Source organism: Loxodonta africana, chromosome 17 (assembly GCF_030014295.1).
Source record: "Loxodonta africana isolate mLoxAfr1 chromosome 17, mLoxAfr1.hap2, whole genome shotgun sequence".
Lineage (NCBI taxonomy): Eukaryota > Metazoa > Chordata > Mammalia > Proboscidea > Elephantidae > Loxodonta > Loxodonta africana.
In genome coordinates, this window is record NC_087358.1 from 57,477,047 (window position 1) to 57,621,225 (window position 144,179).

The window sequence follows — 144,179 nt, forward strand, 5'->3', positions numbered from 1 at the left end:
TGAAGAAAAATTCAAGCCTCAAGTTGCAATACTGAAGGAATCTATGGGGAAAATATTAAATGACACAGGAGGCATTAAAAGAAGATGGAAGGAATACACCGTCACTATAGCAAAAAGAATTGGTCATCGTTCAACCATTTCAGGAGGTAACATATGAACAGGAACTGACAGTACTGAAGGAAGAAGCCCAAGCTGCACTGAAGGCATTGGTGAAAAACAAGGCTCCAGAAATTGATGGAATACCAATTGATATGTTTCAACAAATGGTTGCAACACTAGAAGTGCTCACTCTTCTATGCCAAGAAATTTGGACGACAGCTACCTGGCCAACCAACAGGAAGAGATCCATATTTTTGCCTGTTCCCAAGAAAGGTGACCCAACTGAATGTGGAAATTATTGAACAATATAATTACTATCACATGCAAGTAAAATTTTGTTGAAGATCATTCAAAAGTGGCTGCAGCAATGTATCAACAGGGAACTGCCAGGAACTCAAGCCAGATTTAGAAGAGAATTTGGAACCAGGGATATAATTGCTGATGTCAGGTGTATCCTGGCTGAAAGCAGAGAATACCAGAAAGATGTTTACCTGTGATTTATTGACTATGCTAAGGCCTTAGACTGTGTGGATCACAACAAATTATGGGTAACATTATAAAAACCCATAGAGAATGGGAATTCCAGAACACTTAAGTGTGCTCACGAGGAATCTATACATGTATCAAGAGGCAGTTATTCAAACAAAACATGGGGATAGATACTGTGTGGTTTAAAGTCAGGAAAGGTGTAGGTCAGGGTTGTATCCTTTCACCACACCTATTCAATCTGTATGCTGAGCAAATACTATGAGAAGCTGGACTATATGAAGAAGAACAGGGCATAAGAATTGGAGGAAGACTCATTAACAACCTGCATTATGCAGATGACACAAACTTGTTTGCTGAAAGTGAAAAGCACTTGAAGCACTTACTGATGAAGACCAAAGACCACAGCCTTCAGTGTGGATTATACCTAAACATAAAGAAAACAAAAATCCTCACAACTAGACCAGTAAGCTACATCATGATAAACGGAGAAAAGATTGAAGTTGCCAAGGATTTCATTTTACTCGGATCCGCAATCAACACCCATGGAAGCAACAGTAAATCAAAAGATGCATTGCATTGGGCAAATCTGCTGTGCAAGAGATCTCTTTAAGGTGCAGAAAAGCACTATGAGGACTAAAGTGTGCCTGACCCAAGCCATAGTGTTTTCAATTGCCTCGTACGCATGTGAAAGCTGGACAATGAATAAGGAAGACAGAAGAAGAATTGACGCCTTTGAATTGTGGTGTTGACAAAGAATATTGAATATACCATGGACTGCCAAAAGAAAGAACAAACCCATCTTGAAAGAAGTAAAACCAGAATGCTCCTTAGAAGTAAGGATGGTGAAACTTTGCTTCTAAGGATGTAACCCTATACTTTAAAATTGTTCAGCTAAAAAAGGAATAGTTTTCTGGGTTGTTGTTGTGTTGTTGTTAGGGGCTCTTGAGTTGGTCTTGACTCATAGTGACCCTATGTACAACAGAACAAAACACTGCCGGGTTCTGCACCTTCCTTGCAATCACTGTTATGTTTGAGCCCATTGTTGCAGCCACTTCCTTTAATTCATGAAACCAAGAAGAATGACTGAGCATACACACATATATATATCTTTATATTATTTCTCTCATTTATATAGAAAGAAGTCCAGCATCTTGACCTCCTTTACAGGAGTTTTGTATAGACAAATTTAAGAGCATCATTTATTCTAGTTGTTCTCAATGTTTCCAAGGCCACAGTCAGCCGTGTTGCCTCCCTGCCTCCCTACTGTCAATTGCTAGAAACTCTGCTCTGCCTTCTCACCCAGAAACATCGCCCTATGTTCTGCTCTCACAAAGGGGATCTCAGGATCTGAGGCTTCTATGAACCTAGCCACACATGGCTCCAGCCTGAAAGAGCCCATTCCATACAAGGTTGAAAGTTGTCCTGGAAGAACAGATGCTTGAGCCAGAGCAGGAGGTCCTGAGCACTATTTCCTTACCAAGTGTCATGGATTGAATTATGTCCCCCCAAAAATGTGTGTAGCAACTTGGTTAGGCCATGATTCTCAGTATTTTGTGGTTGTCCTCCATTTCCTGATTGTAATTTTATGTTAAAGAGGATTAGGGTAGGATTGTAACACCCTTACCAGGTCACATCCCTGTTCCAATGTAAAAGGAGTTTCCCTGGGGTGTGGCCTGCACCACCTTTTATCTCTCAAGAGATAAAAGGAAAAGAAAGCAAGCAGAGAGTAAGGAACATCATACCATCAAGAAAGCAGCTCCAGGAGCAGAGTGTATCCTTTGGATCTGAGGTTCCTAAGCTGAGATGCTCCCAGACCAAGAGATGACTGATGACAAGGATTTTCCTCCAGAGCCAACAGAAAGAGAAAGACTTCTCCTGGAGCTGATGCCCTGAATTTGGACTTCTAGCCAATTAGTCCGTGAGAAAATAAATTTCTCTTCGTTAAAGCTATCCACTTGTGGTATTTCTGTTATAGGAGCACTAGATGACTAAGACATCAAGTCTGTAGAGGGATTAAAACCAGACAAAAAAAACCTGTTGTCATTGATTTCAACTCATAGCAACCCTATAGGACATAGTAGAACTGTCCCATGTGGTTTCCAAGGAGCAGCTGGTGGATTTGAACTGCCAATCTTTTGGTTAGCAACCTGAGCTCTTAACCACTGTGTCACCAGGGCTCCAAAGAACCAGACACATACTACTAAAAACAGGTGGATGTGCAAAAGGAGGGACACATTCAGCACTTTCAGAGTAGAGAAATAACCTACTGAGGAGTTCTACCGGCATTTTTAGAATGACATGTCTACACAAATGCAAGGAAAAGCAAAATTGTTTCAGTTGATTACATATGATTCCTCTCCAGATCAAGAGAAAGAGACCACTTTGTTTTATTCCATACTTTGCAATTCTCCTGGTCTCTCTGTCCTTATTGAGATTTTTAAAACACAGTTCACTCTTCTTCAGTTTATATGGAGATGAGACTGGGATAGAAGTGCCATCTAGCTGACAGGTCATACTTTAAATTAAGTTTCCCAAACAAGAATTTAGTCTAGTTTCAATAAAAGAGTTATTAACCACTTTTAATTAGGAAAAGCAGGGCTGAATCTAGGGCTTTCTTCAGCTTCCCAATGTGAGGACAGATCATTAGTCACTGATGGTATCACAGCTTGTCTCCAAAGGGCTGTGATACAGAGGACCACCAAACACATTTCAGGAGCCAAGAGAACATTGGAAATGCACAGTCCTGGGAAAATTCCACAAATCTCCAGTCTGACTTGATTTGCAAAGGCTTTTTCTTGGTGTCAATAAACAGAGAGTCTTTTTCTAAATAGGCTAAAACTTTTGGAAATCACAAAATAAGACTAGCCATGACAATTCAAACCCATTGCCATTGAGTCATGCCAATTCATAGAGACTCTACAGAACAGAGTAGAACTGCCTCAAAGGGCTTCCAAGGCTGTAATCTTTATGGAAGCTGATCTCCAGGTCTTTCTCCCGAGATCCTGCTGGTGGGTTTGAACCATCAATCTTTCAATTAGCTGCCGAGAGCTTAACCACTGTGCCACCAGGGTTCCTTCCAAGACAACTCTTGCTCATAAAATATACGAGTTCATCATCATCAAAAGAAAGACAACTATATTTTTTAAGTGCATTTGTTAAGTATATTATCAGGCTTGAAATTTTGCTACTTCCTAATTTTATTTTTTTCACATCTGCTTAATATCCAATAACTAGGAGTTTTGCTCTTATTTGTAAGGTTTCAAATTGATGGCCTATATGTTCATAAATTGGTCATGTGACTATAAGCAATCCATCATTTCTTCCCCCAACACACACCCTCCCCAGAGCCCGATAGGTGTGGCTAATGAAATTCAAAAATAAGAGAGAGACGCTACCTCGGATCCCTCTTACAACAAAGACATGGAAAAACAAGTGAATCGATCACATACATAACAATCTACAAACCCTGAACAACAAACACAGATTTAGAGACGGAGAACGAACTAATACGGGGAAGCAGCAATTGATTCCAGAGCCTGGAGCCAGCGTACCAGTCAGGTACGGCACAAGCACAGAGAACTGCTCCACCCCCCTGAACTAACCCCGGGAGGGGGACCAGCCGGTTCCACGGGCGGCGTGGGACGCAGCCGGTAGGAGAAGTCCCCAGGAGGCAGTGACTGGTCTTGGAGCAGAAAGAGCAGAGTCCGAGCCGGGGAACCGTCCCGCAGGGATTTGGACTGGACGCAGGCGGCTTCATTAACATGTGAATAGCCTGAGCCAGAGGGAGAACTCTGATAGGGATCTGACTGCATTTTTTTTTTTAGTGGATTTTCTGGAAAAACTAGTTTCCCACTGATGGCTCGGAGACAACAATCCATATCAAACCACTTAAAGAAGCAGACCGTGACAGCTTCTCCAACCCCCCAAACAAAAGAATCAAAATCTTTCCCAAATGAAGATACAATCTTGGAATTATCAGATACAGAATATAAAAAACTAATTTACAGAATGCTTAATGATATCACAAATGAAATTAGGATAACTGCAGAAAAAGCCAAGGAACACACTGATAAAACTGTTGAAGAACTCAAAAAGATTATTCAAGAACATACTGGAAAAATTAATAAGTTGCAAGAATCCATAGAGAGACAGCATGTAGAAATCCAAAAGATTAAAAATAAAATAACAGAATTAGACAACGCACTAGGAAGTCAGAGGAGCAGACTCGAGCATTTAGAATGCAGACTGGGACATCTGGAGGACCAGCAAATCAACACCAACATAGCTGAAAAAAAATCAGATAAAAGAATTAAAAAAAATGAAGAAACCCTAAGAATCACGTAGGACTCTATCAAGAAGGATAACCTACGGGTGATTGGAGTCCCAGAACAGGGAGGGGGGACAGAAAACACAGAGAAAATAGTTGAAGAACTCCTGACACAAAACTTCCCTGACATCATGAAAGACGAAAGGATATCTATCCAAGATGCTCATCGAACCCCATTTAAGATTGATCCAAAAAGAAAAACACCAAGACATATTATCATCAAACTCACCAAAACCAAAGATAAACAGAAAATTTTAAAAGCAGCCAGGGAGAAAAGAAAGGTTTCCTTCAAGGGAGAATCAATAAGAATAAGTTCAGACTACTCAGCAGAAACCATGCAGGCAAGAAGGGAATGGGACGACATATACAGAAAACTGAAGGAGAAAAACTGCCAGCCAAGGATCATATATCCAGCAAAACTCTCTCTGAAATATGAAGGCGAAATTAAGATATTTACAGACAAACAGAAGTTTAGAGAATTTGCAAAAACCAAACCAAAACTACAAGAAATACTAAAGGATATTGTTTGGTCAGAGAACCAATAATATCAGATATCAGCACAACACAAGGTCACAAAACAGAACGTCCTGATATCAACTCAAATAGGGAAAGCACAAAAACAAACAAATTAAGATTAATTAAAAAAAAAATACACATAACAGGGAATCATGGAAGTCAATAGGTAAAAGATCACAATAATCAAAAAGAGGGACTAAATACAGGAGGCATTGAACTGCCATATGGAGAGTGATACAAGGCAATATAGAACAATACAAGTTAGGTTTTTACTTAGAAAAATAGGGGTAAATAATAAGGTAACCACAAAAAGGTATAACAACTCTATAACTCAAGATAAAAGCCAAGAAAAACGTAACGACTCAACTAACATAAAGTCAAGCACTATGAAAATGAGGATCTCACAATTTACTAAGAAAAACGCCTCAGCACAAAAAAGTATGTGGAAAAATGAAATTGTCAACAACACACATAAAAAGGCATCAAAATAACTGCACTAAAAACTTATTTATCTATAATTACCCTGAATGTAAATGGACTAAATGCACCAATAAAGAGACAGAGAGTCACAGACTGGATAAAGAAACACGATCCATCTATATGCTGCCTACAAGAGACACACCTTAGACTTAGAGACACAAACAAACTAAAACTCAAAAGATGGAAAAAAGTATATCAAGCAAACAATAAGCAAAAAAGAAGAGGAGTAGCAATATTAATTTCTGACAAAACAGACTTTAGACTTAAATCCACCACAAAGGATAAAGAAGGACACTATATAATGATAAAAGGGACAATTGATCAGGAAGACATAACCATATTAAATATTTACACACCCAATGACAGGGCTGCAAGATACATAAATCAAACTTTAACAGAATTGAAAAGCGAGATAGATGCCTCCACAATTATAGTAGGAGACTTCAACACACCACTTTCGGAGAAGGACAGGACATCCAGTAAGAAGCTCAACAGAGACACGGAAGATCTAATTACAACAATCAACCAACTTGACCTCATTGACTTATACAGAACTCTCCACCCAACAGCTGCAAAATATACTTTTTTTTCTAGCGCACATGGAACATTCTCTAGAATAGACCACATATTAGGTCATAAAACAAACCTTTGCAGAGTCCAAAACATCAAAATATTACAAAGCATCTTCTCAGACCACAAGGCAATAAAACTAGAGATCAATAACAGAAAAACTAGGGAAAAGAAATCAAATACTTGGAAAATGAACAATACCCTCCTGAAAAAAGACTGGGTTATAGAAGACATCAAGGAGGAAATAAGGAAATTCATAGAAAGCAATGAGAATGAAAATACTTCCTATCAAAACGTCTGGGACACAGCAAAAGCAGTGCTCAGAGGCCAATTTATATCAATAAATGCACACATACAAAAAGAAGAAAGAGCCAAAATGAGAGAACTGTCCCTACAACTTGAACAAATAGAAAGTGAGCAACAAAAGAATCCATCAGGCACCAGAAGAAAACAAATCATAAAAATTAGAGCTGAACTAAATGAATTAGAGAACAGAAAAACAATCGAAAGAATTAACAAAGCCAAAAGCTGGTTCTTTGAAAAAATTAACAAAATTGATAAACCATTGGCTAGTCTGACTAAAGAAATACAGGAAAGGAAACAAATAACCCGAATAAGAAATGAGAAGGACCACATCACAACAGAACCAAATGAAATTAAAAGAATCATTTCAGATTATTATGAAAAATTGTACTCTAACAAATTAAAAAACCTAGAAGAAATGGATGAATTCCTGGAAAAACACTACCTACCTAAACTAACACATTCAGAAGTAGAACAACTAAATAGACCCATAACAAAAAAAGAGATTGAAACGGTAATCAAAAAACTCCGAACAAAAAAAAGCCCTGGCCCGGACGGCTTCACTGCAGAGTTTTACCAAACTTTCAGAGAAGAGTTAACACCACTACTACTAAAGGTATTCCAAAGCATAGAAAATGATGGAATACTACCTAACTCATTCTATGAAGCCACCATATCCCTGATACCAAAACCAGGTAAAGACATTACAAAAAAAGAAAATTATAGACCTATATCCCTCATGAACATTGATGCAAAAATCCTCAACAAAATTCTAGGCAATAGAATCCAACAACACATCAAAAAAATAATTCACCCTGATCAAGTGGGATTTATACCAGGTATGCAAGGCTGGTTTAATATCAGAAAAACCATTAATGTAATCCATCACATAAATAAAACAAAAGACAAAAACCACATAATCTTATCAATTGATGCAGAAAAGGCATTTGACAAAGTCCAACACCCATTTATGATAAAAACTCTTACCAAAATAGGAATTGAAGGAAAATTCCTCAACATAATAAAGGGCATCTATGCAAAGCCAACAGCCAATATCACTCTAAATGGAGAGAACCTGAAAGCATTTCCCTTGAGAACGGGAACCAGACAAGGATGCCCTTTATCACTGCTCTTATTCAACATCGTGCTAGAAGTCCTAGCCAGGGCAATTAGGCTAGACAAAGAAATAAAAGGTATCTAGATTGGCAAGGAAGAAGTAAAGTTATCACTAGTTGCAGATGACATGATTATATACACAGAAAACCCTAAGGAATCCTCCAGAAAACTACTGAAACTCATAGAAGAGTTTGGCAGAGTCTCAGGTTATAAAATAAACATACAAAAATCACTTGGATTCCTCTACATCAACAAAAAGAACACCGAAGAGGAAATAACCAAATCAATACCATTCACAGTAGACCCCAAGAAGATAAGATACTTAGGAATAAATCTTACCAAGGATGTAAAAGACCTATACAAAGAAAACTACAAAGCTCTACTACAAGAAATTCAAAAGGACATACTTAAGTGGAAAAACATACCCTGCTCATGGATAGGAAGACTTAACATAGTAAAAATGTCTATTCTACCAAAAGCCATCTATACATATAACGCACTTCCGATCCAAATTCCAATGTCATATTTTAAGGGGATAGAGAAACAAATCACCAATTTCATATGGAAGGGAAAGAGGCCCCGGATAAGCAAAGCACTACTGAAAAAGAAGAAGAAAGTGGGAGGCCTCACCTTACCTGACTTCAGAACCTATTATACAGCCACAGTAGTCAAAACAGCCTGGTATTGGTACAACAACAGACACACAGACCAATGGAACAGAATTGAGGACCCAGACATAGATCCATCCACGTATGAGCAGCTGATATTTGACAAAGGACCAGTGTCAATTAACTGGGGAAAAGATAGCCTTTTTAACAAATGGTGCTGGCATAACTGGATATCCATTTGTAAAAGAATGAAACAGGACCCATACCTCACACCATGCACAAAAACTAACTCCAAGTGGATCAAAGACCTAAACATAAAGACTAAAACGATAAAGATCATGGAAGAAAAAATAGGGACAACCCTAGGAGCCCTAATACAAGGTATAAACAGAATACAAAACATTACCAAAAATGATGAAGAGAAACCCGATAACTGGTAGCTCCTAAAAATCAAACACCTATGCTCATCTAAAGACTTCTCCAAAAGAGTAAAAAGACCACCTACAGATTGGGAAAGAATTTTCAGCTATGACATCTCCGACCAGCACCTGATCTCTAAAATCTACATGATTCTGTCAAAACTCAACCACAAAAAGACAAACAACCCAATCAAGAAGTGGGCAAAAGATAAGAACACACATTTCACTAAAGAAGATATTCAGGCAGCCAACAGATACATGACAAAATGCTCTCGATCATTAGCCATTAGAGAAATGCAAATTAAAACTACGATGAGATTCCATCTCACACCAGCAAGGCTGGCATTAATCCAAAAAACACAAAATAATAAATGTTGGAGAGGCTGCGGAGAGATAGGAACTCTCATACACTGCTGGTGGGAATGCAAAATGGTACAACCACTTTGGAAATCTATCTGGCGTTATCTTAAACAGTTAGAAATAGAACTACCATACAACCCAGAAATCCCACTCCTCGGAATATACCCTAGAGATACAAGAGCCTTCATACTAACAGATATATGCACACCCATGTTTATTGCAGCTCTGTTTACAATAGCAAAAAGTTGGAAGCAACCAAGGTGTCCATCAACGGATGAATGGGTAAATAAATTGTGGTATATTCACACAATGGAATACTACGCATCGCTAAAGAACAGTGACGAATCTCTGAAACATTTCATAACATGAAGGAACCTGGAAGGCATTATGCTGAGCAAAATTAGTCAGAGGCAAAAGGACAAATATTGTATAAGACCACTATTATAAGATCTTGAGAAATAGTAAACCTGAGAAGAACACATACTTTTGTGGTTACGAGGGGGGGAGGGAGGGAGGGTGGGAGAGGGTTTTTTATTGATTAATCAGTAGATAAGAACTGCTTTAGGTGAAGGGAAAGACAACACTCAATACATGGAAGGTCAGCTCCATTGGACTGGACCAAAAGCAAAGAAGTTTCCGGGATAAAATGAATGCTTCAAAGGTCAGCGGAGCAAGTGCGGGGATCTGGGGAACATGGTTTGCGGGGACTTCTAAGTCAATTGGCAAAATAATTCTATTATGAAATCATTCTGCATCCCACTTTGAAATGTGGCGTCTGGGGTCTTAAATGCTAACAAGAGGCCATCTAAGATGCAGCAATTGGTCTCAACCCACCTGGAGCAAAGGAAAATGAAGAACACCAAGACCACACGACAACTAAGAGCCCAAGAGACAGAAAGGGCCACATGAACCAGAGACCTACATCATCCTGAGACCAGAAGAACTAGTTGGTGCCCGGCCACAATCGATGACTGCCCTGACAGGGAGCACAGCAGAGGACCCCTGAGGGAGCAGGAGATCAGTGGGATACAGACCCCAAATTCTCATAAAAAGACCAAACTTAATGGTCTGACTGAGACTGGAGGAATCCCGGCGGCCATGCTCCCCAGACCTTCTGTTTACACAGGACAGGAACCATCCCCGAAGACAACTCATCAGAAATGAAAGGGACTGGTCAGCGGGTGGGAGAGAGACGCTGATGAAGAGTGAGCTAATTATATCAGGTGGACACTTGAGATTGTGTTGGCAACTCTTGTCTGGAGGGGGGATGGGAGGATAGAGAGAGAGGGAAGCAGGCAAAATTGTCAAGAAAGGAGAGACTGAAAGGGCTGACTCAAGAGGAGGAGAGCAAGTGGGAGTAGGGAGTGAGATGTATGTAAACTTATATGTGACAGACTGATTGGATTTGTAAACGTTCACTTGAAGCTTAATAAAAGTTATTAAAAAAAATACAAATTATAATGTAAAAAAAAAAAAAAAAAGGCAAGGCCACAATTATCTTTGAGGGAAGGAAGTATCTGTGACCTGGGTTGGGCATACGAGAAGCTTCAAGACTATTGGCAGTATTCTAAAAAAAAAAAATAAGAGAGAATATGTATCAGTGCTGAAAACTTAGAGGGGTATCTACCAACCACATTTCATACCCCTTGAAGCATTTCTATCAGATTGGGATAGATGCAATTGAAATGTGGATGGAAAAGTCAACTTGTCTCGTTAAAGAGCTTGACAAGTAAGCTGAGGAAACCTTGATAAAATCTTACAGACACTTAACATGAAAGGGAGAAGGCAGGTCATGGAGGGATGCCCGTATGGTGCAAGGCTTTCAGTTTTGGTGGCTCCATAAAATAAGCAAAAAGGCCATAAAAACCAAACCCATTGCCTCCAAAGTGATTCCAACTCAAGGTAACCCCATGTGTTACAAGAGTAAAATTGAACTCCATAGGTTTTTCTTGGCTGTGATCTTTACAGAAGCAGATTGCAAGATCTTCCTTTCATGACGCTGCTGGGTAGGCTCAAAACCATCAGCCTTTAGGTTCATGGTGTAGAGAAAATCTATTGTGCCAACCTAAGACCTCAAAAGCCCATAGTGCTGGGCTTTTTCTTAAAGTGACAAGATACCATTTGAGCAGGCCTTCCTTCAAATCAGATGGGTAACAAAATGTCTGCATTGTTGGAATTCATTTTTACTGGGGCTACAAGTACCTGAAAGCCTTTAGAGCCCTGGAGTCCTTCTGGAATGAATGATTGCAAGAGGAAGAAAGTGGATTTCGGGATTCTTCCAAGAGCAAGCCACTAGCCTCACTAACAACTAAGTGAGCATAGCTAGGTTTCTTCCCAAACGAGCAATCAGAAAATCATCAGTCCTATGAAAACATAGGGTAGAAGGAGGGGCCACCCTGAAGAAACAAAGTCTGTCTCTGAAATAGATGTATTGCAGAATGTTTCCAAAAAATCTGCCTCAGATTTTCAAAAATTTTGCACAGTCATAGCCAAGGATTGGTCTAAAATCAAGAAAGAATTTTTAAATGTGAAAATCATGATACTGAATTAAACTGTGTTATAGATGGTGAGAAATACATGAGAACTGCAGAACTGAAATGTTGTTGTTGTTAAGTGCCGTCGAGTTGGTTCCAACTCATAGCTACTCTATGCACGACAGAACGAAACACTGTCCGGTTCTGCGCCATCCTCACAATCGTTGTTATTCTTGAGCCCTTTGTTGCAGCCACTGTGTCAATCCACCTTGTTGAGGGTCTTCCTCTTTTCCAAAGAACTTAAATAGTGAATAGATAATATCTTCAAGAAATTCACCAGGAACTGAGAGGAGATAGATGTAAAAACCCAGGGTTTCCAAAATACCAAGAATGATAAATTGGAATCCTAGGTAAAAAAAAGGTAGAGAGGGAAAAATAAAAACAAAAAGAAAATGTACATAAAGCAAATATAACAGGAAAAAAAGCATGAAACTTTCAGAGCTGAAGAAATAATTGAATCTGTAGATAAATTCAAAGGGTTTACTCTCAGGGGAAATTAATAAAGGGGCCATCATGTATCCAGATAAAATTCAGAAATTCAAGGATAATAGGGAAAAAAAAAAAAGAATAAAAATCAAAAAAAGGAGAAACTAAACCATCAACCAAATATTTAACTAACATGTTTATTTAAATGTTTCTGCACATGTGAAAACAATGAAGAAAAGACCATAATATATTTAGAGGAAAAAGAACAATAATTTTTATGTTAAGAATTCTCTTTAAATTTGTCTTTTTATTAGAGAGCTAGAGTGAGATAACCACAAATATAAAGGGATAAGAAAGAACAGCACCCATATATATTTTGAAAATGTACTGAAAGACTGAATAATCAAAACAAAGAATCTAAGAATGAGGAAGTACAGACCATGCTGATGGTCAACAAAGAAACCCTTGAAATAACAGAGTTATATTTTAAAAATATTGCTATTGTGGTTATATATTAATGCAAATTGAAAAGAAAATCTTGAACTAGTGTATGTAATATGTAATAATAATGAAATTTTATAATAATAGTATTAGTCTAAATATAAATCAGATCAGTAAAAACTATAAATTGTGAAGAGAAAGTTGGGAGAAATATAATGAAAATTTGAAATAAATAGATGCGGGTGTTTATAATCAGAAAAAAAAATTGCTGTTTTTGTGAATTTTTGAAGGCAACCACTAGGAGGAAAAAATGGATATTTACTTTCCAACTCAATAGATAAAAAGGAGGAAAAATGATAGGAAATGACAGAAATCATAAAGCAAATTTAGACAATCAAGCATACCCATTTTCCCAATAACCCTAAAATAGTTATATGTGGTGTTCTTAGGTACCACTGAGCTGATTTCGACTCACAGAGACTCCATATGACAGAGTAGAGCTATCCCGTAGAGTTTTCTGAGCTGTAATCTTTTTAGGAGCAGATAGTAATGTCTTTCTCCCACAGAGCTGCTGGATGGGTTCAAACAGCTTACCGTTCAGTTAGCAGCTGAGCACTTAATCATTGTGCCACCAGGGCACCTTAATTAGTTATATATGACATAATGATGGCAGATTCTCAGACTAGGGAAAAAATTCAAAATCTAACAATATGCTGTTAACAAAATGCGTAACAAATAAAATGACAAAGAAGGGCTAAAAATGGGTGCAAATATATCAAGTAAATGCAAACTGAATTATGTGCTTGAAAGCACATTACCAAGTAATTGACAACAGCAAGAATCCTCAACGCAATTTTAATAAATCTATAGGACATTGTTAAATAACTTGAAATGCTTCTGATTAGATATGTTTAAAATCTCTTTTAGCCTGATATTGAGATGTAAGAAAATGTTAAATAATATTAAGAAAAGCAGATTTACAAAATGCCTAGGGCAGCATGCTCTTCATTTCTCATAAATTTATGTATCATCATAGCTTTATGTGGGTTGGGGGATATGGGTCATTTTTTTTTTTTTTAATTTCCGAGATATTTTTGTAACATGCTTTACATTAATAATAATTAAAAAAGTAAGAGAAGAAGAATAAGTGAACATGGCCTATCCCAGAAAAAGTACAGAAGTTCCTGGCCAAGGTTGCTGTGATGAGTTGTTCTCTATCTATTCCAATGAAAGCAGCTTCAAACAGAACAAATATTAAGGTTTTATTTATAGGTCTGTAAGTTCCAGTCTTCATTTTCTCTCTCTTTCATTAAGGTTATATTCAGCAACTAAAAGTGAAGGAAATTGAATAAAGGGAAATTTGGAATATGCAATAGCTCACACAAAACAGTTTAAGAGCAACCTTAGAAATTGCTTTGTATAAATATAACACCGAACAGTTAATAGTCTTCTGCTTCTTAATGTGCAGCCTACACTATTAAAGCCAATTGTTTCCTGTATCCCTTATAAAACAGAGATGTTGCTTTCTCTTCTCCAGAGGCTAACCTGATAAAACCTTCCTAACCTCAGAAATTTTCATTTATGCCTTACTTTAAAAATCCCTCTTCTTTAAACCATAGATAGCACTTAGCGTATAATAGAAATAGTGAGAACCAAAACACTAACTAGATCGAAACTGGGTCCCTACCCACAAAATGTCTTTATGTTATTAAAAACACACAGATGGTAATGAGAAGAGATACTGCAGATGAGGCACATACAGTGATATAATTGAAAACTCTTTTCTTTCACCTAAGAGAATTCTGGGAATGAAAGAGACCACTTTTGTGAATGCTCACATTAACATGAAACATGTATCAGGTGATTATTTTCTAGGAATGTTAACATTTAAAAGGCAACCATCTTCCAGGAAACTCAGAATTATTGTTAACATTTGTACGGATATTTAAAAATATAAATACTTGGGGTTTCCACTTCCCATTTTATTTTTACTTCATATATGGAGGTAACCATACTCCCCAGTTCCCAGAACATGTTTGCACCTATTTGTGCCATGTCCCTCTTTGAATAACAAGTAGTGTTATTGTTATGTGTTTTTAATTCATTCTCTTATTGTTTGCATTAAATATACCCAAATTTCTTGTAACTTAATTTTTTTTTTTAATTAACACATATTATTCCATATTTTACTAGTATATACCTTAGTGGAGGGCACCTCCAAATCTTGCAATCACAGACAATACCACAATGAATATAATCATAACTGTCTTATTAAAGACCTGTGGGAAAATTATAAATATGTAATAAATTATGAAATACAATAAAATTATATATATATATACATATGCACACATGCCCAGGAGAGGGATTGCTAGGTCATAAGGAACATTCATTGTTCATGTTACAAAATAATTCCAGATTTCTTACCAGCATGTGGATATAATTCACAATTACAGAGTGCTGTTGACTTTCTCTCTGTTGTTGTTGGGTGCTGTCAATGCCTACTTATAGTGACCCTATAGGACAGAGTAGAATTGCCTCATAGGGTTCCTAAGGAATGTCTGGTGAATTTGAACTGCTGACCTTTTGGTTAGCAGCCATAGCTCTTAAACACTATGCCACCAGGGTCTCCTGTCTTCGCATACTTAAATATTATACTAAACTCTTAAATTTTTCTAGTCAACTTTAATATTTTTCCAATTACAAGAACAATTTATGTAAGATAAGGATTAATTATTTTTTTTGAAAATTTGTTAAAACTTACTACAAAGTGATTGAGCCTGGAACTTCCTAGAGAGTGAGAGTGGGGTTGGGATGGGGTGGCATACTTTTCATTGTCTTCAGTGATTACTGTACTATTTGATTTCCTTCCAAACCTAGGTTTTTTTTTTTTTTTCTCAGAAATGTCTCTATTTTTTTTCCTAGAGTATAAACTATGAAACTTCTGTAGTAATATTTTGTTACATTTTAAACTATGATGGCATGGAAAGAGACAATGGAGAAGCTCAATATTATAAGTCAGAACAAGGCCAGGGGCTGATTGTGGAACAGATCATCAATTGCTCCTATACAAGTTCAAGTTGAAGCTGAAGAAAATTAGAGCAAATCCACGAGAGTCAAAGTAAGACCTTGAGTGTACTCCATCTGAGTTGAGTCCATTTCAAGAATATACTTGATGCATTGAACACTAATGACCAAACACCAGATGAGTTATAGAATGACATCAAGGATATCACACATGAAAAAAGTAAGAGATCATTAAAAAGACATGAAAGAAAGAAGACCAAAATGGATGTCAGAAGAGACTCTGAAACTTGCTCTTGAACATCGAGTAGCTAAGGCAAAACAAAAGAAATGATGAAATAAAAGAACCAAACACAAGATTTCAAAAGGCGACTCGTGAAGACAAAGTACTATAATGAAAGTTGCAGAAACTGGAGTTAAAACACTAAAAGGGAAGAAGATGCTTGACATTTTTCAAGCTGAAACAACTGAAGAAAAAAATTCAAGCCTCGAATTGCAATATTGAAGGATTCTATGGGGAAAAGATTGAACAACGCAGGGAGTGTCAAAAGAAGATGGAAAGAATACACAGAGTCAATGTACTAAAAAGAATTGGTTGACATTCAACCATTTCAGGAGGTAGTATATAATCAACAACTGATGGTACTGAAAGAAGAGTTCCAAAGCTTCACTGAAGGCATTGACAAAAAAACAAGGCTTCAGGAATTGATGGAATACTAATTTTGGATGTTTCAACAAACGAATGCAATGCTGGAGGTGCTCGCTTGTCAATGCCAAGAAATTTGGAAGACAGCTTCCTGGCCAACCAACTGGAAGAGATCCACATTTGTGCCCCTTCCAAAGAAAGGTGATTGAACAGAATGTGGAAATTATTTAAGAATATCACTAATATCACACACAAGTAACATTTTGCTGAAGATCATTCAAGAGCCATTGCACAGTACATCCACAGGCAACTGCTAGAAATTCAAGCCAAATTCAAAAGAGGACTCAGAACGAAGGATATCATTGCTGATGTCAGATGGAACTTGGCCGAAAGCAGAGAATACCAGAAAGATGTTTACCTGTGTTTTATTGACTATGCAAAGACATGCAACTGTGTGGATCGTAACAAATTATGGACAACATTGCAAAGAATGGGAATTTCAGAACACTTAATTGTGCTCCTGTGTATCCTGTACATAGATCAACAGAACAAGGGGATAATGCACGTTTTAAAGTCAGGCAAGGTGTGAGTCATGGTTGTATCCTTTCACCATACTTATTCAATCTGTATGCTGAGCAAATTATCTGAGAAACTGGACTATATGAAGAATAATGCAGCATCAGGATTGGAGGAAGACTCATCAACAACCTGAGATATGCAGATGACACAACCTTGCTTGCTGAAAGTAAAGGGGACTTGAAGCACTTATTGATGAAGATCAAAGACTACAGCCCTCAGTATGGATTCTATCTCAACATAAAGAAGACAAAAATCCTCACACCTGGACCAATAAGCAACATTATGATAAGTGGAGAAAAGATTGAAATTGTCAAGGATTTCATTTTGCTTGGGTCCACAACCAACATCCGTGAAAACAACAGTCAAGAGATCAAACTACTTATTGCATTAGGCAAGTCTGCTGCAAAAGACCTCTTTAAAGGGTTGAGAAAGCAAAGATGTCACTTTGAGGACTAAGGTGCACCTGACCCAAGCTATGGTATCTTCAGTCACCTCATATGCATAGGAAAGCTGGACAATGAATGAAGAAGACTGAAAAAGAATTGATGCTTTTGAATTATGGTGTTGGTGAAGGATATTGAATATACCATGGACTGTAAGAAGAATGAACAAACCTGTCTTGGAAGAAGTACAACAAGAAGACTCCTTAGAAACAAGGATAGGAAAGCTTGTCTCACATTCTTTGGACATGTTATTAGAAGGAACAAGTCCCTGGAGAAGGGCATTATGCTTGGAATCTCAGCAAAAAAAAGGAAGACCCTCAATGAGATGTATTGATACAGTGGGTACAACAATGAGCTCACGCATAAAAACAATTGTGAGTATGGTCCAGGATTGGGCGGTGTTTTGTTCTGTTGTACATAGGGTTGCTATGAGTCAGAAGCAACTCAATGGCACCTAACAATACAACAACAACATGGTGTGTATAGTTATTTGCCACAAATATGCCCTGTAACCTCAATACTCTGACAGATCTAAAAAGAATTGTTGATTTTCACTTTGTTCAGCTCTTTTCTATGTTTTAAGGATGGGAATGACAACTTCAAGCTCTTTACATGTTGGACAAGAAACCAGAAGTCCATCATTTCTTTGAACATGTTTTTCTGCACCCCTTTTTTCATTTATATCTTTCGAATTTCCAATTATACATATCTCCTTTCCAAGGTTCTGGTCATTTTTCTTCCATCTCTCTTATCTCTTTTGTTTGTTTGGTTGGTTTTGTTTGGATCCATTTTTGTTTGTTTTCCATTTATTGTTTTTTTTTGTTTGTTTGTTTTTTGATTGGGTAGTTTCTATTGATTTATTTTTAAGGATTTTGACTTTTTTCTATGATATCCAATCTGCTGTTGATCTTACCTAGTAATTTTTAAAATTTTAGTTACTTTACTTTTCAATGCTATAATTTCATTTTTATTTATTTTCTATTCTTTTTTGGGATCTTTCAGTTGTTCAATCATTGCTTGCATGATTTTATTCATTTTTTGAATGTATTTTAATTTTTTGAACACATTCATTAAAGATACTTTGAAATCTCTATCTGCTGAATCCAATATCTGTGCCCCTTTGTGTTCCTATTGGCTGCACCTTTTCCTGAGTATAGGTTTATTTTCATTTCTTATAACTTTTGATTGAAAACTAAACATTGTAAGCAATATTTTGTAACAACCGTGTATTCTGTTATGCTCTTCTGAGGACTATTATTATTTTTTTATTTTATTTTTGTAGATAGAGAACTTACCTGATTTAAACTGCAAATGTTGTCTCCTCAACTATCTCCGTCGCTGATATCCCTCCTCCATTTTTAAGACTTACCACTGACACTTTCTTAGCCTGAGCTCCTTTCAGTCTCCTCTATGCCTGCAAAATTTGATAGTCAACCAAGAATTTGGCAGAGATAGGGCATTCCTTCTCCATGGTTACCTTGCTTCTAGCATCCCCCCTCCAAATTTCTAGCTATTCTTCTGTCTTCAGTCTCTGTATACTCATGCTTCCAGTCATCAGGTTTCACCTTTCTACCATACAAATTGTGTACTATTGGGGAATATAATCATTTAGCAAATCATCATACTGAGATATATGGTTCTGTTTAGCTCTATTTTCCAATAATAGAATACTTTCAGATGCCTGCCTGCTTTTACAATGAGTCCTCTAGAGGTTCCCTGGCTCCCATGTTTTAGCTGTCAGCCATGGATTTGAGCAGCGTATGCACTCAATTAGAGTCTGCTACATTCTTCAGTTCTCAGGCTGCTATGATTTCATTTTTAATTTCCAGCTGCTTCCTCAGCTTTGATCTGTTATCTTTGTAAATTTACCTGGTAAGGTTGCAGATTTTCTCTATGATATTTTCAACAGGTGTAGTCATGGTGCTTGGCCAGCATTCTCACCCTCAAGTCAAAAAGCCATAAAACTTATTTATTCCAGTTACAATTATTATTATCATAATTAAACTCTCCTTTGGCTTTTGTCTTTTGTTTGACACTTTCTAAGCTTCAAATGGCTTCTTTGATTAATCAGGTTTTTGTAATTACTCTCTGAATTGGGTTCATGTAACCACATTACTCCTACACTATTAATATAAGTTCCTCCATAGTCTAGGTTTTGAATATTACATGTTTTCCAAAGGCTGGGACAAATTCATGGGGCTCCTGCAAAGGCCACACATTAATTGATGTAATTATTGCAATTGTATAATATTACAGCCCTGCAATTAGATATTGTCTTTCCCAGAACTTCACTGGAGAAAATGGGCCTGAACTGCATAGCATCCCTAGTCCTACCTTATAACAGAAGGAATCACCCTATTTCTTCACTAAGAGTTGTTGATTGGATGGACGGTACAATTCTTGAAATTTTCCTTTCCTCCAAATACTGACATTCCAATTATCAGAATTTCAGGTTTTGCGAAAGAAGCAGAATTTCTAACTAAAGAAACCTGGTACATCAGCAAATTTGGATTAGCCACAGAAGCTGACCATAAGGATAAAAAGGCTTCCCTGAGGAGTTTATATATAAATGTTGTCCTTGTCTGTAGTTGATTCCACCCTGGAAACAGGGAAGTTGAGTCCCCCAATCAAGTGTGCCCTCTGAGTTCTAAGAACCACAGACTAGAAGGGTGAGCCGTCTCATTACTGCCCTCCACAAACAGTTAGATGCGGATCACAGGCATTGTCATCCTCATTGGCCCCTGGCGTAATTTCACATCCTGTTCTTCATTTTCTTTGTCTGTATGTTATTTGTTATATGTAAACCCTGGTGGCGTAGTGATTAAGTGCTACAGCTGCTAGCCAAAGGGTCGGCAGTTTGAATCCGCCAGGTGCTCCTTGGAAACTCTATGGGACAGTTCTACTCCGTCCTATAGGGTCGCTATAAGTCGGAATCGACTCGAGGGCACTGGGTCTGGGTTTGGGTATGTTATTTGCTGATATTACACATATTTATTTTTATATTTGCAAAGACAAACACACACACACACACAAAAAAAAAAAAACCACCTAACAGAGCTCATTTTTAATGGAAGGAAGTAGAAAAAAAGGGGAGAATAGTCCTGCTCTCCAGGAATTAGAGTAAGAAACCAGAAAGTCAGAAACCAAGGCCTGAGTTTTTATCTAATCTCAGCCTCTTTTGCTGGCTTTAAGGTGTTTCAGATATCTTCTCAATATCCTCCTTTTCCAAGCATCAGTCCTTTGAGCAAGCAGTCTTAGGTCAAACTCTCAGTGGGGCAGATATTCTCAAGAATCTACCCCAAATAGGCTGAAGTATGGAAAGTAAGGAAGCCTTTGGCCTGGTTAGAAAAGCTCTTTACCCTACTAGAAAAACAAACTAAGAGTCTAAGTAAAAAAACAAAAGTACTCACCTCAAAATATAAGAAAGGTAAATAAATATTGGCTAATTGGGTAACAGTACCAGGAATAGGATATTTGTTTTGATATAAAAAACTGATTAGCTATTTTTTACTACGATCATTACTATTTGCAAATTTATCTCCTCTAAGCTGAGAAGTTTAAAAGCATAATTTATATTCTAATTTAATTATAATACATTCGTCCTAAAATACAGAAGCATTCCATATCATTGCTTTCAATTTAATTTTCCACTCCTCCCTTCACAGTTGCATATATCTATTGTGTAGTACTTTGTAAAACAAAGGCACATTATATAAATGTGAGAAGTCATTATCAAGTACTTACTATGCAAGACTGTACAATGCCCAGAGCAGTGAAGGGAAGGGAATTCTCTATACAGAACAATTTTTTGCACGTTGCTGATACATTTCTCAAATCACAGTCATTTCCATGGTAACCGACTGTGATATCCAAAGGACAGCCACTGTCTTCTAAGATCTAGCAGAAAAATAATTTTGTCTCTGAATGCAAAACATCTTAGTCAATCACAAATATTGTCAATAATTAGCAATAACAGCAAGGGGAATTTAATTACTGGCAAAGCAAATTGCTTTTTATTTAAATGTTCTCTCTTTAATGAATCCCAGTGTGAAAGTCCCTCTTTAAATTAGTGAAAGCATGTGTAATCTCGATACCTCCACCGGGGGTTGTAGGAATATATGTAGTCTCACTCTCTGGTTGAGTATTTAGGGGCTTAGACAAAATTATACTGCTGGAGGTACTTCATAATAATAGATATAGATCATAATTTAAATAATTAAGAGTATTCTATCTTTATTCTATTTTCCTCTAGCTATAAAATTCTTGTCTACTTGCTTAATATATTCATGTTTACGTAAATTTAAATGCAATCATAACCATTCTATGATCATTATCAAAACAGGTTGGACCATCTCAGTTTCATTTCCTGATGCTTTTTAATCTTAATGGAAAGGTCTAACAAATGTTCTACAAGAAAAGAGCAGGGAGGACTCATCTCATTTTGGTTCCTGTCAGTTGGGTTTAATTTTTGCACTAGGTGTCATTGTAGCCGACAGTAGAGATGTGAAAACTTTATGAAGAGGAACCATGGCATCTGTAGAAAGAACCTGAGCTATCTACCCTTCGGTGATTTCATTAAAGAGATGAGGATAAAAGTATTCAGTTTGGGCATCCTGGAGAAATTTGCCTTAGGTTAACGTTTATTAACTGGTAAGAACTCTTCATTATATATCCCTTTGCTTCTCTTCTCTAAAAAGAAGCTATATTCCTAAAAATGACCGTTCTGCTCACTGATTCGGAACTTGGCATAGAAGCATAGGATATTCAAATTAGATCAGTAGCTGGGCTGAGAAATTCAAAGCATGGGAAAATACAAGCTACAAGCAACTTTTTCTACTGAGGTATCTGCTGTAGTATTTTCATCCCATCCAGTTCAGGATAATATATTTCTAGTTGATTGAATCCATGTGACCATCAGAAAAAATTGCCTGCATTGTGCCACAAACCAATTTTAAATGATGTTAATTATAAGCATGTAGGTGATTTTCACATCTTTAGTCTTTGTATTTGGCCTTATTATACGTTGCATCATCTCAACAATTATAAGTTCTTCAAGGCTATCAACTCTTGCTGAAAATTAACCCGCTATGTAATTCAGTATATATTACATACAGCAAAAGATGATGGATTAAACAGGGCCCCAAATGCTTTGACATGTCTCCCACTGAGAGGTAGAGTACAGTCCCTCTCACCTTGACTCTAGACTAGAATTTGTGAATTGCTTGACTAATAGGTTATGAAGAAGTGGTGTTGTTGGACTTTTGAAGTAAGTTATAAGAAGCCTTATAGCTTCTGCCTAAGTCCCTTGGAATGCTCTCTCTGGGAATCCTGAGATTCCAGGAAAAAAAAGAAGTTAAGCTACTGTGAAACCACAGTGCAGGAGAGACCATACCTAAGATCTACAATTAATAATCCCAGATGAGCTCAAACTTCAAACCATTCCTGGCAAGGTTTTACATATGTTAGTGATGCCATTTTGGCCTCCCCATGGGCTGAATACCATCAAGGGGCCCTGGTTGGTACACTGTGGAGTTAGATCATCTCCCAGCTAACTCCTGCCCATATCCTGTTGTTCCAAACCTCTCAGTTTTGAGTTGGTTTATTCTGCAGCAATAGATAAATCAAAATAAGAAAAAAAAAAAGTGCCAATGTTTTTGTTAGTTTTTTTTTTAGATGCTGCAAAATGTTTAATGATGTGTTAGAATTTTTTTTTTTCTTACTCTTTTTCTCTGCTACTAAACATAAGTCAGAATTAACTCAATGGCAGCTAACAACGACAACAAAAAATAAGTGTAAAATAAACTTCATCTATCTAATGACTGTCCAATATTTTTTCTATCTTTTCAGCATTATTCTTATCATTGATATTCTATATTTTATTCTCCTTCGTTTTTCATTCAAAATGTCATATTTAAGCTAGCAATGATATTTTCTCAGAGAGAAGAAAGTGATGTGAAATCACACAAAGGTCCCTTACTATATGTCTTTGAAAGTCATGTAAAATACTACATTTCATTATAATATTATACATTTGCTTGTTATTAGTGGAGAGCTTATGGTAACAAAGTTTATAGTGGAATAATGGGCTCAGTTATTTTGAGACAATGTATTGTCCATTCTTTAGAAATATCAAAAATATGCTATAGCTTCCAATTAAAATCAAGGAAGGAAAGGCTTGAAATCATGGAAAGAAAGAAAAAAATATCAACCAATAAGAAAAAAACAAAATGTCTAATTGCAAGCTGACACTTCCCACTTGAGGAAACGAGGAAGCACTTGAGAAGTGCTTTAGTTACTAGCACAGTACCTTGCATATAATTCTGCTTATATATTTGCTAAATTAATGAATTAGAGGATACAGAATTTCTAAAGAGAAAAGAAAATATTTTTTAATGAACTATTTTTTTTTATGATTAAAAAAAGGGAATTCACAACTGGAGCCAAGAAGGTTGACAAATAGGAGAATATACACAAGAAGCAAATACAAGTAGAAGAAATTCAACATAATCCATCCCTACCAAATAAATAAACAGTTCTTTCTAGAGAAGATATAGATAGATGAATTGATAGATGGATGGATGAACACAGACATTTATATTTAAACACTACCTAAAAAAGCAGTATCCTATATTCCATGTAATAAAAAGGTGGAAATAAGCACAAAAACTTAAGTTATTCCTTTTGAGCTCCTCAAAGTACGAAATTATACTTGTGCATAGGTTAAGTGTGACTGATTTTTTGTATCTTTTTCAAATTAAAGATTATGGGAGGTGGGACTAAGATGGCTGACTAGGTAGAAGCATCCGCTTATCCCTCTTGCAACAAAGACTTGAAAAAACAAGCGAATCGATTACATACAGGACAATCTATGAACCCTGACCATCAAACACAGAACTAAGGAGTTGACCTGAGTGACAGGGGAGCAAACAGCCTCACGCTAAAGCAGCGACTGCTGGTGGAGCCAGTGTGCCACGCTGCAGCCTTGAGCCCTGGTGGCTCCCTGATGCCAGAGTGGTGGGGCTGATTGTGGCTTCCTGAGACGGGCCAAGCACGGATGCAGGCCTAACCCTCGGGACCAAGCTCGCAGGGGACCCAGCCAGCACATGCAGGCTGCACACCAACGCAGCTGACAGGCAAATGAAAAACTATGGGGAAGCAGTGACTGGTTTTGGAGCCTGGAGCGCAGCGTCCCAGACAGGAAACCTTGGCACTGGGCTTTGTAATAAGCATTGAGGAGCTAATTGTGGCTTCCTGAGACGGCACAAGCACAGGATACAGCCCTAACCCTCAAGGGCAGTCTCAGCAGGGATCCAGACAGCACACACAAGCTACACACCCCTCTGGAATCTCAGAAAAAACAGTCTTTACCAAACAAGATAAGTAACTTTGTCTATCTTGCTACTCTCTACTATCTGATCCCTCCCCTCCCTGCCCCAGCCGGCTTCATTAACATTGGAATTCCCCTGGCCAGAGAGTGAAGTGCACTACTGGTTTTTTTTCTTCTTTCTTTTCTAACCCATTCTCCTGGCCTCAGAAAAGCAGCAGTGGCACAAACGGTTAAGTCCATGGCTGCTAACCAAAAGGTTGGTGGTTTGAGCCCACCCAGGACTTCACAGTAGAAAGACCTGGCAATCTGCTTCCATAGAGATTACAGCCAAGAAAACCCTATGAGGCAGTTCTACTCTGTCACCTGGGGTTGCTAAGAGTCAGAATGTACTTGATGGTACCTAACAACAACAACATTGCTAAACTTGTTTCATCATTATGTCTGGCATTTGCAACATGCTGCCTACTATCCAATTTTAACAATTTGCTTTGTCTTAGGCTGTTAAAAAAAAAAAAGTCCCAGGTAAATTAACAGGTCTAGCAAGTTCTGTCTGTTTTTTATCTGTGCTATCCGTTTTTTTTTTTTTTTTTTTTTTTATCCATAGAGTCACTATGAGTCAGAATCCACTCAACTGCAACAGGTTTGGCTTGGCTTATCCTATAGGTAGGGTCGCTGAGTCAGAATTAACTTGACGGCATTGGGTTTTTTTTTTTTTTTAATGGAAGTAGCCATGGTAGTGCAGTGGTTAAGCACTTGGCTGCTAACCAAAACTGCCAGCAGCTCCATGGGAGAAAGATGTGGCAATCTGCTTCCATAGATTACAGCCTTGGAAAATCTATGGGAAGTCATATAGAGTCACTATGAGTTAGATTCGACTCGACAGCAATGGGTTTGGTTTTTTGCTTATCCAAGATGGTAGTCCTAGCCACAAGTGGCTTTTGAGCATTTGATAGTTGGCTGGTACAACTTTTAATTAATTGTAATTTAAGTTTAAATAGCTACATGTGGCTAGTGGCTACTTTTCTGGACAGCATAGGTAGAGATAAAGCTAGAATACTACTGAAGAAATAAAATAAAATATGGTCACATATTCAGAGCTCCAGTTAGCAACAAGCTTCCACCTATAGAGATGGTTAGTACAGATAGACTCTTAACAAAATCAACAGATCAGAAAAGGAACCTTACAAGTGAATTTTAGGGTGGGAAACAGGACAATTAGGCAACTATCAATATTCTAGAGAGTGCCAAAGTTGGGTTATAGCTCTGAAGGCTGACTAAGCCAGATACGCAATTTTAATGTGGACAAGTCTACAGTCTCCTTGGTCTTCCACTGAACAGAAGATGTGGTGAGCACATGGATTAGAAGATCTGGGGTCAGGTGCCCAGAAAGGCCCAATAGAATGGATCACATAATATGTTCATGATAGCCTTTGTCTTATACTTTACTCAATGGGCACTGGAGGCATTATTAATAACAATGAATACCTTTTCTTTTAATCTAAATTTTCTCTCACTTATGTAAGGTGGGTGTTATTGCCCATTCTTTTCTAATAAATAAACTGAGAAACAAAGTGATTGAGTTCAGATAGTCACTGACTCTATCTTGAATACCTCACTTTTTTTCTTAGTTTCCATTATTATTGCCTTTTATCATCAATATCTTTATAAATCCAAACTTTATTTGTATTTGGGGGTTGGAACATTGCATGTAATACATATTACTAATGATACGATGTAAAAGCAGACAATCATGTGCTTCTTAGTAACTGGAATACGTTTTAAGTCAGGGACTACCTGTACCAAACACATTAAGTACCTTTGCTACTGTGGCAAAGTTGCCTTCAGAGACTACAAATAAGTTTCAGTGATTTTTTTCCCACATATCTTCAAAAATCTTCTGCTTTTTCTTTTAGTCCCCCTTCTACACCCCCACCTAACCATTCTAGAAATACTTTGATTAATTTCAAAATGTCACACTTGCTACTTGATTTAAACGGTTGCTCTCTATAGGGAACCACCAACCCACCCCCCTCAGGGAGGCACAGCTTGTATCCATGTAACCACTAGAGCAGCCAGTCACACTTTTTTTATTCCAAAGCTTGAAGGATATGCCTGAAATGAAGATGCCAACTGCTCCTGAAACCCACAAACAGGTTGTCTGTAGTCCTTGGAGTGAACGTTTAATCGTAGGCTTGGATTGCAAAATAGGTAACAGCTGTGTAATAGAGCCTTTCTTAAAACTTTCTACTTAGAGAACTCTGCAAGTCAAAGCGGTTTCAAAAGCTCAGAATCCAAAGGAATCAGTGGTTGGGTCCTGCTCTGCATGTTCTCAGCTGTCTGCAAGAGCCTCAGTACCGTGGTGTTTTACCAGCAAGTCTAAACCCAGTGGGAAGGAGACTGGGAGAGTTACTGACAGGTGGGGCGTGGTATAAACAGCAAAACTCTATACTTTTACAAAAAGAGTTGCAAAACGAAAGAGCTGTCAGCAGCCTGGGAGTTCCATGTACCAGGCCCTGAGGTGCTTTTCCCTGGTACTTTTCTACCCGTGGCATAATTTATATAAAACCTGAAAACTCAAAAATCTACAGTTTTGAACCAAACTGTTAACCCAGCGAGTGACACCATTTCTGGATTCATATGAAATGCTTCTTCCTCTTTGGGGAAAGAGGAGGAGATGAAACCAACTTGAAAGAGGCAGATTAATTTCACCACATGTGGAGTTTATACCCTGTCATCCTTTTCGGTGCCTTTCTAAATGGGCTCTGCAATCATCTGTAACAAAATGGCCCAAAGAAAAAAATATTAGTATCACTGCCGAGGAAAAGTATTGTGCTTTGCCCAGCATTGTGGGAACATTTGGAGAGATCATGAGCAAATATTTAGGTTAGGGAGACATCTGCCAAGGTAAAGATCTCTCAGTGAAAAGGGCATTTGGAACTTCTGTCTGGAAACTCCTTTGCCAAATGAAAGTATCAAAAGAGAGAACAAAATGTACCAAACAATAGATGGTTGTTTTGAGGGGATGAGGGGAGGGATTAAAAGAGAGGAAAATGAGTGTCTGTCAAAACATCCAAATACAGGTAAATTTTTTTTTTAATTGGGCCAACTTAAAATTACTCATTTTACTAAATATAAGCATATACAATGAATGAATAATTTAGTAGGGAGAGACAAGAGAATATGAGCTGCCTGGATTTTTTTTTTTTTTTTTTTTTTGGAGAGGTAAATTCCAAGCTTGAGCTAAGTGTTCTTTCCAGACTATTCTCTTTGGAAGTATTTTCTGCCAAAAGTATGCTCCCAGGCTCACCTCGGGTGATGCATTAACATTCTGAAAGCTTTTACCTAAACCAATATGTAAAACTCCCTGATTAGCTCTGAGCTCGGTAGACTCCATAACTCTATGCATTAACTAACAAAGGGACAAGGGAAAGGAAGGAGAGGGCAAAGCAGAAAAGTATGGGGCAAGAAGGCTCACCATTTGTATTAAGTCCTAAGATAACAACAACAAAAATGAAAATGAATGATTTATAGCCACTCTTTTCTGGGCAATTTGTTGAAATAGCTGGAGTTTGGATTTAAATAACATCAACTAGCTGATCACTGATCTGTATATGTGTGGGCTTGCATGTGTGTATATATGTAGAGAGGGAGTTTTTCACACAGACTCAGAATGCTTACTGATAAGTATAAATATTTATGACACATTTGTAAATTCTATTTAAGAAAACGCTGTTATGGAGAGTTTCACTTCAAAAATTGTAATGCTGGGACTTTTACAAATACATCTCCTATTAGAAAGCAGGTACACAGACGCTAATAAGATGAAGAGCCACTATAATTATTTCCCTTACCACTCAGAAATTAAAGGGATGGCTGGATTTTAAAGATACATGGCAATGAAATATTTATTAACTTAACCAGAAGCATCAGACACAGGTCATTTTTCCTTTATAAACAACCGATCTATTTGGATAGGAAAATGTCACATTGAAACACAAAAGCAACTGGAGTGGGGATAGAGAGAAGATTGGATACACAAGTTCTAGATGAATTTCAAAGTAACAAATCAGTCCCTGACAAGAGCAGCGATGAAGAGTTTCCATAATATAAATATGCAGAGGTTATGCTCCAGCCTAGAGAAGACGTAAAAACCAACACAACCTAAACCTAATGTGATTTCAATATAAATCATCTGTTTGCTTTGGCTGTATCCCGACAGAATTACAGAATTTAAAACAGCGTATTCCATCTATGCTAACCTGATCATTTTTTCCCCTAGGTTACAAATAATGTTTCCTAAGAATTGTTAAACTGACTTCTTCCCTATGGATCAGAAACGAAAATTAAATGTGTTGATTTCTGATTCTAATATAAATATAGTCAGTTATCAAAATTTACATAATAATTAGGCATAATGTCTACATGATTATTCCTTGACTGTTATATCCCAACACAAGGAGGAACAAATATATAAAGCCAGTGAATAATCACTTAAAATTTTATACTAAAAACCAACATATTATAGATGGTAGTATTATCAAAAAGAAAAAAATTTAAATAGACTTTTCAATCAATTAGCTACTGAGCTTATTTGCTCTACAAAGTCCTGTTCATTATGCTATGTGACTTAGGAGATAGCACAGAGTTATAAAAAGATCTCCCTGCATTCAGGGGACTCTTATTGAGGGATCAAACTATATGATAAATACATGAAACTAACACTAAAGACAAAGCTGTTAAGAAAAGGAACGATTTTGAATGAACTCGGTTAATAGGAGGATTTTTTTTTTTTAAGGAAGTAGTACTGGATTTGTGCCTGGAAAGATGAAGGTGTTAATAACAAGCAGTTTAATGTTTTGATAATGGGATAGCCAACATTTGGAATAGAGTGAAATTGATTGGCTTCTGAACATTAATATTTAAAGTCTAAATCTAGAAATTACGATGAGACTTAACGGCTCCCACTAAACCATAACTTGTTTGAATTTATCAAGATATTTAAAGAAAGAAGATGTTTCTTCAGCAGGGGTATGAGTTAGCTAAGCAGTCCTAGAAAAGAAAATATCAGAGGAAAATGGCAATACCACTTTCTGTCTAGGCAGCAACCCTAGGGGCTCAGAGATTATTAAATATGTGATTCATCCTGCCTCCCTTAGTCTGATTTCCTGATCTCCACACAAGCTTCCAGCTCCATGTTTCTCCCCTTTAAAGAGAATGTGATGGGTACTTCTATAGTGTAGAAGTTAAGTGCTGCCTCTGAAGATTACCCTCTGAACTCATAGCTTGGCTCCACCACACACTAGCTGTGAGACATGCCTTTGTGACTGAATTTCTCTATGTATAAAATGGATCTAAAAACAGTGGCCACTTCATAGAGTTGTTGAAAGAGTTAAGTGGATATAACACACTTAGTGGAATGCCTGGATTGTCACTAACTGGCAGAACATCCTAAAGAAAAATATCACAATGAGCTAACTATTTCCTTCCAAAAATTATGATTACAAGCCCAATGGCACTCAAACCTACTAGAACTCTCTGCATGCCCTTTCAACCAGAACTGTCTCCTCTCTTCTCAGACTTCTTAATATATTTCTTCCATTTTCAGTTTCCTCTCTCACTTTCAGCTGATGGAATGTTAGGAAGAGAACTAGCAATGTGGAGAGTACATATAGAGGGATATAAAATCCATATCCCAATACCTGTATCCATCTCCTTTTCTTCTATTGCAATTTTGACAAGATTACTTTTCCTTAAGAAGGCCAGTCTTTCCACAGAAAAATCAAAATTATGCTAGTTATTTCAACAGAGAGAATTTAATACATTGAATCAGTTACAATGGTGTTGGACTGAAAAAGCAAGAAGGGAGCTCTCAGGTAAAGATTACAGGAAGCAGCTTCTCTAGAGTTGAAGTTCAAAGGAAAAGGATTGGAGTTATCAGAACCTATAAGAAAAGGCCCATGGAGCTGAAAACCAGTCGTCTGAGGCAAGGATATTTCCTGTTACTGATCTCCAAGTAAGCTCTTGGCTCTGAGGAGTTCAGGAAGACTGGTTCTGAGAATATGGAAAGAAGCTAGAAACGGGAACAATGGGATGTCAAGGCAACATTAATAGAAATACCAAGGAAACAGGAAGAAGGAAGTCCCTGTGCCATCTTTCTAATTTTCAGACTCCCTCTACTACCACCTAGTGGTAGATACTAACTGGAAACCACAAAGCCATTTCCAGAAGAGGAGATGTAGTTTGCAGGAGATACATAGTATGTGATCCCTGGCTCAGCATCACAGAGAAGAATATAGAAAAATGGGTTTGGAGTTAAGAGATGGTAAGTTTACAAGCAAATTATTTAGTTATTTACTTTTTCTCTTGCATCTTAAGTTTCTCCCACTCCAGCATATAACTCCATCAGCATTCGAACACATACTTCTCTAACTAATAACCTTCCATGGACTTTATATCTCTCTATATACTGTCCACATTGCTAGCACCCTTCAAAACACTCTAAAATTTCTCCATAATCTCTATTTCCACTGAATTAACTAAAAACAAACCAATTTTCATGGAGTCAGTTCTGACTCACAACTACCCCATGTGTTGCAGAGTACAACTGTGCTTCAAAGGGTTTTAATGGCTGTGACCTTTTGTAAGCAGACCTGCCATTCAAATATCAAACCACTTAAGTCTGCCTTTCACTCCATCCTTCAGCACAATTCCATAAATACTGTATCACAGCAGTGCCACCGAATCCAAACGCTCTTGCTTTGTGCTTACCTGGCTTTACCCAAGTTTATTCAATCTTGTTGCCTCTTTCCTTCCTGAAACCCTCTCCTGTGTAGATTCCCATGAATTCCTGTTCTCTTCACTAGCTGCTCTCATCAGTTTCTTTTACTCACTTTGCTTATTCTAGTCCATTTCTAAATGTTATTGCGTTATATGTCTTGATCCTGGTACATAAGATTTTCTCGAGCTTCATTCATTTTGTAAAGAATCTAATGAAGCCTCAAGTTTTAAATAGCATCTGTGTTCTGGTAAACTCCAAAGTCATATATCCAAATGATATTTCTCTTCTAAACGGTAGATTTGTACATCCAATAGTCTACTTATACTCTTCTTCATTGTAGTAAATACACCTCAAATATAATATGCTTCAAATGATACTGTTCTTTCTCCCTTAATTTTTTTTCCTATTTTAGTCTTCTCTAAGCCAGGAAATGGACCCAATCCCTACAAATTGCTCAAGTTATAATATAAGCGGTTGTCTCTGATGATTCCATTTCTTTCATCTTCCATACCCAATACATCAGCATATCCTTACTTTTACATCTAAATGTGTAAAAAAATCATCCATTTGATGCCATTTCCTCTTTTAGCACTAACAACCCCAGCATCATAATCTCCCATATAGACCACTGTTGTAGCTTCTTGCCTGGTTACCCTTCTTCTAAGTTTATCCCATTCTAATTCAATCTCTCCATAGTAGCCAGTGTTGAGGTGAGATGGTATCTCACAGTAGTTTTGATTTGCATTTCTCTAATGGCTAATGATCCTGAGCATTTCCTCATGTATCTGTTAGCTGCCTGAATGTCTTCCTTGGAGAAGTGTCTGATCACATCCTTTGCTGTTTTTAACTGGGTTATTTGTTTTTTTGTGGATGAAGTTTTGCAGTACCTTATAGGTTTTAGAGATTAGACCCTAATCGGATATGTCGTAGCCAAAAATATTTTTCCCAGCCTGTAGGTTGTCTTTTTACTCTTTTGGTGAAGTCTTTTGATTAGCATTTAAGTTTTTGATTTTTAGGAGACCCCAGTTATCTAGTTTCTCTTCTGGTGTTTGTGCATTGTTAGTTGTGGTTCATATTCTGTTTATGCCATGTATTATAGTTCCTAGTCTTATCCCTATTTTTCCTTCCATAATCTTTGTCTTTTTAGATTTTATTTTAGGGATTTGGTCCATTTAGAGTTAGTTTTTGTACATGGTGTGACGTATGAGTCTTGTTTCAATTTTTTGCTGATGGATATCAAGTGTTGCCAGCATCGTTTGTTAAAGAAACTGTCTTTTTGCCATTTAACAGACTTTGGGCCTTTGTCAAATATCAGCTGCTCATATGTGGGTGGATTTATGTTTGGATTCTCAGTTCTATTTCACTGGTCCATGTATCTGTTGTTGTACCAGTACCAGGCTGTTATGACTACCGTGACAGTATAATACATTCTAAAATCGGGTAGTGTGAGGCCTCTCAATTTGTTCTTCTTCTTCAGTTATGCTTTACTTATTCTGGGCATCTTTTCTTTCCATATGAAGTCGGTGATTTGTTTCTCCATCTCATTAAAAAATGTTGAAATGTGGATCAAGATCGCATTGTATCTATGGATTGCTTTGGGTAGAAATAACATTTTCACAATGTTGAGTCTTCCTATCCATGAGCAAGGTATGTTTTTCCACTTATATAGGTCTCTTGGTTTCTTGCAGTAGTGTCTTGTGGTTTTCTTTGTATATGTCTTTTACATCTCTGGTTAGATTTATTCCTAGGTGTTTTATCTTCTTGGGGGTTATCGCAAATGATATTGATTTGGTGATTTCCCCTTCAAAGTTCTCTTTGTTGGTGTAGAGGAATCCAACTGATTTTTGTATGTTTATCTTGTATCCTGATATTTTGCTGAAATCTTCTATTAGTTCCAATAGTTTTCTTGTGGATTCTTTGAAGTTTTTCTGTGTATACGATCGTATCATCTGCCAATTTGAATGCCCTATATTTCTTTTTCTTGCCTAAGTCCTCTGGCTAGGACCTCCAGGACAAAGTGAATAAGAGTGTTGATAAAGGGCATCCTTGTTTTGTCTAGTTCTCATTCTCAAGGGGAACGCTTTCAGATTCTCTCCATTTAGGAAGATGTTGGCTGTTGGCTTTATATAGATTGCCTTTATTATGTTGAGGAATTCCCCTTCTATTCCTATATTGCTGAAAGTTTTTATCATGAATGTGTGTTGAACTTTGTCAAATGCCTTTTCTGCATCAATTGATAAGACCATGTGGTTCTTGTCTTTTGTTTTATTTATGTGATGTATTACACTGATTGTTTTTCTAATGTTGAACCATCCCTGCATACCTGGTATGAACCCCATTTGGTTGTGGTGAATTTTGTTTGTTTGTTTGTTATGTTGTTGAATTCTATTGGCTAGAATTTTGTTGATGATTTTTGCATCTATGTTCATGAGGGATATTGGTCTGTAATTTTCTTTTTTTGTGGTACCTTTACCTGGTTTTGGTATGCTGACTTCATAGAATGAGTTTGGGGGTATTCTATCCTTTTCCATACTCTGAAATATCTTTAGTAATAGTGGTATTAACTCTTCTCTGAAAGTTTGATAGGATTCTCCAGTGAGGCCATCAGGGCCAAAAGCTTTTTTTTTTTTTTTTGGCTGGGAGTTTTTTAATTACTTCTTCAATCTCTTCTTTTGTTATAGGTTTATTTAGTTATTCTACCTAGGCTTATGTTAGTTTAGGTAGGTAGTGTTTTTCTAAAAATTTGCTCATTTCCTCTAGGTTTTCAAATTTGGTGGAGTACAATTTCTCATAGCGTTCTATTATGATTCTTTTAGTTTCAGTTGGTTCTGATGTAACATCACCCATCTCATTTCTTATTAGGGTTGTTTGCTTCCTCTCCTGTTTTTCTTTTGTCAGTTTGGCCAATGGTTTATTAATTTTGTTGATCTTTTCAAAGAACCAACTTTTGGTCTTGTTAGCTCTTCCAATTGTTATTCTGTTCTCTATTTCATTTAATTCTGTCCTAATTTTTATTATTTCCTTTCTTCTGTGCCCAAAGGCTTCTTTTGCTGCTCCCTTTCTATTTGTTTGCTATGGCTGCTAACCAAAGGGTCGGCAGTTCACATCTGCCAGGAGCGCCTAGGAAACTCTATGGAGTAGTTCTACTCTATCCTGTAGGGTCACTATGAATCAGAATCGACTCGATGACACTGGGTTTTGTTTTGTTTTCTTTTTTTCCATTTGTTTGAGTTGTAGGTTTAACGTTTTGATTTTGGCTCTTTCTTTTTTTTTTAGGTGTGCACATATATTGCTAGAAGTTGACCTCTGAGCACTGATATTACTGTGTCCGAAAGGCTCTGGTAGGATGTGTTGTCATTTTCATTTGATTCTGTGAATTTCTTTATTCTGGCCTTAATTTCTTCTATAATCCAGTGTTTTTGAGCAAGGTGTTGTTCAGTTTCCATGTATTTGATTTTTTTTTTCCTTTCTTTTTCTGTAACTGATTTCTATTTTTATGTCTTTATGGTCCTAAAAGATGCTTTGTAATATTTCAATGTTTTGGATTCTGTTAAGGCTTGCTTTATGGCCTAATATGTGGTCTATTCTGCAGAATGTTCCATGTGTGTTGGAAAAGAAGGTATACTTGTCTGCTGTTGGGTAGAGTGTTCTGTATATGTCTATGAGATCAAGTTGGTTGATTGTGGCATTTAGATCTTCCATGTCTTTATTAAGCTTCTTTCTGGGTGTTCTTTCACCAAAAGTGGTGTGTTGAAGTCTCCTACTACTATTGTGGAGCTGTCTATTTCTCTTTCCAATGCTGTTAGAGTTTGTTTTATGCATTTTGGAGCCCTGTTGCTGAGTGCATAAATATTTATTATGGTTATGTCCTCCTGGCACATTGACCCTTTAATCTTTATATAGTGTCCTTTCCTATCCTTTGTGGTGGATTTTTCTTTAAAGTCTACTTTGTCAGAGAGTAATATTGACACTCCTGCTCTTTTATGATTATTGTTTGCTTGATATACATATTTTTTTTTCCTTTGAGTTGCAGTTTGTGTCTTTGAGTCGAAGGTGTGTCTAATGTAGGCAGCATATAGACAGATTGTGTTTTTTATCCATTCTGTCATTTTGTCTCCTTATTGGTGTATTTAGTCCATTTATGTTTAGTGTAAGTACTGATAGGTATGAGTTTAGTGCTATCATTTTGATGTATTTCTTTTGTGTTGTTGGCAGTTTCTTTGTTTCACTATATTTTCTGTGGTCAGTTGTTCTTCTTTATGTATTTTCTTTTCATGTTTTTTGTTGTTGATTTTGTATTTGCTGAGTCTTTATGTTTTTCTTTTTTTTTTTTATTTTGATGTGTAAGATTGTTGGTTTCCTTATTGGTTACGTTAATATTTACCTTTGCTTTTCTAAGTTTAATCCAATATTTTATTTCTTGATATCACCTTAATTTCCTCTCCATATGAGAGGTCTATGAATACATTATTTAATCCCTCTTTTTTGCTTTAGTGTTGTCATCTCTGACGTATTGACATCTCCGTTTCCCTATTTTCAGTGCTTTAGCTTTCATTTATTTTTGCAACTACCCTATCTGGGTTAATATCTTGTTCTTTTGTCCTGTGTTCTAGTCTTCAGCTGTTATCTGATTTATTGATTTTCTAACCAGAGGACTCCCTTTAGTATTTCTTGTAATTTTGGTTAGGAGTTTACAAATTTCCTAAATTTCTGTTTATCTGGAAAAGCCTTAATTTTGCCATCATATTTTTATTTGAGAGATAGTTTTGCTGGATATATAATTATTGGCTGGCAAATTTTTTTTTTTTTTTCCTTCAAGGCTTATATATGTCATCTCATTGCCTTCTTGCCTGCATGTTTTTTCTGAGTAGTCAGAGCTTAGTTTTATTGACTCTCCTTTGTAGAAGACTTTTTGTTTATTCTCGGCAGCACTTAAAATTCTCTTTGCCTTTAGTTTTGGCAAGTTTGATTATAATATGTCTTGGTGACTTTCTTTTGGGATATACCCTGCGTGGGATTCAGTGAGGCTCTTGGATAGATATCTTCTCATCTTTCACAATATCAGTGAAGTTATCTGCCAACACATCTTCAACAATTCTTTCTGTATTTTCTGTTATTCCCTCCTGTTCTGGTCTTCCAGGCACTCGTAAGTTATTACTCTTGATAGAGTCCCACATAATTCTTAGGGTTTCTTCATTTTTTTTAATTCTTTTATCAGATTTTTCCTCAAATAAGTTGGTGTGAAGTGCTTTTTCTTCAATCTTACTAATTCTGACTTCCATTGCCTCAATTCTGCTCCTATAACTTTCAATTGAATTGTCTAATTCTGAAATTTTATTTTAAATCTTTTAGATTTCTGTTTACTGTCTCTGTATGGATTCTTGCAGCCTGTTGAATTTGTCATTATGCTCTTGTATAAACCTAATTTCCTCTGTTGCTTTGTCTGTGTGTTCCTTGGCTTGTTCTGCATTTTGCCTGATCTCCTTCTAGATCTCTTGAAGAGTTCTGTGTATTAATCTTTTGAATTCTACCACCAGTAATTCCAAGAAGATATCTTCCTTTGAAAGGTTTCTTGGTTCTTTATTTTGGTCACTTGCTGAAGCCATCATGGTCTGCTTCTTTATGTGCTTTGATATTGACTGTTGTCTCTGAGTCATCGATAAATTATTATGTTTATTTACTTTATGTTTGCTTACTGTGTCCTAGCTTATTGTTTTGTTTTGTTTTGATACACCCAAATAGGCTGGTCATGTGAGCTAGTTTGATTTTTAGTGTCTTTGAGGCTGTCACGTCCTGTCACCAGGTAGTTAGAGCTGTTACTAGGTGTCTGTTTAATTTTCTTGTGTGGATTCAGCTCAGGTGTCCAGGCCATCAGTCACCGAGTGTGTGGAACAGGATCTCATGTACACTCCTAGATGGGCAGGGGTGATTGGAGTAGGCACAGGTACCTGGCTGCAGTAGGGGGTCATGTGCTGAAAAAGGCAGGGGACTGACAGCTGCCTCTGTGTGTCTGGGTGGAAGGTGTGTCCTTGATCCATAGAGCATGTAGGGGGGTGTGTTTTGCAGCCGGACTATGGGCACCCAATGGTACTGGCTGTAAGGACTGGGAGTCACCTCTTATTCTTGGACCCCTCTCGTGGGTGGCAAGGTGGAGTGGGTGGAGCCACCAGTCCTCAGGCCCTTGATATGGGTAGGTGAAGACCCTGCTTAATAGGCAGGGGTGTGTCAAATGTCACAATTCTTCAACTTCCCTTATAGTGTTGCAGTTGAGAATAGGCTTCAGTATATACCCTGTTGTACTGTGCTAATGAGGGCCTATGCTGATAAAATGGGCCCACACAGGTCTATGCAGGCGTGAAGAACATTCAAAGACTGTGGACCCCTTAAGCCTGTGCCTCAGCAAAGGAGCTGTGCCTTCCCTGAGTTGCTGGCTAGGGGAGCTGATAGATTATTTTTTCTGGGTTGTTAATTTGTTCCTTCTTTCAAGCCAGAAGGATGGCTCAGGGCGTGCGGTGGGTCCTACTTCAGGCCCAGGGAACAGAGAAGTCACTGAAGCCAGATCAGGGCCCAGAGCAGAGCGTGGACAGTGCAGAAAAATGGGGGAGAGGTACCTCCCAAATGAGGGAAGGGTTTTTTTGATCCATGTGGTAGGTTAGATGCTTGCAGTTATCTTTTACTGATTCAGAGCTTCTTTTCCGTTGTTCTGGAGGCTTGAGCAGACTCTTTACCACTTGGTTTCTCCCGATACAGAGAATGAGTCCCAAATATTACTACTTGCCTTAGCCCATGTGTGCCAGCTGATCCAGCCTGCTGGGAGCCGGTGCCAACCAGGTCAAGTCTGGCAAATCCTTGCTGTTTCTAAACTGTCTTTCCCTCTCCCTGCTGCTCAATCCAACTCCTCGACTTTTTCTGCGATGTTCAGTGCTCCTAGACTGGCATATAATCAATTCACTTTTTTTTTTTTTGGTCTTTATTGCAAGAGGGACCTCAGGAACCATCCGACTACTCTGCCATCTTGGCCCCGCCTCCCAGAGTGATCGTTTGAAAAAAAATAAAATGAAACCTGGTTACTCCTTTTTGAAAATAGTTCAATGGCTTCCCATTGCACTTAAAATGAATTCCTAATGATATCCAATGGCCTACAGTGCCTTGTCCAACTATCTGACTTTACCACGTACAACTCTTCCAGTATACAAATAGCTACATTCTGGCAACACTGTATTTTTACAATTACTTAGATTTTTGACCATTTACTTTGTGCTACCATTATGCTAAACAAAGCTTCTACATTCATGAATATAGATGCTAATAGAAAATAACAGAGGTACATATATGTATCTTTAAATAAATATATATATACTTATATATGATTACATATTTTAACACTGTTGTATAGGAAAGAAACACAAGAGTATAGGACCGAACTAACAAAGTGGTTGGTGGAGGATTAAAATGAATTCTGCAAAATGAGTAGTTACTCATGCAGAGAATGAGAAGAAAAAAAAAATCCAAAGAGAAGAAGCACCATGTGCAAAGGTCCAAAAAGCTTAGGGTGAACAAGGGTCTATCCAAAGTTTAGGATTGTCTCAGTGTAGCAAGTGAAAGGGAAAGTAGGCAGGAGTATGATTGAAGATACAGGCATCAGGCTGGTCAATCAGAGTATTATGGATTTCTCAACCTTGATATTGTTGACATTTTGGGCCTGATATCTTAGACATGGTGGCAGTACTGTGCATTGAAGGAGGTTTAGGAGAATCCTTAACCTCTAGAAACCAGCAGTTCCTCCTCTCATCAGTGGTGGCAATATAAATGTCTCCAGATATTTTCAAATATTCCTCGGAGAGTGAAATTGCTCTCATTTGAGAAACACTGGATTTTATTAAGAAGTTAGAATTTTATTCTAAGTTGAAGCATGAAATCTGTTCCTTATATTAACTCATGTAATTATTCATTCATTTAATAAATATTTATTAAGAAGTTACTCTATGGGAGGCCCCCACATGTCTGTCAGTTTGTCGTACTGGGGGCTTGTGTGTTTCTGTGATGCTGGAAGTTATGTCACCGGTATTCAGATACCAGCAGGGTCATCCATGGAGGATAGGTTTCAGCTGAGCTTCCAGACTAAGACAGACTAGGAAGAAGGACTCAGCAGTTTACTTCTGAAAAGCATTAGCCAGAAAAGACCTTATGAATAGCAGCAGAACATTCTCTGATATAGTGCTGGAAGATGAGCCCCCCAGGATGGAAGGCACTCAAAAGATGACTGGGGAAGAGCTGCCTCCTCAAAGTAGAGTTGACCTTAATGACATGGATGGAGTAAAGCTTTCAGGACCTTCATTTGCTGATATGGCATGACTCAAAATGGGAAGAAACAGCTGCAAACATCCATTAATAATCGGAACCTGGAAAGTATGAAGTATGAATCTAGGAAAATTGGAAATCGTCAAAAATGAAATGGAACCCATAAACATTGAAATCCTAGGCATTAGTGAGCTGAAATGGACTGGTATTGGCCATTTTGAATCAGACAATCATATAGTCTACTATGCTGGGAATGACAACTCGAAGAGGAATGGTGTTGCATTCATCATCAAAAAGAACATTTCAAGATCTATCCTGAAGTACAACGCTGTCAGTGATAGGATAATATCCATACATCTACAAGGAAGACCAGTCAATATGACTATTATTCAAATTTAGGCACCAACTGCTAGGGCCAAAGATGAAGAAATAGAAGATTTTTATCAGCTGCTACAGTCTGACATTGATCGAACATGCAATCAAGATGCATTGATAGTTACTGGTGATTGGAATGTGAAAGTTGGAAACAAAGAAGAAGGATCAGTAGTTGGAAAATATGGCCTTGGTGATAAAAACAATGCAAGAGATCAAACGATAGAATTTTGCAAGACCAACGACTTCTTCACTGCAAATACCTTTTTCACCAACATAAATGGCAACTGTACACACGGACCTTGCCAGATGGAACACACAGAAATCCAATTGACTACATCTGTGGAAAGAGACGATGGAAAAGCACAATATCATCAGACAGGACAAGGTCTGGGGCCAACTGTGGAACAGACCATCAATTGCTCATACGAAAGTTCAAGCTGAAACTGAAGAAAATCAGAGCAAGTCCACGAGAGCCAAAATATGACCTTGAGTATATCCCACCTGAATTTAGAGACCATCTGAAGAACAGATTTGATGCACTGAATACTAGCGACTGCAGACCAGACGAGTTGTGGAATGACATCAAGGACATCGTCCACGAAGAGAGCAAGAGGTCACTGAAAAGACAGAAAAGAAAGAAAAGACCAAGATGGATGTCTGAAACTTGCTCTTGAGCATGGAGCAGCTAAAGCAAAAGGAAGAATTGATGAAGTAAAAGAACTGAACAGAAGATTTCAAAGGGCCTCTTGAGAAGACAAAGTAAAGTATAATAATGACATGTGCAAAGAGCTGGAGATGGAAAACCAAAAGGGAAGAACATGCTCAGCATTTCTCAAGCTGAAAGAACTGAAGAAAAAATTCAAGCCTTGAGTTGCAATAGTGAAGGATTCCATGGGGAAAATATTAAACGACACAGGAAGCATTAAAGAAGATGGAAGGAATACACAGAGTCATTATACCAAAAAGAATTAGTTGATATTCAACCATTTCAAGAGGTGGCATATGATCAGGAACTGATGGTACTGAAGGAAAGAAGTCCAAGCTGCTCTGAAGGCATTGGCGAAAAACAAGGCTTCAGGAATTGATGGAATAGAAATTGAGATGTTTCAACAAACAGATGTAACGCTGGAGGTGCTCACTCATCTATGCCAAGAAATATGGAAGACAGCTTCCTGGCCAACTGATTGGAAGAGATCCATACTTATGCCTATTCCCAAGAAAGGTGATCCAACCGAATGTGGAAATTATACAACAATATCATTATTATCACACGCAAACAAAATTTTGCTGAAGATCATTCAAAACCGGCTGCAGCAGTGTATCAACAGGGAACTGCCAGAAATTCAGGCCAGTTTCAGAAGGGGACGTGGAACCGGGGATATCATTGCTCATGTCAGATGGATCCTGGCTGAAAGCAGAGAATACCAAAAGGATGTTTACCTGTGTTTTATTGACTATGCAAAGGCATTCGACTGTGTGGATCATAACAAACTATGGATAACACTGCAAAGAATGGGAATTCCAGAGCACTTAATTGTGCTCATGAGGAACCTTTACATAGATCAAGGGACAGTTGTTCGGACAGAACAAGGGGATACTGATTGGTTTAATGTCAGGAAAGGTGTGTGTCAGGGTTGTATTCTTTCACCATACCTATTTAATCTGTATGCTGAACAAATAATCTGAGAAGCTGGACTCTATGAAGAAGAACAGGGCATCAGGATTGGAGGAAGACTCTTTAACAACCTGTGTTATGCAGATGACACAACATTGCTTGCTGAAAGTGAAGAGGACTTGAAGCACTTACTAATGAAGATCAAGAGCACAGCCTTCAGTATGGATTGCACCTCAACATAAAGAAAACAAAAAATCCTCACAACTGGACCAATGAGCAACATCATGATAAATGGAAAAAAGATTGAAGTTGTCAAGGATTTCATTTTACTTGGATCCACAATCAACAGCCATGGAAGCAGCAGTCAAGAAGTCAAAAGACATTGCATTGGGCAAATCTGCTGCAAAGGACCTCTTCAAAGTGTTGACAAGCAAAGATGTCACCCTGAAGACTAAGGTGCACCTGACCCAAGCCATGGTATTTTCAATCACATCATATGCATGTGAAAGCTGGACAATGAATAAGGACGACCGAAGAAGAGTTGACACCTTTGAATTGTGGTGTTGGCGAAGAATATTGAATATACCATCGACTGCTAAAAGAACGAACAAACCTGTCTTGGAAGAAGTGTGGCTAGAACTTTCCTTAGATGCAACGGTGGCGAGACTGCATCTTACATACTTTGGACATGTTGTCAGGAGGGATCAGTCCCTAGAGAAGGACATCATGCTTGGCAGAGTACAGGGTCAGCAGAAAAGAGGAAGCCCCTCAACAAGATGGATTGACACAGTGGCTGCAACAATAAGCTCAAGCATAACAACGATTGTAAGGATGGCACAGGACCGGGCAGTGTTTCATTCTGTTGTGCATAGGGTCACTATGAGTTGGAACCTACTTGACGGCACCTAACAACAACAACAATATGGGAGACAAAGCCAACATAGCCCTACAGACAGAAGCATCACGGTGTCCCGCTACAGCAAAGACCAGAAAAACTAAATAAAAGAGACAAACTTCAATCCTGGAACCCTAAGTGTCAAACGAAGAGAAAACAACTCAACTAAGCACCGAATGGAAAAAGAAACTGACAGAGAACAGAAAGTGAAGAAAGATACGGAGAAGAGCCCCTTATCAGCGAATGCAGCATGGATTCGCCATTTTGGACTACTGTTGGAGATCGTTGGACTGGGAGTATAGGAAAGCAGCTTCATGGAGCTCCCAGCAAGAGACACAGCACCTGCTGGACCTGCCCTGCTGCACCATGACTGAGCGACTAGCCCTGCCCATCGGACAAGGAGATGAAAAGTATCGAGCCCACAGAGGAGAAACAACAAAGAACACACAGACTGTCTGCTCAGACATAACCGAATAAAATAAAAAAGCAGAACAAAACAAATTTACAATCAATAAACAAAGAAAATAACTACGAATGTCCAAGACAACAGACAATATCAAAACATTAAAAAAAAAAAACTAGAAAGAATGGTTCTAGATGACTTTCCAGTAGAGAAAAAGACACTGGAACTACCTGATAGGAATTCAAATCTTTAATATTCAGAGCTATCCAAGAGTTGAAACAAAAAGCAGATAAAAATGAAGAATAAATAGACAAATTCATGGAAAAGGCAGAAAAAAATTATAGAAAAGACAGACAAAACAATGCAAGAATTCAGAAAAACAATACAGAAACAAAATGTTCAAAATAAATTCACAACTAGAAATCATACAAAAACAAGGATTAGAAATCCAAAAGATAAACAACAAGATTTCAGAAATGAACACGTCATGGAAGGCTTGAGGAGCAGGTTTGAAACAATGATAGACAGATTCAGCAAATGGAAGACAAATACTTGGTTACAACTTCGTTTGAGGAAAAATCAGAAAAAAGAACAAAGAAAAATGAAGAAACTCTGAGAATTATGTGGTATACAATCAAAAGCAAAAAAATTTTCTAGTTACTGAAGTTCCAGAACAGGTGGAGAAAATGGAAAACACAGACAGGATCATTGAAGAACTGCTGACAGAAAACTTCCCTAACATTATGAAAGAGGAAAAGGTGACCAACTAAGAAGTTTAATTATCCCCATATAGGATAGAACTCAAAAGAAAACCACCAAGGCATATCATAATCACATTTGCTAAAACCGAAGACAAAGAAAGAATCTTGAGAGCAGCTTAAGAAAAATGAAAAGTCACATACAGAGGGTAAACAATAAGACCAAGCTCAAATTACTTGGCAGAAACCATGCAGGCAAGAAGGCAATGAGATGACATATATAAAACCTTGAAAGAAAAAATTGCCAACCAAGAATAATATATCCTGCAAAACTCTCATTCATATATGATGGTGAAATTAGGACATTTCCAGATAAGCAGAAATTAAAGGAATATGAAAAAACCAAATTTAGAAGAATTATTAAAGGGAGTCCTTCAGTCTGAGAACAAACAACATCAGACAACAGCCTGAATCTAGGATGCAAGATTGCACTAGCCAGATACCAACTTAGGAAATGAACTCTCAAAGCCTATTCGAAACCAAAACACTTGCAGCAGGGAACCAGAGAGGTGAATCTGTAAATGACGACAACGTCAGAACAATGAAAGAGGGAATAAACAGTGTAGGTACACAACTGTCTAATGGAGAGGAAGGTAAGGTGATACCAAGTAATAATAGACTCGATCAAACCTAGGAAGATAAGGGTTAATTTCAAGGTAACCACAGAGAAAGTTAACAAAGCTACTCTTCAAAATAAAGAAGAAAAACATAAAGTCTCAATAAAAACAAAATCTACAAAAACAAAAGAAATCCACAAACAAAAGGAACTCAGCACAGAACATAATGCTGAGTGAACTAAGTCAATCACAAAAGGGGAAATATTGTATGAGAGACCACTACTGTAAAAACCCATGAAAAGATTTACATACAAAAAGAAACAATATTTGATGGTTATGAGGGAGGAGAGGGGTAGGGCTGGAAAAACAATAGACAAAAGATAAGTGGTAACTTTGGTGAAGTGTAAGACACTACACAATCCTGGGGCAGCCAGCACAACTTGTACAAGGCAAGGCCATGGTAACTCCATAGACACATCCAAACTCCCTGAGGGACCAAATTGCTGGGCTAAGGGTGGTGGGGATCATGGTCTCAGGGAACATCTAGCTCAACTGGCATAACAGAGTTTATAAAAGAGTAGCATCTGGGGTCTTAAAAGGCTGTAAGCAGCCATCTAGACACTCCTAAGGGTCTGCAGTTCGGATCCACCAGGCATTCCTTAGAAACCCTATGGAGCAGTTCTACCCTGTCCTATACGGTCACTATGAGTCAGAATTGACTCAAAGGCAAAGGGTTTTTTTGTTTGCTTATTCAATCTGTATGCTGAGCAAACTGGACTATATGAAGAAGAATGCCATTTCTAACTTACACACAATGAAATAAAGACAGAGGAGGTAAATTATTTCATGTAAATCAGAGAACTAGCCAGAGGTTAAAGTAGTACTCAGAACAGGTTATTTATATCATGCAAAAAACAAAGCAAAACAAAACAAGCAAACAAAAAAACACCTCCTGTGACTGTCCAAAGGCAAGTTGTTCTACGCATAAACTGACAAAACTTTACAATTCATTAGCAGAGGACTTCTGACTCTTGAGAAAAAGATATAATTTAAAATATTATTATTCAAAAGAGAACTAGAGACACAAATGGTTAAAAATACAAACTGGAAAAATAGAGATTTCTTTACAGTGTTCCTTTTTATAGAGCTCTTTATAGGAATTCTCGTGCTTGTATTTAGTGGTTATTCAGCTTTAAAAGTTCTTAGTTACATCCTAAATATTAATACTGATATTTTAAAGTGACTTTTAAAATCCAAGGCACTAAAGAACTTAACAAACTCCACTTAGGAGGTTATTAATTCGGATATGCTCATATCTGCACACAACACATGTCTCTTGATAAACCAAGATTTACATAACTTATTAAGAAGTTGAAGTTCTTGTAGTTACAAGGAAATAAACGATATGATACCAAAATTCTTATTTATACAAATGATTATCGCTATCTCTGTGGCCGTTAATAAGAGTATTTAAATATGTTTTTTTTTTTTCTGAACTGTTTTCTTTTTCTGTGATAATTATTTTTTCTCTTTTATGGGCCCATTATTTTAATAAAAAATATTAGAAAGATGATGCAAATTTTAACTTTGATGTTTTCTTTTTATGTCAACACTTTTAGGCTCTAGTTACTAGATGTTCTAAGAGAGAAAAATTGGGTGTGCCAATTCGAATGCTTTCACATTCCACATTATATAGTACTTTTCAAAGTATAGTACTTTGCAAAGCTATAACAGCCAATTTCTTGTTTATCATATAGTTAATGATGTTACCATTTTAAAAATGTTTATTCTAGTTGCATTTATCGTGATTGAACTTGAGAAAACTAGTTGGAATATATATCACTCAATAGAAATTATCCTTTTTATCATTTAATGCCATGTAAGAAAGCAAATCATTTAAAAGATTTGCAGTGTGTATGGAAAAAAAAATTTTTTTTTTTCTTATGGAACACATTTTTTGACTGTAAGGTGTTAGACATCCTTCCCTGTTCCCATAAGCTCACAGAAATTGTTTTAAGACATAGATCCTACAGAGCTAGCACTGGAAAATCTCAGAACAGGCCCCCCACACCAGTAAGGTGATTCCACTCTGGTGATGTAACTGTAACTACAAAGAACAAATTCCTTCCCTTCTTACCTCACTGGGAAGTGTCAAGCTTATTGCTGGAGATAGCTGAAGGCAAAAGTTATACATTAATGTATTTGAATACCTGGCTCTTGTCCTGTGAGTTCTCTCAAGGGACTTGGGATAAGACTAAATCTTTGTGATTTGAGTTTTCAAACACTTCCTCTGTTGTTTGAATGAAGGTATACTGTCCATTATGTAAAATACCTGATCTGCAGAATAGCTCCTCCCTATTGAATAGGTGGCTCGACTACTATCTGAAAGTTGATTGGCAGTTCTAACTTACCCAGAGGCACTTCGGAAGAAAGATCTAGTGATCAGCTTCCAAAAGATCACAGCCTTGAAAACCTTTTGGAGTGCAGCTCTACTTTTGACACGTGATGAGACCGCCATGAGTCAGAATGGGCTCCGTGGCAGCTGGCGTTTTGCTTTTGCTATGAATAGGTTCATCTTCCTATTAAGTAATTTTTCTTATATACATTGCATACAAAATGAGAGTAGATATTACGGACAATGCTACTAGCTATTAACCAAAATTAATTTTGCTTTCTTTCATGGGCACTTAACCAGTCTATATTTTCCACTTCCCTTGCTGTTGGATGTGGCCATACAACTGAGTTCTCATCAATGGAAGTGAGTGGACGTTGATATGTGCCACTTCAAGGCTTAGTTCATACAATTCTCCCACATCTGGTCCACCATGGTATTTCTCTATTCCAAGCGTTCATAGATAGAAGCATGGAAGCGAACTTTGAAGACTTGTGTTGAAACAATCAAATTCTGTTAGCCAGGGATCCTAACAGAATGTATGGAGAGATACAACCTTTTACCCAGGACTAATACATAAGCAAGAAATAAACTTTATTGTGTTCCACCTAATACATCCTTTTGGGTTCATTTGTTACTACATTTGTTTAAGCAGCATTTGTAGGAATGTTTGCCGGGCTATAGGAAGTTTTATTTATTGCATATGCATATTGGTCACGTGATCATTGATTTTGACTATATCCTTACTACTAAATCTTCACTAATAAATATTAATTGATGGTTTTATGAGTTGGAAAAAAATAAAACTTCAAAACAATAAAAATAAATAACTTACATGCTATCTAGAGCTGTAGTCTCCACAATGTTTTGCTTGCTCACACTTATTAGTACAATATATATATGCACATTCATAAGCATATACATATGCTGCTATGATTAACTAATGTATCAAGTCATACATATAAAGGTCATACTTAATGATAGTGTGCATAAGTAGATAGTTTCAAAAGGGTTGTTGATAACTTTAAATTTCAAAATTTTGATCCCTTTTTATCAGATTTGATGATTGCCATTTTAATTATTTTATAATGTGCCTTACAAAGAAAAGTGTCAGCTCTACCATTTCAATGTTGATTCTTTAAACTTCTACTATTAATTTCATTTTCAATTTAAATCTCTTTTTGGGGATATTCTAAGCCATTTTCTCCTTTTATAAGGTGAATTTATTAAATCTAAATAATAAAAAAATACAATCCATAAATCCATTCAAGTGGACCCATGTAAATAATAATGGATGGAAATATGATACAAGTGATGAATAAATAAATGTAGCAGTGTCAATCATTGTTCATTGTAAAATTTCTCCTCTTATTGAAGAATTCCTCCGTACTATGTATGACAGGTACCAGTCTGACTTAAGAATCTTTGAGGACACTAGGTTAATCAATATATTAAATGTTGTTAAAACTTAAATTGTTTCATTTTTTAGATGAAAAATTAATATAAATAGATATCTTAGTATTTCTTACCTGTGCAAGTTTGAATGCTTACTTTTTCTTTCTTTCTTTTTTAATCTCAGACAAAAACATTTTTAGTCCAGGGTCATAGTTTCTTTCATGACATGACCTCAAAATACTAGTAGGCTCTTTTCAGTAAAAGATTTCCTGAAGTTTTAGTTGGACACCTAAATAGTATATTCCTGTTGTAGCTCGATTTAACCATGTAACTAAATTTGGTTAACTACAATATAAGCAGAAGCACTTCCAGATCGTGTGTAGGAGTTCCAGGTCATCTCATAGAGATCCTTACCCAGCACACTCTGTATCCTTCCTAAGTGCCTGGTGAGAAATGGTAGACAGTGGACCTCCTGGCTGAGACTGGCAAGCTGCCCCACCAGCTCTGCTCCATTGTCATCTGAACTGTGATACAAGAGAGAAATCAATTCTAACTTACTTCCCACACTGTGTTTTCTGGTGTCTTTACTATAGCAACTTAAGCATTACTCTAAATAACACCTCACTCAAGTATAAGATGACTACAAATTGGCTTATACTATAAGTGCTCAAATACGACCTAAAAGGTTGGTGGTTCAAATTCACCCAGAGATACCTTGGAAGACAGATCTCATGATCTGTTTCCAAAAGGTTATACACCCTTGAAAACCCTTTGGAAGAGTTCTACTCTGATATACATAGCGTCACCATGAGTCGGAATCTAATCAACAATAACAACAACATTTTGTTGCTTTATATAAAGGCATAAAAATATTTCCCTATTTCCTCCTCATCATATGAGAGTATTTATAAGGACTCAATCATAAAGTGAGGGCAGTGTGGTTCAGTGGTAGAATTCTCACCTTTCATGCAGGAGACCCATGTTTGATTCCTGGCCAATGCATCTAAAGCCACTACCCATCTGTCAGTGGAGGCTTGTCTGTTGCTATGATGCCGAACAGGTTTCAGAGGAGTTTCCAGACCAAGACAGACTAAGAAAGCCCTGGTGTTCTACTTCCAAAAATCAGCCAATGAAAACCCTACAGATCACAATGGTCCAATTGCTTTGTACATGAGGTAGCCATGAGTCAGGGGCCAACTCAAGGTCACTAACAACGACAATCACAAAGTGACTCCCCCTTTTCTGGAGAACAATCTTGCTTAAAAATGAATCAAACAAAATAACCACACACACACAAATCCTTGTCTTATTATTAGGCAGATGCAATACTTTAATATGTGTGCATGTTCCCATAAACTTATGTGCGTATTTTTCTTTTTAAACAAATCTTCAAGAGGTAACTCAAAATTCCTAGGCACAATTGTATGTGTCGGAAAAGATAATCATGAAGACATCTACATCTTACTCGTACTCATTCTCCTCTTCATCACCCAATACGAAAATAACGAGCATCTGCGTAGATAAAAAGATGGCACACTTCCTTCATCATAAAAGAGTAACTTTTCAGAAAGGATCTTAGTTTTGCTTAAAATGTGTTCTTTGTTATACTTTAGTACAACATGAAAAAAATGCAGACGGGTATGGGAAATGTTCTGTAAAAGTCTAGCTGATCCATATCTTACACAATTACATTTTTAAATCTTTATTTTAGATCAATTTGGTGCAAGTTATTTCCACTTGAGTAGGACAGGGTATGATTAAATTGGCTTTGTTCTAAAAACATATACCTTCATTTGTTTCCTGAACTCTGTCTGTAATGATTTGCATTCTATTGTCCCAGCTGTTCACCTACCATAACATAATCATATCCCTCTAGTTTTGTTCTATTTCTTTTCTTACCTCTTCTTAATTACCCCTTTTGTACCTCTAGTCTATGGTCTCTGTGTCTCTAACACATAGAGGTACCAATTTCACAACCCCCAAGGCTTGTCAGGTTAAAGATTAATGAGCAGACTATACCCAGAGGCTTTGCAAAGGTTAAGCATAATTACAAATGGGTATTTTATACAATGCTGGAGATGTGCAAGCTGTTTTTTTTTAAAAAAAAGGGCAAGAAAAAAAGGTAATGAAACTTATGGGATTCGTGTCAAACATTGTATCTCGAAAAAAAGATCTCTTTAAAATGAGAAATTAACATGCTAACTGAAATGGATTGTTAAACTCTTCACTTTGTTCTATTCGTGATTAAGATACTCACACTCACAAACACACAAGCACACGTGCACACACAACCTTATGGTAAAAATTAGATACAAACACAGGCCTGCACTACTACTGACTTTTAATTTTACCTTTTTTCTTTGTTATGAAAAAGCACTTTGTACACTTTTGAAGGAAAAAAGAAAAGTTATGGGTTGACGTAAATATAGTAACTGAGCATTGCAATTAGAAAAATTAAATAGAATTCATAGAAGGAATATGAAGTTTTCACATGAAATTTTATAGCTCACCATGGAGACAGCTACTTTCCATAGAAAAATCAAGGTTCTTTAAAAGTTCAGTTACACAATTACTGTAAAGTATAGGCTGAACTTCTGGCCATCCTGGCACCATAGGGGTGGCATTAGGATTATAGTAATTAAAAGAAATCCAGTCAGTGTTTTACTAATTATAAAGTGTTACCAGGGTTAAAACATTTGTGTTTAAAAGTCAGAAAGCTATTGACCTTATTGGAGGTGCTTTCCAAAATGTTTCAGAACAAGGGGATATGTTAAAACTAACTCTCCTTCAAAGGAAAAGAAAAAAAAAATGAGAATACTGATCACTAAATGTTGAGTTGAGAAGTGACATTTTGCTTCATAGCAAAGATACTGGGCATTCATAGTGTTAATTCATTTTCTTTAAGAGTGTCTTTCATGCTTCTACTAAGGGATGTCCCCTTCATTTGTCCATCAGATTCCTGCTCTGCCTCCTACTCAGAGACTTTTCAAACTGTCCTTTCTCACACTTACACTCAGATCAACATTTTGCTCTCTCTGATAAATAGCTTTCATCAACATAGGAATGTGCTTTTTTCTCTCTTCTATAAAAAAATAAACACAAAAAACACCCTCTTGACTCATTACTCCTCCACCTTCCACCCCACTTTACTCACCTGCTTTATAGCAAATTCTTAGACATACTTACCTGTTTTCTCCGTTTCTTATTCCTTGCTTCCCATTCTCTTTGAAATACACTCCACTCAGACTTTCTATTCACTTCAATTAGGTAACATGGCTATTATCTAGGTCAACAATAACCTGCCTAAATTCACTATTCAGTCTCAGTTCTCTTTTTCCATGGCCCATCACTATCATTTGAAACATAATCCCTTCCTTCTTGATACACTTCCATCCCTTGGCATCCAGGACATTCACAAATTACTGTTTTGTTTTGTTCCTTTTTCCCAGTTGCTCCATCCTGCTCTCCTTGCTAGCTTCTCAGCTTCTTTCTGAACTTGTACCCATTGCTGATAAGTCAGCTCCAACTTATAGCAACCCTATAGGACAGAGTAGAACTGCCCTACAGGGTCTTCAAGGAACAGCTGGTGGATTTGAACTGCTAACCTTTTGGTTAGCAGCTGAGCTCTTAAATACAACACCACCAGGGCTCCTAATATTGTTCAAAATAGCCCCAGACTCAGCTCTTGAACATTTTCTCTCCTGTATCAAAACTCTCTCTCGTTGATCTCATCCAGTTTCATGGCTTTAAATACCATGTATATGCTCATGACTGATGTGGTACACACTTTTAGTGTTGACTAAATATCTGTGTTCTCCTTCATTTTATCCAAGCTTCCTAAAGTTATTTGGGGCCATCAGACTTGTTTTGGTCAATGGGCAGAAATGAGATATCTATATGAGAACCAAACCTGTTTCCCTCGAGTCAATTCCAACTCATATATATATATGTGTGTGTGTACATACATATACATGTATATATATACAAGTACATTTATGTATTATTTCTGCCCATTTCATTTGGGTTGCAAATGAGTTCATTTCAACTAAAGGGGAAATAGTTGCAATTGAGTTGATTTTAACTCATGATGACCTCCATAGGATTTTCAGTGGTTGATTTTTTGGAAGCAGATTGTCAGGTCTTTTTTTAGAGATGCCTTTGGGTACGCTTGAACCTTGAACCTTTCCATTAACAGCTGAATGTGATGACTGCTTGCACCACCCAAGGACTCCTCTGATAACTATAGAATGGATTAATGGCTACAAAAGGAATACAATAAAGATCAAATGAGAATAGGCAGCAGAGGTACAAGAAAATAATAAGAAAGCCTGAGGAGGTGGAACTCAACTTTTGGTTCAGCTTGGGTATATAAGATATCAATACCTTGAAAGGTTACATTCAAGATAAGGAGTAGTAGAAAAAAGAATGATTTAGCAGGTAGTAGGCTCTCACATAAGGGTTTTTAGGCTCTCACACATGTTATCTCATGTGACCTTCCCAATAACCTGATCAATGATGTTTTCTACAGTATCACACAAGGAAACTAAAGTTCAGAAGAGTTTGGAAACCTGTCCCAAATCATATACATCAATTGTTCTCAAACTTCAGAGTATAGTAGAAGAGTGGTAGTTATAAAAATTCAGGTGCCACAGTCCCATCCTCCTGAGATTCCAGGTCGTTGGGTTTAATTTGCAGTTCTAATAAGTTCCCCACTGTTTACCCTGACATGGACAGCAAGTTCCAAAGCCAGAGCTCCAAATACATTTTCTTGTGTCCAAGTAGAACTCTCTGAAGTCCCAACTAAAACCAGCATTCAAACAGGTAATAAAATTGATGCAATTTATAATCACCACTGTCTCTTCACTTCTATTCACTCAGATATTCACATTAGACATGACATTTATTAACCTTGAACATTGGACTCTTCTTCTCTTTAACTGAAAGATGAAGTTTTTCTCTCAGGTCCAGTATTGGTACTTTAGGATTCAATTCTACAGAAAAACTATCTGGATAAGTTAATTTTTTTACTGCCTGCTATTTTTTCTTTTTATACATTTAAATTAAGGTAGTTCCAAAATTTTGTTTGATAGCAACTTTGGGGATAAACAGAAAATATGGTTAATGTTTTATCCAGGGAAACAAGGACTGCCATTGATGTGATTGTTTGCTCCAAGGAGGCTTATAGAAGCTGACGCTTTGAGGTTTTATAGTGTTACTATTCCCCCATCGCACATATTGAATTCATTAGCACGTAGATTTAGGAGCCTGGCTAATCATCAAAAGTAATGCGTAGATGCACTATCGTCAAGTAAATCTTGTTATCAGAAGTTTTGCTTTTCTCAGTAATTATTTATTAAATTTTAATAATACTTTCCATTTTTCAAGTGTGAGAGTGGCTAAGAAAGTGTTTTTCAAAACATTAAAACACTTTATAACCTACAAAATACCAAAACCGTTCAAGCTGAATTTGCAAATTTGAGCATATTTGGCCAAGATAAATACATTAAAAAAAATAAGAATAAACTCATATAGCAATGTTTACATGTCTTTGGACTATTCTACTTCAGAAACATTTTAAATTATCTTTACTGAAAAGCAATAGTTTAGTCTTGAAACCCTTGATGAGATGGATTGACACAGTATTTTCCACAATGGGCTTAAACATACCAGCACTGCAGGACGTTGCAGGACTAGGCGACGTTTCGTTCTGTTATATATAAATTCACTATGAGTTGAACCCAACTCAGTGGCAACTAGCAACAACAAAAGTTTACAAACCAAAGACTTTATGATTGCTGGAATTCAGCCTTGTACTTATTTCTAATTCAACAAACAATTGTTGAGCTCTACTATTTTCACAATAGCTACAGCAAAGGACTTAGCTGTACAGATTTACCAACAATCATGAAGATAGTGCCGAACAGGGCAACCTTTCCTTCTGTCATATATAAATTTGCTGTGAGCTGCAGCCAACTCAACAGCAACTAACAACAACAATTTGCAAGTTTCTTTATTAGGTATTTTGGGTCTTTAAAAAAAGAACAAGAAGTTATCCCTGTCCTCAGAAAGTTTACAATTCACTGCCTTAAGTCAGTTTCATGGAAAAGCAATAATCAACAATACACTGAAAAAAAATTTTTTTTTAAAGTGTCTGATAAATACTTTAACATGAATCTAAGACAATGTATACAGCCATTTTACAATAAGAGTCTGGGTCTGGGGCAATTCAAAATAATCGGGTCAAGGAAGATCAGAGGTAGTGAAGGAACAGGGGCACACGAAAGGGCAGTCATGGGGAGCAGGGCCCAGGTATAATGGAGTGCAGAAGAGATGGAGACAGAAGAGAGGCACAGACAAAGAAGAACAGAGAGTAGGGCATTAGAACAGAAGTAAGAATAGCAGAAAAACAATGTGCATAACGAAAACAGATTTGACATTTTATGGTCAGTTGATTTTTGACAAGAGTGCTAAGTCCACTCAATGGGGAAGAGTCTCTTCAGTTTGTGCCAGGAAAATTGGATCTCCACAGGCAGAAAAATGAAACAGGATCCACGCCTCAGACAATACACAAAAACAAATTCAAAGTGGATTAAGGATCTAAATGTGAACACTAAAACCATAAAATCCTTAGAAATACATGCAAGAGCAATGCAGTCAGGCCTAGCTTTTAACAATGGATTATCCAATATAACAAAAGCATGGGCAAGAAAAGACAAAATAAATAAATTGGACTTCATAAAAACCAAATACTTTTGTCTATCAAAAGACTTTATCAAAAAAGTGAAAAGACAGCCCAATTGAGAGAATATCTTCAGAAATTATGTATCCAATAAGAATCTAATAACAAAAATATATATAAATCTTTGACAACTAACAACAAAAAGACAAATAATCCAATACGAAAAAAATGGGTAAAGGACTTGAATAGACACTTCACCCAAGAGGATACTTGAATGGCCACCAAACACTTGAAAAAATGCTCAACGTCATTAGCTATCAAAGAGGTACAAATCAAAATAAAGCTAAAATGAGATACCATCTCACCCTCACTAAGATAGCAAAAAAAAAAAAAAAAAAGGAAAGTGACAAATCCTGGCTAGGATGTGGGGAAATTGATTTGAACCTTTTAGTAGTACAGGTACCTATATTTGTGGGAATGAAAAATGGTACAGTCATCGTGAAAAACAGCATGGTGGTTCCTCAAAAAACTAAAAATAGAATGACCATATGACCCAGCAATTCCATTGCTAGCAATATACCCAAGGGACTTGAAAGCAATGGCACAAACAGACATATATACACCAGAGTTGATTGTAGCACTATTCACAAAAGCCAAAAGGAGAAAATAACCTACAGGCCCATCAGTGGATGACTGGATAAGCAAAATGTGGTAAATACATATAATGGAATACTACTAAGCCAGAAAGGAAAATGAAGTCCTGACATATACTATGAAAACTCTGGTAGCATAGCGCTTAAGTGCTACAGTTGCTAAGCAAAAGGTCAGCAGTTCGAGTCTACCAGGTACTTCTTGGAAACTCTATGGGGCAGTTCTACTCTGTCCGATAGGGTCGCTATGAGTTGGAATTGACTTGATGGCAAACGGTTTTTTTTTTTTTCCTGATACATACTACAACATAGATGGAGCCTGAAAACATTATGTTGAGTGAAATAAGTTAATCATATAAGGAAAAATATTGTATGAACAGACAAGGTAAACAGACAAGAACAGACAAATGTATAAAAAAAATGTATAGAGACCAAAAATTATTAGTGGTTACCAGGGGCAGAAGGGAAGGAGAAAAGGGTGTGGGGTCCTTATTGTTTATGAAACAGTGAGTTTTTGTCTATGGTGATGGATAATTCACATTGATTAAGGGTGAGGGTTGCAGAACCAGTTAATGTAATCCGTGTCAATAAATTGAATTGACAAATGGTGTGTGATATATCTACAACAACAACAACAAAAGAGCAGCTGCTGAGGCTGCTTATATATAACCAACCTCCTCATGGGATTTGGTTTCTTGGTTTGGAGGTTTAGGGTAAATTTTCCATGGGGTATCCCAGTTAATTGGCCTAATATCCTGTCTCATGCTTCCGTTCTACCTCCTAGTATGTTGTGTAGTGCCTGGGGTCTTAAAAGCTTGCAAGTGGCCATCTAAGGTACAACAATGGTCCCCTTTTGCCAGGAGCAACAGAGAAAAAGGAAAGTCAGGACTTAGAAGGAGAATATGGAATGTGTGGCTGATTGCCTCCATGAACAACTAAATCCTTTGACATGAGACCAGAAGAACTAGATGGTGCCTGGTTACCATTACTGAACATTTTGATCAAAGATTCTACAGAAGAATGCTGATCCAAAGGGAGAAGGAGAAACAGAATTTCAAATTCTCACCGACTCCAGAGTTTCTGAAGCCATTGAGCCTGCATGAACCCCTAAACTATTGCCTTGATAAAATCTTTAAAACTTAAACTGAAAAATATCCCTTGAAGTCTTCATTAAACCAAACAATTGTTTAACATAATTAGTAAACAGTGTCTACCTAGAGCATTGTGTTCTTTTAAAAACCTGTTTACATGGGGTCAAATTGGTAACAGCAACTTGAAAGGTTAGATAGGAAACTTAGGGGACAGTGATTTATGTAAAGGGGGAGCAGCTACTTGGAAAAGAAAAGCGAAAATGGTTGTGCAACTTGAAGAATGTATTCAGTCCCACTGAATTGTACAAGTAGAAATTGTGGAATTGGTGTATGCTCTGCTGTGTAGATTTTCAACCATAAAAATAAAATAATTAAAAAGAAAAACAGGCCTGTTTTCACATAAAATACTGAACTCTCTAGAAGAGAATTAACTCATGAGTGTTTGATGTTTAATAAAGTTGTACAGGCAGTCACCAGATTATGAACCAGATGTGTTCCTGAGTGTGTCTTTAAGAAGTTCTAGGTAAGTCGGAACACGTCCTTATTTAGCCTTACTGCAGTGTAAAAAAAAAAGGCTTGAAGCCTTTTCAATTATTTAAAAGTTGCACATGCAGCAAGTGAATGTAATTACGATGAAGAATTCTTTTAGAGTAGGCTTTGGTTCAATTGTTTCAAAGTCAGGGCAAATTTACACTAAATTTGGGCAAGTACAAGTTGTCAATACGTCTGGCTTTCATAACTCAGACTGCCTGTACTGACAAATCCTGGAGACCTGGTGGTACAGTGGTTATGAGTTCGGGTTCTAACCGAAAGGTTGGTGGTTCAAACCCACCAGTTGCACCACAGGAGGAAGAAGTGGTAGTCTGCTTCCATAAAGAGTACAATCTTGAAAACCCTATGGGGCAGTTCTGCTCTGTCCTATATGATCACCATGAGTTGGAATTGACTCAGTGACAATGAATTTTTGTTTCAGTTTGACAAATTCCTACAGAAAATAAAACTCTGAAGAACAACCTAATTATGTGAGTTGGTCATTTGGTGAAACAACCATCTGCTGTTGACTATTGTGAATTGGTGAGCTTCCACAATTTAGTAAGGCAACAGGAAAGAACAGTGGCCAGAGTTCTAGTTCTGTCTTTTCAGGAGTCATCAGATTTGCACGTCACTCCTTTCTGAGATTTAGTGTTCTTCTCCATAAAATGGTTCCAGGAAAAGAACAAGTTGAGGGTAGAGTGAAGTGGAGAGACTTCAGTTCCAAGGTTCTATGAAATGGTAACAAATAAATATATATGTTGCAGAATAGAATAGGATAAAGAAAGTAGAGAATATTGAGATAAAGGCATTGTACACAAGTCATAGAATAGGGAAGCAGAGGAAAAGCTTATCCCATGATACCTCATACAGGAAGTGCGATTTAACCGGCATTATAATAGGACTCTTTAAAAGTTTTAGGGGAAAACAGAGGAGAGGCATGAGGCGATACAAAGGAAAAAGGTAATGTGTTTGAGCAATGGCTGGAGAAAAGGAAACTTCTAGAGATGTGAAAGAGAAAAGGCTAGTCAAGAATGGCCATAATATGCATATTTTACAGTTGAGAGTTATTGAAGTTTTGTTTTTAACATTATATCTGTGATTTGCAAAGGAATCTCAGATGGGTGGTTCCAGTGTCACCTCTCCCAGTACAGACCTATGGCCCTCATGCCAATCCATCATGGTTCTCTCCCACACAGTTTGTTAAAATCCATCTCAACACAGGGCTACAGGCAGTCATTAGCAATACAAGAACATGGGCAGGAAAGTATTTGTAGATTTGAGAACTTAAGCTAGTTGCTGAGCTAGGATGGAAGGAGAGATTTGTCACAAGGCTGGAATCCTGGGGAATGGAAACGAATAAAAGATGAGGCCCAAGTGCAGAGATGTTCACCTGCTATATGAAGTAGGTAAAGGAATGGGAGACTACCAAGAGGGCTCTGAGGCATTTGCCCGGAAACTTGGAAAATTGATGGTGCTCATAAAAGAAAAGAGAAAATGTAGGAAACAGATGTGAGACTAATATGATTAGCTCGTTAAATGGCAGGACATAATCATGGGGGCTGGGTCTTATGGTATAAGAGGATTTGAATGGGCAGAAGAAGGCATGAAGATGTTTTAATTGGGAGTAAAAATATAATCCAAGGTGGAAATTAACAATTGTGTGGAATAATGAAGAGAGTAGACTCTGAGAACAATCCTCCTAACAAGTAAGAGGGGAAAGTGAGGTGGGGCTCATTATTGTCTTTTCCCTAATCTTTCAGAGTTTAACTGCCTTCACTGCTTATCGTCAAATTGAGGGCTAGACAAGCAGGAGACAGGGCATTGGTGGTTCGGTGGTAGAAGCCTTGCCTTCCATGCGGGAGACCCAAGTTTCATTCCCAGCCAATGCACCCCATGCACGGCAACCATCCATTTGTCAGTAGAGGTTTGCATGTTGCTAAACAGTCTTCAGCGGAGCTTCTAGATTAGTACAGGTTAGGAAGAAAGGACTATAAATCTACTTCCAAAAACCAACCAATGAAGCCCTAAGGATCACAGCAGTCCAGTCCTCAATAGATCATGGGGATGGCGCAGGGCCCAACAGCACTCTGGGCTGGCTTCATGGCAGCTAACAACAACAAGAGAAGCGGGAATCCTTATTTAAGTAGCATGAAATATCTGGGAGATACAAAAGACCCTGTGTATGTCAGAAGGACAAGAAAAATGCACATGTATTGAAGGCTTCTGCCTAATTCCAGCCTGCCTAATTCCCTAGCCTTGGTCGAAGGATTAGTTTGTGCATTTGTCCTCGATATGTATAATTCTTGCTCATTTATGCTTCAGTGGAACACTGGACTCTGTGCATACAAAACAGGCATTGTGTAGAGTACAAGTGCATTTCCTGAGTGGTGGTGCTTTGGTCTTGGTTCTGTGTTTCATCCTCACAATCTGTAATGGACCTGTGACACTTCCAGTCACTCTGTGTCTGAGTCTGCCATCACTGCCAATGGAAACAAAGTCATTATACTCGGTGACTCAGGTCCTTTAGTCTTCAATTTACAGAAAGGAAGAGAAGGCTTCACCATGTCTGTGAGAGCTGTCAGATCATGGTCACACACTGAAGTTACAGAAGCAGCCTGTACCTTGATCAGAATCAAACCTTCAGCCCTCACTGAGGATATCCCTGTCTGATCCATCTTACTGCATTAAAACCCAGAAATGACATATCTGGTGTGAAACTTTCTTATTAGTTTTATTCTCTGTACCTGTTTTTTTTTTTTATAGATCACTGAATAAAAGTATAGAAATAAATAGGAACAATGATCGATATGAAGCTGTTGGTGTTTCAGTGGTAGAATTCTTGCTTTCCATGAGGGAGACCCAGGTTTGAGTCCCAGCCAATGAACCTCAAGCACAGCCACCACCTCTCTGTTGTCAGTAGAGGCTCGGCTGTTGCTTTGATGCTGAACAGGTGTCAGCAGCACTTCCACACCAAGACCGGCTAGGAAGAAAGACCTGTTGATCTACTGCCGAAATTCAAGTAAAGAAAATCCTATGAATGACAATGGTCCAATCAGCAACCAATCATGGAGATGGCATGGGATGGGTCAGTGCTTTGTACCATGGGCATGGGGTCACCAAGAGACAGGGACTGACTCAGTGGCAGCTAACAACAACAAAAACAATTGATGTGCAACCAGTTAAGGCGGGCATATGGTGAGTCTCCAACATCAATATACTAAACTTATTTTTATCTTATGCCTTTTGTTCAGGAAATACAGTGAGAGAAAAACACACCCATGCCATAGATTGCTATGGTTATACCTGTTATTTCAAACATGGGTGATCTGGCCTCAAAAGGCTCATAATAAGTGACATAAAGCTGATCACCCCAAGGGACATAAAGTCTAACTTGCCTTCTCGTAGTGGAAAATGAAAACACGGGTTTAAATGCTATTTGCTAAAGCAAGGTCACCACAGCTGAGTAGCAATTTAAGATGCATAACAGTCAAATGAAGACATTTGATCCTTGGTTGTCTGTAAATTAAGGTATTAAATTTGTAAGATACTGTTTTTAATTCACGGCTTTAATATAATTGTGTTTACTCAATTGGAGTTGTTGGACATTGTAATTTCTGAGTTCTAATCTGTTTTAGAAAAGGCAGAGCAAGCATTGATTGTCCTCATTAAAGTTTCAACATGAGCTATAAAAGCAGCATGACGGAGCTGAACATCAGCTTAAAAAAAGAAAAAGAAGGGGAATGATGGAAGCAGATGATGAAACAGAAAAAGAGCTTGCATGCTCACACCTGTTCTATGCCACCCTTGTGGGTTGTTTGCTGTGGGGTAAAGGGACTTAGAAAAACGAGCCTGCAACAAGGAGAAGCATTGCAAAGCTGCTGACAGCTAGAAGGCTTTATCTGGAATATTCCAGAGACAGCGTTACAGAGAGCAGAGGCTCCTAGGGGTATGCAAGCAGGAAATGTTTTAGGGTAAGCATGTAGGAAAAGTTTATGAAACTAGGAAAAAAATAAAAACAAACAAAAAAAAGGATAAACAAGTACCAGCAGCAGGAAAGAACCTGAGGACTGTGCAACAAATTTTAATTTGAATGCTTTTATTTTTTTATCTTTCTCTTGAAACATAATTAAAAGAAAAAAAAAAACTAATATGACCAGGTGATTTGATACGCTTCACTTTGAAAAATTCTAATCTCTGAATTAGCAAGTGAAACAATAACTGTTGTGGCTTTTGTGTTATGATGCAATTTGACATCTTGACATACAATTAGTCAATAGTCCAGGAAAAATAGGATATCACAGTTCATAATCACATCAGGGTCTCATGGCCAGTTAATGGCCTTTGGAAAGAAATACTGCTCGAGCTTCAAATTCCAACCAGGCTCTGCGTGCTGTAAGAGCAGAAGAACTTAGACCAGATGAGGCCCTTTCACAAGCACGTGTCGTGCTGTGTGATCCGGCTGTGGAAGCAGTTTGCCAGTCTTATCTGCTCAGCAACACATAGTCAGTGTTCAGCCAATAATGAATGTCAGAATAATATTTAGCTTCCCTTTGGGTAATTCAAAGGGCTTTGGCCAGAAAATAGGCATAATAACCTTTCTGGTAGGTTTCTCATTAATTGTCCTTCAAACTGAGAGAAGTATTTTCAGAAGATTGTGTGCTTGTGCTGAAGGATCAGGGAACAACGAACAGTGTGAAAAGTACGGAACTGGATGAAATCATCATTATGAGTGATACACTGCAGAATGAAATGGAAAGTCAAATCTTGGCACTGGGGTCTGCCAAGGAATCTGTGACAATGTTCCCTCTATCTATTATTATGTTATAGTTGATAATGCTATGGTACTTCTGAGTATCCATTTGCAAAATGAAGATTTACATGTGAATACATATACATATATACAAAACATATATGTATTCATATACACTTACACACACACACATACATACATACACGCACATACATACATATAAAAAAACCAAAAAAAATCTGTTACAGTTGCCATTAAGTCAAACCTGACTCATGGTACCCCCGTGTGTGTCAGAGTAGAACTGTGCTCCACAGGGTTTTCCATGGCTGATTTTTCAGGAGTAAATTCCCAAGCCTTTCTTCCAAGGGGCCTCTAGGTGGATTCAAACCATCAACTTTTCAGTTGGTAGCCAAGTGCTTAACTGTATACAGCACTCAGGGACATATATATAAGACTAAGAAGAAAAAAGCCTGGAATGTCAGAGTCAGAGAAGTGGGCATTGGAAATGGGCCAATCCTTGTGCGGACATATGGGAAGAATACTAAAAGGACTCCACTCTGAAATGGAGAAGTTGACAAATACCGCTCCCACCCCAGTGAACCTGCATAACCACCTTCTAGACAAAAAGAGAATGCAAATAAGAGACGGTAGGAACAAATTATCTTGTCAAGGAAAGTAGATGCTCTAGGCATGAAAGGTTAATTCATGTAAGGGAGTAAGGAGTGGCAGGCAAAGTTCTAGTGAAATAAAGCCTAGTGGAAGCCTTTGAGGAGAGAAACGAAACCTGGGCCAGTTGGGGAGCAAGAAAGACCACACTCTTTGGAAGTTGAAGGATAGAATACAGACAAAAAGACAATGATTTAACAAAATCCTGAAGAAGTATTATTCCCAAATTCTCTCTTCAGGAGTAATTTAAAACAAGCTGTTAGTGATGATGGAAAAAAAAAAAAGAAGAAGCAGGCTTTCCACAGGAAAATACATTTCAATGAACTCCCTGGTTTCTTTGTCACAAGAACGTGTTTGCAGAGTGTTTCTATGGATCCCAATATCCCCCCTTTTCCTGGGTGTATTACTGGTCTTTTGTTGTTTTATACTGATTTGAATGGTTTTCAGTTTTATTGTAACTATTTTTATATTGTAAATGAACACAAATGCTTTTTGAATATTGGCAGTGTATAAATTAATAATAAGTGTTTGAAGTACTGTCCAGTCTTAGCATTTTTAGGTTTTCACAGTAGGGAAAATTGAGATTAAAAGGAAAAAAAAAAAGTATATATATATTCTATGGCAGAAAGGGGGTGGATGCGTGACTCACAAAAAGAAAAAAAAGGAAGATTAGTTTCATGAGTCAGTTATTTGCTTAAGGTTAACAACTGCCTTCACATGAAGCTTACTTTGAGGACTACTTAAAATGCACTCAATAGAGATTAAAATTAGAAAAGTGTTTAAAGGATTCAGATTCTCAGAATGAATTTGAAAAACAAAAATGCAAAATTCTCAGAATCTGAGGGAAAAACAGAGATATTAAGACAAAAGCTGTCTTCCTGTCTTTGAAATAAAGCCTAAATGTGCTGAAAATTTATACATTTCTTCAGAGGCTTGTGGGCTGAAACAGCTTTTTTACCACACAAATTATATAGAGGAAACTATGCTTCACTTTACCAAAGCAGACACATCAATAAGGAAAAGAAAAAGTGTGAAAAAAAAAAATAGCAATAGGAAATAGAATAAACCTGCTAAGTCTCAGGGACCTCACAATTTGCCAAACACTGTCTACTCATTTAATTCCCCCCACCTGCCTTGTGACACAGGCCCGGAGAGGTAACATTGTTTGTTCCAGGGCAGGCACCTCATTAGCTGCAGAGCTAGGATACAAACTCTGGCTGATTCTAGAGCTCATGTTTGCCATAAAATCCTAAAGATATGAGCAGACATAGAAAAGTGACAAAATGAGAGACAACACAGTCTTCCTTCGCTAACAAAGTCCATGAACGGGAAAGCTTATAAAGGAATCGAAGTTGAGGAGATTATGAGGGAAAGATGCAGTTATATTTTTTGACGTAACTAGCTCTTCAACATTCACTGAATACCTTATATGCTAAACACACAATGCCAGTTGATAGGGAACATGCAAGAAATGCATCTATTTATTTGCCTAACTTCATCTCTTTCCATGAGAATTCTTCCGTGGGTCCCTAATGAGTCAGGAAAAAAAAAAAAAATCAGTCCTTAATATGATAGCAAGAACCTTCATGATCTGGCCTTACTTACTGGAGGTACTCTTGTATGATGTTCTCAGTCCATTCTGAAATAACCACAGGTTGTCTTCCATGTTTTGGGATTTTCCATAGGCTGTTTCCTCTGACAGGAACTCCCCACCACCTACCATTCCTACCACCTTTTGACCTGGCTTAAAGAAATACTTTAAAATTCAACTTAAACATATTTTGTGAAATCTTCGCTAACAAATGCAATTCTGACTTAGGTATACCTTTCTGTTCCCCATTTCTCTTTCAGCTTCTTTTCCTCGACCTCTAAAATTGGAAGTTCATTCAAGCAAGAACTGGGTTTTTTTTTGCCCAGCACTGAACCTGGTCATAAGAACCATACAAAGACATCTGGATATACAGTGAAACCTGTGAGAGCCTGAACTCTATGGGACCACCTTGTTTTTCTAGGTCTCACAAGTTTTCTGCCTTTGACAGAGTACAGCCTTACCGCTTTTCTAATGTTCTGTATTAGTGGAAATATTTGAGTTTTCCTTCTCTGACAGGTTTCCATCTTACACAGGTTCCATCTTTCACAGGTTTTACTGTATTAGTAGACGAATTACAGCTTTTAGATAAGTGATACATGCATGCCATATAATAAATAATTACACATTTAAATAAAGTAGCAAATCAGAAGAGTTATAAAAATAGCTATATTTGACTTGTTCTTGAAATCAACTTTCTCACTTCACAAAGAATTTGAAGCTCTTAAAAAATGTTCCAACACCAAAGATAAAATATATAGTTGAGAGAGTCATTACAAGTGAGAAATAATACAATCTGGGGCTGGATATGCACATTAAAATTACATGCCATATTGCATTCTATACTAGTGGGGCGTTGAGGGTCCATAAATATGGTTCCTACTGATCAAAGAATGTTCAAATTATAAGATCTATAGGGATGGCAATATAAAAATAAATATTTTCCAGTAGATGCAGAGCCGTTCCTGATTGGTGAGGGAAAATTTTTCCTTGGTTTCTCATAAAGAGGACTCTGTGTATCAAAGAGCTCAATGTTTTCCATGTGTCTATACTAATGTTTTCATGTAGCTTTTCCAAATAAAGTCTTTCAGTATAGGTCAATGACCCAACACTAAAGCATTATTCAGCAAAAGTAAACTTAAGAAGGATCAAAATGATACTGTCCAGCATAGTATACAGGCCTTTGGTGGTTTGACTTGATCCAAAAGTAATGTTCATAAGAGTCAAGAGGGCAGATGCTACATATCCTTCAGGAAATTTTCCATAAATATTACCATATATTTACACAAATAATGCATGTATTGTATGTTTTTTTTTTTTTTTTTGCCAACTGAACCCTCTCTCCCTGAGGTATTTTCAAAAGTGCACTATGCTAATTTTTTTCACGAGTTGCTATAAAAAATTAGCATAACACATTTAGGAATACTTCCCAGGGCAGGGCACGGTTGGCAAAGAAAACATACAAAAAGGGCATTATTTGCATAAAATTACTGTATGACTCACAGTGGGCATTTAACAACAATCAGAAGATTAAAGATTATATTATTTTATATTTTTATATTATTATATTACTTGGCAAGAATCTAGAGAGGGGAACTTCTCTGTTTTGAATAAAGCAGATTCATATGCTTTGTCAACCCGTTGAGAAGGTAGTATATTAGTGCTCATCTTTTCAATGTTGAAAGGGAAAAATAATCAAATATTGAATACCAAAATATCCAACAAAAGATCCTTCAAAATAAAGGGAAAAAAAGAGAGAGAGGTACTTTTTTTCATACATTGTTGGTGAGTATATAGAATTGCATAGTCTCTTTGGAACACTATCGAAGGTTCTTAAAAAGTCATATGAACTATTGAACTGCATGCATTAACATAGCCAGTTGTCTCAAAATTACAAACAGCAATAAAACTGTTAGAATGAGGACTCTACTGTCTGATCTTAACGTGCCGCATACACAAAGACACTTTATGAAGTGTTGGCAAATGAAAGCTGTTATTATTTAGGTAAACAGTAAACGACAGGAAAAGATTTCAGGTGAATTGGTCTCCTCTACCCCCACTTAGCATCCTAGGAGAGAAACCCACTTCTCTTAAAAAAAAGGACCACTCACCCTTTCCAAACTACCCACGTAGGTTGGCAATTCCAATCCTCCAACCACTCCTTGGAAATTTTGTGGGGCAGTTCTACTCTGTCCCATAGGGTCGCTATGAGTGAAATTGACTGGAAGGCACACAACAACATTTCTGTGTCATTGGGCAGGCATGCTATGGATCAGGTGTCTCAGTACATGTACTATCCACTCAGGTCAGGTGCAGTATGGCTGTGTTTATTCTCTCTTTCTCCCCTTCTCCATGGCTTTTCTTGGCTAGGTCAGCCACCTGCTCTCACTGGTCCAGCTGTGGGACAACCTTGGGACAGTACCAGGGCTTAGCCAGCATTACAACTGTTGTACGACAACCCCTGTACATGTATGCCCAAGCCTCTGCAGGCAACCACTTGGCTCTACAAACAGGTCTCCTCTCAGCCCCCTCTAGGCCTTAGAGCTACAGCTGTCAGCACAGAAGGGGCATCTGCTGCTGCCAAAGACAGGCCAACTCGGCCTCCATGCCCCTTTACCTCCAGGACTGTGACTGCCTCTCCTTAGTGAGGCCCCAGCTCTGTTGAACCTCCTGCCTAGAAGTCCCAGCTCTGCTCCATGGACCGACTCTGCCCACTGCCGTTGTTTTCTCTGTGTGCTGACTTCCTGTCACTGCTGTCTCTGGTCTTGTAGTTCTCACCACTCACACAACTCCGACTGTTTCTCTGATGCTGGGCTATGCTGTGCTTGCCATCATTTCTCTTGGTCTTCAGTGTTATCAGGTCAATGTTACCAACTCAGTAAGCACAAGCCTTTCACATGGATCCAGGAGGTTGTCAGTACAGTAACCCCAGGTCCATAGGATATGGTCCATCCCAGGCTCTTGTTGATAAGGAGGTCTTCCCACCCAAATACCTCTGTGAGACTGGCCACTTGTATAGGAAAACTCCTTGTCAAATTTAGGACTTGGCTTTTCTAGCAGGATATAAACTGAATCAATTCCTTAAGTGGATCATAAACTAAGCAATTCTATTACGTGGATTGCAAGCCACTTATGAGGATAGCAAACCAACCAGTCCCTGCAAGCCACTTATGCAGCTAACAAACAGGCCAATCACTTGGCAGATTGCAGCCCAACCAATCGTTTTGGGAGAATTGCAAACCCAGAGCCAGAAACCAGTTGCCATCAAGTTGATTCTGCTTCATAGTGACCCTACAGGACAGAGTAGAACTGCCCTGTCTTAGTCATCTGGTGCTGCTATAACAGAAATACCACAAGTGGATGGCTTTAACACAGAGAAATTTATTTCTTCACAGTAAAGTAAGCTAAAAGTCCAAATTCAGGGCGTCATTTCCAAGGGAAGGCTTTCTCTCTCTGTCAGCCTTCACATCAATATTTCCCCAGCTTAGGAGCTTCTCCACGCAGGGACCCCAGGTCCAAAGGACATGCTTTGCTCCGGACACTGCTTTCTTCATGATATGAGGTCCCCAAATTTCTGCTTGCTTCCCTTTCCTTTTATCTCTTATAAGATCAAAGGTGGTACAGGCCACACACCAGGGAAACTCCCTTTACATTGGATGAGGGCCGTGGCCTTAGTAAGGGTGTTACAATCCCATCCTAATCCTCTTTAGTATCAAATGACAATCACAAAATGTAGGACGGCCACACAATCCTGGGAATCATGGCCCAGCCAAATTGATACACATATTTTTGGGGGGACACAATTCATTCCATGACATGGCTCATAGAGTTTCTAAGGAGCGCCTGGTGGACTCTTTCATTAGCAGCCATAGCTCTTAACCACTACACCACTGTGGGCTTATGACAATAAATCTATTGCCTCACACTTACTGATTCCTATGTATCTGGCTAGGGAAAAGAAAACATAGCCGCTCAAAAATTTTTACATGAATATTTCAAAGCAGACTTACTCATAATAGTCAAAGAGTGGTAAACACAAATGCCAATCAATTGGTGAGTAGGTCAACAAAATGTGGCATATCCATACAATAGAATACCACTGACAAATAAAAAATAATAAAAACACTGATATATAACACTCACTGATGAACCTAAAAAAAAATTACGCTAAGTGAATGAAGCCAGATGCAAAAGACCAAATATTGCATGATTCCATTTACATGAAATGTCTATAATAGGCAAATGTGTACAAACAGAAAGTAGTATAGTGGTTTCCTGGTGCTTAGTGGAGGAATGGTGGCTAACTCTAAATGGGCACAAGGATCGTATTGGAATGATAAAAATGTTCTAAAACTAGACTAGGTTGATGTTGCCCAGCTTTGTAAATGTACTAAAAATTGCTGACTTGGGTAGGTAAGATGGTTGAATTTTAAGGTATGTAAGTTTTTTTTTTTTTTTTTAAGTTGTACCTCGATTAAAAAAAAAAAGCCAAATTAAAAATTATGCAGAAAAGGAAAGCTGAAAGAACAGTACAGTAGATCTGTACTTCAAGAAAAACTAAGATAAATATTCAGACTGAAGGAAAACTAAGGTAGACAAGGGCCCAGATATGCAGAAAGAAATAAAGAACACTGGAAACAATAACTGTGGAAGTAAATATAAAATACTATTTTGATCAAAATAAATTAAACGACTATTGATTATTTAAAACAAGCATAACAGCAGTATATCATGAGGTTCAAAATATATGTGGAATTAATATATATGAAAAGAATATTAATTTTTTTTTTTTTACGAAGAAGGAATAAATAGAACTATGATAATATCAGATTCATATATAATTCAGGAATTAGTGTATTATTAATTTTATGTCAACCGGGACAAGTAAAGGATACTGTCTTAGTTACCTAATGTTGTCATAACAAAAAATTCCACAAGTAAGTGACTTTAAAGAACATAAACTTACGGTTTCAGTTTTGGATACTAGAAGTTCAAATCAGGGCATTAACTTTAGGGGAGGAGTCTTCCTTGCCTGTAGTCGAGGCCATTTCTTGGCTGGTGGATGGTTCCTCACATGGTTTGTTTCCCTTGTGTGTCTCCATCCATTCTGCTTTTTTTTTTTAAGATACCACTCAGAGGGGATTAGGTTTAGGATCCACCCTACTCCCCTGATATAAACTCATTAACATAACAAAGGAAACCCCTATTTCCAAACAGAGTCATATTTATAGTTATAGAATTTAGGACTTCAACATAACTTTTTGGGAAACAATTCAATCCATAAGAGATGTATAGTGTAACGACTACTAAAATGACTAAAAATAATAACACATTTTGAAGCTAAAAACCAGTAAAGAAAATAGAACAGAATGCGAAGAAAATATGATATTGAAGGCAGGAAAAGAGAACACATAAATAAGGAAGACCTGTTGCCATCGAGTTGACTCTGACTCATAGTGACCCCATAGGACAGAGTAGAAATGTCCCATACAGTTTCAAAGGAGTGGCTGGTGGATTCAAACTGCCGACCTTTTGTTTAGTAGCTAAGCTCTTAACTACCGAGGAACCAAGGCCACAGATACAGAAGAAATGGAGTAAATAAAAACAAAGTGCAAGATAGTAGAATTAAATCTAAAAATACCAGTTGTTGTTAGGTGTCATTGAGTCCTTTCTGACTCATAGCCACCCTACGTACAACAGAATGAAACTCTCTTGGTCCTGCATAATCCTCACAATCATTATTATGCTTGAACCCATTGTTGCAGCCACTGTGCCAATACATCTCGTTGAGGGGCTTCCTCTTTTTTGCTGACCCTCTATTTTAACAAGCATGATCCTTCCTGATAACATGTCCAAAGTATGTGAGAGGTAGTCTCACCATCTTTGCTTCTCAGGAGGATTTTTGTTATACTTCTTCCAAGACAAGTTTGTTCATTCTTTGGTTGTCCATATTATATTCGATTGTATATTCAATATTCTTCTCCAACACCACAATTCAAAGGTATCAATTCTTCTTTGGTATTCCTTATTCATTATCGATCATCCAGCTTGCACATGCATATGAGGTGATTGAAAACACTATGGCTTAGGTCAGGCACACCTTAGTCTTCAAGGTAACATCTTTGCTTTTCAACACTTTAAAGAGGACTTTTCCAGCAGATTTGCCCAGTGCAATGCATCTTTTGATTTCTTGACTGCTGCTTCCATGAGTGTTGATTGTGGATCCAAGTAAAAGGAAATCCTTGACAACTTCAATCTTTTCCTCATTTATCAGGATGTTGCTTATCGGTCCAGTTGTGAGGATTTTTGTTTTCTTTATTTTGAGGTATAATCCATACGGAAGACTGCGGTCTTTGATCTTCATCAGTAAGTGCTTCAAGTCTCCTTCACTTTCAGAAAGGAAGGTTGTGTCATTTGCATAACACAGGTTGTTAGTGAGTCTTCCTCCAATCCTGATGCCCTGTTCTTCTTCATATAGTCCAGCTTTTCAGATTATTTGCTCAGCATACAGATGGAGTTAAAAAAAAAAAAAATCAAACCCATTGTTGGGCCGATTCTGACTTATAATGACCCTATAGGACAGAATAGAACTGTCCCATAGAGTTTCCAAGGAGCACCTGGTGGATTCAAACTGCTGACCCTTTGGCTAGCAGCCATTGCTCGTAACCACTGTGCTATCAGGATTTCCAGAGATTGAGTAGGTATGGTGAAAGGACACAACCCTGATGCACATCTTTTCTGACTTTAAACCAAGCAGTATCCCCTTGTTCTGTTCAAATGACTGCCTCTTGATCTATATACAGTTTCCTCATAAGCACAATTAAGTGTTCTAAAATTCCCATTCTTCGCAATGTAATCCATAATTTGTTAGGATCTGCACAGTCGAATGCCTTTGAATAGTCAGTAAAACACAAGTAAATATCTTTCTGGTATTTTCTGCTTTCAGCCAGGATCCATCTGACATCATCAATGATATCCCTGGTTCCTCATCCTCTTCTGAATCCGGCTTCAATTTCTGAGAGTTCATTGTTGATATACTGCTACAGAGGATTTTGAATGATCTTCTGCAAAATTTTTCTTGTATGTTATGTTAATGATATTTTCAATAATTTCCACATTCAGTTGGATCATCTTTCTTGGGAATAGATATAAATATGGATCTCTTCCAGCTGGTTGGCCAGACAGTTGTCTCCCAAATTTCTTGACATAGACAAATGAGCATTTCTAGCACTGCATCTGTTTGTTGAAACATCTCAGTTGGTATTCTATCAATTCCTGGGCCCTTGTTTTTCACCAATGCCTTCACTGCAGCTTGGACTTCTTCTTTCAGTACCATCAGTTCTTGATCACATGCTACCTCCTGAAATGGTTGAAAATATCTGTGAAAACATAAAAATAAAATATCAGTAGTTACATTAAATGTGAATTGAGTAAACACTCAAAAAACAGAGATAGCTAAATTGCATACATAAAAAAAAACTACACACTTTTTACAAATGACATCTTAAATATAAGCACATGTGTTTGTTGAAAATAAAGGGATAGGGAAAGAAAGCAAATATTACTATATTAATAAAAGAACACACATATTTTAAGACAAAAAAATATTACTAGAGACAGAAGTGGACATGTGGTGGTAAAAGTATCATTTCCTGAAGACATTGCAATCCTAAATGTGTATGTTGTTGTTGTTATTGTTAGGGGCTGTCAAGTCAATTCTGACTCACCCTGGCAGAGTAGAACTGCCACATAGGGTTTCTTTGATTATAATTTTTATTGAAGTAGACTTCTAGGTCTTTCTCCAGCAAAGCTGCTGGGTGTGTTTGAACCGCCAACATTTCAGTTAGCATCTGAGTATGTATGTATGTATACATACCTAATTACACAGCTTTAAGTAGATGGAACAAAAGTGACAGAGCTAAAAAGCAAAAATGGACAAATCCATAATCATAGTTGGAGATTTTAACTTCACACCCTCAACAATAGACAAAACCCAAATAATCCACTGCCATCAAGTCATTTCTGTTACTGAAAACTAGAGGGTGGGTCCTTGTCTGGCATGCTCAGATTTGCGATTTATCTGGACACTGGTCTCTAAGAAAGAGGAAGTAGCTTTATTGCAGTGCTTAGAGCAGGGAGCTGGGAGGAAGTTCCTCAGATCCAGCCCTCCAAGCTAAGAGGAAGCAGGGCTTATACATGATTCAGGCAGCAATATGGCAGCCAAGCAGGCACACTGGGGAGGGAAAATTCTAGAAGGCAGCCAGGAAACAGGAAGCGATGTGGTTTTTGTCAGATCTCTTGCTTCAGAATTGGGTCTTGATAGGTGATTTTCCTTCTGATTTGTTCCTCCTGCTGTTGTGTCCTCTGTTAGTGGTCACAGCTGACCCTTCTGCACATGCAGAGTGGGTCAAATTTGGCTTGGGCTAGTTTAAGGACTAATAGAAATTTACTGGCATTCATAGGGTCAGGTTACAGTTCCGACTCATAGTGACCCCATAAGGTTTCCAAGGCTGTAAATCTCTACAGAAGCAGACTGCCAAGTCTTTCTCCCATAGATTCTCTGGTGGTTTGGAATCAAAAACCTTTTGGTTAGACTTCAATAGATTTGACCACTGTGCCACCAGAGCTCCTTTAACAACAGATGGAAAAAGCAAAAAAAAAAAAAACAGTAAAATTTCAGAAGGTTTGAACTACTGACTTAAATAAGTAGACATTTATAGAATGTTATACTCAGTAACTGCTTGATACACATTCTTTTCAAACTTACATGAAACATTTGCCACAAAAAAAAAAATATATATATATATATATATAGGTTGGTCATTAAGGCAAGAATCAATAAGTTCCAAAGGCTTTAAATCCTACAAAGTATGTTCTCTGGCCACAACAGACTAAATTAGAAATCAAAAACAATAAAATATCAAAAAAAGTCTCTGATGTTTACAGATTAATTAACTTCTTAATAATCAAGGAGTTTAAGAAGAAATTAATGAGCCTTGGTGGCACAACAGTTAAGTGCTGGGCTGCTAACCCAAAGATTGGTAGCTCAAACCTCTCTGCAGGAGAAAGGCCTGGTGATCTGCTTCTGTAAAGATTACAGACTAGAAAACCCTTTAGGGCAGTTCTACTATGTCACATAGGGCTGCTATGAGTCAAAATTGATTTGAAGTCACACAACAACAATGACAAGAAATTACAATGGAAATTAAGAAATACTTTGAACTGAATAATAATGAAAATACAGCTGGTAATGAAAGATTTAATAATAGATCTCTGACTCCCTCCTCATTGAGGAATACTTAGCTTCCTTCCCACTGGGGAATATACAGTGGAAAGATAATTAACCTTGACCAAACCTACTTATAATCATGCTAATAGCAGTATTTATTGAAAGAAAGATACAGAAAAAATCGTGATCTTAAAGGGGGACAGAGTTAGCAGGGTAAATCTCATCTTTTACAAATCACTAATTTTTTACAATAGTAATAATAAATCACCTGGAAATTATGGTTTATGGACCTATGGGAGGAACCCCGGTGGCGTAGTGGTTAAGAGTTTGGCTGCTAACCAAAAGGTCAGCAGTTTGAATCCATCAGCTGCTACTTGGAAACTCTATGAGGCAGTTCTACTCTGTTCTATAGGGTCACTATGAGTCAAAATCGACTCGATGGCAATGGTTTTTTGGTTTTGGACCTATGGGAAATGGTTAGATAAAGAAAGAAAGTTACTTATGCAGACACTTTCAATTTATGTGATAATGGAGAATAAAACTAAGAAGCCCCCAAATGGAAACAGTTTCTTTAGAGAATACTGTCCTGCATATATTGTTATATACTGCCAAGTTGCTCTGAAAATAAAATGCCTCCTGGTGTGATATAAAGCGACAAGTCAGAAAACCACGCCTAGGATCAGGCCGCTACACAAGAGAATTTTTATATATTATTTTTATTCACATATGTATATGCACAGACATACACATATGTATACATACATATACCACATATTTGGGTTTTTTTTATACACATATTATGCATGTGTGTGCATATGTGCCTAATATAAAACAGGGGACTCATCTAAAATGCATATAAGAAGTAAAAAATTCTACACAGTAATAAAAAGGCAAACCATAAAATACAATGTCAAAAGACTTGAAGAAGCATTTCACAAAAGAAATTCCCTTTACTTTGGATCAGGGATGTGACCTCAGGGAAATTCCCTTTACTTTGGATCAGGGATGTGACCTCAGTAAGGGTGTTAAATCCCACCTTAATCCTTTTCAACATAATCTAATCTTGCCTCATTTACCATAGGCAGAGATTAGGATTTACAACACATAAGAAAATTACATCAATCACAAAATGGAGGACAACCACACAATACTAAGAATCATGGCCTAACAAAGTTGGCACATGTTTTGGGGGGACACAATTCAATCCATGACAGTGTGTATCTAACAGAAACAAGTGAATATGTCCCTCTAAGTCTTCTACAAAAAAGTTCATAATAGCTTTATTTCCCAACCTGTAAACAATCCACATGTGTGTCAGTAGTAGAGTAAATAAATTCATGAAATTATAAAATTACTCATAAATAAAAAGGTACGAGCTACTGATAGTGCAACATGTTGAACTTAAAAAAAGAAGTCAAACGATACAATGAAATTCAAACAATAAAGAGTACATATTATACTATTTTGTTTATATCATGTTCAAGAACAGGCAGAATTAAAACTATTGTGATAATTGTCAAAATAATGACCACCTCTGGGAGAAGGTATTGAAAGGATGGGGGATGGGGTTTTTTTTTATATAAGAGTAAAAAAAAAAACATATGTCAAAATTCATTGTATTGCACATTTAAAATTTGCACGTTTTCTGTGTATAAATTATAAAGAAATTACACCAAATAAATTATCTTTAATATGAAAGAAAAAATATAGAAGCTGCTAGGTCGAATTTGTTTAAAACATGTCAATGAAACAATTATCACCAATACAGAAAAGATTATCTTAATAGTCTCAATATAACTATCTTATTAAAAAACAATTTCAAATAATTAAGATACATGTTGAAATAAATGCAAGAAAGCAAGATATACTTTAAATAAAGAATAGTTGTCAAACCATTTCCCCGTTTTACAGGAGAAAATTCTAATGTTTAAAGTTATACAAAGTCATACATGATTCAGTTTTACGTAAGACTTAGTATTCAGCAGTCGATAATGACTTCTTATAGATTGGCGCATACTGGTTCCTTTCTGCCCTGTCAACATCCAAAGAACTACAAATAACAGAAATTAATTCCAACTGAAAGTACAAAAAAAGCTAGTCATAAATGAGATTTTTTTTAACAGTAAATGAGCTACAAAAGGTATTGCCGACAATGCAAAAGGGGAGAAGCAATCATCTGCATATTTCTGATTTTCAGAAAGAATTGTGAACATTTGTGGTTGTCAGAAGAGGCAAAGTTCATTCTAGCACGGACTCAAAAAGAAATTCCTCAAATGGAATTTTAATCAGGGTGCTGTGTGTTATCTTCCACAATGATCTCAATAACATTCCTGCAACAAATGCAGTGATAATGTATTGTCTTAGCGTTTCCTGACGTTTCCTGATAAAAGCTGAGCATGTGACAATACCACACATACCCAAGTGGAAATTTTACATGTAAGAATACAGGCTTTCTGATCTTGGGGTAGAATTTAAACTTTCTAAAGAAGTGGACGCCGGCTTATCAATCCTCCCTGCAGGTAGAAATCCTGGCAAACAGGAAGGAATGAGACACTCTATTTTCATGAATGTCACCTGAAGACAGCACCACAGCTAATCAGAAGAAGCTATAGGCGAATTGTTATTTACACATAAAGTATATTTATGTGCAAAGAATGCAGTTCCACAGCTGAACAACAATTTCGATCTAGTTTAAAAAATGGAGCATGTTGTGTTTTCAGCTCTTCAGCAAAAGAACATATTGTCTGTTTCTATATTTTTTAAGTTTTTTAAAACTATTTTCAAATCAACAAGTAGTTATCCAGTTTAGAAAACACAGCAATGGCAGATTGCCAAGAATTTTGAAGCACAAAATGAATTCTAGGCTGGTTTATTCACCAAAGATCCTGCCTTTACTATACCAAAAAAAAAAAAAGACATTAATAATTTCAGGAATAGGGCAGTGCTCTCTACACTTATAGAGAAGATTTGAGGAAAAGAAACAGGAATTGTTTCCATCTCACTGTCATGCCCCATCTACATTATACCATGATGCCTTAGATTAGTACTTATAAAATGGAATCTGTCCTTTTTGAACCTCTAAGTTTTATGTCATCTGTCTAATAGGCTACTTATACTTTCATATGACAACCATTTTCTTATATTTCTTTTCAAAATAGGGAAATGGAAGCTGCTACATATACAGATAAAAAAATAGAAAGTCTTAAAAATCTAGTCACATTGTATAGAGGAGCTGAAAAAAGAAACTTATGAGTTATGTGACTCTAGATGTCTGTGTGTCTGTGCCTGTGTATAAATACATGTTTTTTTTTTTTTTTTAGTAACTATGATCATGACACTGCTACAGAATATTAGTTGATATGCATAACTAACATACAACTTATCTGTTCAATGAGGTATCACTTTATGAAGACAAAATAAGGTTTTATCCTAAATGTGCAATACTTAACTTTTGGCACTGACGATTTTCCGTGTTGCACTGCATAAGCTCAAGTTGTCTCCCCTACATAATTTTACTCAGAGGACAAATGTAATGTTGGCAGTCATTACCCTTTCTCAAAGGAAGGTCAAAAGGAATACAAAATGCCCTTTAAAAATATACCAGTATTGTAGTCTATCCAACATAAAGTATATCTAAATATTATAATCAATATGCAACTTTACATTTGTCCCTTTCTGAAAGAAGTCTCACAAAAGGAATGAAATCTCACTGAATTTTCTTGCAGTATTAGTAATGACAGGTGTTTCTATGCATCTGTCAACCCCAAGGAATAGTTAGCAGTTCAGCTATTACAGTTCTCTTTGGTGACCTCTATCGGAAGACTATTAAAGCACAATAGCTTTTTTTAGACATTATATGCAATGGATTACATATTTATACCATTGGAGGTGTAATTTCAAAGTTTTAATCTGTCTTGAGAATCACCACAGAGAGATCTAGGGTGCCAACTAGAAAGCTCTCTGGAAATAAGATATTGTCTCTGTAATTTTCTTTACTCAAAAAAAAAAAAAAAGAAAACCAAATCTGTTGCTGTCAAGTGGATTCTGACTCATAGTGACCCTATAGGACAGAGTAGGACTGTCCCATAGGGTTTTTGAGGAGCAGCTGGTAGATTTGAACTACTGACCTTTTGGTTAACAGCCAAGCTCTTATCCACTGTGCCACCAGGGCTCCAAAGTACATGTTAAAGTCATGTTAGGCATATCATGGGGGAAAAGTGAAATTAATTACCTTTATGAATCTATGAAAAGATAATAAAAACACACATATGCAAATACCATGAATATAATTACATGAAACCAGTGAAAAAATGTTATAATAGATTTACCAAAGCTAAAAAAACTAAAGCTATATTGCATATAAATTATTCAACAATGATCTGTAGTAGGCACAGAAGAAAAGTTAAGAGGATGGTGAGAAGCGAGGATAGTGAGACACTTTATCAGGAGAAACCAGTCCCTGAACAAGGAAACTGCTTGGTAAAGTAGAGGATCAGCAAAAAAGAGGAAGGCCCTTAAGGTGATGGATTGACATAGCATCTGCAACAATGAGCTCCAACATAGCAACAATTGTGAGGATGGTGCGGGACCAGGTAGTATTTCTGTTGTACATAGGGTCATTATGCGTTGGAACCAACTTGATGGCACCTAACAACAATGATTTTTTTCTTTTAAGTTGAAAGTTTTTTTTTTCTTTTAATAATATAAAATATTCCTCCACTGTCTTCTCATTTTCATTGTTTCAACAAGAAATATATGTATGTACATTTTGCTCTGTATATCTTCTTTATCACTGGTTTTATGGGATTTTATCATGGTGTGTCTTACTGTAATTTTCTTCATGTTTCTTTGCTTGGGGACCATTGAGCTTTTTGGATTTTTGTTTTATAATTACATTTAAATTTGGAAAAACAATTCAACCATTATTTCTATATTGCTCCCAACTATCTGTCCTCTCCTTTGGAACCCCCAATTATACAGCTATTAGGCTGCTTGATGTTCACATACAGCTCACATATGCTGTTTTTATTTTTTGTTTGTTTCTTTTTGTTTTCTCCAAGTAATTAACTTCAGTTTCTTTTGAATAGTTTATTTTGTTATATATTCCAACTTCACTAATTTTTTCCTACATTATCTACTTTACCCTTAATTCCATCCAGTATATTTTCATCTCCAGATTTACTTAAAATGCTATTTTTAATATTCTTCCCATCTTTCAAACTTTTGAACATATGGAAAACAGTTATGTATAATGACTGTCTTAATGTCCTTGCTTGCTAGTTTTAATGTCTGTGTTAGCTCTGTGTTGGTTTTAAATGATTGGACTTTCTCATTATTATGAATCATCTTATCTTGCTTCTTTGCCTGCCTGGTAGACCTAACAGACATACATATCCCTCCACCCAACAGTAGCAAAATGCACATTCTATTCTAGTGCACGTGGATCATTCTCCAGGATAGGCTATGTGTTAAGTTACAAAATAAGTCTTAATAAATTTAAGAAAATTGAAATCATACAGAGTATTTTCTTTGACCACAACTGTACAAAACTAGAAATTAATAACAGAAAGAAAACTGGAAAATACACAAACATATGGAAATTAAGGAACTCACTATTAACTAACCAATGATTCAAGGAAGAATTCAAAAGGGAAATCAGAAAATATTTACAAACAAAGAAAATGGAAGCACAACATATCAAAATTTGTGAGACACAGATAAATCAATGCTCAGAGGGACAGTCATAGCTATAAATGCCTACACTAAATAAGAAGGAAGTTCATTAAACAAAAACCTAACCAACAAACTTAAGGAATTAGAAAAAGAAAAAACCAAACATAAACCAGCCAGAAGGAAGGGGATAACAAAGATCAGAGCAGAGATAGAGGAAAAAAAAAAAAAAAAATCAATGAAAGCAAAAGTTTGGTTTTTAAAAGGAACAACAAAATTGACAAGCCTTTAGCTAAACTAATAAAGAAGAAAAAGGAGAAAACACAGACACCTAAAATTAGAATGAAAACGGGAATATTACAACAGAGCCTAATGAAATAAAAAAGATCATTAGAGAATACTATGAACAATTGCATGCCAATAAATTTGATAGCTCAGATATAATGGACAAATTTCTAAAAACACATAAACTTTCTACACTAACGCAAGAAGAAATAGAAGAATGCAACAGACCCATAACAAGCGAAGAGATCAAAGAATTCATAAACAGTCTCCTAACAAAGAAAAGTCCAGGACTGACAGTTTTAGTGAGGAATACTACCAAACATTCACAGAAGTCACACCAATCCTTAAAATTTTCCAAAAAATAGAAGAGGAGGGAATTCTCCTTAACTTATTCTATGAGGCTAACATTACCCTGACACGAAAACCGGACACCACACAAAAAAAGAAAACTACAGATCAATAAATCTGACTAATATAGATGTAAAAATCTTCAACAAAATATTAGTAAACCATATAAAGAAACATAGTAAAAGATTATAAACCATCATCAAATGAGATTTATCTCAGGAATGCATTTTTTTAAATTTTATTTTTGTTTGTTTTGTTTTACTTTTACAATGTAATGGTCCAGATTGGGCAAACTAAAACCAAATCCTCAGGCAGTAAGAGACTTATCTTCTTGCTGCCACAATACTCCTCAAATATATTTGATCTCCAACATCATTTTTACTCTCTTCTTCCAAAAATGCATGCATATCTAAGAACACTTTTTTCACGTAATAATTTAGTAACTAACATCATTAGCTGTATAAAGCAGCAGAATAACTTTGCCCAGTACTTTTCACTACTTAATAGTCAATTATAGTATTTAAGTGCTTTGGTCCATTGTGTTATTTTTGCTAATTTCATGTCTTAACCATTAATTTGATCAATGTAAAATATGAAAATGGAAAAAGATATTTGTTTTACTGGAAATTTTTTAACAAGTTGAGTTTACATTAGTTTAGTCTATGTAGAGCAAATAAGCAACAACATGACAAACAGGGAAAAGACTGAAGTTGTCAAAGATTTCATTTTACTTGGATCCACAATCAAGAAATTAAAAGGTGTGTTGCATTAGACAAATCTGCTGCAAAAGACCTCTTTAAAGTGCTGAAAAGCAAAGATGTCACCTTGAAGACTAAGGTGTGCCTGACCCAAGCCATGGTATTCTGAATCGCATAATATGCATGCAAAACTGGACAATGAATAAAGAAGGCGGAAGAAGAAATTGACAGCTTTGCATTGTAGTATTGCCGAAGAATATTGAGTACAACACGGACTGCCAAAAGACCGAACAAATATGTCTTGGAAGAAGTACAACCAGAATGCTCCTTAGAAGCAAGGATGGTGAGACTGTGTCTTACATACTTTGGACATGTTGTCAGCAGGGATCAGTTACTGGAGAAGGACATCACGCTTGGTAAAGTAGAGGGTCAGCGAAAAAGAGGAAGACCCTCAATGAGATGGATTGACACAGTGACTGCAACAATGGGCTCAAGCATAGCAATGATTGTGAGGATGGCATAGGACCAGGCAGTGTTTCCTTCTGTGGTACAGAGTTGCTATGTGTTGGAACCGACTCGATGGCACCCAAAAACAACAACAAAAATAATATGATTCTTTTATTTGTAGTCTACCAAAATATGACTACCTTCAAAATAAATTTGATGCTTTGTGTTTTGCTCTAATTTTCAAAACCTTAATGGTCATAATCACATGATTTATTTTCAGATATTTAGTTGGATGATGCTCTTGAAGATATATTCAAATAATATTAATGATTGAAGTCCATTTGTGAGAGATATTATATGACTCACATAATTAAATAAGCCTTACTGAAATTAATTTTGAATGACAAGGAAAATAATATGTTTAGTATTTATCTTTTAAATTTTCTCCAATAAATTACTTTTATGATATAATGACTGCTATAATTCAAAAATTATGCATAAGTGTACAATACTGTCATTTCTAACACTTCAGCCCCTTCCATATGAATAACATTTCTTTACATGCAATCAAATTCTATCCAATTTCTCTGCAAAAAAAAAAAAAAAAATCCCTCAAATTCTTTAGTCATTTATTTCTATTTTAGAATCCAAGCTATCTTAGAATATTTGTTTAGATTCAACTTGCAAAATAACAAATCCAACTGTATTCTGATTATATGACCAACAAACACTTGATAAAAGTAAAATATGAATTAATGCTTCTTTAGTCTTATGAAAGTGTTTTGGATAATCTCTTATAGAAATCAGCAACCATTTGCCTATTTACTGTCTGAGGATAAATAGTAAAAATTATTTGGTCAAATTATGGTGAAAAGTATGAGTTGAGGGATGTTCAGTAAGGAGACAACATTCCCTAAGACAGTGATTTGTTTCAACACAATGAAATCATGATTTATGGTCCTGAAACAGAGTGTTTATTGATGAGAAGGGTACATGGTTATGAATGCATCTTCTGTTATTTAATCTTCTAATGTTTTATTTCATGTTGTTCCTCAACAGTCCCTTCATCCTGGAGCGGTTACCAACCAAACATACTTATTATTTACTATGTCCCAGGCAGCACACTAAGCACTTGCAAGTTTTAGAAACTCAATCCCCACAATCCTAATGGTTAGGAATCATCAAGTCAACTTTTGTAGGAGAAGCATAAAAGGATAAGTAATTTTCCCTTTATGACTTAACAAGAAAATTAGGAGATAGAGCTGAGATTTGACTCTTTGTATGTCTGAATCTGCTTGCTGCCACTATGTGACAGTGAAATCATGACTTTCATTCTTGCATTGCAAATAACAGATTATGATCACATTTGGACAGATATCATGATGCACAACTTCATCATAAAAAATTTCTAGATACTTTCTTATATGATAAAAAAATAATATTACATTGATGGAACAAGGAGGCACATTGAATGAGTGGAAATTGTTTCCTTACCTAAGGATGTGCCCTTCCTACTGGGAATGCTGCTATCCTCTATCCTTTCAAGAGATACAGAAATGGTTTACTAATGTTATTTACAAGTTTTCTTCATTATTCCAGTAACAGTCAAGGAACCACCGAATCCCTGTAGATGTCTATTTGTTTTGTTTTTACCTTTTATTACTTTGTTTTATTATAAAATTGTTAACATTATTATAAAAACTCAAACATTAGGGAGAGCTAAAAAGTGAAAATGTAAAAGTCCTCTTCCTTCATGTCCCACCGTTTACCTCTGCTAACAGCTTCTAGTGATATTTTTCTGGAATCTTTCAAACTGATGAATAGCTAAAGCCCAATGGGTTTAGATACGTTCTTTGGCAGAGGCATCTCCTTCCAGAGACTGTGAGTTTAACAAATAATGTAATAAGGAGGCAATTAATAAAATGTCTCCTGTACTTTCTTTTCAAATTTCTGGTGATGAAGAGGAAAAAGATGAAGATATTTTCTATGTTCCCAAGTCCATCACTCTATTGCTTTTTGTTACCACTCAAGATCAGTCACTTTCAAATTATATTGTTTGGGCAATGTCAATAGCAAAATTGTTTTGAGACCCAGTCCTCAGATTTAAGTCAGGCATAGTCCATCCCCACTGGATACTATGATTAGCTCATTATGGACACTTGACTCAATTCTAGCTAGTGGCGCCAGGGCTAAGACTTCTATTTCACTGGCCATATTAAGGGTATTATCAAGGTTACTCAAACTACCTACTGCATTCAGATTTAAAACAATCTGCCCATCTGCCTTGTTTTGATTTAAAAATTTTCCCAAGATGCTGCCCTTAGACAGTCACCTTTAGCTCAACTTCTGGCTCGAGCTTCTACACTCAGATACCAAGCTTCCTAGACAGCATCTGCCTGAGATGAGTTAACAATATTATATATGTAAGTTAATGTTACTATTGAAGTGAGCCCAAATTGTACTTTATAACTTTCCCACAGAGTCCCATATTAAGACATATTTGAAAAGCTTTGACACATATGGGAAAAACACAAAATTGATGGCAATTGTTGATATAATAAGTTGATAAACAAGAGTGGACAAAGACCTTCATTTTATAGCAAACCCAACCAAAAACAAAACCTGCTGCCATTGAGCCAATTCTGACTCGTAGCGACCCATAGGATAGAGTAGAACTGCCCTAGTGAGTTTCCAAGGAGCACCTGGTGGGTTTGAACTGCTGACTTTTTGGTTAGCAGCTGCAGCACTTAATCACTATACCACCAGAATTTCCTTATAAGAAACATACACCAAAAATCTCAAGTAAAATTGAGTCATAGAGAACCATGAACTTGTAGCAGATAAGCATATTAAAAAATTTTATGTAAGTTCATGGTGACACAGGATATTTATTCCATTTCACAGATAAACCAAAGAACAAAAATTTACTGACCGCACTGACTAGCAGCGGAAATACCTACAAAACTCAAATATCCAGTTAGATGCATGGGCAAAAATAAAATATTATCATTATTTGTACATAATCTTCTTTTTAATCATCTAACATCTAAATTTTAGTGGAGAAATTTGTAAATAGTTGAGTCATTTTCAGACTTTAAAAGCACAGTGTTTTCCATGAAGTAACAGAGCCCATTTACATTCACAGCAGTAGAGAGTTTTTGGTTTTTTTTTTTTGCACACATGGACTTATGCCTGAGCTTCTATTTTTTTCTGTTCCAGAAGAATGCAATAAATATGTCTAGAGACAAGGGACGTAGTTAATAAAAAGGCTGTCCTTTCCTTTGCCTAAGACCCTGGTTTAAAATGAGCTTTTTTCTCCGCCTGACCACCATGTATTAATTGGATGGCTTCAGCTTCAGTCACAGACAGAAGCTGTCCAGATTGTGATTATTTGCAATATAATTTTTCTTGATATGATGAGCAGTCACAGTGTAGAGATATTAAAAAGTAAACTTCTTCTGTGATAATAAAAAAGATCCTAGAATGCAACCTCTGGGTAGGTCAGCTAAAGGACCACCTCAGATGTAACTTCTGGCATTTTGCGTATCCCCCTCATGGATGTACGTGTATTTTGTAATCATAGAACTTTCAGAACTATTTGGCTTCTAATTTGTTCAAAAAAAAATTTTTAATGAGTTGTTTCAATAAAGGTATCCTTTTTTGTTTATTTTTAATATGTGTTCAGCATCCCCCCATCATGATTCCTACCAGTTATGGAGACCTTGAAAGGAATAGACAGTGATGAATAGATAGGCTCTTTGAAGATGTTTGCTCATCTTAATTAAACACGTAATATATGTATTTTTTTCTACCTTTCCGGGGCTTATGTAGTTTAAGTCAAACATAAAACACTTACCTTTCTTTTTCATATCATATGAAGGTAGTCTTCTCAGGTCCCTTCCCTAAATTACTAAAAATATGTTCTGAATATAAATTAGACACATTTCAAGTTTTTGATCCCATACAGTTTCTGAAATCTGAACTTTATAATGATGCAAAGAATGATGGGAAAATTGCTAAGTTTGCATAGTGCTTTACCACTCTGGCTTTTAGAGGCTATTCTAATCTCCAAAATGCCTTAGGTCAATTGTCAGGGCATCAGTGTGGATAATCATTGAATTTAATGATCAGAAACCCACTGCCTTCAAATCAATTCCAACTCATAGAGATCCCACGGGGTTTCCAAGGCTGTAAACCTCTACAGAAGCCGACTGCCATATTTTTCTCCCGCTGAGCTGCTGGTGGTTTTGAACTGCCGACCTTTCAGTTAGCAGTCAAGCACTTTTAACCACTGCACCGCCAGGGCTCTTTTTAATGATCAGGTATAACAATATAATTCTTCCTCCATTCATTCTGCCTTCCTCCCCTCTATTTTACTTTTTTGTTTTTTGGGAGCCAAACATACATATGTCAGTGGTTCTCCACTGAAGGTGAATTTGTTCTCCAGGGAACATTTGCCAATGCCTGGAGATACAAATGGGGAGAAGGGTACTACTGAAATCTCACAGGTAGAAGCCAGGCATGCTCTTAAATATCCTACAATGCTCAGAACATGCTCCCTTCCCAAACAAAGTATTACCTGGTCCCAAATGTCAGTAGCACTGAGGCTGAGAAACCCTGACATAGGTGGCCAAAAGTAAAAAAGATGGTGCGATGGTTAATGTTATGTGTCCCCTTGGTGAGGCTATGATTCTCAGTGGTTTGGCAGACACTGTGTAATCACTTTCCATTTTGTGATCTGATATGAGCAGCCAGTCAGCTGAAAAGGGAGTTTCCTTGGGAGTGTAGCCTGCCTCCAGGATATAAATGGATGTGTGGCAAAGCTCAGTCTCTTTTCTCAGCCCTACACTCTTGTATCACCTGACCTCTGGTCCTTGGAACAGAAGCCTGCAGAAGTCTCTGGCCTGACACCTGACCTGCAGATTTTGGATTTCTCAGCCCCTGAAGCCCCATAAGCCAGTAGAGGTCTCCAGCTGCTTCCAGATCTCTAGACCTTGGATTTGCCAGCCCCTACAATCGACTCAATGGCACTGGGTTGGGTTGGGACAACCACGTGAGCCAGCAGAGGTCTTCAGTCTAGTGCCTAAACCACAGATTTGGGACTTGCTTTTCCTCACAATTGTGTGAGCCATTTCCTTGAAGTCAGTTTCTCTCTATATTTATCTATATATGCTTCACTAGTTTTGCTCCTCTAGAGAACCCAGACTAAGACAGATGGCATAGAGTTAGGTTGATTTATATTGCTATACTCTATCCTCCAAGCCTAAAATAATTAAGTTTATTTAGTTTTCTGTTTGCCTAAATTCAAATAGCTTTAATTACAAATAATCACACATCCATTCATAGTTTCATACATTCATTCACTCAATGTATATTCAATTGCCTCTTAAAAAATTGATATAAGGGGGCTTATGAAGCTCTAATTCAAATAAATACTTGAAATATTGAGATATTAGAGGCCAAGAAACCAGAGCAGCAATACGAAGCCAGATTAATAGATACGCACAGAAAAGGCTTGAAAAGAAGGTAGTTGTCTTATCATTGTATAGTATTCCTTGGACTTTATGCCAAGACCAACGGAAAAAACCTTAAAAAATTGAAGCTACACGATGGGCTCAATCAAATTCGTGTTTAGGAAAATGACTTTTGTTGAAGTAGAAGAGTCTATCTGGCAAGTCAGAATCCAAATAGGGAGTTATGGTTGTGGTCTAGGCAAAAGATTTGAAGGTTTGGTATAGAATGCTACCCACTGGGATAGAGAAACGGACTGGTTGTAGATGATGTTTAGATGATAGAATTGGACACATTTCCTTAGTTAAGGAGCAAGAGCCATGGAATCATGAAAATGAGAGACCAGTCAAGGGTTATGCCTAGGTTTTCCTTTTTTTGTGTGTGGGGGGGGAGGTGGGCTTAAACAGTGAGGAGACATCTAGGAAATAGGAAATACAATGTAGCAGGAGTTGTTGGTGTTGGTTACGGTGGAAGGATAAGCAGCTCAGTTTTTGGTACATTGAATTAAAAAAAACTGCAACACCTTTGAAGATGTCCTCAGATACTTGGTTACAGGAGATTATAACTTCAGGACTGAAAGTTGAATTATAAGCAGAGAATCCTTCAAGAAGTAATGGAGTTGGTAGAGATTTAGTTTGGCCAGAATTTACAAGTACCCAGAAGTCACTGAGGAGGGAGGGTGTCTCAGGGCAAATTGTTCAATCAGATCCACGGAACCCATCAGGTGCAAAGAGGGTACCATGTAGTTCCTCAGTCATAAAAATACAATGAGAAGGCTGGTGTTTCGGAAAGTAGCTTCTACCTAATTTAAGCCTCTCCTGATAAGGGTTAGAAGGAAGTATACAAAGACTGGTTTCTGGGAATCATGAAAATACAATGAAATATTAAAAACTGGTATGCGTGTAGTACTTTAAAATTTGCAAAGTGATTTCATGGGAATTATCAAATTTCATTTTCAGAACCTGAGTACGGGGGGACAGATATTATTACTGTTGCCTTTCACAGATATGGTCACTGAAGTAATAAGAGCTTAAAGTGTATTTTCCAATATCATGCAGGGTGGAAGTGCTGTAACTGAGTTTTGAGCCATGTCTTCTCGTTCTAAGCTCCATGCATTTTTCACACACACACCCCTGAAAAATGAATAAATATACATTAAGAATGAATGTCATTTAGAAAATAATTTTTCCTCTGAAAAGCTTCTATACACACGTAAAAAAATAAATAGGCATTTTGAAAGACTATCACATGATACTATAAAGCATTTATCATCTGACTTAAGTTAACCTAAAAAACAAAGTTAAATATTTCAAATATTTGCATTGAACATATATAATGTTATTACAGTAGATTGCTCAATAGTAATTGGTCACACATAGCTCCCGTAATATTTTAGATCTCTGTGACAGATCCTTTTAGAGTTTATTGCAAAATGTATATTTCAAGTGACCTTGGATGTCAAATTTGAATGGGAATTCAGAGGAAGAGCAACTTTAACGTGCTCTGGTTTCAATCGTGCACTATCTTGAATAAAAATTGATAATGACTCCAGGACTGCAAATGTTTTATCAGTCTCAGAGGCTTAGTTGTCTCACACCAGATGCAGGAAGTTGACTGCATTCATTAATACCCTTCAGTAAGTCACAGGTAGGAAGCCAGGGAACTCCAGGGGGACAGCTACTGAAATAAAAGCAAAGAACTTGGAGCTTTGTATTAGAAAGGAAGGATGCAGGTATATAAAGTTCTCATTGTCTTACGTAAGTAAATTGAAAGTCAAGGCTGCTGAAAGAAACACTTCAGGTGACTTGAATCTCCGCATTCCTATTCTATCAAGGGTGAATAGCACCTGTTCACAGTAACTATTGTCTTTGTCATCTACACTTTTAGATTCGAGGGGTAAAAAAAAGGAAGTAATTTTTCCTGGCTTTGTTATTGTGTTTTGCATTGCTGAAAATTAGAATTAAATCACTAAGCATTTTTTTTCCCCCCATGACACTTTCCCTGTCAGCATGTTTCTCAGACTTGAGCTTAACTGATTGAAGCGAGTCTGTGCTGAAGTGACTCCTGAGGAAAAATACAAATCCGTGGAAAGGCTGCCTCCACAGCTTCAGCAGCCGGGATTGAGACCTCCTTATCCAGCCTACCCCTGCTTACACATTTCAGAACTGAACCCCAGTCTCAGTCCCAGCAGGGCATTCCCCTGGTGATTTTGAGCAGGCCTTGTTAACAGTTTCATCTAACAGGCTCAGCAGGTTCAACGTTTGATTATCTTTCCTTCAGGTTCCCGATCAAGTCTTTTTCCTTCGTTATGCACTGACAGGAACACTGCTCGGGTTCTGTGTGTGGGTAGCTTCACACGCCGAACGTGCAGAAACTGCAGAATCGACAATCTGGGTAAATCAGGCATTCAAGGAATTTAATTGTGTTATTGAAATTCAGAGCTGTGCCCCTAAGACATTGATTCTGTATTGTCAGTTTCAAATCCTGGGCGCGCTGGCAGCATGATGATGTGTTCATGGAATTTGCAATTGAGATAATGAGGAATCAAAGCTTGAGACGGGATCGGTCACTGACAGAAAACAGAGGAACCAAAGCGAATCAATACCGGCCGGCCGGATGGAGCCAGGCTGGCAGCTTGCAGTCTTGGGAAAGCTCCTCAGGTTCCCATTTAAGACCAGGCGGAGGACTTCGGAGACAGGCGCAGTTGGACGCGCAGACTGGGGTGACGCTTTTGTTTTCCAAGACACAGAGAATGTTTGCTCAGAAGCTTTTATTGCCAAAGGCAAGACGCTCCATCCTCAGCAGCCAAATAAAACAAAGGGGGATTAGAACAAAACAGTGGCATACAAAACACGAAGGAGGAAAATGTAAAAAGAAGGAAAAACATAACTTGTGACAAACGATTGCTTTTTGCTCTGAAGGGAGTTAGTTGGGATCTGCCCTGTTGGGGGATTCTTAAAGCAATTTAAGAGGTGAAGACAAGACCCAGGATGTTACAAAAAAAAAAAAAAAGAGGATACGTTTTAATCATAGAATTGGACTTTTCAAACTTTTGTTTATTTCAGAGCTGAAAAAGAGCAGTTTTTTTTTTTTTTTTTTTCTGAGTGATGGAATCAAGTTTAAGGTGTTTCTGAGGTGAAATCAAAATGAAGCACCCTCAGACGTATTGCCCCATCATTTGGTAATCAATTCACTCTTTCAGTTACACATATCCTGGGAAAACTGAGCTATAATAGCAAAATCAGAGGAAAGGAAGAAAACAAGATAGACATTTCAAGCCAAAATTTATTGTCCGTTCCCTGACCTTTACTCTAGTGGGGCAATTATTAAATTACATGGAAGTCCCTCACCCCAACTAAACATGGTAAAGGGAACACATTTCCAATCGGGAACGGTCTAAGCTTAGACCCATTGTCCTGGCATAATTAAGAAAAGCACTCACTATCACTCTCCTAATTTTCTTGGTTTAGACATTAAATTGTATGGTCACCATTAAGACCTAAAACAATTATCAGTTCCAAAAGAGAGAGGTTTTCTTTTTACCAGATATCATATAATGCACCATTAAATACTTAGTTAAATGTTTTTACACTAGTGATTAGTTCAGGGGAAAAAAAAAATGTCATTTACTGAGCCAGAATTTACCTGTACCAAAATGCCTTCTGGACTTTGGCAGGCGTACGGACATGCTTTCACAGGAATAGTATATTCCATCGCTGTCTGAAAAATGGCTCAACTGCTCACTAGCTCTACTAGTCAACTTGCCCTAAATATTATATTGCTAAAAATAAAAAAAAGCTAGAACAGTAAAAAATGTCGTAGTTCATGACTAAACACTAAGAATACTAGTCAAATAGAGAGACCACCTTAAATTACCCTACAGTAGCCTTTTAAATAAGTGACTAAGTCCTGAAGTATACTTCTTTTAACTCTTTTTGATTAAAAAAAAATACTTTTAAAAAATATGGGAACTTCCCAGATCTGATGATCAGAGCATCTCTGAATACAGTATAAAGTTATCTAAATTATTGGGGAGGGATTTGTAACTGAAATTAGGAAATACTTTGGCACTTCCATCCTTAAATTGATTTCGTATAGCTTTGATATTGTCATTTACTTTTTTTTTTTTTTCTGCTTCAAGAGGAGTAAAAATCATGTAAATGACTGACTTTATTGGTACACGATACAAGTGCTTTTGTGTACAATGAAATGTACTGGCAACTTTGAGTAAGGAAAGCTAAAGCAAGTTTCTCTCAATTGTTTCTTTGTCCGAAATAAAATGACTTGCGTGGTTCTAACAAATGTTCTTGGGATTTTTTTTTTTTAGCAATATTCTCTCATTTCCTCACCATTAATTACATCAAACTCCTGGATTCAGATTCAACTCCCTCTCACATTCACATCTATTAACTTCAATAGAGAAAGACCACATTTTGTAAAACATTAGAATACTGCAACCTAAGATCACAATGACCAATCTGCCTTTAGAGTCTACCAAAGATTCACTGTATCTTCCTTTTCACTCAAAACAGCCAAATTTCATTCTTCTGGAACTGGAAAATTGAAGTATTTTGAAAGTTAGTAAACTTTGTTTAGCATGCTTATCTAATAAGTAGAAACACAAGAAACTCATGTTTTCTTTGAATTAAGAGAAACAAATATGCAAATGTAGTAATTACTTGATTCATTTACTCATAAATAATGCCTGTTATCTGCAAGATACTTAGAACACATATGGAAATATTGAAGGAATAAAATGGAGATTGTGCCTCACCTTATTTTCATTAGATCCAACTTATATACTTGGGAGACAAAAAATGCAGTCAAAAGAAATAAAAAAAAAAAAAAAATGACTCTGATTTCTCTGTTCTACCACTCCTACCCCCAACCTTGCTTCATTAAAACTGAAAAAGCTCCTTATTTTTTATACATACCCCTCCAGGAGTTTCTACTGAATATCATTTCAAACAAGACAGTACAAATGCAATGCAAAGTTTCCAAGCAGTTGGTAAAAATAATAAAATTTTTTCTAAAAGCCCTCTCATTTTGCTTTTAAGTCTAAGATTTTTTTCCCCCTTCCATTGTTCAATATTCATTCCACTATGAAGAAATTATTATCCCATTGCACAAATTACCCTCACTCCAAAATGACATGATTAGAAATTTTCAGCTAATCACTAAGTGGTCTGTCGTGTGAGTCCCATTTATCAGTGCCGTGAAAGGGGGGTGATGTCAGGGAAAGGGGAACAGTGTTCTATTAAGCATTCCCTATTAGGAAATGAATGTGGAGACTGATTAATAATTGAGCAAAGAATTAAAATTCTTTTCTTTCAGCCATATTATACAGAAGAGATTGCTATAGTTAGTGGCAATTATGTGAAATATTCTGGGTAATGAAGCAACTTAAATAAACTTCCCAGTCCCCACTAATATCACAAAGAAGGGGGAAAATGCCAATTTGAATGTAATATCATAATTTACATTCAAGATTATGAGAAAACTCATTGCTTGAACTAACTCAGTCTATTAAAAAAAATAAAAAAAATTTATTTTTTAGGTAATAGTAATGTCAGTAATTCTGAGTGTTATTATTATTAATAGTAACCATAATAATACTCTCTGCTTAGTTTCCTTCAGTTTGACTAACATCATTTACAAGTATTTCTCAATAGGCTAATAAGCCACACTAAAAGTGCAACCTAAAACCCATTTTTGAGATTTTTTGAGTAGTGAAGTTACCATGAAGAGCTCTGGTGGCACAATGGTTAAGCATTTAGTTACTAAACCAAAAGGTCAGTAGTTTGAGCCTACCAGCCGCTTCGTGGGAGAAAGATGTGGCAATCTGCTCTTGTAAAGAGTACAGCCTTGAAAACCCTATGGGCCAGTTCTACTCTGTCCTATAGGATCATTACGAGTTGGAATTGCCTCAACGGCACGGAGTGAGAAGTTATCATAGATGTATGGTTTAGACTATTACTGCTTCAGAGTGTAACCTTTTTAACTATATCATTATATTTGTGATTTAACTTGTTTTATACCACATTTATTTATGTATAGTAATTAATTCACTGGGTTTCCACTAAATAAGAGGGCATTTTCTGGTGGTTTACATATGCCGTGTAGGAGCCCTGGTGGCACAATTGTTCCACACTCAGCTGCTAACCAAAAGGTTGGCAGTTCACACCCACCTAGCCACTCTGGGAAAGACCAGGCAATCTGCTTCTGTAAAGATTACAGCCTAGAAAACCCTATGGGGAAGTTCTACTCTGCAACATGGTGTTTCTGTGAGTGAAAATTGACTTGACAACATATAAGAACAATGATATTTGTCATATGGGGGTAGTGTTGGTTCAGGGGTAGAATTCTCTCCTTCCATGTAGGAGACCTGGGTTCGATTCTGGCCAAGGAGTCTCATGTGCAGCCACCACCTGTCTGTCGATGGAGGCTTTCGAGTTGCTATGATGCTGAACAGGTTTCAGCGGGACTTCCAGACTAAGACACACTAGAAAGAAAGGCCTGGAGATGTGCTTCCAAATATCAGCCGATGAAAACTCATGGATCATAATGGTTAGATCCACAGCCGATCATGGGAATGATGGCACAGGAGCAGGGAGAGTTTCCTTCTGTTGTGCATGGAGTTGCCATGAATCAAGGCCACTGTTAGCAGCCAACAACAGCATATATGCCGTCTATCTCACTATAGTGGTCCATATAAATCTCCTTTATCTATGCTTATAGTACCTGGATTCTCAGCCATTTAAATGTTCAAGACCCACCACTCCTCCTCTGGTACTCTTTAGGGGAGTGGACAGGTGAGGACGACCCACCACAGAGACCTCACCAGGGCTCCCCAAAGGCTGCTGATGGAATTGTTTATTCACAGACAACATTAGCAAGTTTGGATACCCAAAGATTTAAATAACTGGATGCCAGTGAAACCAATATTGAGTGTCAAATATCACCTATTTTAGGTTAGCTTTTTCCCAGTTAACTAAAATAATCAGGTTTGCAAAAGAAGTTATGTTCAATATATACAATCATGTGATGAAGGAGCAGAAGGTGTGAAAATACATGCACAGAAGAAGAACAGAAAGAACTCCAAAGTCTAAAGGATGTTTTTCTCCAAGTAGTGTGACTGTATATTTGCTGTATTTTTTTGTCATTGTTGTTAAAATTTTCGACTACACTCTAAATTTTCCATAGCAAGTAGAAATTACTTCTGTCATGGCAAAGTAACCATTGTGAAAATACTTAATTACAATTGTATTTTAGAAAATTTTGCAGTCAGCTTTCAAAGATTTGACATATACTTTGGGAAAAATATGTTTTCTGAGCACTGTCAAGCATTCAACTGTCTCTGCAGTCTATATCTTAGCACATTTTTCATCCTAAACTGATGCTTATTTCAACTAAGGCCCCTGGAAGACATACAGCATTCCTAATACTTTGCTTTAAAATCTGTGATCTTTATTGTGTGAGCATCAACTCTGTTTATCATCACCGGTATTATAAAAGAGTTCCCTTTTTTTTTTTTTCCCCAAGCTCATTAAACTATGAGGAGACAAACATGATGTTATGTGAAAAATTCCCTAACTTAACTTTCTTGAAAGAATCATTACAAATTCTAGAAAGCTTTCAGTCTTCCTGGATTTCTCAAGGTGTTTTGTTATTTTCTGGTTGTTTTTAGTGCCTGGAGTTCATATTTCCTTCATGTCTACCTTCCCCAGGATCAATCCAAGGGAAGAAAAACAGCAGCCTAAGCTGGTTTTGTCAACATGGAAGTCCATTTAAACACAGATTTTGCTTTTAACAAGGGTTCTTAAGTTCTAGCTAAATCTTTGCACACATTATTACTAATAATACCGGTTTCTCAGATTAGCAAATGAGAATTGCGGAGGGTTTGTTGCCTAAACAAATGATAGTAAAAAATGTGTCATAATACATTGAATGTAGCTAAGGAGCAAGTTAATTGAAAACATATTGCATTGTATACAAGTAGTGTTTGACTCATTATCATTATAAATGGTATATTAATGTGCATTTTTTACTAGAAAAGATCAGAATAGATCCACAGAAATGCCCAAGAAATTAAAAATGTCTAAGCACAAATATAAAGGCCTTCCAACAGCCCTAATCCATAAAGAGATAATACAAGCACATAAAATTAAAAATTAAACACAGTTCTAAATTTTTTTAAAGGAGTCCCTGGGTGGTACAAACAGTTAAGCACTCAACTGCTACCCACAACGTTGGTGGTTCAAAAACACTCAGAGGTGCCTTGGAAGACAGGCTGGCAATCTGCTCTCGAAAGGTCACATCCTTGAAAGCCCTGTGGAGCAGTTCTACTCTTCACATACGAGATCGTCAGAAGTTGGAATCAACTCAATGGCAACTATCAACAACAAATTTTTGAAATGTTTAAAAGTCAAATCAATTAAATTCATGTAAATTAATAATATATGAAAGTTGATATTTTAGTAATTTTAGAAGAAATGGGCAGAAATTCTTAAGCCACCATTATCCTGCTTTTTAATTCTGTTTCCAAAAGATAACTTGATCCTGCCCACTTCTCTTTGTTTTCTCTGTTTTCTGCCTAGTCCAAGCATCTACCCTTCTCACCTGGCCACTGCAATGATCTCCCTGCTTATCTACGGTATTTCATTTTTCATCTCAGTTCCTTCCCTTTAGTATATAAGGAACGTCCAAGTCCTTTCCAATACATAATTTTTGACCCTCTCTCTAGTTTTCTCTCCCTCCATCTCTTCTCAGTCAAGCTTCCCAAAACAGCTTTTCCAGTCCTTGAAAGCTAGGATTCTGACACTTGTAGTATGTTTTGTGAACATCCAGAGTGTTGCTTGTTTGTTCTATTTGAATGCCTTCTCTTGACTCATGGCAATCCCGTGGGTGCAGAGTAGAACTGACCCATAGGGTTTTCAGTGGTTGTGTCCTTTTGGAAGCAAATCTCCAGGTCTGTCTTCTGAGACACATCTGGGTGGGATTGAACCACCAAACTTTCAGCTAACATTAGAGCATTTGACTGTTTACACCACCTAGGAACTCTGCCCTTTGTACTTTTGCTATGCCCTTCTTCACTTCTTTTCTACCCTTAATTCACAGTGCTGTGACTTCTACTCTAAAATTCAATTAGAAACTTATTTCCTGATGTCTTCAAGAACATCCCAATCATCAGGTCCAATTTGACCTTTGTGTAATATTTGACACTGTTGACTATTTCTATCTTTTGGAAACTCTTTCAACATTGTCTTTTATGACACAAATTCTCCTTCACCAGTTTCTATATATTGCTTATGTGTCAGGCAGGGTCGCTATGAGTCAGAGTCAACTCGATGGCACTTGGCTGGATGGGTCAGGTAGGGTCCTGGAAAAAACAGCCCACTCAAACTGGATAGTTTAAAAACCAAACCAAAAAAAAAAAAAAAAAAAAACCCCAGTGCCGTCGAGTCGATTCTGACTCATAGCAACCCTATAGGACAGAGTAGAACTGCCCCATAGAGTTTCCAAGGAGCAAGGAGGTTTAAATACAGTGACTATTTACAAAAGCATGGACAAGGAAGGGGGTTATGATAGTTCTGTGCCCTAGGTTCAGTATCTGTGGTTGTCACTAGTTCTAGGCATACAGTGCAAAGAGAGGGAAACGTTACTACAATCTGGAGACAGGCTTTTGTGGAGCCCTGTGGGAAAAGTTCCTGACTTTAGGAGCTTTCAGGAAAGGTGTGTGTCATGGTTGTATCCTTTCACCTTGCTTATTCAATCTGTATGCTGAGCAAGTAATCTGAGAAACTGGACTATATGAAGAAGAATGTGGCATCAGGATTGGAGCAGGACTCATTAACAACCTGCAATGTGCAGATGACACAATCTTGCTTGCTGAAAGCAAAGAAAGCTTGAAGTACTTACTGATGAAGATCGAAGGCTACAGCCTTCAGTATGGATTACAACTCAACATAAAGAAAACAAAAATCCTCACAACTGGACCAATAATCAACATCATGATAAATGCAGAAAACACTGAAGTTGTCAAGGATTTCATTTTACTTCAACCTGCAATCAACATCCATGGAAGCAGCAGTCAGGAAATCAAATGACATATTGCATTGGGAATGTCTGCTGCAAAAGACCTCTTTAAAGTATTGAAAAGCAAAGATGTCACTTTGAGGACTATGGTGTGCCTGATCCAAGCCACAGTATTTTCAATCACCTTGTATGGATGAGAAAGCTGTGCAATGAATAAGGAAGACCAAAGAAAAATCGATGCATGTGAATTGTGGTGCTGGGGAAGAATATTGAATGTACTGTGGACTGCCAGAAGAATGAATAATCTGTCTTGGAAGAAATACAGCCAGAATACTCCTAAGAAGCAACGATGGCAAGACTTTGACTCCTGTATTTTGGACATGCTATCAGGAGGGATCAGTCCCTGGAGAAGGACATCATACTTGGTAGAGAGACAACGAAAAAGAGGAAGACCCTTAATGAGATGGATTGGCACAGTGGCTGCAACAATGGGCTCAAACATAACAGTTGCACAAATGGTGCAGGACTGGGCAGTGTTTTGCTCTGTTATACATAGGGTCACTATGAGTCGGAACTGACTGGATGGCACCTAACAACAACACAGGAAAACTCATCTTTTTTGAAAGGACATAGACAATAATTTGAGACAGAAAACAAAAGGATGTAGGGGATGATATGCCCTGAACTCGCTCTCCTCCCTCTGATTTCTTTCAAGTGCTTGCATTGGCTGAGCAATACCTGAAGCTAGAGGGCAGGGACTGTAGTTGATGTGGTCTGACAGGTCAGCCTCCTAAGGCACAGGGCAGGGTGGAGAGGAACAGAGAGTTGATCTGGAAAGGCTAACAGAAGACATCCTTCCCAGTTTCTATTTTAAATGATGGTTTTCTTCAGGGCTCTATTTTGGGTCTTTCTGTCTTCATATTCATTAAACATCCTCCTGATCCTGGAACCTTCTTATCTTCAATCTTCGTTTATATTTTTACCTATACACTACTGACTGGTCAATCTGAATCTCCATCATAAATCTTTTTTCTGTTTAAAAGACAGCTTTTTTGTGTAGGTAAAAGACAGCTCTTTCTTGAACATAATATCACAAAACTTGAACTCATTTTCTTCCCTAATACTCTTTTCATATTATATCTCTTGCAAGGTGAATGACACTACACCCACTCATATCAAAGTGAAAAACAAAGAATAATCCTTGACTCATTTTTAATTACTAAGTGTAGCCAACTGATCAAATGCTTTATAGACTACTTCCTAGTGAATATTTAATTCACTCCTTTCTGGGTATCATCACCATCACTAGTCTGGAAAGTATGACAAATAAGTACATATTATGAACCACTGAAACTGAATACATGAAGAGCTTATCTAGGCTTGGGATTAAAGAACACTCTTCCAGAGGAAAGCATGTGGTAGCTGAGTCTTTAAGAATGAATAACAGTTACCTGGGCAAGTCATGGTGAAAGTGCTGGACATCAAAGAAACAACACATGGGAAGGTTCTTAGGAGAAAGAATAGATTATACACATGAGAAACTACGAATATAACTGGAGTGTAGAGAGTAGGGGAGAAGAATCTTTAAAATATCTTCAGTTAAGCCTGGAGAAGTAGGAAGACTGAAGAACTTAGAGGGCTTTGGAAGTCATAATATGGATTTTGGACCTAATGTATATGGTACCTGAAATGATGGAAAAAGTGAAGAATTCAAGTGGATACTAACAGCATTATTTTTATCGAAGCCTGATAAGGTCTCATAGTCCTACCATTTGGAGTAGGAGAACATACTATTCAGTGAGAGAAGGTGATCTAACACGACTGGGAAAGAAATCTTTTAGGAGCAACACACCTTGTCTACTCACCTAACTCTCCAAATAAAATTCATTTTTGTGCCCCAAATAACTGTGCACACAGGCATGCCACATATAACATCTGTTCAGGGAATGTCCAACCACACACGTCAGTGGTCCCATACAGTTTTGCTAAGTACATATGGTATATATGGCTAAGCATATGTATCGCTAAGTATATATGCTTGTCTGGACCCAGGAAGAAAGGAGAAGAGGGAAGAGAAAGGAAAGATGGAGAGGGGGGCAAGGAGAACTTTGCAGATGCAGGGCAAGTGATTGGAGGTCTGTGAACCTTGACAAGTCAGGCTGAGTGGTTGGGCTGAGTGGTTGAGCATCTGCCATACTCCCTGGAACCTCTGCAGCCTGCTCATGGTGCAGTGTGAGCAACTGCTCTTCAGAATCAGGTTAGTGCAGCTCAGGAAGGTGGACATGCTGGGAAAGAGCCCAAGAGGCAGGGGCTGTGGTAGGGGCTTAGGAAAAGGCATGGAGTCTGGGATTCAGGGCCAGAGAAGAGGGATCAGAGAGGCACCCTGGATAAGTTACTGAATTGTGGGGCCTGGGGAGGGGAACAGAGACTGAGAACTCATACATATACTTTGCTAAGTAATACGGTGTTCACACAATGCCCAAATCACATAACGTCTTATTTCACAGACCATATGCTGGACATTAAGCAACTCATGACTATATCCAAGAATTTTAGACTGGATTATGTGGCAGAGTATCTTCTTCCTAGGAAATCCTTCTACATTTTTAATTTGCACCCAAACTCTTGGAACTGATTGTGTTGGCAGCTTATGTTATCTCCTTCTACAAAGGAGAATGGAAAGATTATTTATCAAAGAGTAAAAGTCTTAGGTGATATTATTATTGTCACTGCAACTATTATTATGATTATTAATCATGACCTATCATATTCAGATTACAGATAACTAGGGCAAGTCACTTAAATTCTAGAGTTTTGATTTCTTCTCTTCTAAAATGAAAAAGTTGAACAAGATAATTACTGAGCTCTCTTGGAGTATAAAATTCTGAAAATCTAAATAAATAAACTGTTAATGTGTGAATGGGTGAAAGATACCTTTAAGGTTACTTCCAATCCTACAATAAATACCTTAAAGCAAACAAAATGCAAAAATCATTATTACATTTCTAAGTAAATCAACATTTATCCATGTAGATCAACACCATTTAATTCACAAAGCTTGGCATCAGGTTTAGATCTGCCACCTATCATGGGACACCCTTCACTATTAAGATTTCATCTCCAGAAAGGCCTTAGTAATAACTTAGCAGATTATAGTCCAAGTTAACACACTGAAACAATTCACTTGGCTCTTAAAAGAAACTGTATACGATACACACACACGTAAACAGTACTTGTTAGAGGTCAGACTACAGGTACTTTCATACACAAATGAGAATAGAAAGAACAAGGGTGATGGAAAAAAATGAATAATGGAGAAATAAAAGTACATCGTCCTTTCTAATTTTCATATCTTAAACAATTTTAAATAATAATTTCTGACTTTACTCTTAATATTCTTTTATCACCTCTTGACTTCAACTTAAGACTGTCCAGTGGAGAATTATTCATCTCTTAAAGAATCCTAAGGCTTAATTAATAGAGGAGCCAGCCAAAGGGATGAAGCTAGAGATATCAGAGGTAATTACATTTTAATGAAACAAGGGTGAACAAATTACCACAAAGCCCAGCAGTCTAGTAAGTGACCTGAAATGAAATTTTGGCCATCAAACTGATAACCTCTCTTATTTTCCCACCTCTCATTCCAAAATTCCATTTCCTTTTCCTCGTCCCCAGTTTATTCTCTTCTCATTTTGGAGAATGTGTAAAATGATCACAGCTATGATTACAAATAGAAATAATAAAAAAAGAATCACTTTGAATCTCAACACGAGCTCACTTATTCAAAATGTTTAACTGAAACTTGGACTGCAAGGGGAAATTAAAACTCAGTTTCAGTCAAGTCATTTACAGACAAAGTCAACTGAAAGCCTGTCTGCATGGAAGTTTACTTTTAGTTCAGACATACTATATTTTTTCTGAATATTTTGCATATTTTGTGGTCTACATGGAACGCATTGATATCTCCTAAACCTGGTGTCTAGGGTGGTCTTTAGAACACAGTCACTGCTGCAGATCTGAGCTACAGGAAGTCAGCTTCAGAAAATGTTTGGAATGGAAGGAATGTTTATAGAACTGTGTTGTTTATTTTGACAAAAACAATCTTTTTTTACCCTGCAGGAGGGAAAGAAAAAGGGACAAAAAACAAGAATGTTTGTTTTAAGCCAGTTGTTACCAAATGTTAAAAAACTGAAAAGGGAAAATTAACTCCCATCCCTCTCCTGAGAAGCATCAGCAGGGTGAGATTAACTGGAAGGCAATCTCGGTCCTAATTCATCCTCCTGTTGGGACTGCAATGAAAGCCGGCTCCACAGCCTTTCCCAAATCCCTCCCCTGGCCATGCAGGTAGCCTCCAGCACCATTCAAGAAGCCTAACTGCATTGTTTGCTCCAAAGTATTTGTTTTGGTGGAGGGAGGAGGGGGTGGGTTGGAGGGAGAGAGAATCTAGATGATAGGAGAAAAATTATACAGCACAGACCACGGCACTCTTTATCACAAAGCTGGTTATTGGTGATTAAATGATTTCTTTCAGTGAGCACTCAGCTAATTTAATCCTCGGCTTTGTTATGTCTAACAGCCCACTGAGGATCCCTGGAGGCGCAATGGTTAAAAGCCGGGCAGACAACTGAAAGGAGGCTCCTTCTGAGAAAAGACCTGGTGAGCCTAGGACGCCCTGTAGGGCAGTTGTACTCTGTCATATAGGGTCACTATGAGTTAGAATTGACTAGATGGCACCTAACAACAACACTCCACTAGCTCTGTGAACATATTTCCTTACACAGATAAGGAAACAAAGGCAATTAACTGAAGATTTAATTTTACTCCAAGTTTCTCAACTGACTAACAGTTTATAGTCTAAAAAATTAACTTGGCCCATCAATTCTACTCTTAGATATATACTCAAAAGAACTGAAAGCACAAACACAGGTACTTGTACACCAATGTTCATTGCAACACTATTCACAATAGGCAAAAAGTGGAAACACCCTAACATCAATAATGGAATGGATAAACCAAATGCGGTACACACATACAAGGGAATATTACTCAACTGTGAGAGAAATGTAGTCCTGGTACAGGCTACAGCATGAATGTACCTTGGAAACATTATGTTGTTGGAATATTACTCAACCGTGAGAGAAATGTAGTCCTGGTACAGGCTACAGCATGAAGGTACTTGGAAACAAGTCAGTCACAAAAGGCAAGTGCATAGAAACCAGTTTACCAGTGGTTACCACAGGTATACAGGAGGGAGGAGTAAAAGGGGGACTCAATACTTAGCAGATACTGAGCTTCAGTTCAGGGTGATGAGAAAATTGGGAAGAGATAAGGGTGAAGGCTGAACAACATGAGGAACGCAATGTCACTGAAACTTACATGTGAAGATTGTTAAAATGTCAAGCATTTCCTTACATATGTGTTCGCCACTTAAAAAAAGAAACTAATTTGGCTCAACCATGTCAAATTAACAGTTATTTAGTCAAACAGCAATATTTGCTTGTGAAAGTCGCTAGTTTTAGAAATATCTTGAAGTTACCTTGGTCTAATCACATCTCTGAAGAATTATATTTATTAGATAGATAAATAATACTAGATTGGGCAAGTTTGATAACAGTGGGAAGGGAAATGAGATTTAATCAAGTCAGAAGGATGCTCAATAAATACAATAAATGAAGTAAAAAATAACAAAACAAAAATACATTTGTCTGTATAGACATGTTGCGATGAGGATGGAAACTTCTGTGATGCTGAGAAAAGACTGTTAATTTTTTATTAACAACCTCTGAAAATCAAAGATTATTTCAGATTAAATATTAAATTTGCTTAAAGAAGGTCTTAGACATTAAGAAGTAACAGCTACAACTTCCAGATTATATGAAAAAGACATTAAAGCATGTAAGAGCAATGCTAAAGTATACATGTATATACGTGCATGTTTACAAAATGTAGCTTATATTTAGCAAGGATTTGTAATGAATAATTGTTATGTCAATGGGGAAATCCCTGTACAACTAAACATTAAGATATGCTTTAGATTTTAGGCTCAGTCACCCTTGCGGAGTAGGCATAAGGCCAGATGGAAGCCTATGGCTGCTATGTCAATACCTGCAGAATGCTGATATCTTCTCAGCAAGTCCAAATAAAGCCAGTCCATCTGCCATAAACACTGGGCCCAAAGGCCACATTAATTTATAGATTGCACTAAAAAAGTTAAAATTATTTTTACAGCGAAGGCATTTTTTACAGGTTCTGGGAGAAAGAAAACTCCATGTGCATTCCAAAGTATTTATCCTTTAGTGACTCTGAGTACATGTTCACGTATGCACGTACAGAGAAATAACAAAACAAGCCTAACAGAATATGTTTATGGATGCCAGCATGAAATTAACTGTCATGCTATTATTATTTCCCTGGGGGTAAGATCTAACTGATTCTCATTAGCTCCTGGATCTTTAATCTTCCCACTACAATGATGGGTTTATGTATATATATATATATATATACCAAACCCACGGCCGTAGAGTCGATCCCAACTCATAGGAACCCTGTAGGACAGAGTAGAACTTCCCCATAGAGTTTCCAAGAGGCGCCTGGCGGATTCAAACTGCCGACCTCTTGGTTAGCAGCTGTAGCACTTAACCACTATGCCACCAGGGTTTCCATATATATATATTTTTTTTTTCTTTTTAGTCACTTAATGGTTGTCTTTTCCAAATGAAAAATACAGGGTACATTTTTGTCAGCCTTCCAGAAGTTAATAAAGAAGACGATGGGAAGATCAAATTTAGCAGGTACTTCATATCTGTTTCCTTTCAAAATGAGATTTTCACAGTGCCTAAGAGTGCACCCAGATTCTTAGAGCCTGTTAAGAACCCAAAAGTCATAGCATACTGAAGCTAAAGAATGACTATTGACCTCTAACTAGTTGCCCCAAACCTATTTACCATAATACCCTCAGGCTGGAGAGAAGAGTGGGCATCGTTGCCCAGTGTTCTTGCTGCTGTTTGAAGTAAAGCCGTAGTTGAGGGTATCCTTGTATCTAACATCTATCTGTAAAACAGAATATGACTGAAGAAAACTCCTTGCAAATTTGTATATGATAATGGACAAGTAGGAATCATAAATCTTTGCTCATATTTTTAATCCTCTGCTGAGTGCAATAAAATTTCATAACAGTTAAAAATATCAGACTTAAATTCATATATTTTGACTTCTGTAAAAGACAGATAAACAGGTGTAATTAAGGCTGATGAAGAAGAAAGGGGAAAAGAAAAATTGGATCCTTGGGGGCTCTTGTATTATAAAAAAGCACCAGATACTCCATACAGCTTTACTAGAATTATGCCAGACTCCACAGGAAGAGGGAGGTAGGAAAATCAGCTCTGATCTTCTCTTTCCCTCGACCTAAACATTAATGTGTGGGTCATTGATTCTTGGTGGGTTTGTGTGTACAATTCGAATTAAAACATTTGAAAGAATTTGAAAGTCGCAATTGCTACATAAAGAGAAGTTAGGTGGGGAGCAATTTTAAATACATTTTTGTTGTTCTTTCTGTTAGCTGCTTTTGAACCAGTCCCCCAACTCATGACAACAGTGTGCACAGTGGGATTGGATCATTGTGATCCATAGGATTTTCACTGGCTGATTTTCAGAAATAGATCACTAGGCCTTTCTTCCCAGTTGGTCTTCTTCTGTAAGCACAACTGAAACCTGTTCAGCATCATAGCAACACATAAACCTCCACTGACAGAGGGGTGCATTGCATATGAGTCTCCCACATGAAAGACCAGAATTCTACCCCTTAACCACCACTTCCCTTTCAGGCCTGGTGATCTGCTTCCAAAAGATCACAGACTTGAAAACCCTATGAGCAGTAGTACTCTGCATAAATGCAGTCTTTATGAATCAGAATCGACTCAACAGCAACCAACAACAACAAATATAAGTTATTTCATGAATACTTCACTATAATCATTATAGGGTCAGTGAAAAAGAGGAAGACCCTCAACAAAATGGATTGACACAGTGGCTATAACAATGGGCTCAAATGTAGCAATGATTATAAGGAGGCTCAGGACCAGGCAGTGTTTTCATTCTCTTGTACATAGGATCTCTGTGGTCAGAACTGACTGTACAGCACCTAACAACAACTTATTATGGAATGGTAGAGAAAGGAAGAAAGGGAATTGCTTAGCCAGGCAAGTCAACTGCGTAAGTCCTGGAAAAGACTAAGTCAGTAGATAAAAGATGTCAAGCCTGGATCACACTCGATGGTAGACATGTTGATTAACCTTCCAACACATACCCAGTTCTCAGAGAAAGTCCATCACCCAAAGGTGTTGGAAAAATCAGCCTAGGTACCAACCAGCCTGACTGAAGCTTACTGATGTGGCTCTGTGGACAAATTCAAAAGATCATGGCCAGACCATCTCTCCTAGAAATTTGGAATTAGGATACTGAAAAATTAAATCTGTTAGATAATGGTGTATCCCTAAACTGAAAGGCCTTGTAGTCACACAAAACTTACAGCAATGCTAAGCCAACACTGTTAACAAGCTGAAGTTCTGGGGAGCAGAGAAAATCCAACTACAGAGAGATGGGAGAGAAGAAAAGGAGTCAATCAAGAAGCAAAGAAAATGGCCATGTGGCACCATGAAGCAGGGAAGACGTTAGCTTCAGTTCCTAATTTTCCACTTCTTATATTGCTGCAGGCTGACTGAACTTCATTCCCAGCCTAAGTTAGCTCTGGAATTAACTATCATTGGCTAGCAATAAGTATACTCTTCGTAAGCCATTTTTATTTATACACAATACGCCATATCCATAATGTGTGGGCATCCTTCTCTTAATACCCTTAGCAACCACAGTCTACACCACACTGCTGTGTGAGTGTGAAATACTGCATTTCAGCGTGTGGTGGTTAAGGGTATGTGTCAACATGACTAGCCAATGATTCTCAGTGGTTTGGCAGATATTTCGTAATTATCCTCCATTTTGCGATTTGATGTGGAGAGCTAATCAGTTGAAAGGGGAGTTTCCTTGGGGCTGTGGCCACTATATGCAGATATTCTGGCAAAGCTCACCCTCTCTGGATCCTGCATCTGACTCATCATCTTCTGTCCTCCAGTTCTTGGGACTTGAGCCAGCAGCCTGCCGTCTGACCTGGAGACTTTGAGATTCTCCAGTTCCCCTAGCCCCTTGAGCCCGTAGCCTGCTGTCTGACCAACTGATTGTATAAATGGGTGAGTCTGTGGGTCCAACCTGATAAATCCACTCTAACATGACTATTCCCCTAAGCCTTTGGACATCTTCTTCTACAGTATACCAAGGCAGGTCTGGCATTTCAACTTGGTTTAGTATACACCACCCCTTAATCCATGCTTCAGTTAAACAACCAAATAAACTATTAGATCCTTTTTAACCTCTCTAGCTGAAACATTGGTGAAGAATCTATCCTTAGCGGCCCATATCGTTAAACTCAGACTGATCAAACTTTACGTTTCTTGCACCATTATCTCGCACCCTCAATAGCCATTCCCTTACATATCCCCCAGGTTTCTGTTTGTGTATATTAAAAAATCGAGCAGTACTTTTATATGTAGCATACCTACACCTGGGTCACACTTTGTACTTCACCTCTTGGGGGTTGCGGGACTTAAGTCTAGTTATAGGTCAAGAAGCAAAAGTGGGTGGTGAGGGGGGGTCCTGGGGACATTTTAGCAATGTCTTGTAAAGCATCTGTCTCAGGCAATGCCCCAGGTAATATCCCAGGTGATATCTCAAAGTCTCTCTAGGCACAGGTGGGTTAATCTCATCAGATGGGAATGGAAGGGATAATGGTTTTACTGGGGAAGGTGGTTTAGCAGACAAAGGTAGAGTCATCTTTTCAGGTGGGAGTAAGAGCACTGGTTCTGTTGGCAGGAGTGATTCAATAGAATAAAAAAGGTTGGTAAGAGTTTATTTGGTTATTTAACTGAAGCATGGATTAAGTGGTGGCCTACACTAAACTGAGTTGAAATGCCAGATCTGCGTTGGTATACAGTAGAAGGTGTCCAAAGGCTTAGGGAAATTGTCATGTTAGAGTGGATTTATCAGGTTGGACCCACAGACTCACCCACTCAGTGCCCAGAAAACATCTTTTACCACAACAGTTAGGAACAAATTTGTGAAGGGAGCCCTAGCATCCTTGAAGATTGCTGTGACAGCTATTTTATGTAAGCCATATTTGACAGTGGGAACTGCCCTGACTGAATTAAGACACCTAACTACAGTGGGGCTGATTGGAGCCCGTGGTGGTAGAGGCCAAGTGGTGGCATTTAATTCACAAAGGCAAGTTGGGTGTGGTTAACATAATGGACAGCAGAGTCAAAACAGTAATCAGAATAGTCTGACTTGTATGGACTTATGGAATTGGCCATTTAGTTATGGTGTCCATAGGAATGGAATACATGAGAAATCTACTAAATATTCATTTCATCTGTACAAGCGGAAGAATTCTAGGTCAAGTGAACTGCAGTTTAACCTGAATGGCCACAATTGAGTCATGGCTCCTAAATCCTAAATCAGACTTGAGCCAGTTTACAGACCCACAATCTCCTGAATGAAGGGAAAGCTGGGTCCCCTTGAGGAAGGACCCCACTGCACTGCCCAAAAATTATACTGCTAATCCTTTCATGAGAATGAAATAATCAGACTTTTGGGCAGTTACTGGACACTGACTCTAAACTGACACTACCATATTTTTAAACAACGTGCAGTTACTATGTTCATTTGCCAACCATGCCCGACCCTCGCAGGGTATTTTTGTAAGCATGGCAATGTCAGTTTTTTTTCCCACAGGTTGCTGTAAAAAAAATCACATAGCACACTTATGAAAGTATATAGTGGGTGGAGGATGTGGTTGGCAAACAAATGTCGGAGCACATTATTTGCATAAAATATGGCAATTCCAGGAGAATCAAAATGTCAGTGTGGTCTGCCTACCAGTCAGAGTAGGGGCATATGGCGATCAGGTTATTAATGGAGTCCTAGCTTTTTTTAGCTTGGGTCTGTCTCACAGTGAGTCCAGTGTGTCCCCAAAGGCATCATGTAGTGATTTCCCCAGTTCCAGAGTACATAATTGGAGTAGATATACTCAGCAACTGACAGAACTCCCACATTGGATCACTGACATGTGGAGTAAGGGATATTATAGTATGCAAGGTCAGGTAGAAGCTATTAGAACTGCACTTACCTGGGGAAATAATAAAACAAAAGAAATACCACAAACCTGGAGGTATTGCAAAGGTTAGTGCCACCATCAAGGGCTTGAAGGATGCAAGGGTAATGATCCCAACCACATCACCATTCAACTCACATATTTGGCCTGTGCAAAAAACAGATGGTTCTTGGAGAATGACAGTGGATCATCATAAACTTAGCCAGGTGGTGTCTCCAATAACAGGTAATGTTCCAGTTGTGGTTTCATTGCTTGAACAAATTAATACATCTCCTGGTACCTGGTATACAGCTATTGTTCTGGCCAATTCCTTTTTCTTGATTCCAGTTTCTAAGGAATACCAGAAGCAGTTTGTCTTCAGCTGGCAAGGCCAGCAATACACCTTCACTGTCCCTGAAGAAAACAAAAAGAACCCAAACCCACTGCCGTGGAGTCTATTCCGACTCATAGCGACCCTATAGTGGTGAATTCTCCCAATGGGCATAGCTTTGAGCAATGTACCTCAATGTTCACTTCGCTTGGAAGGGGAAATGGCCAGATATGCAATTGTGTACTGATTCATGGGCTGTGGCCAGTGTTTTGGCTGGATGGTCAAGTACTTGAAAGGAATATGTTTGGAAAATTGGTGACAAGGAGGTATGGGGAAGAGGTATGTGGACAGTCCTTTCTGAACAGGCCAAAGTAGTGAAAATATTTGGGTCTCATATGAGTGCTCACTAAAGGGTGACCTTGGCAGAGGAGAATTTTAACTATCAGGTGAATCAATGACACATTCTGAGGAAACCAGCCATTCTCTTTCCCCAGCCACTCCTATCATTGCACAATGGAATCATAAACAGAGTGATTTTGGTGGCAGGGATGGAGGTTATGCATGAATTCAGCAACACAGAATTCACTAACAATGGCCAACTTAGCTACAGATACTGCTGAGTGCCCAATCTGCCAGCAGCAGAGACCAACACTGAGTTGCCAATATGGCACCACTCCTAGGAGTGATCTGCCAGCAACCTGGTGGCAGGTTGATTACATTGGACCACTTCCATCATGAAAAGGGCAGCATTTTGTTCTTACTGGGATAGACACTTAGTTTGGATATGGGTTTGCCTTCCCTGCACACAATGCTTCTGCTAAAACTACCATTTGTGGACTTTCAGAATGACTTATCCACCATCATGGAATCCCACACGGCATTACCTCAGTTCAAGGAACTCACTTCACAGCAAACGAAGCGTGGCAATGGACCTATGCTCATGGGATTCACTAGTTTTACTATATTTGCCATCATCCTGAAGCAGTTGGCTTGAAAGAATGATGGAATGGCCTTCTAAAGACAAAATTACGACCCGAGCTAGGTGGTAATACCTTGCAATATGCTCCAGGAGGCTATATATGCTCTAAACCATCATCCAATATATGATCCAATATACAGCCAGGATTCATGGGTCCTGGAATCAAGAAGTGGAAATGGGAGTGGCACTGCTGACTATTACCCCTAGTAATCCACTAGAAAAATTTTTGCTTCCTGTCCCCATGGCCCTATGCCCTGCAGGTCTAGAGGTCTTAGTTCCAAAGTGAGGAATGCTCCTAGTAGGAGACACAGAACAGTTTCCATTGAGCTGAAAGTTAATAATGCCACTCAGCCCCTTTGGGCTCCTCATGCCTCTGGATTAATAGGCAAACAAAGGAGTTACCATATTGACTGGTGTGATAGATTCTGATTACCAAGGAGAAATCCAATTGATATTACATAACGGAGGTAAAAAAGAGAATGTCTGGATTACTGGAGACCCCTTAGGGCGTCTCTTAGTACTACCATGCCCTGTGATTAAAGTCAACGGAAAACTACAGCAAGTCAATTCCAACACAATTGTTAATGGCCCAGACACTTCAGGAATGAAGATTTGGTTCACCCCACTAAGCAAAGAACCACAAACAGCTAAGGTGCTTATTGAGGGCAAAGGAAATATGAAATGAGTGGTCGAAGAAGGTAGTTGTAGGTACCAGCTACCACATGACCAGTTGCAGAAACAAGGACTGTAATTGTTTTTAGTATTTCTTCCTTGTTTTGTTCTATGCGTGAGTGTATATATATATATATATATATATGTAGCAAATATCTTTGTTTTCTTCCCTCCCTTGTTCCATTACTTATTATAAATATAAGATGTAAATAGGGCCACTGCATTTTTTACCATAAACATGTTAGTTGTATCATGTTAGGTGTAAGTATGACTTTATAATTTTTTTTATTTAGATATTATGTATGTTTTAAGGATTTGTGTGCACCCGTCAATTTGACAAGTGGTAGACTGTGATGGTTAAAGTTGTGTGTCAGCTTGGCTAGGTTATGATTCTCAGTGTTTTGGCAGATATTATGTAATCGTCTTTCACTGTTTGATCTGATGTGGACATCCAATCTGTTGAAAGGGGAGTTTACTTGGGGGTGTGGCCAGCATCCAATATATATAAATGTTCTGGCAAAGCTTGCCTTCTCTGGATCCTGGATCCAACTTGTCATCCTCTGACCTCTAGTTCGTAGGATGTGAGGGAACAGCCTTCCATCTTACCTGTCTATTTTGTGTTCGTTAGCCTCTGGAACCGTATGAATCAGGAGAAGCCTTCAGCCTGACATATGAGCCATGGATTTGGGACTTACCAGCCTTCACAACTGTGTGAGCCATTTTCATGAAATAAATCTCTCTTTCTTTCTCTCTCTCTAATTATATATATATATATATAAAATACATATTATATATAAATATGTATTTGCTTTACTGATTCTGCTCCTCTAGAGAACCCAGCCTAAGACTTAGCTGTCTGGCGTCTGCTCACATTGATTTTCAGATTTTTAAGAGAACGAACTCTGCATTCTATATTTGCACAAATACTATAGACCCTATCACACTTTTTCACAAGCTATTAGAAAAATAATTATAGATTACTTTGACCATCATCTCTTTGTCCATTGTTTTTTTTTTTTTTTTTTCCAGTTAATGGTGGTTGCTAAGTATGAGAAAACTATTCTAGGCTTTAACAGTCTTTCAGTCTAGATTTTATTTCAAAAATAAATCACACTTGGGACTGGATGATTTTCAAGGCCTGTTAGCTAGCACTAATGGCATCCTTATATCTTTGTCTTATAAACAAGAGTTTCATGAAGGAAAAGCCAATGGTACTTGGCAAAACAGCAAAGGAGGGATGTGGCTTGGGACCATAATAGTTCATCTCAAAAAGAAAATCTAGAGACATAGACAAGTACAAGAAATTTGGAAGATTTCTGAAAGTGAAAATTTTACAACTTGACCATACTTATTATTTTCATTGTTTTCTTTTTCTTCATAGAAATTAAAGGTGAAGCTCTTAAAAGCAAAAGAATTCATGTGCTTTTCTACAAGGGTGAAAAAAAAGTAGTGATGCTCGAAAGACTAACAATTTTTTCAAGTCAAATTTTATAGCGATAAAGAGGGAAAGAGGAAGAAACAGATAGAGATGAGGTAGGGGAGTGGGGAGTGAGGATGGAGGGTGACTGACTCACTCTTTTGAGGCCTCCATCACTCCTGATGTTCTCATGTGACTCCCATAAGTCAGCAAGATACTTGGCATCTCCAAGAAGCACAGGTGAAGCTCTTGTTTTCCCAAGAGAAAAAAAAAAGTATATATATGTATATATTTTAATTCTTATAGAAAATTCAGGCATTTAATCTCCAAAAATGTGAGCAAATGATGTGAAGACTCATCCATTTCTTCCTCGACCTATACACAAATAATAAGCAAAAAAAGCATGGAAAGAGCCCTGGTAGCATAAGGGTTAAGGGCACATCTACTAATGGAAATGTTGGTGGTTTGAATCCACTCAGCCACTCTGCTGGAGAAAGACCTGGAGATCTGCCTTTGTAAACATTACAGTCAAGAAAACACTATGGGGCAGTTCTGCTCTATCACGTAGCGTGTCTACAAGTCAGAATCAAATTGATGGTACCCAAAAACAACAATAAGTAGATACTCAAAATAGGATTTAAAATGCCACCGTGTGAAAATTAAAAAAAAATAAAAAAGGTAAGGCCCATTAATGATTGATTTATGTGTTTCCTGAAAAATAGTCTATTTGAGATTCAAGTTGTGAATGAAAATTAAAGGCTACATTTACGTATAAATCATAGAACATCTTTTTCATTGCCATCTTGAGAACATCAGAATCTGAAAAAAAGCTAGGAGCTATAGGCAAAAACAACCTCACTTCATAGAAAGCCAAATTTATAGGATGTTGCTGTTGTTGTTAGGTGCCATCGAGTCAGTTTTGACTCATAACAAGTCTACAGGACAGAGTAGAACTGCCCCATAGCATTTCTAAGGAGTGGCTGGTGGATTTGAACTGCAGACCTTTTGGTTAGCATTCAAGCTCTTAACCGCGAAGCCACCAGGGCTCCACTATAGGATAATTAGAAGGTTTTCCAAAAGACGATCTATAGAAAACATGCATATATTTGGATAATCTTACGCTTTATCATATAATACAAGTATCCAAAACTGATTCACTAAAATCTTTGAAAAACATGCCTTTACGTTAGAGAGAAATGCTTTGTTAAACTTCTAATGTTTTCTTGAGATGTGATTTTCCTTAATCACTTCTGGCCTCCAATCCTACATCTTGTTCCTCTCATGGAGGTAAGGTGAGGGGTTAATTGGTTGGAGGTAATACGTACTTGTTCACATTTTTCTTCCGGTAGAAGTTTACCTGCCCCAAATCCTAAACACAGAGATCCCTTTTTTCTCTCCCTCTCCACCTGGAGGAGCAAAAGGCAATGATCTGGATTGGTGTTGTTGCTCTATAGACTCCAATTTGTCTTTGGGAAGGCTGTGTTAATGAGGACAGTGGGAGAAAGAGAGGGTTTTGGCAGGCTCAGGCTGGCTTTCACTCTAATGTCTTCTAATCTACAATTTGTGGAAAATTAAGGTGATAATTGGGTTATCCATTTGCTTTCTTGTCTTTTTTATTCCTCAGTTTTTCTCAGAATTCAGGAAAGGAGTAACTTCTTATCTAACTCTAAGACAGTCTAACAGTCTATAGTATAAAGCAAAGCATATGTAAATACAAATTTGAAAATGCAATTTGGATGACAAATTAAATTCCGAAAAATAAATTCAGCAATCCGTAGACAGAAGTAATTTACTCATCACCCATAAAGTATACTGACTAGTTAGTCTAGCATGAATCAAAATTATTTAAAGAAACAACAGTAATTTGTGCAAAATAATTTGAGATGAAGAAACAGAGTCTCTGTAACATTTGGTGCAGTCAAACATAAAAAAAAAAAAGCTACATTTAAATCCAGAATTATGAATTGAATTAATAATTAAAGGATTATGCTCATCGGGAAGGTGTATATAAAGCGGTAAATGGCTTTCTCGGGTGATTAAACATCTAAATGATGCTTCCCACCAAAGAAAAATGAAAGTTTACTGTGACTGTATTCCTTAGCCTGAATAATATCCCACCAACACAATAAGAACATATTTCAATGAAACAAAAATAGCAGAAAGGCGAAGTTCTTTTTGCTCATGAAGCTCTGAATGGCTGGCCTGGCTGCTTTCTCCAAGCTACCAGGGATAGTACAGCCACTGCAAGTAAGGGCAAGGCAAAGAATGAAGCAAGGGCAGGTATGAAAATGGAATAATTGTGAGAGGTTGGATTAAAGAAGTGAATAATTTTCAGCCAAAATTATCTGTACGGAAAGGCAGTGATATAATTAAACATTTATAAAGCCAGTAAGAATTTCCGGTCACTTGTGAGGGAGGACTGTTTGGATTTTATAAGCTAGCATTGGCTAAATCCTTCTCTTGACATAGCGCGGCAATTATTCTCCCATAAGCCTTCAGAGGATACACACCGGACAGTGGGCAAGTAATTGCTGATGAATGTGAACGTGCCGCTCAGTGATGAAATGTTTTTATAGAAACTGAATGAGGCAAATGGAAAAGGTATTCTCATCGACTTGGAATAGTTACATCCAGAGATAATGTGCATCTTACAAAAGATTTGAAAAGAGCTGTTTCAGTAAAGTGATCATAAAGGGTCATTTCTAGTAGACTTTTTTAAAAGTGCTTTTTTATTGCGACATGTAAGGAAATTGTACAGAACAAACAGTAAATACACATTACAGCTCTTTAAGGCAGTACGAATGTTCAATAAATGCACTCTATTAAAAATTTTTTTTTTTTTTTTTAATTGGGGCAGTTCTACTCTGTCCTATAGGGTCGCTATGAGTCGGAATCAACTTGACGGCAGTGGGTTTTTGGTTGGTCTATTCATTATAAGCCTTGATTCTTAAACATTCTTGCAGATGGAAATTTATACTCCACTTAGTAATGATCTTCTTAAAGCTAACTTAAATTAATCGCTGGATTTCTTCCAGTTCCAAAAATGGTCTTTCTTTTTGTAAATGTGATTGATTTCATTATACTAATTGCCTTGAGAATTATCTACATGTCCTCAAAAATGAATAACAATACAGATATACAGTTTTAAAATATTTGGTCCATAATCCTTGCTTTACCTTTGCTTCTCAATCTTTTTTGCAATCTCTTCTCACAACCAGCTGAACCTGTAATCGCACAAATCTTATTAGCTGTGACTCAGAGGAGAACACCATCTTCTGTGCAGGGAAAGGGCCCTGCATTCTGGAACCTTTCTGACAAAATGACAGCTCATGTACAAGAATTAAAATGAGTCCTTCTGCATTGGCCCACACCCTATGCACTCTTTTCAAAGAAACACAAATACAAATCACGGCCTAAAAGATGGAACATTTTCTACATTTAAGGTTAATGTGGCAAAAGGCTTAAATTATTTATTACTTGATATGCCACTTCAATAATGCATTATATCAACTATAGAAATACACTCCAACCTAAGTCTCCTCTTTTTCAGAGCTTGGTTGTTAGTTCAATGAGAGAGCAATGCTATCAGTTGAAAAGGGTGGGCTCTCTAGAAATATTGCCAACACTTGAAGAATCCTATCAGAGTAGCCCAGAAAGTAAGAATTGGTCTTTCCCATCAGACGAACTTCCTGTAATTCTGGATTCTTCCCCCTTCAAGATGAATGAACTCGGACAATTTAATCTTTTTTGGCCTCTGGTGGTGGTTGTGGGAGTTAAATGAGATGTCAATAAATATGTCATCAGAATACAGCAGCTACTCCCCTTAGCTTCTATATTCTCTGCTGGGAGCTGTGGGGGTGCCAGGCTTACTGTTCAAAAGATGTCATCAACTTGATTACCACTCATGGCGACTCAATATGGTTCAGAGTAGAATTACACTCCATAAGGTTTTCAATGGCTATGATCTTTCAGAAGTCGATTGTCAGATGTTTTGTTTGTGCCACCTTTGGGCTAACTCAAACCTCACGCTTTCAGTTAGCAATGATCATGTTAACCATTTGCACGCTTTAGGATTTTGTTATCACTGTATTCTCAGCAATTGTCTCCTATTCTATTGCCTGGTCTGTTCCATGCAATTTGAGCCTAATGAAATACCAAAGTTTTTAAATGATTTTATTTTTAATAACAAACTGGAGATGTCACTTTCAAAGTGCTCCTTTAAATGGCAATGAAAGGGGTTGAGCTACAACTACTGCACTGGGAGCTGCTAGTAGTCTTTCCCTATCCCAGGGAGAGTATCACACAATAGATACAAATATCATTCTTCCATGTGTATTAGATTCAAAACATTAAAAACCCTACTCCAGAGGATGGCCATTCCAAATTTTTTAAATTATGGAAAACATAAGACGAATATTTCCGAAGAGGTTGTAAACCACAGAAAATCCAAAGGTAGGTTTAAGAACAATCAGTTAGCAGTCCAGAAAGTCAATTCATTCCATTAGCTTTCTTTGCAGTTTTCATATGAATTTGTATTTGGAAATGTTCTGGGAGAAAGAAGGAAGTTTAAGGTAATTGAGTAAATGAGGTTATACAGTGCCCATCATGCACAGCCTATGTTCATTCCGCAAAATATTCATTGAGTATGAGCCAGACACTACTCTATTCTGGATGCTATTGATACCATAAGCCAGATAGGCAAGCAGCTCTTGGTTCTTGGGGCATATATTTGTATGTATGTGCACACACAAGGATGCCCAGATGGAGTAGGTAGAGTATCCAGAAAACAGCACTAGAAAAATTGAATATAGTTGAATGGAAATCTTACATCTTACACACACACACACACACACACACATACACACAAGTGCAGATGATCAAAGATTTAAATATAAAAAATGAAACAAAAGTAAGCTAGAAAAAAATGCTGGGAGAACAGCTTAATAATTTTAAAATAAGAAAGTTTTCAACAAATATAGAACAGTATGCAGAAGATACAAAGTTAAAGAGCAATAATTTATTCCATGTTAAAAAAAAAGAAAGAAACCCTTTGCATTGGAAAACCCATCATAATCAAGGTTAAAAGATAAAGCAAAGGGCTAGTTTTCTTTAAATGCAAAAATCACCTTTGAAATCAGTAGAGACAAGACCAACTACTCAGAGAATAATAGAATAAATGGACAGATTCTCTGTCGTTTATTAATGTATAAGAAAACCAAAGCTGTGAGCACAGATAATGTGTGTTCTGATTGGCTTAAGTTGCCTTTAGCTTTGATAAAAAGGATATTGTACAAAAGAAAATATTGATTGAGTACTTTTGAGGATTTTGGATTCTGGATTAATCGTTAATTAATATCATCAAATGATTACACTGCTTTAGTGCTTAGTGAAAATTAAAAAGTGTTTCTATTAAGCTTAGAGTAAGTATCTAATTGTGGCTTTGTTTTTAAAATACCACTATTAAAAAAAAAATGTTTTCTACTAGCAAATTATTGAATTATATAACAAAGTAATTGTCATAAAGGAAAAAATTCTTCAATTTAAGAACATATTTACACAGCTCCATCAGCTATACATTATAACCACAGCCTGTGTTCATTTTTTTCTATAGATAAAAAAGATACAAAGAAAATACCAAGAGAATGGGAAGCCATTTTCAGGTGACATCTTGGCTTCCAGTCAAACACAAAATGAAGAGTTCACTTAACTATACCACATTTAAAATCATTGTAATGGATAGAGCACCTCCGGACAAAGACAACAAAATAGATTTTATTTGCTGATCCGTACAGAAACTAAGCGGCAATTCCCGTGATTCTCGTCATTAATTATAAAATGTTTCGTGAAAATGCAGAGCTTTAAAGATTATAAGGACAACAAAATTTCTTGACAAAAAGGTCTATATTTGAGACATGTAATGTACTAAACAACATCTCAAATACAAAAAAAGGATATAGGCAACTCTTATTTAGGAATTTTACTCCTTAAAAAATGTTGTAAACTTGCCCCAAATCAGATTTTTTAAAATGTTAAGCAAAATTCAAAAGAAATAATTTGTACTGCAATATTTCAAAAGTGAAATCTCCAAGCCCTACCAATATATTAAATTATATAGTTTACATCTGTGCCCCATATTCTATACACCTCCCTCAATACTTTACATAAGCAACCTCGGAAATAATTAAAACCTACAGGCTGCAGAATTCCTTCTATTGCAAGTGACAAAAATCCAATTCAAACTAGTTAAGAAAAGAAGAAAAGGGATGTATTGGACATAATGGTTTTAGAAAGGTTTGGATCTAGGTCCTTAAAAAAAAAAAAAAGTCATCGCTAAACAGTTTAGCTCTCTCCAAATTACAGTTTGACAAACTTTTTCTACATCACAGCCACCTGCAGCTCTGCACACTATTCCACTGGCTTTTGGCTACAAGTCCAGGAGGAAGAAAGAAGGAGATTCCTAGGAATGATATTGTTTGACCAACTTGGTCCCTGATCCATTCCAGAATGAGTCAATGTAGCTCAGGCTTGAGTCATGTGCTGAGCCTGAAGCCAAAATGATCCTCATCTACTGCATCTACTGGAACTGGGGAAGGAGTGGTTTCTCATGGGTAATTATTGCTGCTGTATTTTAAAAATACAAACAAATGGATGTAGAATAGACACAAATCTTCATAGCCGTATTAGTCTCATTATCATAGTGCTTTATGTTTCCTATTTCTTTTCCTCCTGAACCTCATCTAATCTCTCTGCAATTCCTAGTTAAAGTCATCACTTTGGGGAGCATTACCTAGTTGCTCTCCTGGATTCCAATTTGTTTCTTCTTATGTATAACCTCCTCACTATAATCAGGGAAACCCTGGTGGTGTAGTGGTTAAGTGCTACGGCTGCTAACCAAAAGGTCAGCAGTTTGAATTCACCAGGTGCTCCTTGGAAACTCTATGGGGCAGTTCTACTCTGTCCTATAGGGTCAACTATGAGTTGGAATCAATTAGATGGCAATGGGGTTTTCACTATAATCAGAGTAGCTGATTTGAAGCATAGGCCTAACCATGCACTGTTCAATGATACCCATTCCCATACTTTTGGCATATCCATTCTACCCATCAGTTCAACACCCAGTCTCAGAAGGTAATCTTAACTCATGACAGAAGAACAAGATAAAAAACAAGGGGTTTTTTCAGAAAAATAAATGACTAAAAACCTAATATACGGCTGAATAATTTTTTCTCCTGATAAATTTCTTCCAGTACAACTAAATTGAATAATTGTCCAAAGATCATGACATACATTATAGGACTCATAATAAATAAAATTTTCCAAAGTGTAACCTTGAATATTGATTCTTCACTCTGTAATGTGGAAGCAGTTTGATTTTTTTCTGTAATTTTCATAAATAAGTTTACAATAAACTTCCATACCTGTCACCCTAATTTCTATTGGTAGCAAAAAAAATCTGTGCATTCATTGCTTAATAATGTTGGCTTCAGAACACTTTTCCATAAAATAAAATCATAATATATTCCATTGGACAGTTTTGAATTTTCAAGTTGCTTAATGCTTTTCAGTCATAATTTTGTTATCTCATCTCAGAAAACAACCTAGAAACCCAAAGAAAACACCTATACCTACCTTGTAATAAGTGCATTAAAAATGAGCTTGATGACTGTCTAGTGATGTTGGGTAACATTTATGTTGTAACTAGGATAGTTTAGTGTGTGCCTAACCTGGCAGCACACTCTAAAGATATCAAGAAATAAAAAACCATGGTCAACTAGATTACTCAAAGCCACATTATCACAACAATTTTATATTAAACTTCATTTTACTTAAAAACTTTTTATGGCATGTCCATCAGTTGGTAAGCCCTGAATTAGGAGCAATGAAATTTATAAGATAAAGTTTTGAAAGTTATGACACAGATTCTTTACTGCTTTCATCTCTTATTAATGCATTAATAATAATTATTATTTTTTATTTTCTTGCCATCTTAACTTTCTTTACATCTTTATTACTTAACATATATTTTACATTAATGATTAAAAATATGATTTATGAGTTCTCTGGGTTCAAATATTGGCTCTACCACTCGCTTTCACGCTCTTTGGAAATCATCTAACCTATTTATGTGTCCATTTATGCATCAGTAGAATACAGATGATAATAATAGTACATATTTCATAGACTACATTGGCAAGTGCAGATGGCATAGTGCCAGGAAAGAGCTTAAACGGCATTGGGTGCACAGTACACAATCCAAACATACTAAATACCATTTTATGTATTCTGCAGCTCATGTGATATGGAACAACACTACCCAGCTCCAGGAATGATATCAACCAGAACTAGCAAAGAAAGGCAAAGATACAGGTTCTGTCAAAGTTGGCACTTTACATTAGTCTCAGAAGTAATATTGAATAAGTAAGAAGCAATAAGAAAAATAAATATCTCTAATGCCAGTATCTTTTATGTATATGAAAGGGAAACACATTTTTTGAAGTGTTTTGAATTCATAGTGCACTTAGGTATACATATTCATATATATATGTACACAGAGAGAGAGAGAGTCCTCTACTATGCTCTGGATCTCATCTCTGGTTTTCAGAACAGAGATGGAGGGGTTGACTTTAGGTAGGATGTTAGACACATCCTCTGCTACAGCAAAAGGCAGGGATGTGAGGAAAAAAGAAGGATGTGAGGAGTTGTGTGAAAGCCTGAAGGTTTAGCGATAGGAAGTTAAGACATTTCATCTGTGCCTCAGCTTGGCAATAAATTTCTTAAGAAACAGTCCTGTATTAGTTATTTCTTCAATATCATTATCCTTTCCCCAAAATGACAGTTATTTAACTCTGCATACTTTGGACACTCAACAAATAACTTCTGTTTTTCTAAAGTCTGCATTACACTGAGTTGAAGAATTAGAAACTAATAACTGTAAATTACTAAGACATTTCTATACTTCATAAATGTCTTCTGCTCTGATGGTGTTTCTGAAACAGAGAACAGAATTGATTCTACTCACTCATTACTAATATACACTCTATTGGACTTTGGGAAGAAAACAATAATACACAATTCACTTTTAGGTAGAAGTCCTTAATAGATAGATAGATAGATAGATAGATAGATAGATAGATAGATAGATAGATAGATAGATAGATAGATAGATAGATAGATTAGATAGACAGACAGACAGATTTTTTTGTTGTTGTTATGAAGCAGCAGGGACAGTATTTAAAGACTATGAAGATCTATATAAGCAGCACCACACACATTAGAATAACATCTGAGTACTATCTGAATTCAAATTCTAGTCACTTGAATCAGTTCTTTATATTCATTATTCTCTATTTTTAAGTACAGTGTTATAAAATGTCCACATAATCTTTGAAGCACTTTGTTTAGCTTGGGAAAGTACAAAAGGTTTTAAGATAAAACACAAATAGCTTGGCAGATTTTCCAAGAATATTTGCTGTTAAAAAAAATCTATTCTCAGGTTTGTCATTCCTTATGATTTTAATAAAATATAGTTGCATAAGGTAGAATCTGTCATCCCTTAAAAATGAACTTGTCTTTGTTCCTTACTAGACTCTCATTCCACCCTCCCCCAATCCTCCTTTTACTCTGATTTCATCCTGGAGCACTTGCAGTCTTTATTAAGCCATGATTCACTGGTCAGATAGTCCCTCTACATTAGCCCGTTGTGTATCTTGTACATGGAAATTTGAGGCACTAACAAGAAGATTTTTAAGAAAGGTAACACTATTTTCTGCTTCCCATCAGCCTACCCAGCAGGAAGAAAATTAAATAAGGCCACTGACGCAGATAAAAGCCAGAAAGGTAGAAGTGAAGTATCACTGGGATGTTGAACGATGTCCTTTTGTGAGGTTAGAGGGTGGGCAGTAAGGGGGGTGGGGATTATGCCATTTGATGTGATTTCTATCAGACAAGGATTTCAGTAATGCATAGAGTTTAGGTCAAGACACTACTGATAGAATTAAAGTACTGCTGGTAAGTTAAAGTACTACTGATAGAGTTAAAGTAGGTGGTATCTTGGACCAAATATAACCAAGTAACTTACCTCACTGAGCATAAACTTGCTTATTCTTATTTAAAATTGAAGATGTTAATACATCCATGGCAGATTGTATTTTCCAAAATGGCCACAGCAATATTTCTGGTCCCACATGTTCTTCTAGAATCTTGTTGCTTCTAATCAAGAAGTTGTCTATTTATCCTTCTCTTGTAACTGGACAGGGCTTTCTGGCTGCCTCTGTAGACAGAGTGTGTGGTACAAGTAATGCCAAATGATTTCCAAGTTTAGGTGCTAAAAGGGGATACAGCTTCCCCCTGGCTCACCTTCAGGAGATATGATCCTTTGGTGCCTTCAGTGGCCATGGAAGAAATCTGGCTTCCCTAAGGCTACTGTGGGGGAGAAACCATGTGAAGAGACCATGCCTAGATGGCAGTAACTGAGAATTCCCAGACCTGGCATAAGACTTGAGAGTGAAAAAGTCGTCAGGCCACCATCTGACTAAACTTCATGGGAGACTCCAAGCCAGAAGCACTCAGCTAAGCCACTCGTAACTTCCTGACGCATAGACTCTATGAGAGATAATAGTTATTAACGTAAACAGTTAACAAGCTCAGCTGCTAACCAAAAGGTTGGTGGTTTGAGTCCACCCAGAGGTGCCTAGGAAGAAAGACTTAACGATTTACTTCTAAAATATCAGACATTGAAAACCCTATGAACACAGTTCAACTGACGCACGTGGGGTTGCCATGAATAGGAGTCAATTCAACCGCAACTGGTATGGTGCTGATTATGTGAAGTCACTGAGTTTTGTGGTAATTTGTCATACAGCAATACATAATTAATACACTGCCATTTTGTTCATTTGTGAAGATTAGAAAGTATATACCAATGCTTTGTTAGAGCAGATTCTGAATACAAAGCAGATAGTATTTATTACCATAATTACATGCATGCATACTCCATCCCTCTGTCCTCTCCCACCAGCAATTCCAAAAACACTAAAAAAAGAAAATGAGTAAAAAATAATTATCTTTCTCTGTAACAATTTTTTTCTCTTTCCTAAAATTCTCTGTTGGAGGATTACAGCTTTATATTTTGAGTGTTATTTTATGGTATACTAGGAGCTACAATTCCAAATAGCATGTAGAAGCTAAAACCCTTGCTTGGAAATTAGATACACCTAAAACCAAGTGCTAGTGTAGCCATTACTCTATAGAAAATAGTAGGACTGCCCCAAACGGTTTCCAAAGATCTAATGGTGGGTTTGAACTGCCCACGTTTTGGTTAGCAGCCAAGCTCTTAACCACTGCACCACCAGGGCTCCATTAACTAGCTAGGTGACCTTAGTTGAGTTAACCACTCTGAGCCTTGATTTTCTCCTGTATCAAATGTGGACCCCAGAGAGTTGCAGTGAGGGTTAAAATGAGGAAATTCATGCTCCTGTCCCAAAGTAAGCATTAGCAAATGTTAGCTCCTAACACTATATGTGATTTTTATTTTTTAGTTATTATACATATCCACAATAATATAAGAGTCGGATGTGGAGCCAATTTCTTCTAATAACCAATACTGATAACTGCCACTTGCTTAAGCATTTTACAGTTTTAAAGTGTTTTCACAAAGTTTATCTGGATAGTCTCCCCATCTCCAGTCTAGAGATGAGAAAATTGAGGCTCAAGGAAATGAAATGACTTTCTCAAGGTGACTCATGCAGTCAGTGGCAGACTCAGAATAAGAGCCTGAAGCCCAGGTTCAACCCACCCATTATACTGTGCTGCCATCTTTCTCCTAATAACTAATTTTAAAACAGAAAAAAAAACGCAAAAGAAAAGAATGTCTCTCAAACACTTGAGTTTAAAGCCTCATATGCTGATTTATAGTCCTGATCTTGATATGATTCCCAGGGGTAGGTCAGTGTAATCTCGCTTGCATTATTTTCCTGCCACTCCTTGAGATAGCTTCACTTTCGGTCATGCACCGTGCTCACCAGTCCTTCCTTCACAGTCAGCTCAGCCCGCAGGGGTTCTACATCCCAGCTCCAGGCAGGCAGAATGGCAACACCAACATTGGCCAAAGGTGGCTGCTTATTGCCCTAGAAGACAGTGTTGAATGCACAGTGGGCCACAGTGAAGTCTTTTAAACAGAGAAGTAAGTTCCCTACATAAGGCAGTAATGGCTAAAGATACTGCTTATCTACGATTTATCCCCTAGTTTGTTCATCAGTTCTTTAAAATGGGCAAAGCAAAAGAATTTGGAAATATCACCATATCCTTATTGTGCAGAGCTAGTGATATCAGCTGATTCATTGTCACAATCCTGTCTCACAGATACACATTCCAAACACCTCCACAAACTAACTGCACTGTTAAAGGTTGTCCTGTATTTATCTCTCTGTAATGGATTGAATTGTGCCCCCCAAAAATATGTGTTGTAAATCCTGACCTCTGTGCCTGTAGTTATCATCCCATTTGAACGGGTTGTCTTTTTTATGTTAATAAGGGAGGATTAGTGTAGGGTATATTTTGAGTCAATATCTTTTGAGATGTAAAAGGGATTAAGCTAGGAAGCAGAGGTGGAGGAAGAGAGATGCCCAGCCACATGAAGATCACTCAGGAGCAGAAGCTCAAAAGAGGCAAGGGCTTTCCTCCAGAGCCGACAGAGAAAGCCTTTCCCTAGAGCTGGCATCCTGAATTTGGACTTCTAGCCTGCTAAACTGTAAGAAAATAAATTTCTGTCTGTTAAAGCCACCCACTTGTGGTATTCCTGTTACAGAAGCACTAGATATGTAAGACACCCTCCCTTGTACAGGCAACGATGACACTACACTTACTTTGCAGAACTTGAACTGAAGCGATAGATTGAATTACTAGCTGGACGGTAGATAGGGTAATAAAACCAAACAAACCAAACCTGATGTCATCGAACAGACTGACTCACAGTCACCCTATAGGACAGAGTAGAACTGCCCCATAGGGTTTATAAGGAGCAGCTGTTGGATTTGAACTGCCAACCTTTTGGTTGGCAGCTGAGCTCTTAACCACAGCACCACCAGGGTAGGGTAACAGCTGGGCAAAATATTTTTGAATCATCTTGGATTTGAAACACACCATAATATAAAACTCCACACCTCCTGTCTGAATCAAGCATGAACTGCCTTCTTTCAGCTACATGCTTTGCTCGTCTTGAGCTTGCTTCGTATTGCGGTCAGCTCATTTGCTGACCTCTGTCTCCTTCACCCTGAATATTTCATCTTAAATCCTAGACTGAGTTTTCGAAAAGATCCTTAATACAGAGCAGAGTTTAAAAGGTGAAAAGCCAAGGGTCCTTGAGAAATTTTGAGTAAGACCATCAAGTAAGAAGGGCACCGGAAGCTACAATTAAGCAACCTTGAATAACTGTAAGTAGCTGACGTGGATAGAAGCTAAGAGAATGCCGCCTGTCTTAGAATCCTGGCTGCTATGCACTGAAGATTTTTCCATGAACAGTTTTCTATCTCCCAGGGTTATGTGGTACATGTGCCTTATGCTTTCTCGTCGCTTTATGCCCTAATGCTCTTGACTCTCACCACATACAGAAGGATGCAGATAGTCTTTCTGAACAGAGAGGCAGGCTCCCTACATGAGACAGCAATGATTAAAGTGACTAATGGCATAATTCTTATCTCTGATTTATCCGCTGGTTTATTCATCAGTTCTTTACCATTTATGGAGCAAAGTAATTTGGAAATATCACCATAACCTTACTGGGCAGGGCTAGTGATACCATATGATTCATTGCCACTATCCTATCTTACAGATTGGAATTCCAACCACCACCATGTAACAGTCAAACATGGAAAGTGAAGCCTGTTGCTGGTTGCAAAGGCAAAACCTTCAAGACTATGAAAAGGGACAATTATGGTCATTGAAAACCTTTTTTAAAAAAATCCCTATCCTATTAGACCAAAAACGGATTTGAATATACTAGTCCTGGAGCCCTGGTGGGGCAGTGATTGAGAGCTCAGGCTGCTAACCGGTAGTTTAGTTGAATGCACCAGCCATTCCCTGGAAACCCTGTGGGGCAGTTCTTCTCTGTCCTATAGAGTCACTATGAGTTGGAATCGACTCGATGATTGATTGATGACAGTCAACTATGAGTTGGTTAGACATGGTGAGAGAATTTTAAATTGTAAGGGAGACCTCCGCATCTTAGTAAGTAGAACCACCCTGCATCATGATTCCCTAGCCAAAAAGTTAGAAATCAGTCTGTGTTCTTCTGTTTTACATCTTCCATCAAACCCTTAAAGTCCTTTTAGTTCTAACTCTAAGCTATATTCTGAATCTCTGCCTCACCTTCTTTACTGCTGCCAGGCTTGCCTAAAACATCATTGTCATAGGCTTGGGTTGCTTTTATCCGGTCTCTGTGATTTCCCCTCATTACTATTCATTCTCTGCACAAAATAGTTGCTATTGAGTCAACTCCAATTCATAACAACCCCATGTGTGTCAGAGTAGAACTGTGCTCCAAAGGGTTTTCAATGGCTGATTTTTCAGAAATAGATCTCCAGGCCTTTCTTCTAAGGTACCTCTGGGTAGAATTGAAATTCCAACTTTTCAGTTAGCAGCCGAGGATGTTAACCATTTACATCACTCAGAGATTCCTATTCTCTGCACAGCACTAACAAAATCTATGTTCTTTATCCCAGCCTTCTTGCTCTTAGAATCTGGGCCCTGACTCACTCTGACTGCATCTAGTGTCTGCCCTGACAAACTACCCTTCTTTATCTCCTTTCAACAATTGAAACCTGTTCTTGCCTTGTACTTTTCAGCGTTCCTACATCTCTGCATGCCTGGATCCTCTGTCTATGCAGATGTCATCTCAAAGGCACCTGTCTCAGAGACCTTCCCTGACCACCTGTTCTAAGTAACATATGCCGAATTACTATCCATCACTTTGTTTTACTTTTGCTATTATGTTTATTATCTGACATTATCTTGTTTAGTTGGCATGGTTATTGTCTGACTCTTTGATCTAGAGTATAAACACGGGAGCAGGGAGCTTGCTTGTCTTATTTGCTACGTTCAGTGTTTGTGACTATGCATGACATGGACTAATAATCACTTTACTAGTAATCAACAAGTATTTTTTAAATGAATGAATCAGTGGATGGGACCTGTGAGATAAGATATAATAAGTATAAAGAGAAAGAGGAGGGAAAAAATTAAGATATGCCATATAGTTTTTTAAATCATAAACTCAATAATTAAAATCAACAATGAACCTTCAAAAGTGAAAGCTTGTATTATGTATTGCTGCTATCTTATAAAATGTATGTTAACATGGCATCTGTTATTCTGCCACAGACCATTTAATGTAGACATGTAGAAAAAGGTTTACTCATGGTACTATTCTGAATGTTTTATTTATATTTTTATTGGCTTATAGAAAGGCTAATTCATGAAATGCTTATTAAAGGAATAAAATTGAATGCAAGCATTACAAAAAGATAGGGTTAGTTGACCTGGTTCTTCGATGAGACTTGTAAAATGCAAGTATATTTGAGAATACAAACATATTTTTAATAATTAATGATCATTAATGTCCTCTAATCAAGGCAGAACTTGTTTCTTAAACAAATAATTAGCTTTCAGAATTGCAAAATAAATAGGAAGATAATTCATATCTTTGTTTATTTTTCTCTTTATTTGTTTCCAAACGGTAGCTTATGCTCCAAATGTGAAAGTGAGGAATACGCAATGGCTGCACCTACCTACAAATGGACGAAATGACCTAATGAAGAGCTCAGGAGACATTTAGGGACATTCTGTCAGACGAGGAATGTTATCTCAGAGTTCAAAAGAAACCAAAGTATAAGCCGGTTTGACCACCTTCTTTCCCAATTCATGAAAGCCATTTCTTACAAGCTGGATTCTCACGAGTGCTGCCTGAATAGGGAAGACTTCCCACTTGTCTCCCTCTTTCATGAGATCTTTTATTTATTTAGAACAACCTATGTTTGAGCAGAGTCACTATACCAAGTGCTTGAGATTTGGGAGGCAGCATGTTGCAGTGGGAAGCGTGGACCGAAGCCTGCCACTCACAGCCGTGGGACGACGCAATTACCTGCCTGTGAACCTTTGCTTCCTCATCTGTGAAATAGCAATCGATCTCTCAAGATTATTATAAAAAGCAAATGAGGTGGTAGATGCAGAAACGCCTAATACAGTGTCTAGCACACTGCCCTATCTCTTCTTTTTCTAGTCTCGGGTCTCTTGGGTCTCAACTTACTCGCAGTGTTATCAATTACCAGTCGTAGATTGTGACTCATGGTGGCCCCATGTGTGTCAGAGTAGAACTGTGTTCCATAGGGTTTTCAATGGCTGATTTTTCAGATGTAGGTAGCCAGGCCTTTTTTCCAAGGCACCCCAGGGTGGACTTGAACTTCAAAGTCCAACCTTTTAGTTAGCAGCCAAGTGTTAACCATTTGTACCACCTGGAGACTGACTGGCAATGAGATCTTGTCAAGTCACTCACTGGGTCTAAGTTTCAGTTTTCCACTTTCAGGCATATTAGCCTATATGTTCTTAAAAGGACTAATTAGGTCCAAAATTCTAAGATTTTTGTATGTAAGAGGAAACAGGCTAATCATTCAGAAGAGAATGGTATATTTGTTTCAATGTCCACGTTAATCTCTCCATTTTATCTCATCTGTGCTTTCCCATGTATAAATGCTAAAATTAAATATTTGCTTGAAAAAGCCACCAATGTCTTTCAGATGTATTGAATGCCAAGTCTGTTTAAAGCTCAGCACCCACAGCCTGTTATGATGTGGGAGGTGGTGGTGGCCGTTGTCTTGGCAATGTCTTTAAAGGGACACCGACTGAGAGTTTTAAATTCTCTGAAGTAAACATAAATCGACTCGACGGCAGTGGGTTGGGTTTAAAGTAAACATCATTTAAACAATGTTTTGATTCAAATATTGATCATCTCGTTTTTCTTTAAAGGCAGTTTGTAAAACAGAACACTTCATTACCGTGATGACTTGCCCCTCGAGTGTTCACCCATAAACTACTCCTAGATCAGGACCCAGGGAGAGATACAAAAACCCTCCCTTCTCCATGTGAACGTCCCCTCAGCTACCGGTTCACTTTTGCAATAAACTAGAGCCCAGCTTCACTCGATTCTTTTCATATTCCGTCAGGGAAAAATACCACATAGATAAAGCAGTATGCAGTTGAAAATGCATTTGTATTTTAATCGAGAACTGTGTGTTCAGGAATTATCGCCCGTGCAAACGGAGATAGTCATCAGTCAGAAGTGCTCCTTTGAATCTGCAGCCACTTATTACAGAGAAAAGAAGTATTTCTGGAGGCTGAGAAATCTGCTGTCAGAAATACTGCACAGAACTCCTTTCCTTTTTTAATTTCCTGCTAGCCCCTGAAAGGCGAAATGAAGTAGGAAGCATACTTTTTTCATTTGATGTTGCCTGAAAATAGACAGGAACAGACATTAATCTGTAACATGGCTGTTTAAATCAAAACCCTGGAAATGACATTTGTCATCATTTTATTACTTACTAGTAATAATTATAGTAACTCGGGTATAATTCTTTATAGCATATAAATGTATATATGTGTGTGTATCCATGTAATTAGGTTTATTCAAAAACTATTATATTTTAATTGACACTTAAAGTGAATAAGGCATTGGAACATGAACCCAGGGCATCTGACTGCATATTGTATGTTATGGACGTATTGTATTGCTTCATTGAATTTATTATTTAAAAATACAACAAAAAAATCATAGATTTAGTTGAAAATAAAATTTGAGGGATTTGAATAATTGTTTATGTGCATGTCTATATGTGTGAGTGTATATGTATATATGTATGTGTACACACACATATATAACTCAAAAATATCACAAAATAATTATGTTCACATCCAATATTCAAAATTTTGGTTTATCTGTTTATAATTTTCAAGAAATATTTTTAGTATTCAATATAGGTCTACTTTCAACCTCTATATTCCACGTTTAAATTATCCACTTTGAGAAATGTACAGTTTAAACCCTGGTCAGCATAAACCAGAAATGAGACTAAACCTTATCTACAAGTTGCTTTGTAAATGTTTTTAAATCTTTTCCACACGTTTCCACTCTTTAGTTCAAATAGCAGGTAAACATATTCATAGTGGGAAGCATATTTTTTTTTTAATGATCACTCATAATACTAAGTATTGAGATATTTGTACAGTGGGATCTTAGTAAAACTTGGTGTCTGAATTGAGTTGTGTAGGTCTTTAAAATCCCACAGACACTTTAGTTAGCTGTAGCCATGTTCTCTTCATACTTTATGAGATTGAGAACTAAGTAGAATAGCATTTTAATAGTAGACTGATCCTATAGGAATAATGACTACATTATACCACCCAGGACAAGCCTGCCTCAATTAACGATGTTGCCTCAAATAATCAGTGTTGCATCTTCCAGTATTTCTGTGAGAGACTTCATGCCACAACCAAGAACTAAAGGCCTAAGATAGGTAAAAAAAAAAAAAAAAAAGTAGTATTGTTAAAATAGTACTGTCCAACAGGTAACAGCGTGGTATTTAGGGTTAAGAAAACTTAGGTTCGTATTCAAACTTTCGTATATACACTTGAGAAACTTGCCTCAACCATTTAACCCTCAGTCTCTTCATCTATAAAATTGGAACAATAATAGCACCTACCTCATTGGACATGCTTGCTAAAGATTACCGATTAATATATATACCACATGTTGCCCTGTGTCTGAACATCGTTGCTCTTCAGTTAATTGATAGCACTTAGTAACCGTAGTGTTATATTATTTGTGCATCCTTTGATGCTGTTTCCTTTTTAGCTCAGCATTCATTCATTCAAAAAATATTTATAGGGTACCAACTATGTAAGAGGCACATAGTTCTGCCCACATGGGCTTTACAGATATTCTATTTGCACTAACATATTCCTCAAAATTTTGTTTTATGAATTCTTCACTGTATTTTTTAATATATTGCTGTATTTATTCCATTATTCAAATAATCTCACAAATAAATGTAAGATTGTGACTGATAAATGGTTCAAATGAGTGGTTAGTGCCAGGGCCTCATTGCTTTTCCATTTTGAGGCGTCGACCTGAAGACAACTATTATCCACTGATTCTCAAGGTTAGAATCCACTGGAAATGATACCCAAATAAAAAACTTTGTCCTTGTATTTTATTAATTCCCCTCTATCCATTTTCTCATCATTTATTGTAACTGAAGTTCATTCTTTTGGTTTCTTTTCACTTTCTCAATTTACTATGATGTGAGATAAATAATTATGACCAAAATAAGGCTGGGATATAAATGAGAAAACAATATAGTAAAATCTTGTTAATCCAGCACTGGGTCTTTCAAAATAACATTCAAATCAATTCAACAGTTATTCCCCAATCAAATGGATATGGTTTTCTCATTAAAATTGTTCATTTAATACAAAGCATGCATTATGAATAATTTAAGGCAGAAATTAGGTCCCAATAGTATCCTGCATTATTAAAGAGGTAAAATCTTTCCAAAGGACGTCACGACATAGCTGTTTATCTGCTTCAAGTGAAACTGTATCTGTGGACCACTACACTTACTCGAGGCTGCGGGATTTCGTACATAAATAATCATTCACTTGCCTCCTCTCTTGAAAACAAATAACCCAAAACATTTCTATAAGTTTGCAGCATTTTCCAGGGGAAGGACTCCTCTGTTTCTGCTGATAGTATTCTCTACCTGATACCGAATAATTCCACTGTAATAATGAACACTTATTCATTGGAGAAGCTTGCTCTCAACTATGATCTAATTTTCTGATTGAATTTTTCTATGAGAAACTGGCCTTTTTTATGGCCTCTCTGAATTTCTGAAAACTGAAATTTTTCCACTGGGAATTGCCATCACTAGAGAACAAAGAGAAGCTAGCTGTTAAGAAAAGGTAGTAAGTATATTTGTGGAAACTAATTGAAAGATATAGGGCTGCATTTTTAAGAGACAGATTTCCTCAGTTTTGCTTTTTTGAAAATGGAGCTATTCTGATCTGACAGCTCAGAGAATGTCTGATGTTTGTGTTAGACGGAATACAATTTTAATATTTAAGGATCTGAAGGTGACCAGATTAAAAGTGTTATGAAAGTGCAAACTATTAGAACTGTTTTTAAAATGTTGTTAACTGCATTCTTTCCTAATAAAAAAGAAATCTTGCTTAAGTCAGAATCCCTGGAGGTATGGATGGTTATTTCTTTGTTAAAACTATTAAACAAGCTAAGAGCCGACAGCAAGTGGTTTTAGCTATCAGGCATGATTTGACTGTAACAGACCCCTACGTTCTAGAATTTGTCGCAGTTGAGAACAATTATTCCCTGCTGTGGCCCAAGTTGTGTCAATATGACAATTCATTTGGGAGATTTGTAAATTATTAGAAAAGGTTTGCAGTATTTTATCCCCCTAAGGACCACAATGTACTATGTCACCATGGTGATTTATGACTACTGAATTTCCCTGGGATAGATAAACCGTGTGCAGTTTAAAATCCTATACTCTTTAAATTAACCAGCATAACTGTCTCTGCATGGTCCATTTGCAACACAGAAAGGGGCAGATTTGAAAGTTAAAGCACAGAGACACGTGAGAGGAGGATATGTGTTTTATAGAAATAATTCGTTTAATGAAAACAACGGCTCTAAGGAAAGCCAATCGGATCCATAATACGGACGTGATAGTATTAACTTGGCCATTTTAATTTATTAACACAGGCGTTCATTTAATAACATTTTGGTTGACTATTTCGTGCACATTTTCCTAGGTGTACCAGGAAACATCAATATATCTGTTATGGCCCCTGTCCTCAAAAATGTAGACTAAGAATCCTTATTAATTGCTTCTACTCTTTCATGTCAGCTCCATCAAATCCGAGTGTAAAACGAAACCAACAAACATACAAGATGCTTCTCACCACCTTCTTTCTAGGTGTTCTTAGAAGAAAGCTAATGTCACTAACCTAACAGCTAGTAAACCCCATTTTATGCCAGGCAGTCAACTGCAATTCTGTACTCTGTAAACATATTTCAGAAGTCAGAAGAAGTAGAGAATCAGCTAAACTCTCCCTGGAAAAACCCAGGGGCTGTCCACAGTGTTAATGTCTTCGAGAAGAAATGCCAGAACTGTGTTTCTGTTCCTGCCCAGAGAGAGGAAGTGTTTCCTTTTCTTACTCTCTGTAACCCCCAGATATTTGCACTCTCCATTGCTGTGCCTGCTAACCAAAAAAAACAAACCAAACCCATTGCTGTCAGGTTAATTCTGACTCACGGTGACCCCATGTGTTACAGAGTAGAACTGTGCTCTGTAGGGTCTTCTTGGCTATAATTTTTTACAGCAGCAGGTTGTCAGGCCTTTCTTCCACAGCACTGCTGAGTGGGATTGCACTGCCAACCTTTAAGTTAGTTGTCAAGCACAAACCGTTTGTTCCACATGAGGACCTCTAACTCCCAATTGTCCTCCAAGATCTGACTTCTTCTTGCTCCAGGGTTAGACCCATGGTACTTCCCACAGGACCTACCTGTGGCTCTTGACAGCACTGCATCAGGTGAGGTGGATAAATCCCTATCTCCAGAGCAAGAATATAAATGGCACGAGGACCAAGAATACAAATGGCATGAGGACCCAGGCTTTGTCTTAAAGATCCTGGTATTCCCAGAGGTGGGAATTTATGAGGTGCTTAGCTTTTTTTTTTTTTTTAAACGAGCTACATAAGGGGCCATGAGACTCTTTTCAATAATTTTAAGTAATTTTTCAAGATAGAGTGATAGACTCCCTTTACATAACTTTAGAATCAGAACAAAGGCCTATGGGTAGAAGCTTGAGGCGGGGGGCATACTGGAATGAACATAAGAAAGAAATGTTGACACATAAGAACTGTCTATGACTGGATACGCCCACCACTGGAGATGTTCAAGTAGAGAAAGAATGACAATTTGGTGGAGATGCTATACGCTTAATCTAAAAATCAGATTGGTTTGTACAAATTGGACATTACTTTTTTTCTCATCCCTTTCTATTTTCCACACATGTAGCAAACACTCATTTATCAATTTGTTTTATTTTCTTTGTAAATGAGCGAATGATGAACCTGCTTTAAATGTGATGAAAGGGTATAAGGAGACCATGTGCTCTGACAATATTAATCTCCATGGCTAATTTTGTCTGCTTCATACCTTGCTTTCTCAGTCACCTTGCTCAGATTTGAACCAAGTATAGTGTGTGAGTGTGTTCTGTATGCATGGCTCCTTGTGATCCAAATCCTTAGCTGGGGTCCAGCTCTTCAGGGTCCCAGACCAGGCTCATATCCTCCCATCACGTTGTGAAGGTCCTGGCCTCCATCCCTTCTTTGTTTGAATCTTCAGTGTCTGCTTCCTTCTTCATCTTTAGCACCTTTTCTGAGATGACAATAGGACCACAGGCCACTCTCCTCTCTCTTTCTTCTACTCCCACCCCAATCCCCTGCCCCAAACCACTCCATCCCTGTAACTTAAGACCCAGCATGCTAGAATCAAATGCTTTTGGCACCTAATCCTGTAAAAAAAAAAAAAAAAATTGGCTCACTTTACCAGATTGTAGAAAAGGGAGAGACTGAGATATCAGTTAGGGAATTGGCTAAATTTTAAAAATTATGAAGTCAGTAGCCTCAGAAATAAACTCTCTATTGCTTTCCACTTCCACAGTAGAAATCATCATGTCTGTTATTCCAGCTTTAGGTCAAGGAACCATGGCAGGCAGAGAGGATTATTATTATTTTTTTTTAATTGTAAAAGAAATTCTTCACTACAAGTGTTTGCATGCACCTGTCAAAATGTTACACCCGGACACTCAAAGCTTTGCCTTCTGAACTCAGACTGCAGAACAATCCATGTTCAAGGACAGAAATCAGTGCTGTATAACAACCCTGCAGATTATGGGTCAGACAGGTGGGATGGGGAGATGACAGCAGTGCGAGTGGCCCCTCGTCACCCTGTGTTTCCAGGGTTACGCATAAATGTAATTAAAGGGCCAGGCTGGTGCGCCTCTGGTCTCAAGGTTAATTAACCATGGGAAAATGACACCTTCAGGTGTCCTGCATCATAACAGCCCTCTCTGAGAGAAGCACGAGTTAGAATTGACATCCCCGACACTACCAGACAGCAGATTTGAAACCACCAGAGGTGAAAACAAAGACTGACATAGATTGCTGCACTGCAGGCAAGATGGAAAAAGGACATGTCATTTCTGCCTTTGGTAGAAATAACATTTAAACAGAGGAAACAAACCCAGAATGCCTCATGATTCAGAGTGAGCCAATGAGCAGGATTAGGACTTGAAGCACTTACTGACGAAGATCAAAGACTTCAGTATGGATTATAGGTCAGCATAAGGAAAACAAAAATCCTTACAACTGGACCAATAAGCAACGTCATGATAAACAGAAAAGATTGACATTGTCAAGGATTTCATTTTACTTGGATCCACAATGAACACCCATGGAAACGGCAGTCCAGAAATCAAAGGACATAGTGCATTAGGCAAATCTGTTGCAAAAGACCTCTTTAAAGTGTTAAAAAGCAAGGATATCACTTTAAGGACTAAGGTGTACTTGACCCAGGTAATGGTATTTTCTATTGCCTCATATGCATGTAAAAGCTGGACAGTGAATAAGGAAGACTGAAGAAGGATTGACACCTTTGAATTATGGTGCCGGCTAGGAATATTGATTATACCGTGGACTGCCAGAAGAGGGAACAAATTTGTCTTAGAAGAAGCACAGCCAGAATGTTCCTTAGAAGCGAGGGTGGTGAGACTTCATCTCATGTACTTTGGACATGTTAGCAGGAGGTACGAGTCCCTGGAGAAGGACATCGTGCTTGGCAAAATACAGGGTCAGCAAAAAAAAAAGGAAGCCCCTCAACAAAATGGATTGATAAACAGTGGCTGCAACAATGGGCTCAAACAGCAACAATTGTGAGGGTGGCACAGGACCAGGCAGTGTTTTCTTCTGTTGAACATAAGGTCACTGCAAGTTGGAACCAAATCAACAGTACCTAACAACAATAACACTGTACAGGACTAGCTGCATAGGGAGGTTTATGTTCTGTCTTTTTCTGCTCCCTCCGCTCCTCACACTTAAGCTTGTTATTGCTGAGAGAGTGCATGCACATGCGCACGCACACACACACACACACACACACACACACACACTCCTCCAAGTCTTTCCTAAAACGACCAGCATGGAGAGATGAGTTAAAGCCCCTCTCACTGGATGCCGAGACCTTGCAGCAGGCAAGTATTCTTGTCGTTCCTTTCCTTCTCAGACGTGTATTTTCTATCAGTATAATGGCCCCTTTTATTCTGTCTTTGCCCTATTCCAATTCTAAAGCTATATCCAGGTTGGTCTGCTCTGGGATCTTGCATATCCAGGTGACCTGGAAGAGATAGACTTCCTGAGAAAGCAATAGACCCTCTGGCCCTCACCATTGCAGATGCTTGGGTCTCCCTCCAGGTATCTTCTGCCGGCCTACAGAAATGGGGGAAACCCTGGTGGTGTAGTGGTTAAGAGCTGTGGCTGCTAACCAGAAGGCTGGCAGTTCAAATCCACCAGGTGCTCCTTGGAAACTCTATGAGGCAGTTCTATAGGGTCACTGTGAGTAGGAATCGACTCCACGGCAATGGGTTGTGTTTTTTTTTTTTTTTTATGTGTATACCTAGTAAAGTGTGTGTTGAGGTGTGGGGGGGACACTTTTTTCCAGGGTGACAGCACTGAATCAGCCAGCATGGAACCCCGCTCAGCTTTCTGTGAGTGCTGAGTGCAATGTGCTGGGCTCTGTCTCCAACCAAATCCCCTCTGCTGTCAATTTGTAAACAACTCAGCTCTGCCTGCCTAGTATGCGAGCAGGCGCTGCCAGCCCCACACTGTGCCCTTCCCTGCTCCCAGCCAAGTGCACCTGCTGCCCAGGGCTCTGGCTGCTGAGGCTGCCACTGCTGTTATTATGCTCTGCCATCGCCTGCCCTGCTGCTGGCTGGGCTGGCAGAGATTCTTCGGCGTGGGGAGGAATGTTTATTAGTTTTAATTGGTGGACACGGCTGGACAGTGACATTTGGGGAGTATTGTGTGTCATTCACCCTGCACCAGGTACCCGCTGCGATGGCAGATGTAGGTGGATCGACTTAGAATACAACCTAGAGATGATTATCGTTCGAGAAGAATGTAGCTGCTCTACCTCTCTCTTACCTATGGGAACACACACGCTTCCCTTTCTTTTACCACCTCGTGGGCATTCCTGAGTGGTGGAGTTTTATTTATTCCATCATTCAGTGTTCTCATTTGGGGGAAAAAAATATTCATCCTGTCTGCAAAAACCATAAATATATATTCTACGAATGCAAGTACCTCTCCTTCTGTTTGACCCGAGAAGCTCCCTGACTTTACTGTGAATATTCCGTATGTTGCAAGAACTCATGTTTCCTGGGTGATATCCTGGATATCAACTTAGCAAATCTTTTCGTACACAGATAAAATGTTTTGCTATCACAATCTACTCCTACACAACTCTGTAAGTAACCTCTTACTGGTAAGAAGTCTCAAAGCTGCATGTTTGCCAATCTAACAGATTTCTTTTTACATGTTTAGCTGCTCCCCGGCTTTATGCTGCCCCAATATTCCTCTTCCCAGGTGGAGTCCAAAGTCCAAAGTAGCCCTTCCAGCATCAGCGGATATGAGAGCTGCCAGCTGGGTCCTTTCAGTGCACTAGTCCTGGTCAATGGTACAATATCACAAAGCCTAGCCTCAGGAAACAGCCATTTTTCTGGATTTCTTCCTCTATTTCAGCCATTCAGCAATGGATTGCCTTCACCGGACCCTCAGAAGCCAAGAACTTGGCTTGGAATTCGATTTTTCTATATGCTTTATTAATGGTGGTGCATGTCACATGTAGCTTCTGCTTGTTTATACATTTATATCAGCTTCTGCTGCTGTGGGAATGAGCGTAGTGGGTACCTAGTAGCTTCCAAAGCACAGAGCCAGAAACCGTAACGCTCTTCTGCCACCTAGCGGTGCAGCACAACGGACACCCATTGAGAAATGTAGTAAGTATGTCTATGGGGCCTGGAGTATCAACTTGTTAAACTTTGGCTTCAGTTTAAAAGGAGGCCATTAAAGCATGTATCCCATATTGTCAAGGGTAGTAATTAAACGTGACCTAAAAGTGATGTTTTAACGAGGCCAGCTCTTTAAACAGTATACGATTGAACAAAATGCCCTATGAGTTACAGTGTTCTGATTTGCTGAATTATAAAACAAGGTGACCCAAGCAAATAAAAGCATTGTATTGAATGTCTTCTCCAGACTCTCAGTTTTTTTTAACCATCTGTTGTTTAGCTATATACTGTTTCGAAGTGGAGTGAGGGCTCAGACTGTGGTTATTAGTGAGAAGGAGATTGAAAAACCTATAGCTCATGTCACAGCATAGCCTCTGAGCAGCCACAGATGCCACTCATCCTACAATAGTGGAAAATAAGGAAAATTAAGCTGTAATTATTGAATCTTATCTTGGTTTGTTTTTAACAACACAAAAAATACCTAGCCTGAAAAAAACCTGTTGCCGTCGAGTTGGAAAAAATACCTAGATGCTGCCAAATAAACCAATAAATCCTGAAACCATTTCCAAATCACTGCTGAGTGTGTCTCTGCCGTTACTTTAACACAAGTAAGTGCACTATCTAAGAGAATTGCACTGTGTATAATGCAAACCAGATTTCTTTTCAAAAGACAATGGGGTTTGGTGGAGAAGGTATACACTGAGGAGTTCCTGGGGAAATACTCTAAATAGCAGATAGTATGGCTCCAGTGTTCAACAGTGAGAGAGACTGAGAGACGGCTAAAGGAGTTGAAATTGCAGAACCAAGTATCTTTCTCCCCTCTAAAAAATGTAAAGTAAGAAAACAAAACCTATGCATAATTGGTGAATGCCGCAAGACCATCTTAAATTATGCAATCCACATCTCCATAAAAAGTTGCTTAATGTATTCCTTAGTTATTTCATGACACTGATCAGCACCCCCAACACACACACACACATGCACACTTTACTTACCACAGAGACAAGTCAGACAGAAGCTGTCTGTACTCACCATGAGCGTGTCATGCCTTTGTAAAGAAAATACACCAGTGAGCAGGGAAGCACGACAGGCATTTGCTAACTAAATGCTTCTTTTATCAACTCAGTGGTCTCCCCTGCTTAGAAAGCTTCTCAAACGTGCATAATGGGATTAAAAGCACTCTCAATAAAGTTCATTACCTAAGTGGTCCTTCCCATCTTCATGGGAAATTAACTGTATCGCCTATATGTACATCTACTTAAGGTGGTAATTTAATGGCAATAACATCTGTATCCAAGAGGGCTCTTTTCCCCTTGGATCTGCTTCACGTTAAGAAGTCTCTTCACGTTGCTTAAGATAAAAATCTGAAACATCGTTCTCCTTCTGTTTTAGGGAAATGATGTACAAAGTGGTGAAGGTTTTCAAAAGCAATAACCCTAGAAAACAGTAATGCTGCAAATGAATACTTTAAAATGAATGTTCAACTGGAGAGGAATGGATTGTGGGCATATGTGATTCACATGAAAGACTCTCCACAAGCTTTGTATTTTTATTTAGTCTTTCAACTGATATCTCAAACTCTGTGCCTCTCTCTGCCCCCCCACACACATACACACACACACAATGTTGCCCCATCTACTTAACAAATCATGCTCAGCTCCCCTACTTTCTATATGCTTTCAAGGTAGCTATTCTTATCCCAGAGTCCCTTGGTCATGCAAATGGTTGACTGCTAGTTGAAAAGTTGGAATTTCTAGTCCACCCCGTGGCACCTTGGAAGGAAGTCCTGGCAATCTTCTCCCAAAAAAAACCACCTGCTGAAATCCTTGTGGGGTACAGTTGAACTTTGACACATATGAAGTCTCCATAAGTCAGATCCAATTTTAATTCCATAGCAACTGGTATTCTCATCCCACATTAGAGAGGAAGATTGTGTGCCATAAATGTTCATTCCCCCTACTCCTTTTTGGGCGCAGCCCTGTTTTGTTTTTGGTTTTCTTGTTTCCATCCTTCTCCCACTTAAGGCAGGAGAGCCTAAATACCAGCTCCAGTGCAAAACCTCAATTTGCCTAAACCGACATTATACTTCATTACGTTAATGAGTTGAGGCTGAGCAGGTGATCCTGGTCTGCCCAGTGTAATGGGAGGTGCACTAAGGAGTTGCGGGAACTAATTCTACACTCTTGAGATGAGGACGCTGAGAATAGAGAGACTTCATTTGTACCTTTGGACTTTGCTCTTTTCAGGTGTATTTCTCAGAGCTGTTGCAGCCGTATAACCCTCTGGGAAAGCAGTGTTTAGGAGGATGGCAGGGGTGAATGGAACTTGGGTCTGTGATGAGACTGGCTGGTGGATTCAACTAATGCCAGAGCCAAAGAAGCAAACAAACAGCAGCTGCCGTCGAGCCAGTTCCAACTCATGGCAACCCCAAGTGTCACGGTAGAATTATGCTCCATAAGGTTTTCATGACTGTGACCTTTCGGAAACAGATCACTGGGCCTTTCTTCTGAGGCACCACTGGGTGGATTCCAAGTACCAGCCTTTGGTTGGTAACCCAGGGCTTAACCATTTGTACCACCCAGGGACTAGAGCTCTAAATAAAATCAAGTAAGTGTTTTAGTGTATTGTGGTCAAAAGGACTCTAACCTGTTCCTTTGCCCAATGGCATGCAGCTGAAAAGAATTCTAAGTGTGTCTTCCAATCCTGACTGCTTCTAAAATTTTTGCCTTTTCTATGTTACTATGGGAAGTTATCCTAACCTCTTTTCTTACTTCACCCCCTGATTGAATCGGTCTCTTTCCGATCTATTTCTACATTCACTATATTAGTTCAGGTCCTCATAATGTTTCTCCTGGGCTATTGTTACAGCCTCATAACTCCTCTATTTCAAATAAACCCATCGCTCTGCCTCTAGTATGACCCTTATAAATTTCATTTTGTGCAAATTTGTAAAAATTGTAAAAATCCTCACAACTGGACCAATGAGCAATATCATGATAAATGGAGAAAAGATTGAAGTTGTCAAGGATTTCATTTTATTTGGATCTACAATCAACAGCCATGGAAACAGCAGTCAAGAAATCAAAAGACGCATTGCATTGGGTAAATCTGCTGCAAAGGACCTCTTTAAAGCGTTGAAGAGCAAAGATGTCACCCTGAAGACTAAGGTGCACCTGATCCAAGCCATGGTATTTTCAATCGCATCATATGCATGTGAAAGCTAGACAATGAATAAGGAAGACTAAAGAACTGACGCCTTTGAATTGCAGTGTTGGCGAAGAATATCGAATATATCATGGACTGCCAAAAGAATGAACAAATCTGTCTTACAAGTTCAGCCAGAATGCTCCTTAGAAGCAAGTATGGTGAGACTGTGTCTTACATACTTTGGACATGTTGTCAGGAGGGATGAGTCCCTGGAGAAGGACATCATGCTTGGCAGAGCACAGGGTCAGCGGAAAAGAGGAAGACCCTCAACAAGGTGGATTGACACAGCAGCTGTAAGAATAAGCTCAAGCATTGCAGCGATTATGAGGATGGCGCAGGACCGGGAAATGTTTCGTTCTGTTGTGTGTAGGGTCACTATGAGTCGGAACTGACTCGACGGCACCTAACGACAACAACCACAACAACAACTGGCCTTAAGCCAAAAACCAAACCAAACCCAGTGCTGGCGAGTCGATTCTGACTCATAGCGACCCTACAGGACAGAGTAGAACTGCCCCATAGAGTTTCCAAGGAGCGCCTGGCGGATCCGAACTGCTGGTCCTTTGGTTTGCAGCCTAGCACTGAACCACTACTCTGCCAGAGTTTCCGCAATAGGCCTTGCCCATGCTTAAATGCATTCCAAAACGTCCCACCACATTCAGGCTCAAGGCTAAACTCGTGTGTGGTAAAGAGGCACTTTCTGATTGATCCACGCCTGGAAAGCTAGCTTCTTTTCTCACCGCTTTCATCTGTATGCCCTATTGTCCAGCCATGCTGAAAAAATTCTAGATCTACAATTTTGTTATTCCTTTTGCCCCTGGGCATTTGCATATTCACTTCTGTCTGTCTGTGCTGCCCTCCAACAGCAATAAACCTCAGTTCTAGCTTACCTCAGTTCATTACTCTGTAGGCAAGTATCTGAGAAGCCAACTCTCCCAACCTAATTATTTTAGGTGTCTGTCCCTCTACCTCCTTCCATATCAGACTGAATTCAGCTCTTACATAGCACCCAGCACAATGCCTGTTATTTTTCTCTGTGTGTGTGTGTGTCTGTGTGTGTGTGTATGAATTTGTTTCACTAGTACACGAGCTTTTTCTGAATCTAGAGCATATCTTTACCAACACCTCATTCCAGGCCTGGTATAGGACAAGGGAAAAAAAAGAAAAACCAGTTACCATCAAGTTAATCCCAACTCATGGTGACCCTATGTGTGTCAGAGCAGAACTGTACCCCATAGGGTTTTCAATGGCTGATTTTTCAGAAGTAGATTGCCAGGATTTTCTTCCAAGTCACCTCTGGCTGGACTGAAACCTCCAACCTTTCACTTAGCCGATGAGCTCTTCAACCATTTGCACCACCCAGGGACTCCTGGTATAGAAAAGCCCTGAATAAAGCCTGGTCGGTTAAATGAATGATCTCTAATGGCTTCCCAGCTGGAAAAATAATACTAATAATTCTAAATGCTACCACTGCCTCTCAAGGTGATAACTGGATATTCTAATATTATTGCATTATTCAGAAATATACCCAAGTATGTTCTTTGGAACTTCCAGTCTTTGCAACTTCATCTCACGCATTAGGATATATAGTTGATACAAAACTAACAGAAAATTAATGGCTCCAAATTGTCTTACTGTTTTCTTTTTAATTAATTTAAAATTTATTTATTGAAGTCACAGAGCTAGTTAGTGGTACCAGTGAAAGTCAAATTGAGATCTCTTGATTCCCAGTTTGGATATCTTTCTACTACAATTTACTGTTTCTGGCTTAGTTTAGTCTGGAGCTTAGTGGTTAAAACTAAGAACTGTCATTTAAGACAAATAGCTTCTTCTAAGGAATTTACCAGTGCCTTTTAGTTTTTTTTTTTTTTTCAGTTAGAATTGCTTGAGGCAAATCTCTTAAACTTCCTATCATCTTCTTTCTTATTTACAAAATAGGGGTAACAGTATTTCTCATCTTTTTTTTTTTTTTGCTAAGGAATGATTAATGTAAGGGCCAGTAAAATGAATACCCACGGAAATAATTAAAAGCAAGCCCAGAACTTGAAGCAGCGTCCTCATCATCTTTGTGGGTTTGCTAATATACTTCTGTGTGTTTAGTGAACACAAGAAATTCAACACAGTGTAACTCAGAGCACATGCCCCTTTCCTCAGTATCCGGGAAAGTAATAGGAAACAAAGAGAATAACCACAAAGCATCATCTATACATATCTGTGTTATTGAGTGGAGTCTACGATCTTTATATTTCAATTCGTGTTTACATAGCAGATATCAATAAGCCCTTGACCTTGTAACATGTTTTATTGCAATGTGTTTATTCAATTCTATGCTTGTATCCTGAAACACTGCACATTTTGATTCTACTCAGTATGTAACAGTATAAATACAATGATTCTATGTGAAAAAAAATCCTATGTTTGCGATAAAGTAAAATCTGAGTTGTCTTTCCATTGCAGATATTTGAACCATAATCAAAACTATATTGTCACATAGATTATGAAGCAGTCTCCTCTACACAGAATCAATTCTCATCTTCCTCAGTTCTTGCCTGAAATATAACCCTATCAGGGAAGTTTTCCTGACATTCCTCTTTAAATTGGCACACTCCCCTCCCCCGCCCCCCGTTACAGATGGATTTGTGTTCCCTAAAAAATATGTGTTAGAGCCCTAACATTTACACCTCTGGATATAATCCTGCTTGGAAACAGTTTTCTTTGTTGTATTAAAAAGACCATACCTGTGTAGGGTGTGTCATAAGCCAATCACATCTGAGCTATAACTAGAGCAAATTTGGTCCAGAGAAGCAAGCACGAATGGGGGGACAGATAGATTTCACTTTGTGATCACCAAAAAAAAAAAAAAAAAAACTGATGAAAGCCTGGCTGCAGAAGCCGAGAGAGCAGAAGAGAGCCTTCCCCTACAGCTGGCTGCTTGAATTAGGACTTTTAGCCTCCTAAATGTGAGAAAACGAATTTCTAATTGCTAAAGTTATTCACTTATAGTTTTTCTGTTACAGCAGCACTAGGAAACTAAGACACACATACACACATGGGCATGTGTGATTTTTCCCTCCCTTCCTGTCTCCTTCCCTCCCTATTTCCCTTTCACCTACTTCTAGGCTTTAGCTCCTTCCCTGCTACCTTACCTCCCTCATATCACAACATTCTACAAAACATGATTTTACTTGTTTATTGATATATTCCATGCCTCTTCCCAAAAGAGTCTCAAGGGCAGAGGCTTTCCTTGGTTTCTTTCCTGCAGCCTTACTGATGCCAGGAACAGTTCCTAGCAAGTGGGAGATGCTCAATTAGTATGTGCTGAAATAATGAGCATTTTCCACGTGAAAAGTACCTCAGAAAAGGATAGTTGTTTCCTGTGGCCTCTAACCTGCTTTGTTGACAGGACATTCTTTTTTTTTTTTTTTTTAACCATATCACAGCTAAAATATGTTTAGTGCCTTCTGTTGTAGTTCTCTGAATTATTATAGCATTTTAAGTCGTTTTCTTTAAATGCTACCACAGCCTATCAAGGTGATAAGCATTTCTATCCGGACATTCTAGTATTATTGCCTTACTCAGAAATAAACCCAAGCGTGTCCTTTGGAGCTTCCAGTCTCTGCTACTTCATCTCATGCATGGGGGTACAGAGTTGCTACAAAATTAAAAGAAAATGAATGGCTACACATTGTCTCACTGTCTTTTTTTTAAATTAATTTAAATTTTATTTGTATCTAAGATACAATACATGATGATCTAAGTTAAAAGAATAGGATGTTCTCATGCTTTACAGAGTGGACCCCATCCCAGGCTAAAGTTGAACATTACCA